At 51.1% G+C, this 130145-nt stretch overlaps 10 protein-coding genes and 3 long non-coding RNA genes across 33 annotated transcripts; 1 reads left to right on the forward strand and 12 right to left on the reverse strand.

Annotated features, from left to right (window-relative positions):
• Nucleotides 1-8979: 8979 nt before the first annotated feature.
• Nucleotides 8980-11212, reverse strand: LOC139085518 (uncharacterized). Its single transcript, XR_011543865.1, has 2 exons — nt 11019-11212; nt 8980-10151 (listed from the first exon to the last, which is right to left on the reverse strand). It is a non-coding gene; the product is annotated as an uncharacterized lncRNA (long non-coding RNA).
• A 7452-nt stretch (nt 11213-18664) lies between these two features.
• On the reverse strand, nt 18665-27025 carry KLK5 (kallikrein related peptidase 5). The gene is made up of 6 exons (XM_008544486.2): nt 26200-27025; nt 25833-25913; nt 23407-23671; nt 22356-22612; nt 22093-22226; nt 18665-19138 (listed from the first exon to the last, which is right to left on the reverse strand). Exons 2-6 carry the CDS (start codon nt 25900-25902, stop codon nt 18983-18985), a joined length of 882 nt encoding a protein of 293 aa, XP_008542708.1. The 5' UTR covers nt 25903-25913; nt 26200-27025; the 3' UTR covers nt 18665-18982.
• A 4137-nt stretch (nt 27026-31162) lies between these two features.
• Nucleotides 31163-38404, reverse strand: KLK6 (kallikrein related peptidase 6). 7 transcript variants are annotated; one of them, XM_070633293.1, is made up of 7 exons: nt 38124-38286; nt 37324-37393; nt 36859-36906; nt 36373-36529; nt 34108-34355; nt 32749-32885; nt 31163-31866 (listed from the first exon to the last, which is right to left on the reverse strand). In XM_070633293.1, the coding sequence occupies exons 3-7, from the start codon at nt 36902-36904 to the stop codon at nt 31714-31716; spliced, it is 741 nt and encodes a 246-aa protein (XP_070489394.1). In that variant the 5' UTR covers nt 36905-36906; nt 37324-37393; nt 38124-38286; the 3' UTR covers nt 31163-31713. The 7 variants fall into 7 exon arrangements, with proteins under 7 accessions (XP_070489394.1, XP_070489392.1, XP_070489395.1 ...); XM_070633291.1 differs by having other exon boundaries at nt 37324-37454; nt 38124-38285; XM_070633294.1 differs by having other exon boundaries at nt 37324-37649; nt 38124-38236.
• A 4380-nt stretch (nt 38405-42784) lies between these two features.
• On the reverse strand, nt 42785-47627 carry KLK7 (kallikrein related peptidase 7). Its single transcript, XM_008544483.2, has 6 exons — nt 47378-47627; nt 46830-46962; nt 46255-46414; nt 45632-45879; nt 45222-45358; nt 42785-43583 (listed from the first exon to the last, which is right to left on the reverse strand). Exons 2-6 carry the CDS (start codon nt 46900-46902, stop codon nt 43428-43430), a joined length of 774 nt encoding a protein of 257 aa, XP_008542705.1. The 5' UTR covers nt 46903-46962; nt 47378-47627; the 3' UTR covers nt 42785-43427.
• Nucleotides 47628-55679: 8052 nt separating this feature from the next.
• Nucleotides 55680-60556, reverse strand: KLK8 (kallikrein related peptidase 8). 4 transcript variants are annotated; one of them, XM_008544481.2, is made up of 6 exons: nt 60433-60556; nt 59972-60049; nt 59308-59467; nt 58859-59118; nt 57022-57155; nt 55680-55880 (listed from the first exon to the last, which is right to left on the reverse strand). In XM_008544481.2, exons 2-6 carry the CDS (start codon nt 60039-60041, stop codon nt 55719-55721), a joined length of 786 nt encoding a protein of 261 aa, XP_008542703.1. In that variant the 5' UTR covers nt 60042-60049; nt 60433-60556; the 3' UTR covers nt 55680-55718. The 4 variants fall into 4 exon arrangements, with proteins under 4 accessions (XP_008542703.1, XP_008542702.1, XP_070489399.1 ...); XM_008544480.2 differs by having other exon boundaries at nt 59308-59470; XM_070633298.1 differs by having other exon boundaries at nt 59912-60049.
• A 3-nt stretch (nt 60557-60559) lies between these two features.
• LOC139085519 (uncharacterized) lies at nt 60560-63782 on the forward strand. The gene is made up of 2 exons (XR_011543866.1): nt 60560-60734; nt 61389-63782. It is a non-coding gene; the product is annotated as an uncharacterized lncRNA (long non-coding RNA).
• On the reverse strand, nt 61551-66956 carry KLK9 (kallikrein related peptidase 9). Its single transcript, XM_008544478.2, has 5 exons — nt 66821-66956; nt 66510-66666; nt 64019-64284; nt 62653-62789; nt 61551-62241 (listed from the first exon to the last, which is right to left on the reverse strand). The coding sequence occupies exons 1-5, from the start codon at nt 66861-66863 to the stop codon at nt 62089-62091; spliced, it is 756 nt and encodes a 251-aa protein (XP_008542700.1). The 5' UTR covers nt 66864-66956; the 3' UTR covers nt 61551-62088.
• A 3687-nt stretch (nt 66957-70643) lies between these two features.
• Nucleotides 70644-74971, reverse strand: KLK10 (kallikrein related peptidase 10). Its single transcript, XM_070633301.1, has 6 exons — nt 74718-74971; nt 74198-74297; nt 73206-73389; nt 72208-72482; nt 71787-71920; nt 70644-71239 (listed from the first exon to the last, which is right to left on the reverse strand). The coding sequence occupies exons 2-6, from the start codon at nt 74286-74288 to the stop codon at nt 71087-71089; spliced, it is 837 nt and encodes a 278-aa protein (XP_070489402.1). The 5' UTR covers nt 74289-74297; nt 74718-74971; the 3' UTR covers nt 70644-71086.
• A 1578-nt stretch (nt 74972-76549) lies between these two features.
• KLK11 (kallikrein related peptidase 11) lies at nt 76550-81191 on the reverse strand. 3 transcript variants are annotated; one of them, XM_008544476.2, is made up of 6 exons: nt 80967-81191; nt 79215-79290; nt 78603-78759; nt 77932-78197; nt 77219-77355; nt 76550-76804 (listed from the first exon to the last, which is right to left on the reverse strand). In XM_008544476.2, exons 2-6 carry the CDS (start codon nt 79252-79254, stop codon nt 76652-76654), a joined length of 753 nt encoding a protein of 250 aa, XP_008542698.1. In that variant the 5' UTR covers nt 79255-79290; nt 80967-81191; the 3' UTR covers nt 76550-76651. The 3 variants fall into 3 exon arrangements, with proteins under 3 accessions (XP_008542698.1, XP_070489404.1, XP_070489403.1); XM_070633303.1 differs by lacking the exon at nt 80967-81191 and adding an exon at nt 80108-80658; XM_070633302.1 differs by lacking the exons at nt 79215-79290; nt 80967-81191 and having other exon boundaries at nt 78603-78986.
• Nucleotides 81192-81962: 771 nt separating this feature from the next.
• Nucleotides 81963-86730, reverse strand: KLK12 (kallikrein related peptidase 12). Of its 4 annotated transcripts, none has more exons than XM_070633306.1 (6): nt 86218-86730; nt 86028-86083; nt 85429-85600; nt 84335-84591; nt 83275-83408; nt 81963-82320 (listed from the first exon to the last, which is right to left on the reverse strand). In XM_070633306.1, exons 2-6 carry the CDS (start codon nt 86062-86064, stop codon nt 82165-82167), a joined length of 756 nt encoding a protein of 251 aa, XP_070489407.1. In that variant the 5' UTR covers nt 86065-86083; nt 86218-86730; the 3' UTR covers nt 81963-82164. The 4 variants fall into 4 exon arrangements, with proteins under 4 accessions (XP_070489407.1, XP_008542693.1, XP_070489408.1 ...); XM_008544471.2 differs by having other exon boundaries at nt 84335-84594; nt 86218-86727; XM_070633307.1 differs by having other exon boundaries at nt 86310-86426.
• Nucleotides 86731-94611: 7881 nt separating this feature from the next.
• KLK13 (kallikrein related peptidase 13) lies at nt 94612-107231 on the reverse strand. 3 transcript variants are annotated; one of them, XM_008544470.2, is made up of 7 exons: nt 107029-107231; nt 106392-106479; nt 101805-101997; nt 101223-101491; nt 99982-100118; nt 98710-98900; nt 94612-96223 (listed from the first exon to the last, which is right to left on the reverse strand). In XM_008544470.2, exons 2-6 carry the CDS (start codon nt 106441-106443, stop codon nt 98712-98714), a joined length of 840 nt encoding a protein of 279 aa, XP_008542692.1. In that variant the 5' UTR covers nt 106444-106479; nt 107029-107231; the 3' UTR covers nt 94612-96223; nt 98710-98711. The 3 variants fall into 3 exon arrangements, with proteins under 3 accessions (XP_008542692.1, XP_008542690.1, XP_008542691.1); XM_008544468.2 differs by having other exon boundaries at nt 98716-98900; nt 107029-107213; XM_008544469.2 differs by lacking the exon at nt 94612-96223 and having other exon boundaries at nt 97961-98900; nt 107029-107172.
• An 8409-nt stretch (nt 107232-115640) lies between these two features.
• KLK14 (kallikrein related peptidase 14) lies at nt 115641-126486 on the reverse strand. Of its 5 annotated transcripts, none has more exons than XM_070558340.1 (9): nt 125498-126486; nt 125128-125313; nt 123432-123479; nt 122031-122141; nt 119839-119900; nt 118814-118985; nt 116892-117145; nt 116541-116677; nt 115641-116125 (listed from the first exon to the last, which is right to left on the reverse strand). In XM_070558340.1, exons 5-9 carry the CDS (start codon nt 119876-119878, stop codon nt 115973-115975), a joined length of 756 nt encoding a protein of 251 aa, XP_070414441.1. In that variant the 5' UTR covers nt 119879-119900; nt 122031-122141; nt 123432-123479; nt 125128-125313; nt 125498-126486; the 3' UTR covers nt 115641-115972. The 5 variants fall into 5 exon arrangements, with proteins under 5 accessions (XP_070414441.1, XP_008542689.1, XP_070414442.1 ...); XM_008544467.2 differs by having other exon boundaries at nt 122019-122141; nt 125128-125855; nt 125981-126233; XM_070558341.1 differs by lacking the exon at nt 123432-123479 and having other exon boundaries at nt 125498-125855; nt 125981-126199.
• A 366-nt stretch (nt 126487-126852) lies between these two features.
• LOC139073543 (uncharacterized) lies at nt 126853-128000 on the reverse strand. Its single transcript, XR_011522412.1, has 3 exons — nt 127765-128000; nt 127566-127689; nt 126853-127254 (listed from the first exon to the last, which is right to left on the reverse strand). It is a non-coding gene; the product is annotated as an uncharacterized lncRNA (long non-coding RNA).
• Nucleotides 128001-130145: the final 2145 nt, after the last annotated feature.

The raw sequence follows: 130145 nt of genomic DNA on the forward strand, positions 1-130145 counted from the left end.
CAGTGGGATGCATTTTTTTTTCTCCCCCAAGGGACATTGTTACTCATTTTCTGGTGATTAGAGCTGCCTAGAAAAAGAACATTGAAAACAGAGCAAATAAGATCCGGTTAAAAACGCACTTAGGGAGATCTCGGACAGTGATAACTGATGTTGAATCAGCACTTCCCATGTGCCAGACTTTTTTTTTTTTTTATTATAACGTTTTATTTTGAAGTAGTTCAAGAGTCACAAGAAGGCAATCCTGTCACATACTACAACACGGATGAACCCTGAGGACATTGTGCGAAGTGAAATAAGCCAGTCACAAAAAGACAGTACAGTTTCATTCCACTTATATGAGGTATTCACAATAATCAAATTCACGGAGACAGAGCAGAATGGTGGTGTCCAGCAGCTGGAGGAAGCGGGAATGGAGAGTTCACGTGTAACGAGTACGGAGTTTCAGTTTTGCAAGAAAAAAAGTTCTGGCGATCTGTTGCATAACGATGCACGTGTACTTCCAGCCGAACGGTAGGCTTAAAAATGGAAAGGCGGTAGATTTTACGTTATGTGTTTTTTTTTTTTTTTTACCACAATTAAAAACAAAACATTAAAAAAGACTCCTATGACACTTAAGTTGGTCACAAAGTTTGAACCCCATCATTTAGTCAGTTTCATAAGTTGTGAAACACTGACTAAGTGTGAAAATTAGTGAGCACTCTCCTAATTGTTATCGATGGAGGGAAATGACAGAGCCCTGAAGCTTCTCTGGATGATTTCTTAAGGTACATTGTTTTAAAAGCTATAAAACCTCAACACAAACTCCTAATTTGTGAAGATGAACAATTTCACTCTTTTTTGCCTACTGCCCCGAAGGAGTGTTTTCAGAGAGTGATTTCTCAACAATTTTTCTTGAGATCCGAGTCCTAATATAAAGCTTTGTTGGGTGCTATATTCCATTGCCCTTGAAACACCCCCATGAGGTTATACTGTTATTCCTGCCATTTCACAGACGTCTAATACGTGGTAAACCTGAGATTAGGACTCAGAAACTTTTTTGGAAGGCTGCGTGCCCAGCGCTCTGCTGTCCTGCCTCTTTATAACACACACACGAAAATGTCGACATTGGTTTTCTGTGGATGGTGAGATCCCAGGGCGCCTTTATTTCCTTCATTCATATACCTCAGTGTTTCTCATAGGAACTGAATAGCTGATGAGCGAATGTTTTCTTACAGAAGAATTCCAGGATAATGCAGGAGACTGATGTGGTTATAAAATCAGGGTTTTGCAACCCCTAATGAAATCCTGGATCTTGGCAATGGTCATCATTGGCTGGTAAGGCTGGCAGGAGGAAAAGCAGATGGGAATTTTGTTTCTAAAGATTGGCTCTGAGCTAATATCTGTTGCCAATCTTTTTTTCCCCTTCTTCTTCTCCCCAAAGCCCCCCAGTACATAGTTGTATATTCTAGTTGTGGGTCCATCTAGTTGTGGCATGTGGGACGCCGCCTCATTGTGGCCTGACGGGCGGTGCCATGTCCACACCCAGGATCCGAACCGGCAAAACCCTGGGCCGCTGAAGCAGAGTGTGCGAACTTAACCACTCGGCCACACAGCGGCCCTGGATGGGAAGTGGACAATAGATGGGTCACGATGACAATGCTGGGATCGTAACATCACAAAGAGAGACAGTCCAACAGCCTGCGTCTCTTGATTTGATGTGACAGTTGGGACACAGCACCAGCTTTGAAATATTTTGTCCCCAGCTGGAACCTGAACCAGATCATGCCTCTTACTCTAACCACCGGAGGATGGAGGAATGTGTTACATAAACCCACAAGGAGGCAATCAGGAGAATCCACGATGTGGAAAGGTCCAGGATGAACAACCTGTATTCTTCAACAATAAATATATTATGAGAAAAAAAAAAGAGAGAGAGAGAATGAACCAGTAGACCAAGCACTCTTCAACAGAAATATAATGCAAGTCACAAACGTAATTTTAAATATTTTAGTAGCCTCATTTTAAAAATTTATTTTTTAATTAATTGAAAAGTTTTGGACAGCTTAAACAGATGGGTGTTTATTTCTTCTTGATTTCAGATAGTCCAGAGGTGGGCAGTCCACGGCTGGTATCGCCTCATCAGGAACTCAGGCATCTGCTACCTTTTTGTTCCATCGTTTTTTTAGATACCTTCCATCCTCAGGGTCATTTCTTGGCCCAAAATGGCTGCAAGAGCTCTGGACATCACATCCAAGTTCTAAGTAGTACAGAGAGGAGAAAGAAAGGAAAGATCTAAAGGGCTACTCCCCAGCTAAGTCAGCTGCCTTTAAGTAGCCTCCCTGGAGGTCCCACATAATACTTCCTCTTCCATGTAGTTGGCCAAACTCATTTACAAGGCAGGAACTCAGGAACAGACAAATGGAAGAGATGCCTAGGGCAAGGTATGGGGGACCGGAGGGGCACAGAGCTTACGTGCTCTCTCTGGGTACACCACCCTTCCAGTACCTCGGTGCATTCACCAACCCAGAATCTCCTCCAGTAGCCACATTTTAAGAAATAAAAAGAAACAGGGGCCGGCCCCGTGGCCGAGTGGTTAAGTTTGCGCGCTCTGCTGCAGGCAGCCCAGTGTTTCGCCGGTTTGAGTCCTGGGCGCGACATGGCACTGCTCGTCTAGCCACACTGAGGTGGCGTCCCACGTGCCACAACTAGAAGGACCCACAACTAAGAGTATACAACTGTGTACCGGGGGGCTTTGGGTAGAAAAAGGAAAAAAAAAATCTTAAAAAAAAAAAGTGTTTCTATAACCAAGAACATATTTTTAACAAAAAAGAAAAAGAAATAAAAAGAAACAGATGAAATTAATTTTTATGATATATTTTATTTAACCTGATACATACAGATTATAGTCATTTCAACATGTCATCAATATAAAAATATTGAGATCATTGACATTTTTCTCTTGCTAAGTCTTTGAAATCTGGCGTAGGCTTTGTAGGTACAGCACATCTTGCGTCAGAGCAGCCACACTTCAAGCCCTCCGTAGCCATATATGAGGGATGGCCACCATTTTGGGCGGCATTGCTATAGAATAAAAGAGATGAGATAGACATTGCAACCAAATGCAGTGTATGGATCTTGTTTGGATCCTGATTCAAATAATCTAAAAAAATTATCAGAATAAATTTTCTTTTTTTTACAGGGCAATCAGGAAAATTTGACCACTGACTGGATACTTGGTGATATGAAGGAGTTCTTGTTAATTTTTTCATATGGTAATGGTATAGTAGTTATGTTTTTTTAAGTGTTTATGTTCTTTAAAGAGAAACAGTTCTTCAAAGTGTTTTCTGAAGAAATAAAATGCGGTTGAGATTGGCTTCAAAATAATCCACGTGTATGTATTGGGGGGGGGTGTGCATAAATGGAACAACATTGATCATGTACTGATAATTTTTGAAGCTGGTGAAGGGCACATAAAGATTTACTACATTATTCTCTCTGCTGGGGTATATGTTTAAACCCTTCCACCCTAAAGTTTATTTATTTATTTATTTTTTGGTGAGGAAGATTGGCCCTGAGCTAACATCTGTGCCCGTCTTCCTCTATTTTGTATGTGGGATGCCGCCACAGCAGGGCTTGATGAATGGTGTGTAGGTCTGCACCCGGGATACGAGCCCATGAACCCCAGGCCGGCGAAGCAGAGCACACGAACTATGCCACCGGCCAGCCCCTCTAAAGTTTATTTTTAATGGGAAACACAGATGGGTGTTGGAGATAGAGTCAGGTCCTCATGCCCATTTCACTTGGTGAAGTCCAGACCCAGGCTTCAAATTCCCTCCATCTTATGTCTCATACCTTTTGTCTGTACGTTACCCTTACTGGCTCTCTTTGACCATTGGTTGGACGTGGTTCATATTTTGGGGGCAATGCCACCAGCTCCCAATGCCATCTCTTGGCCATCCAATGATGCCCCTCCTTCCTGACTTTGGCTGTGCTCAGGAGTGCATGTTGTGTGAGTTTGTGACAATGAGATGACTCAGGATGGGGGCAGGATACTCTGGAAAGACCGTATGATTAGAAGATGGGGACTTTGGGCCTGGGGAGGAAAGGGGGCTGGAGACCGGGTTCAATCATACGGCCAATGATTCAATCAATCATCGTTCTATAATCAAACCACAATAAAAACTCTAGACTCTGAAGCTCTGGTGGGCTTCCTGGTTGGTAACACAATGGTGTGCTGGGTGGGTGACAAATCCGGAGGACACAGAAGTATTTGGGACCCTCCTAGACCTTGCTCTGTGCATCTTTCCATTTGGCAGGTCCTGATTTGTATTCTTTATGATAAAACTGTAATTGTAAACATAGTACCTTCCTGAGTTCTGGGAGTTGGTCTAATAAAGTACTGAACCTGAAGGGGAAGTGGGGACCCCCCCCCCAAATTCACAGCCAGTTAGTCAATCAATCCGTAACATAATCTCACTAAAAACTCTGGACACTGAAGTTTGAATGAGCGTCTCTGGTTGGCAACACCCTTTGAGAACTGTCAGTCTGATGCCTGGAGGATAACAGGTCTCTAAGGATGACAAGATCTTTACATTTAGAAACATCCCTGACTTCGCTCTATGCATCACTTCTAATTTGTATCCTTTTGTTATAAGAAAACTGTAACTGTCACTATAGTGCTTTTTTGAGTCCTGTGATCCTGATTTACTAAACCCGAGGGGGTCCATAGGGTCTTCCAATTTGTAGCTAGCTGGTCTCAAGTGGGGGTGGCCCTGTGGACCCCCAAACTCGTGGCTGGCATCTGAAACGAGGGCAGTCTTGTGAGGAGCTGTGTCTTCACATTCTGTAGATTGGCACACTCATTGCTGTGAGAAACCCACGTAAACACAAAGATACAAATGAGCCACATAGGGTGGTGACCTGTGGGAAAGCTCACAAGACCAGGAGGAGGGTGAAGAGGATCTTGGGTGCCCCAAAAACCTCAATGATCAAGAATACACACTATTTTAATGCAGTATTTTAAAAATTAAAAATTAACGTGACTATCCGTGATGAACAGAATACCAAAATTCAAACTACAGACAGCATCCAGCAGGACCGGGATTAGGGTGAGGCACATACATCATGGAAGGGCAGGGTCGGATCCCCATATAGGTTTGTTTGCATTAATTTTGAATTTTTAAAAATACTGCCCCAAAATATTGTTTGTCTTGATTACTGGGGTTTTTGGCTTCCCTTAAATTTTTCTCCTGAGGCAAATACCTCATTTGCCTCACCCTAGTCTCAGCCCAGGGTAGGAGGGGAATAGGAAAAGGGAATGGGGAAAAAAGGACCTCAAAATTATGTAATAAAACAAGACCAAGGCCTTACAATGATGTGCCAGCAAACGTGGCATATGATAAATGCAACCCCTTTCACCTCTGGTCTAAAGTAAAACTAAAAAATAAACCATATTTGATACAGAATATTGAGTTTGCTCTACAACCTAATAGAATTCAACCCACTTATCTATGGACCCACTTGATTGGCTCAACAAATATCTATGGCCAGGAAAAGTTCATTAGGTTTTTTTTTCCCCCTGAGGAAGATTAGCCCTGAGCTAACATCTGCGCCAAATCAAATATTTCGTATGTGGGTTGCCACCACAGCTTGTCTGACAAGTGGGGTAGGTCCTTGACCAGGATCCGAACCAGTCAACCTGGGCCACTGAAGCAGAGCATGCGAACTTAACCACTACACCACCAGGCTGGTCCCTTTATTAGTATTTTTTACCTTTACAATTTTTTTTTCTTTTGCAAGTGAAACAAAAAGAGTAACTATAGATGATTCATCTTTTTAAAAGAAATACGCAAAATCTTTATGTTTTGAGTTTCCTCAGGGCTCCTCCCACTCAGTGAGGCATGGAGCAGAGGAGTGGTACCCAATGAGGCCGAGAAAGTGGGATGCTAACAGGGGCCAGGCCATGCCAGCCCCTGAAGACTCTGGTGACAGATTTGGGCTTTATCCTAAAAGTCGTGGAAAGCCATCAACAGTTTTTAAGCAGAAAACCGACTTCACCCAAGCCCACCCCGATCCACATGAACAGAATTCCAGCCTGGCCATCTAGAGCACCTCAGAATCCTACTGCCACCCGAAGGGACACAATTCTCGATTTCCACACAAAATGCTCTCCCAGGCAGGCTTATTGATGGTGGGTTTGCCAAAAAGGATCGACTTCAAAGTGAGGACTCCAGCCTTGACCTTCCAGCATCCTGGCTCTGGAAAGATCCTCCTGTCTCCTACCCCTCTTCACGAGGAGGTTCCCCACCTGCAGGCCACGCAGCTCAATCCTCTCTCCTCTTCGCCATCAGTCCTCTCTTCCTCCGCCCCATGGACTCCCCACTCTTCTCACTGTTGAGGCAGCGATCCACTTCTTCCATCCCCATCACCAAAGTCCCAAAGGCTGATCTGCAGAACAAAAGACGCCTCCTTCCCCGTAGGCAGTTCTCAGACTCCTGTTTGTCGTGTAAGGAACAGACGAGGGCAGAGCAGGGCGAGAGCAGATGCAGAGACCCGTGCGGGGGATGCGGGGGTGGGGGCGGGGGCATTTACGACCATCCAGTGTGCCTGCATGTGCGGCGCATGGCGCATCCCGGAGGCTCGCAGTCACCTCGGGGCCTCCCTCCCGCGCTGCTTCCGCTCTGTGATGCGTTACCTCCCCGGAGAGGCCTCTCTTGGCCGGTGGATGGCAAGTAAAACCCCTCCCAAGTACTCTCTGTCCTCTTATCCCGATTTATTCACCTTCATAGCATTTAACGCCCCCGTGGAAATGTGAAACACGTACTTCACTTGATTATTGTCTTTCTCCTTTTCTACGCAAAACAGACTTTCTCTGACTTGTTCAGTGCTGCAGTCTGCGAACCTACAACAGTGCCCGCCACAGAGTTGGTGCTCAACAAGTGTTTGAATGAATGAATGAATATCCAGGGAGGAGAAGACAGCTCGTTCTGAGGTGGTGGCAATTAAGATGGAGAAGAACTCAACTACTGCAACTCACCCAGACACATATCTGATTTCCCCCCAATATTCGTATGGATATTTTCTAATATATTGTAAAATTAAAAGAAATTTACAGCTAACACCCATATACCCACTACCTGAATTCCACTATTCACATTTTATTATACTTGCTTTATCACATGTCTGTTGACCTTCCATCCATCTACCTGTCCATCCATCAGTCCAACCATCCATCCATCTGTCCAACCATCTGTCCATCCATCCATCCATCTGTCCAACCATTTGTCCAACCATCTGTCCAATCATCCATCCATCCATCCATCATCCGTCCATCCATCCATCATCCATCCATCCGCCCAACCATCCATCCATGCATCCATCTGTCCAACCATCTGTCCAATCATTCATCCATCCATCATGCATTCATCCATCCATCTCTCCATCCGTCCATCCGTCTGTCTGTCCAACCATCTATCCATCCACTCATCCATGCAACTGTCCAACCATCCATCCATCCATCCGTCCAACCATCCATCCATCTGTCTGTCCGTCTGTCCAACCACCCATCCATCCATCCATCTATCCAACCATCTGTCCATCCATCCATCCATCCATCCATCCGTCCATCCATCCATTTGTCCAACCATCCATCTGTCCCACTATCTGTCCATCCATCCATCCATCCATCCAACCATCTGTCCACCCATCCGTCCATCTGTTCAACCATCTGTCCACCCATCCATCTGCCCAACCATCTGTCCACCCATCCACCCATCCAGCTGTCCAATCATTGATCCATCCATCTGTCCAACCATCTATCCATCCATCCATCCATCATCCATCCATCTGTCCAGCCATCCGTCCATTTGTCCAAGGATCTGTTCACCCATTCATCCATCCATCCATCTGTTCAACCATCTGTCCATCTATCCATCCATCCATCTACCCATCTATCCATCCACCCATCCATCCATCCATCCACCCATCTATCTTATTTTTGATGCATTTCATAGTAAGTCATAGACATCAGTACACTTCTTCCTAAAGTCTCAAACATATATGTCATTTCCTATAATTCGAACTTTGTTTCTTTTTTAAGGTAAAATTCATATACAATGAAATGCACAAAACCCACGTTGTACTTTTCAATGAGCTTTGACAAATGCACACACCTGTGTGACTCAAACCCCTGTCAGTATGCAGAACATCTACCATCACCCCAGAACGTTCTCTCCTGCCAGTTCCCAGTCAACCCCCACCCCTGCCTCAACCAAGAGGCAAGCAGCCTTCTGATTTCTTTCCACCACAGATTACTGTTGTTTTTTCCTGGAACTTCACATAAATGGAGACATAAGGAAGGCTTCTTTCATCTTGAGTTCACTCATGTAGCATCAATTTGTTCCTTGTAATGACAGAGGCACCTCCCAGTATCTGAACGCACCACCGTTGGTTTGTCCTTTCTCTGGTTGACGGACACCTCGGCTGCTTCCAGGTTGGGGCTGCCATGAACACCTCTGTAAAAGTCTGAGTGGACGTGGGCTTTCGCTTCTCTTGGGGAAATACCCATGAGTGGGATTCCTGGGCATAGAGCAGACCGTGTTTAGTACTATAAGAAACTCCCAGACCTTTTTCCAAAGTGGTTACACCGTTTTACGCTCCCACCAACAACGTACGGGAGTTCTGGTTGTTCGACATCTCTGCTATATTTTGGAGTTTGGGGGATATAAGACATTATTTTTGGCCAATCTGATGGGTGTATAGTAGTGTCTGACTGCGGTTTTAAGCTGCATTTCTCTCATGACTGATAATGTCGAGCATCTTTTCATGCACTTATCGGCCATTAGTATATCCTCTGTTGTAAAGGAGACATGTTTAATTTCTTCCTCTAGAGGAAAGGGACCCTGAGATATTCTAGTGCCCACATCTAACTTACATAGAAGATGAGCCTTCCCATGTGTGTGCATTTGCGAAGGCTGCTGTAACAAAGTATCACAAACTGGGTGACTTAAAACATCATACATTTATTGTCTCGCAGTTCTGGAGGCCTGAAATCTGAAATGGAGGTGTCAGCAGGGCCGTGCTCTCTCTGAGACTGGGGACAATGTTTCCTTGCCTCTTCCATCTTCCGGCGGTGGCCATCACTCCTCGGCTTGCTGCTGCATCACTCCAGTCTCTGCTTCCGTCGTCACATGGCCTTCTCCCCCTGTGTGTCTGTCTTCACAGGGTCTTCCCTCTTCTTATAGAGACACCATGCGAGTTGGATTAAGGGTCCACTCTACTCAGCTTAATGAATGATATCTGCAATGACCCTATTTCCAAATAAGGTCATATTCTCAGGTTCTGGGCATTAAGACCTCAACATCTTTTGGAGGGGGGGATGCAACTTAAGCCATAACACCATGGATTCGGTAGCCTGCTCCCTACATTATGTCCAGGCTCCATCTGGGAAGCAAGGACTCATCCTGAACGTGGTAGAACGTTTTGTCAGCACCAACTCTGGGGCAGGCACTGTGCGTGAGTTGCAATCTCGGTGTTACAGGTAAGGAGTCTGACGCATCTACGGCTCAGAGGAGTCAAGTAACCTGCCCAAAGTGAGCCTAAGAACTGGTCTGCAGAGACGCGGGGCTGGAAATTTCGCGCCACGCCGTCGTCGGCTTGCCCAGGTCAATTCTTCAACAGGCCTCAAGGTGGCGCCGGAGAGCAAATGGTGGATTCCAGCACCGGGTTGAAAATTCCTTCCTCCCGGGCGCTTAGCGGCGCCTCTCAAACTTGAACGTGCACGCAAGTCACTAGGGGATCTTGTTAAAATGCAACTCCTGATTCACTTGGGCTGAGGAGGGGCCAGGAATTTACGCTTCTCACAAGCTCCCAGGGGATGCTAATGCAGCAAGGGCTCTCTACGCATCTGCGCTAGCAGCTCCCGGGAACTCCAGGACAGCAGTAACTATGTTCATAGTCATGGCAGAAACAATGATTCTCACACGCGCCTTCTGTGCCAGGCTCCGGGTCTTTGCCTCTACGTGCATTCTCTCCTGAAATGCTCACGGCAGCCCAAGAGGAGGCCCCACGTTACGGAACAGGGAGCAGGTGCAGATCGGAGCCCAGCCCCTCTGTGGCCGTGTCCCCTCTTTACTGCAGGACGGACACTATCCGTGGGGGACTCAGCCCAGGGCCTGAGGGAAGAGAGGTGGGCGCTCGGGATGTCTGGCTGCAAAGCCAAGGGGTGGGGGTAGGGGGCACTGAGGCATCTGGAAGGGGAAGGGGAGTGAGAAAAAAGGGGCAGCAAGGGAAACAGGGATCCCGGACTGCCACCCTTAAAACTCACGGCAGGAATCCTTCCTTCCTCTCTCCCTCTCTCTTTTGTAATTGTCTTTCTCATCCATCCATCTATCTATCTATCTATCCATCTATCTATGTTACTGAGCCCCTCTCTCCATCTCCCTAAGTCTTCCTTCAGAACCTTTCTCTACGGTTTTTTTCCCAGTCTCTCTCTCTCTTTCTCTCAGTTTATCTTTAAATCTCTTCTAGTCCCTCTTTAAAGCTCTCTGGGGGCCGGCCCGGTGGCCGAGTGGTTAAGTTCCTGTGCTCCGCTTGGGTGGCCCAGGGTTTCAGCGGTTCGGATCCTGGGTGCAGACATGGCACCGCTCCTCAGGCCGTGCTGAGGCGGCATCCCACATGCCACAACCAGAAGGACTGAGAACTAGAATATACAACTATGTCCTGGGGGGCTTTGGGGAGAAGAAGAGGCAGAAAAAAAAAAAGAAGATTGGCAACTGATGTTAGCTCAGGTGCCAATCTTTAAAAAATAAAACAGCTCCCTGTCTGTCTCTCTTCCTCCCTCCCTCCTCCCCTCCTTCTCTCTTGCCCTCCCCGATTCCCTCTTCCTCCCCGGCCCTCCCTCCCTCCCTCCCACCTCTTGTCAGTCTCCCTGGTCTGGTCCTGGTCCCTGTGCTGCTTTTGTTGGCTCCAGCACAGTGCGGTTTCAGGCACAGGCTCAACTCTGCTCCTCCCCTGATCCCCATTCCTATTCTGCCACGTACCAGCTGCAGAAATGGAGCCAAATTCCCCCAGCCTCGCTGCCCCTCAGCCTCCTGACTCGCGTAGAGCTTTCCTCCTGAGGTCGCTGTGAGAACCAGGAGAGACAGGCACGCAATGAGTTCAGCGAGGTGGCCAGCTCTTGATAAATGGCGCTATCATCGTCGTCCTCCTCCTCCTCCTCATTCTTATTACTGATGAAAGGTAACCCACAGCCGGCCTCTCAGCAGTCAACAATTAGATGCTTATCTGGTGTGTGGAATGCATGAGGAAGGTCTTCCCACTGACAAAATTGGGGCCACTCCCAGACCTTGCTTTCCAGCCGGGATCAACCATCCCAAGAGCCAAGAGCGAGGGCGCTTGGTGGAACGCGCCAGCTTTCCGAGCCACACCCGAGGCCACTGTTCACTCTTCCTTGCCACCTCTTGGAGATTCTGAGCCAATTCTGTGCATTTCAGTGGCGGGGGATGGGGTGGGGGGACAGAAACAACGGAGAATCAGTCACAGTTGGGTTAGATTAAGGATCTGACTTAACAAGTCAGGGATATAAAAAAAGTACCGGAAGGTGGCCACAGTGAGCAACACGCACAACACACACACAAACACACACACACCCCCCTTCCCCAGCCTTGCAGAGGGCTCAGCCCCCATACCCTCCATGCAAGGTGTGGCTTGACAATTTGACATCATAGTTATTTTTCACTCCCTTTAGACCTTTGGTTCAGATGTTGAAGATCATGTGTATCGTTCTCAGCCCTGGTTTATACAGAATCCCTCTTTTATTCCTCCCCTCCCTTTCCTCCCTTCCTCCTTCCCACCCTTCCTCAGTCTTACAAAACGTGTAGTGTGGTTCTTAGGTGCGCGTAATTTTAATTTACATAATTGGCGTTGCGTTATCCATCTCATTCTATTGTAAGTCGCCTTTCAAACAGCACTGTGTTCTTAAGATCCGTCTATGCTGGATGTGTTCATCCGTCTGCCTCATTGCGTCAACCTCCTTTGCAGGAGCTCCATGGAGAGCAGCCACACATTTACCCAACAACCCCCCTGGGGATGGACAGGCGATGGCTGCCAGCTCCCAGCCACCGCAAAGAACACTGCAAGGCACGTCCTTGTGTGTGCCCCCTTGTGGGTGTGTAAGAATGTCTTTGGGGTGTATAGCCAGGAGAGAGATTCCTGAGGCATGGGATGTGTGTATACTTAATTTGATGAAACAGTGCCAGATTCTTCCTCAGAATCGGAGGCAGCACACTTCCCAGAGTAGCCGCATTCTGACGCCCGTCCATCTCTGACAACACTCCACCCTCTCCATCCTTCTAATATTCTCTAGCCTAGCCGCTGTAAAGTGGCATCTCATTATTGTTTCAATTTTTCATTTCTCTGATAACTAATGAGTTTGAACATCCCCTCACATGCATGCTAGCTTTTTCAAGTTCTGCTTCTGCAAATTGCCTCTTCATAACCTTTATCCATTTTCTCACAAAGGTGTCCATCTTTTTTCTTATCAATCCACAGGTGCTTCTTGCCTATTATAGGCATTGGTCCCTTGTCCACAAATAACTTCTCCTATTCTGATAAATGCCTATTAATGGTCCCTTTTACCCTCTATTAAACTCAAACCCTTAATTTTGACATAATCAAACTAATAAATGTTTGTTCTATGATCTGTGCTTTTTTCTTTCTTTCTTTCTTTTTTTTTTTTTTTGCTGAGGAAGATTTGCCCTGAGCTAACATCTGTTGCCAATCTTCCTCTTTTTTTTTGTATGAGCGCTGCTGTCACAGCATGGTCACTAACAGATGAGTGGTGTAGGTCCATGCCTGGGAACCGAACTCAGGCTGCTGAAGCAGAGGGCACCGAACCTAACCACTAGGCTGCTGGGACTATCACAGAGATTCAAAGATATTCTTCTTGGTTATCTTCTATTAATTTTACAAGTGTATGTTTCCCATGTTGCTCTTCAATACATCTGGAGTCCATCATCAAGTGTGGTGTTAGGTAGGAATCTAGGTGTATTTTTCTCCAAACAGTGAGCCAGGTTCCCCAGCACCATTCACTAAGTGTCCCATCTTTCCGTCATTAATTTGGGTTGCTATTGTATCATATTGTATATCTATTGTGTAATATTATATTGAGTTCTCACGGGTCTGTTTCTGAGCTCTCTCTTCTGTGTTGCTGATCCATTTGTCCGTTCTTGCAGTAATACCACACTTTTGAAAAACACTTTGATTTTGTTATGTAGTATGTCTTAACATCTAGTCGGGTGAGAAGCTTATATCTTGCACCACCACAGCCCTGTTCGCCTCACCACTTACGTCACCGTACAGGAAATACACTGCTCTTCTCCACCCTTATCAGGAACTATTTACTGGCGTCTGTCCCCTCCTGGTCCCGGGACCGGCCTCTATATTGAGAAAGACACATCTTCATCCAGGAAAAGAAAGTCGAACCTGCCCAGGAAAATCTGCGCGATGTCTTAGCTCAGCATTTAGTTCCTAGAAACTTCATTTCCCCATCGTCTCCTCTGTATCAGGGAACCCCACACCAATGACAGTAGCCCAGACACCCAGGTTTGGTTTTCTCTCTTTAAGCCCAGATGCTGGGAATTCATGCCTGAGAGCAGGCGCCTCAGCAAGTCACCAGAGCGCAGCCTTCTCCTTGCTTCTTGTGGTCCCATCTTTGCCCTTTGGCTTTTATCCTCATGGTGCCAAGTGGCTGGTCCAGCTCCAGGCACCCGGATGGGAGGTGAGACGAGGAGGAGGGATAGAACAGAACGCCCTCCCTTTTATCCACAAAACAAGAACTTGCAAGGAAAACCCAGCCACTAGGTTTCAGCGTACATCTTCTTGCTTAGAACTGCAGTACATGCTCACCCAGAAGTAGGGTGAAATCCTGATCCAGGTCGCGTGACACCCTGAGCAATAGTGGGATCAGGTGGTGATGCCGTGGCAAGAATGGTGACTAACACATCTCAATTTTGCCCGACGTGCCCTGTGCTGAGTCAGACAGATTCAGAACACATCGACCTCTGCCTTCTGACCCACATTCCTCCCTCCTCATGTCAGACTCACCTTTGAGCCTAAACCTGACCTGGGGATGCATCCAGGCTCTGCCCCCCGGAGGAAGAAGCTCACGGATGGGGGACGTGGAGAATCAAGCACACGGCTTCTCCTTAATCGGCTCTTTTCACCATAGTTTTAGCAAACGTTACATCAGCACACGACCTCTGAAACTGTTGAAGAAACTAGAAACGACCCAGATGCCCATTCGTCGTAAAAATGGGTCCGTAAATTAGAATAGATTTACACATATACTGTGTGGCAAACAGAACGAAATGTTCAGAACTGTAAACAAAAATCTGGAGGAACCACGCAAATATAATATTGAGCAAAACAAGCCAAACGCAAGACAGTGAGCTGTGCAATTTTATTCATATCAATTTATGATGTTTCTGTAAACCTATCTATATAAATAAATGTATGTTTATACAAAGTCCATAAACAGGCAAAACTAATTGATGGTGATAAATGTGAGGAAGGTCCCTACACTTGGGGCTGGTGACTGCTGGGGGGCCTTAGGAGGTCTTTCGGGAGCTGGTCATGTTCTGTTGCTTCATCTGGGTGTTGGTTACAAGGACGTGTTCCGTTTCGTGAAAATTCATCGAGTTTAGGATACTTATGATATTTGCACATTTACATATGTAGCCTATCCTTCAGTGGAAAGTTAATTGAAACGCTGAAAGGACGCCTACGGAAGACACCGTTGGTTGTACACCCGATCTCCATCTTTCTCCCTTCTTTGATGAGAGAACCCCGATTTCATTCAAGGAGCAGCCCCTCCTGCCACCTACCCGATTCAGGGGACGTTCTGGTGTCAATCTCAGAAGCGGATCCTGATTGGTGCAAATCAACCACGTCAATCTCATTTCCCCTGGCCTGTGATTGATTGAGGATGTGACCCGATTCTAGCCAAGAAGAACAAAGGAAATTCTCTCCAGGAGCGGTTTCTGGAAAAGTGTCATCCTTCTCAAAAAGAGACTGGCTATAGTCATTGGTCTGGAAGAGGATGAGCTCACGTGAGGGAGGACCAAAAGCGACAGAGAGAAATGGACCTAGAGCCTGAGATCCTGTGCCTGGAGCTGCCCTTCCTTGCATTTCTTGGCACGTGAGGTTAAAACTTTGTTTCCTATTGAAGACAGCCTGAATTTTCTCTTACTTGATGCCAAAAGCAGATTATCTAACAGCAACATTTTGGAAAATATGCTAAAGATTGTCCTTGGCTACCATTCTGCTCTGCTTTAGAAGGTTTTTTTTTTTTTTTTTTTTTTTTTTTTTTTACCATTATGACTTTCAACTACCTCCATACCGGGAATTATGTCAATATTATTTGCCCCTATTTCTGCACCACATTACCCGACTTACGCTTCCTTGTAGAGAGCAGTTGGAGCTGGGCCAAGCCCACATCTGCCACAGCACCCTGGACATTAACCTTAGATTGCTGACCGCCAAGAAGAGTAGATGAATCATTGGCTACCAATGGTTGGTGGCCCCAAGCCTGGCACCCCACCCAGTGTAGAATGTCTCCCAAACTTGTTATGAGGACTGGGAAATGGGCACAAGAGAGGAGCTGATGATGATGACTATCATTATATCAATATTATTAATTGTTTTTCTTCACACCATTGACTGTCTACCGGGCAGCCACTTCTCACCCCCTGTTCGTCTATTTCATTTCTTTCCTTCAAATCATTTCTATAGCTTCTCCGACAGCAATGGGTACTGGGACTTTCTCCACTGAGACCCGAAGAGAAGTCTGCAGGGGTAGGAGTTGGGGAGGGATTCTGGAGAAAGACTTTCTTTCCTTATGAAGAGAACTCTGCTCGGAGAAACTCTCCTTCCTGCCTTTTGTCATGGTTGTGTGAGAATGTGATGGCTGGTACCATGCAGCCTTTTTACAAACATGAGGTTACAAGCCTGAAGAAGAAAGCCCACGTGTTTTCTTCCTCCATTCCAGAATGTAAGCTGAATGAAGGCAGAGATTTTTGGTCTGTTTTGTTATTTACTGTATCCAAAATGTCTATAATATTACCAAGCTAATATTTCATAGTCAAGTGAATGAGTGAATGCAGAGGATGTTAGAGAAGAAAGCAAGTACGTGGACTCCCAATGACGTCCTTTGGACATCACACTAACCACCTAAGTGTCCTTGCTTTGAGCTTCTTGTTACATAAAATAATAAAATGTCCTTATTTTGTAAGCCACTTTTAGTTTAGTGTTTTGTCACTGATAAAATTCCCTAATAGAATTCCTTTTATAGAATGTTCCATTTCCAAGATAATCCCTGGAATGACTTTCTGTGCGAGTACACAGCAGAATCTCAGGTCGGGGTTGGCACATGCAGAGTGTTACATCCCAATCCTCCTCTTTTATGGATGGAGAAACTGAGATCCAGAAAGAGTACAAGACTTTTTAGAGGTCACTCAGAAAGTGCTGAAGACTAGAACACGTGTCTCTTGATGTGTCCCTTTCATTGACTGCCAGGCCCCCAGCCTTCTTAGGAGCATTGCCCTGCCGCTGTTATGGATGAAGTGGTGACTGGAGGATGCGCCTTGTACCATGTGGCCCCGCCCTCCTTGGCCACAGCTGTTTGGACCGAGAGTCAGCACCTGACCCACGGGCAGCCAATCAGGTTTTTTTCTCTCTCTGGGGACGGTGAACTAAGAAAAGCCAATAACTGGACCCGGTGAGTAGGGGGATGAGGAAATAGAAGATGCCCCTTGGAGGAAGTGAAAAGAGCGAAACCATGAAAGAAAGGTCACTGGGGGGAGGAGAGCGAGATCCCACAGACAGCTGCTTCTGTCCTGACATTTTCCAATGGCGAGTCATGGATATTTTCTCGATAACCCACCTCCCTTTTATACTCTGGCCAATGAGCAGCTCCATTTTATTTTCCACAAATGTCACCATCTGGCTTAAAAGCCTCCCGTGGCTTCCCAACCTCTTAAGGAAAACAAAGAAACAAGTTTCTGGCCACACTGGTCTTTGTCACCTCCTCCGAGAAGCCCTTCGTGTTAGTTTCCTATGGCCACTGTAACAAATTATCACAAATTTAGCGTCTTCCACAGATTTACACTCTTCTTGGTCTGGAGGCCAGAAGTCCAAAATGTTGTCTCACTTGGGCTGTCATCAAGGGCAGGGCAGCGGGCAGGGCTGAGTTCCTTCTGGAGGCTCCAGGGGAGAGCCCTTTCCAGCTCCTGGAGGCCACCTGCATTCCTAGGCTCACGGCCCCTTCCTTCATCTTCAAAACCAGCAGCATAGCATCTTCCAATCTCTCTCTCATTCTGGCCCTGCCTCCTTCTTATGAGGACCCTTGGGATTATAATGATCCCACCCAGACAATCCAGAGTAATCTTCCATCTCAAGATCCTTAATTTAATCACACCTGCAAAGTCCCTTTGCCCCATAAGGTCCCATACTCCCAGGTTCCAGGTATTCGGGATGTGGACATCTTTGGGTCCCTCCTGGACCATCCAGTATAAACAGGTCCCCTCCCCTCAACATTCCTCCTCTTTCCTCGTGCCCTTTTCTTGTTTTATTCACATCGCTTACATACTCATTATCATACATAATGTATTTGTCTGTGTCCTTATTGTCTGTCTTCCTTTACTAGAATGGGAACTCTATAAGGCAGGATTTTTTTCTCCAGTTTGCCTGTTGCAGTATCCCCAGCACCTGGAACTAACCATCCTTGGTTAACAAAGAAGCCACTGGATCAATATTTGTGAAGAAAATGAAAATCAGCATGGAAATTAGTAAAAGAAACTTTAATTAAGTTGGAGTGGGGAAGACCTGCAGGGGGAGCTCTCACACCCTATCACACATCATCAGTTACCCCAAAGAGCAAGACACAGAGCTGCATCTTGGACAGAAAGCAAACTACTGAAGGAAGATTTCTCTCCCCACCTGGTAACAGTTCAGCCCATGAGAAACACCACAGCTCAGCCAATGAGAAACGCCACAGCTCAGCCAATGAGAAACACCACAGCTCAGCCAATGAGAAACGCCACAGCTCAGCCAATGAGAAACGCCACAGCTCAGCCAATGAGAAACGCCACAGCTCAGCCAATGAGAAACGCCACAGCTCAGCCAATGAGAAATGCCGCAGCTCAGCCAATGAGAAATGCCGCAGCTCAGCCAATGAGAAACACCACAGCCCAGCCAATGAGAAACACCACAGCTCAGCCAATGAGAAACACCACAGCCCAGCCAATGAGAAACACCACAGCTCAGCCAATGAGAAGCCATTCCCGCCCTGACTGTTACTTTCCTCCAATGGACTTCCCTTTAGAACAGCCCCTTCCTACTCCCCCTTTTTCTCTATAAAGGCAGCTCCTCTTCTTTGCTGGATTTGCCTATGGTTTGCCTTAGCATGCACATCCTGAATTGCAATTCTTTTGGCTATTCCTGAAAAAACTCATTTTAAGGTAAAATAACAGGCAAATTTGCTTTCTGAGTTGGCAGCAGCTTGAGTGGATCTCAAGCAAATGCAATAACCCAATCACACTAACACAGCAGCGCAGAGGGGAGAAGTGACTTGTTCCCAGCTGCCCAGCCATTCAGAGAGTGGCAAAGGGAGGAGACCACACACACAGAATCCACTTCTCTCAGACGCTTTATTTTTGGGACCAAATTCCCGTCACAGCTGCAGACCAGGGGTGGACTCTGGGGCTGAGGAAGGGAGCACTGAAGAAGTTAGGAAGGTGCATCCCTTGCCCTGGTCATTCTGGGAGCTGTCTCCAGGATCCAACTAGACAGGCGGGGTCAGTCACAGTTGGGAAAGGGGAGCCCTGACTCCAGGAGATCTGGGGAGCTGAAAAGATTAACCATCTCAACATTCTTGGGGAGGAACCGGGGTCTGGAAGGAAGGCCAGGGTCCTTGCAGGGGATGGGGGACGCCAGGTCCCCGGATGACTCATGAGTTGGACCGGATGGTGTCCTGGATCCACTTGGTGAACCGGCAGAGGTTGGTGTAGACGCCGGGTCTGTTGGGCTGGGCACAAGGAGAGTCGCCCCAGGACACAAGGCCCTGTAGGGAGCCATTGCAGACCACGGGGCCCCCGGAATCACCCTACGGGGGAGAAAGGGAGGCAGAGAGCGGCAGAGATGTGGGTGGGTGGAGGGAGGGAGACAGACAGATGAAGAAGAACCAGGGAGCAGGAGACAAAGACACAGAGGTGGAAAAAGTAGAGCAATGAAGAGACCCAGGAAAAGACAGAGGGAGATGCAGGCAAAGAGAGAGAGACGGAGGGAGAGAACGTTAATATTTCACCCCAAGTCCAACCCTTAGAAGCCCCGTGTGTCCCTCTCTACCCAACCCCCAACCTCTTCTGTCTCCCTCTTTGCCTGGCTCCCTCTGTTTCTCTCTCACGCTCCCCTTCAGCCTTTGAATACCGTATTTCTCCCATGGGACCTTCCCCTATAATAATACTCACCACTCTCTACCGTCATTTCTTAGTTATGTTTATGCAGAATACCTGGTATCAGTTATAAAGAAGCCTAGGACCTGGCTTCTTGCCCATTAGCAAACACCGTTTCCAGGCAAAAGAGCTTGGCAGCCCGGATCTCTGAATCTCAACTTTCTTGTGGTTTAATTTCTCTCGTGATTTTTTGCTTAATACCCCTGCAGAGTTTCTTTTGAGAGGCAGTTAATTAACTGCTGTGAGCCTTGGCTCTTTGTCTGTAAAATAGAGCTGATAATAATGGCGGAATGAATTAACGAGCTGATGCATGTGAACTACTTAAAACGATGTCCAGCAATTAGCTTCCTGTGATCATTATTATCCTGTGAGTATTAGTGGTGTGGTGGCTATTATTTCTTGCTTTTAGTGGCCACACCCAGACCACAGGCTGGCACGAAAAAGCCACTTGAGGTCTGAAATACACACACACACACACACACACACACACACGGTACTAACTTTAGCTACAGAAAGGCTAAGTGATTTAAAAAGTTGACTTTCGAAGTAGATGTGCTTTCTTCTGATAAAACCCCCCACTCCCCCATCTCTCCGGGTGTGTGTGCTTCCAGTGTCAAGTGGGGACACACATGAAATTGGGAGACCTGGGAAGTCGCTGTAATTGTCAGCTTTGTAAAGTTTTGGGGGGCAGTTCTCACAGCCATCAGAATGATGTCTGAGCCCACAGCTGACTAAAGGCCAGTGGGACTGAAGCGTCCATCCTGCCAGCAGAAAGCTCGTTAAATTACATCCCTCTAGAACCCTTGAGGGCCTGAAGACAGGGAAGGGTCCTAACCGTTGTGACAGTTTAATTTTAATTTCTGTCATCTTCAACAGATATAGCTTCCATGAGAGCATAGAGAAGCTCTGCGTTGGGGATCAAGAAATATTTGTTGAGGGGCTGGCCCTGGAGCCAAGTGGTTAAGTTCGCGTGCTCCACTTCAGTGGCCTGGGGTTCGCTGGTTTGGATCCTGGGTGTGGACCTACACACTGCTCATCAAGCCATGCTGTGGCAGTGTCCCACGTAGAGGAACTAGAATGACCTACAACTAGGATATACAACTACGTACTGGGGCTTTGGGGGGAAAATGAGGCAACAGATGTTAGCTCAGGGCCAATCTTCCTTGTAAAAAAAAATAAAACCCAAAAAGAAGTAAAGAAAGAAATATTTGTTGACATTGGCCCCTTCCTGTCTCTCTAGGCTCAACTCCTACTGCCCCACCCATTACCTGCTATGCCCCAAACATACTGGCTTTTTTCTATTCTTTGAATCAGCCAAATTTCTCCCTGCCTCAGGGCCTTTGCACATGCTCGTCTTTCCCTTAACCTTTGCAAGGCTGGCTCCTTTGTGTCATTCAGTCTCTGCTCAGACGCCACCTCTTTGAGGCCCTCCAACCACCCTTTTGAATATTTCCCCCCATCACTTGCTATCATAAAACTATGCTTTATTTTGTCTCTAGCCCTCACCACTCTTTGAAATTATGCTATTTATGCCGTTTCTTGACCAGAGGGTCTTTTACCTTTTTGCTCCTCCAATCCTTCCAACAACTTTGTAATCAATCCTCTGTATTAAATATTTCCTTTTTAAAAATACCTACCACAAGCTTCTATTTCTCTTCCTCAAGACATTTTATCAGCATTGGTGGGAAAACTTTCATACTACAGATTTTGTGGGAACAGGACATTTGACTGCCATCTGCCTGAAACTTGCCAAAATAAATAAGAGAAAACTGTGATATCTATCACGTGAAGGGAGGTCCCTTAGATGTGACATCTTTATGCAGTGCCCAACCTGCCCAGCCATGCAAAACAGCCTTGATCTCTCCCTCTATACCTTGCTGTCTAAAACAGGAGCCACTAGACACATGGGGCCATTGAACACTTGAAATATGGCTAGCCCAAACTGAGACATGCTGTCCGAGTGAAAAATACACACTGGCTTTCAAAGACTTGCTATGAAATAAAATGTAAGATATCTCACTCATAATTGTTTTATATGAATGACATTTTGAAATGATGGAACTTGGGATACATGAGGTTAAATAGACTATATCACTAAATTAGTTAATTTCACCTGTCTCCTTTTTACTTTTTTTTTTTTTTTGGTGAGGAAGATTGGCCCTGAGCTAACACCTGTCACCAATCTTCCTCTTTTTTTACTTGAGGAAGAGTGGCCCTGAACTAACACCTGTGTCCCTCTTCCTCTGTTTTTTGTATGTGGGTTGCTGCCACAGCATGGCTTGATGAGTGGTGTCGGTCTGCACCCGGGATCTGGATCTGCAAATCCCAGGCCGCCAAAGCAGAGTGCACCGAACTTAACCACAGTGCCACCAGGCCAGCCCCTCTTTCTTACTTTTTATATGTAGCTACCAGAAAATTTAGAATTGCGTGCACGGCTCATATTATATTTCTGCTGGCCAGCGCTGCTCCAGAATAAGAACCCAGTGAGAACACGGGTCGTAACTGATTTGGTCGTCGCTGGGTTCCCAGCACTTAGCAAGGTTCCGGGTTACGTAGACGGCAACTCCGTGTGTATCTGCTGAACGGAAGGAGTCTCGAGCCTTACCTGGCAGGAGTCTCTGCCCGACTCGTCACCAGCACAGAACATAGTCTCGTCTATCTGTTCCGGGTAAGCCTTCCTGCACCTGTCATCACTCAGCACAGTGATGTTCAAGCACTGAAGGACCTTGGGGAAGGAAACTGTCAAACGGACACAGAGCACAGAGCTGCAGTGAGTGGTAGAGAAAGACGGGGAGGGGCAGAATGCTCGGAGGCAGGAAGGGGAGGAGGCAGACACGGGTGGGCATCAAGAGGGACCGGGACACTCACGCTGGGGGCTGCTGGTCGTTCCCCAGCCAGACACCAAGCAGCTGGTCCCAGCAGTTGGACACTGGGAGGCAATGCTGATGGGTTTGACACCCTGAGTCTCACGGATTCTTCGGTTCAGCTTGATGAGCATGAGGTCATTGGAGTGGCTGGGGTGGGAGTAGCCGGGGTGGGGGATGGCCTTGATCCCCTGGAACATCTGCTGCCCGGATTCATAGATGGCATTCAGGGAATGGTGGCCGAGACGGATTCTGAAAAATCTGAGGAAGATGATGCCCGTCACCACCCCCAACCCTATGCACATATTCACTGCCAACTGCAACTCCAAACTTAGTCCCAAGCCCAACTCCACCTCATCCTTAACCCAGCCCCAACACCATCCTTATCTCCAGCCCCACGCCTATCTCCACCCCAATCACAGCCCCAAACCCATCCCCAACCTTAACCCTTTGTCCACACAGAAACCACCAACACACGCATTCCCAGCCCCCAAGTCTAACCATCCCCAACCTCAACTCCGGCCATCGCCAACCTCACTCGCAGCTCTCACCCCAACCCCATCCTCAATCCTACATCTATTCCCCACTGCAACTCTACCCCAACTCCATGTTTATCTCCATCCCATCCCCAGCCGCCTCCAATTCTACAGACAATCCTGATTCCGTCCCCGCCCCAAACCATCAGCCTGTGCACGCCCAGCCGTCTCCCAACCCCATTCCTAACTCTAACCCAAGCCCATCGTCCACCCCACGTCTCTTTCTGGTCCCAGTCCAGTCTTCATCCGCAACCCCACTTCTAAAGCGAATCAGAATCAGATCTCCATTCCAAACCATTCGACATATGGCTTCCCAACCCCCAACCCGGCTGATCCCTGAGTCCCACCCGCTACCAGAACACCCTCCCCAACCTAACCCCGTCCCCACCCCTGCTCCTCCCCAGCTCCATCCTTAATCCCACTCCCAGCTCCTCCTCCTCCTGCTCCCTCATCCCCCACCCTCCCCCGCGTCCCCTCCCCCGGACCCCGCCCCGCCCCGCTCCCGGAGCCCCCACTCACTGCTTCCGGCAGTGGGCAGCCGTCAGCAGCCACTGCGGATCCACCAGCACCGCCCCGCAGTAGAGCCGGTTGGACTGCAGCAGGAGCGCCCCCTGCCACGGCTGGCTGTTCTTGGCGCAGTCGGTCCCATTCACGATGCGGCTGCTGCTGTCGTCGTCCGCCCGGGACCCCACCCCGGCCCCGGGCCCAAGGTCCTGGGGGTTCCCAGAGGGCCCCCGGGGAGAGGGGTTGTCGCAGGAAGAAACATCATTTGCAAGAACAGGCTCTGGAGGCAAAAAAAAAAAAAAAAAAAAAAGGGCGGAGCTTGGACTCAGGGGATGAATTTTAGACTCAAGAGAGGGGACCAGCCCCAGGACGTCTGAGTTCTGAAGGGTGGGGCCGGGGCTCCAGAGGCGGAGCCTGGAGAGCAAGTGTGGAAGCGCTGAAGAAGGAGTGAGGCTTAGAACTCAAGGATGGAGTCTGGGCTCAGGTGGCGAGGCTGGACTCTGACTGGACCTCAAGGTGCCTGCGAGCGGCCAGAGCTCAGGGGGTGGGACCGGAGAGGGTAGAATGGACAACCGCAGGGGCGGGGCCACGGCTCAAGGGCTGGAGCCTGGGGATGGGCAGAGACCCCGGGTTTTAAGGGTGGGACCTGGGCTCAAGGAGTGGGGTCAGGGGCCAGCCGGTGGCTTAGTGGTTAAGTTTGCACTCCACTTCGGTGGCCTGGGTTTGTGTTTTGGATCCTGAGGGGGGACCTACACACTGCTCATCAAGCCTCGCTGTGGCAGAGTGCCACATAGAAGGACTAGAAGGACTTACAACTAGGTTGGACAACTATGTACTGGGGCTTTGTGGAGAAAAAAAAAAAGAGGAAGATTGGCAACAGATGTTAGTTCAGGGCCAATCTTCCTCACCAAAAAAAAAAAAAAAAAAAGAAGTGGAGTCAGGCCTCAGTAAATGGGGTCAGTGCTGGAGGTGGCAGAGCCTGGAATGTGGGAGGGGGAGGGGCTTGGAATAGTCTGGTAGGGCCAAGGCCAGACTCCCAGGGGATGTTATAATGAGTGGGGGCGGGGATCCACCAGTTGAGGACAGGATGGGAGAAGGCCAGAAGGAGGAGAGTCGTAGAAGTGGGCAGGGACGGGGCACAGTCCCAGGGGACCCTGACTGTAGATAAAAGTTCAGACCAGGGATGTAGTTAAGGGAAAGGGGCGGAGGCAGAGCTTGTGGGCTGTGAGAGAGTTAGGGGAGCAGAACCAGGAATAGTCTTGGCTTGGGGGGCCCCAGGGAGGGGGCACGCAGGGCTGGTTTTCTGAATTCTCAAACACACGTCTCCTGAATCCTCCTGCCAATACCCTCCTCCCGCACACAGACCTACAGACAGATAGACAGATAGCCGACTCCATCACCGGTCCCCCCACGGGCCGTTCACGCCTTCACGTTCTTGCTGATGACCCGGAGAAGCCAAGCCTTCATTTACACACACGCTCCAAGAAATGCTCACACAACTGCTGTCACGGACAAGCACACACGCCGTTGCACAGAGAGGCACGGACCGTCTCCTCCAGGACAGCTACACACACTCCCCGCGGACACACATTCGGGGGCAGCCTGACATGATCTCACCCGCATGTCACGCGCAGCATCGCAATGACACGCACCCAGGCCGCATATGCATGTATGTAGAGACCGCCACATACACTTCTGCACACGGGCACGTTGGCATGGTGACAGCATTACACTCAGTGGACTCCGCGTGGCACAGTGCCAGCCCCCAGCATCATCCACCTTTTGGTAGTGACAGCGCCTTCTGCACACTCCATCCCTTAAGGCAGCAACGGGAACAGCACACACACAGCTGCACTCTCGCACCACAGCCCCCTACAGACACGCGGTCACATACACTCACACGTACAGAGACCCTCAAGCCGCCCCACGGCCACACACAATCTCACCATCACACCATCACATACAGCCACACGAAAGCACCTAGCCACACATTTTCATGGTGATGAACACTTTTGTCACTTGAAATCCTGTGACACAGGGACAGGAACCCCAGACACTTGCAGTCACGCACAAAGCGAGGAGCCACATGCACAGTGGCACTGACAGCACGCATACAGTCGGCCACTCACACAGTGACAGCCACGGGGGATCTCAAACGCACACACACCCGGCCACACAATCACATATACAGCCTCAAAGCGTAGTCCCACCTGTCACAGACAGTCACTCGATGTGGGAGAAGGCACCACACACACGGTGGCAATCACACAACCACGTACAATTGCACCACCACAGATATGGACACGGACTCACGTTCACCCAGGCCGGGAGCCACACCAAGCCACACGCAGCCCCCACCCCGGGACAGGCACTCCAGGATCACGCAGAGTCACCCAGGGACCCACGCAGCTGGCCGGCTCACACACAAGGGGTCTGGTTACCTGTGACCCTCAGAATCAGGGCTATGAGGGCGCAGACCATCCACGTCCACGGGGGGCCTGCTGCAGCCATGGCCGCCGCACCTGGTGAGAGGAGGATGGCGGCCGGGATGCCCAAGCGATTCTGGGAGCCTGTCCCCCTCCCCTTCTTCCCCTGTCCTGTCTCCCAGGGCAGGGGTGGGACCACGAGGACGTTGCCCACCATCCGCGCTGAGTTGAGACCTACATCCTGCACCCTCCAGTCCGGGCGAGGAGGGAGGAGAGAGAGATTGGGGCGCATTCCAGACCAGAGCCGGTCACGGACCCACCTCCGCACCCGCCCCCCCACCCCCCCCGCCCCCCGCCCCCCGTCTCCATCCCCAGGCCTCACCTGCCGCGTCCCCCAGGTAGGGGGTGCAGAACCTACTCCCAGGTCGGCTGCAGACTTCTGAGGCCGGCGCCGTCCCGCCGCCTCCTCCTCGGCTCCGGGCACGCGGCCTGGGTTATAACCACCTACTGCTCCCTGGGGCGCATTCCCACGGAGTGAGGCGCCCTGCCGGGCCTCAGCAATCACTCTTCCTGCCTCCCCTCACCTCCGCCCCCAGAGCACCCCCCCACCCAGGCCCCTCCCTACCTCCCTGGCCCGGGGATGGGGAGGGGTCCCCGCAGGTCTCGCCTATCCTCCCCGGCCACCCCCAGCCTCGCGCTGGGGCGTCTCAACAGCTCTGGGGCGCCCTTCTTGGCGCAAGAATCTTTCTTTCTTCTCTGCGCCTTCCACTCGTGCCGCCTCCCTCCCTCCTGCTCCTTATCATCTTTCCAACTCTGCCTCTGTTTTTCTCTCAAACTTTTCTTTCTACCCCTCCTTCTCTCTGTTTTTGCTTCCCTCTGAATCTTTCTGATCCGCTCTCCACTGAATATCTCTTTTTGGGTCTCTCGCTCCTCCTCCCTCTCTCTCTTAGGATCCCTCTTTCTCTCTCTTGTGTCTCCACATGTCTCTGTCTGCCTGTCTCTCCCTCTGCGTCTTTATGTGTCTCCGTGCCTCTCTCTTTAATGGTTCTGAATGCTTTATATGTCAGACATGCCTTAGAATTCTCAAGCCTTTCATTTTCCTTCATTTCCCTTCTGCTTTATTTTTTTTTAAGCAGCTTTATTGAAGTGTAACTGAGGTATCATGAGCTGTGTATATCTATGTGTCCAATTTGATGGGTCTTTGATGTACACACATCCAACCATCACCACAATCAAGAAAATGAGCATATCCATCGCCCCCCAAAGTTTCGTCCTTCTCCTTTAAGTGTCTCTGTGAGTCTCGATGAATCTCTTCCTCCACCCCTCTGGGTCTCTGTATCTTTCCTTCTCTGTTCTGTCTCTTTTCTCTGTGACCCGACTCTTCTCAGCCTCTCTCTCTGTGTTTCTGTCTCTGTAGCCTTCTCGCTCGCTCTCTCCCTCTCTCTCTTTCTCTCTTGTCTTTCTGCCCTTTGTGTTGGTATTTTGGGCCCGGAAGACTTAGGCCTCTTTGCCCAGGGACCCCTCCATCCCTTCTCCTGCCCCTCGCCCTGGGGCCAGGGCCACGTGGCAGAAAGGGGTAGGATCCAGTCTGGGGGCACCCCCTCCCCCTGCACGTGCCTTGGCCCAGCGAGCGAGCGAGCGAGCGTGGGTGAGAGAGTTGGGCAGGGCCACCTGTCGATGGGGAAACAGACCAACAGGCCACGCTGGGGACAGGTGGCTCCTGGCTCTTTGGGAAATGGGGCGCTGGGTGGGGAGCCCAAAAGGTGCCTTCTCCCTCCCCAGTCCTGGGTCATCTGGGGCTGCCTCTCCTGGCCTCTTCTCCATTCCCGCTCTTCTTTCTCTCTGCTCCCAGCTCTCTGCATCCATCTCTGACGGTGTCTCCCTTCTCCATCCCCACTAGGACATGAGAGGCAAACACTCTTTCAACACCTGTTTACTGAGCACATACTGGATGCCAGGCTCAGATCCGCCTGTGAACAGGACGGACAAGGACGCCTGGAGATGCCGTCCTTCTGAAGCCCACATCCTTTGAGGGCAAACCCAGAGTTGGCCTGCTCATTTCTACAACCCCACACCTGTGGGACAGCAGGTTCTAGAGCCCTGAGGCTGGTTTCAGCGTGCAGGGAAACAAAACTAAAAAATAAAACTCTGAGGTTTATTTCGACTATGGCAATCAATAGTTCATGCATCAAAATGACCAATCCAGCAAACTACTTTTTTTCTTAGTCTATTAAGTTTAACAAATCTTTTTATTCTAGATATGTCTTTTAATTCTGGATAGGTCTTTATAATAACGTTTGGCCCCACTTACAAAGTAAGTTAATTCGATGTCTTCAGACATTTTAAACTAAATTTCTAGGGGCCGACCCCGTGGCCGAGTGGTTAAGTTCACGCGCTCCGCTTCGGCGGCCCCGGGGTTTTGCAGGTTTGGATCCTGGGCACAGACATGGCACGGCTCATCAGGCCACGCTGAGGTGGTGTCCCACATGCCACACCTAGAAGGACCCACAACTAAAAATATACAACTATGTACTGGGTGGCTTTGGGGAGAAAAAGCAGGGAAAAAAAAAAGAGATTGGCAACAGTTGTTAGCTCAGGTGCCAATCTTTAAAAAAAAAAGACACAAAAAAATAAACTGCATTTCTAAAACCAACACGTTCGATCTCTTCTGAAAGCCCTTCAATTTTTAGACAAACTTTCCAGAGCATTGAAGTCAATTTCTACATCTGCATATATTACACTTATGAATATGACCAATGCCGCGTTCTTTCCAGTATCCCGACACCGGCTGTAAACTTGCTGAGACTCCAATTTAAAAATCACAGATTGGGGATACATCTCAAGCTGAAGTCACAAGGCTGCCCCCCGTAATTGGTAAAATTCTCTTAGTCGTATCACCTTAAATACCAAATGTGAAGCGGTTCTGCTTCAAGAAAATATTCACTTTAGGGGTTGAGGCTTTACACATTTCTAGGCTCAATTCGAAAGCATATAAGCATTGAAAGAAGACTTTTGCATAACAGAGCGTGTAGGAACCCGAACTCTGGCATTAGCCCTGTGGCCTTCAAATTCTGGCTTGGCCACCTAGAATCTGCGGGACTTTGGGCCAACTGTGGCTCTGTGCCTCAGTTCCCCTGTCTGTAAATTGAGAACAATAATGGTGCCTAGCTCCCAGGCTTGCTATGGGGATTAAATGAGTTAATGTATGTAAAGCTCTCAGAACAGGGCTGGCATGTGCTGGGTAAGTCTTTATCATTATTATTATCCATTAAGAAAGATGATTCCTAGATTGTAACCTAGCAATAACTCAATAAAAAAAATAAATAAAAAAAAAAAAAAAGAAAAGAAAGATGATTCCTCCTCAGTTAACTGAGGTTGATTTTGTCTGGACATTCATGGCTTGGGTTCCTCCTGGTGACCCCAGTGAATTTCATGGCCCTATTTATCGTTCACAACTTCTAGAAGGGATTGGTCAAGGCAAGCCCGGGCCATCCACATGGCTTAATATTGCCATAATCTCATACAAGTCAACCGCTCCCTCCTTGATAAAATTTCTTTATCATCCTTTATCATCCCCTTGATAAAATTTCCCCCTCCTTTGGTTCTTGAGATATCTAAGGGGCTGGCCCGGTGGCATAGTGGTTAAGTTCATGCTCTCTGCTTCAGTGGCCCGGGGTTTGCTGTGTCAGATCCTGAGTGCAAACCTACACACCACTCATCAGGCCATGCTGAGGCAGCATCCCACGTAGATGAACTAGAAGGACCTGTAACTAGGATATACAACTACGTACTGGGGCTTTGGGGAGAAAAAAAAAAAAAGGACGATGTTAACAGATGTTAGCTCAAGGCCAATCTTCCTCACCAAAAAAAAAAAAAAATTCATACTTTAAGACATTGTTTGCTTTCTCTTCAACTCTAAAGACCTTTGAAACCGAAGGACTCCGTTCTTTTCATATATTCCCTCTGTCTTTGGACCACATAACTCTTCCATCACAAAATGACCCCTGATTGACTGTGAATATCTCCTGTGGCATGGTTGCTCTGTGTAATCACTTCCAATTCAATTCTACTCTGTGCTGGGCAAAAATCAGATTGCAAAAAATATTTGTGCAACAGATGGATTATCATCTCTGATTCTCTCTCCGTTCCTAAATATTTCTCTGCTCCTAACTCCAGCTCCCATGGTGGGCCCCTCTGTTCCCTCTCTCTGGGGAGCCAGTCCCTGTCCCAAAGGGTCCCAGGGAAGACACCTGGCTTAGATGTTATTCTGTCTTCCTCAGAGATGGTGCAGTGGGGGTTAGGAGAAGAAGACGCTCTGAGGACAGGGACAGGCCTGCGGCTTAGGGTAGAGGTGTGTGCATTGGTTTGGCATCATGCATGGTGCTTCTTGGTGGGAGAACCCCAGAAAGCATGCGGAAGACTGAGTCCTTGCCCTGTTCTGCCTGTCTGCTCCCCTTATTTCTTTGGGGGGATTCCAGTCTCTCTTCCTCCTTGCCCACCCCCCCAAATGGACCATGGCAAGATCTTTCTAATACCCAGATCTGATCCTGTCCTTCTTTTCTTCCAGGCCCCCAGGATCAAGGCTAAGTTTTTCTGCCCAGGACCGTCTTCCATTGACCTACATTCCCTGTCATGTCGCCCACTTCTCCCGTCTCAAACCCCAGCTCCCGATATCCTGGATGATTTGCCATCTCTGGGGCACCCCAGGCTTTTCTACAGATCATTCTCTCTCTGAGAATGCCACTCTCCCAACTTTCTCCATATGGTGACCACATAGTCAGTCTCCCTTCTCCAGCCCTAGCAGCCTCGGTCCCAGCTCAGCCCTCACCTTCTCTGCCTGCACCATCACCTCAACCTCTTCCCTGGCTTCTAGTCTCTCTCCTCTAGTCCATCCCACACATGGTTCCAGTGCTGCTCCTGCTCACAACTCTTCCATGCATGATGCCATGGCTCCCTATTGCCCTCAGGAGAAAGTCCAGCCTCTCACCCTGGGGTCGGAGGTCCTTTGGGACCTGGTCCCTGCTCTCCTTTTGCCCTCAGGAGAAAGTCCAGCCTCTCACCCTGGGGTCGGAGGTCCTTTGGGACCTGGTCCCTGCTCTCCTTTCCCATCTTATCTTCCATCACTCTTACCCACACACAGCGGTCTCCCAGCCCTCTCACCTCCCTGCTGCTCTTGCCTCAATAGGAGTTTAGGGGAGAAAGCCACCCCATGAGGGCTAGCACGAGGTGGAGCAATCAAGGGTGTCTTCCTGGAGGAGAGGAAAAAGCAAATTGGGCTATAAAAGGGAGCTAAGAATATCTGGGTTTCAGAGAGGCAGGAGCAGGACAAAAGCAAAAAGCACCACTGGTAATAAAATTCGCTCTTTATTGCTCACACAAGTGTGCCAGGCACTGTCACCTGTTTCACATATTCGAAACTTTCAATCTGCCCAACAACAGCCACCGCCTTATGGGAAATACGCTATTATTATCTTGATTTGACAGATGAGAAAATCGACACAGCCGAGGAAGGCACCTCCGGAGGGTGCACAGCAAGCCAGCGGCAGAGCTGGGATTCCAGCTCAGGGTTGGCCAGACTTGCGGCCACTCCTCTGCAGAAAGAGATCGAGCCCATGGGATGATCAGGGAGGGAGGGAAGCTTGGAAAGGATTTTCCTCTGTTCTCTAGTGGAGGGGGTAAGACCTTAGCCCATGTCCCCACTTGCACCCGGTGGTGTGAGGATGGGCTAAAATCAGGGAGGGTTCTTGCTGTCGCGTCACTGCCTTTATTAAGCGTTAAGGGTCAGGTCTGGGCAGGTGGCGGGGGGGGGGGGGGGGGAGGCAAGGTCCTGGTCAGACATATTCTGCAGCCAGCAAGTGAGGGTCGTAGGTCAAGAGTTGGGTGTCACATGTCAGGGTCAGTTGGCCTGGATGGTTTTTCGGATCCAGTGGCCATATCTGCAGACGTCGGTGTAGACTCCCGGCTTCTCCTTGGATCCACAGGGGACGTTGCCCCATGATACGAGGCCCCGGAGACGGTCTCCACATACCAGCGGACCCCCGGAATCGCCCTACGGGAAAGAGGAGAGAGAGTTAGATACAGAAATGCAGAGAGAGAAAGACAGGGAGACAGAGGAGACGTAGAGACATGGAGAGAGGGAGAGAGAGGCGCTCAGAGATGGAGAGAAATCCTTGAGGACAGAGAGAGACACACGCGGAGAGAGTCACAGAGAGAGACTGAGGGAGACTCAGAAATGTGGAGAAACAGAGAGAAAAAGAAAGAATAAAGGTCCAGAACAGACTGAGAGATGTGGAGAGAGGCACAGGGGCAGAGTGAGATGGGGAGGGAGGGAGGGAGAGACAGAGAGAGAGAGCTCTAAAGAGAGGACAGTCTCAGAAATGGGGCTTGTCTGCCTGCCCTTTCTTTGTGTCCGATTCGCTATGTATCAGCTTATGTCTGCCTCTTTCTCCCTCTCCACTGGTCTCTGCAGATCCTTCATAGCACTGGGCTCAGTTTTGGCATAAAGAGGAAAGACCCCATACACGATGGTGGAGGAAACCCAAATTAAAGGGATTTGAGAGTGGGGATGGAGAGCCCCTCTCCCTAGCTAGGGTCGCCCTCCTCGACAGCTTGGCCGTTTCCATGCAGGACCTGTGGGGACTCTGTTGGAAGAAGGAGAGTCCCCTCACACCACCCGTCACCTTACTATGACCCTCTGGTTCTTGATCTCTCCATCTCCATCCTTGTCTCTGCATTTCCTGTCTCTAGTAGCTGTCTGTATATCTCCGCCTGCCCCTGACTGTGTCTCTGTATTTTGGACTGAGTCTCTCTCCCTTCTCGTGCCTCTGATTCCCTCCCAGCTGGTCTCGATAAAGCTGCAGCGTGGTCCGTGTGACCGTCTCTTCCTGTCTCTGTCCTTGGCTGTGTAACGGGCAGGTCCCGGTGTCCTCACCTGGCAGGAATCCTTCCCGTGCTTCTCGTCCCCGGCGCACACCATGTTTTGGGTGATCTGGCCGGGGTAGGCGCGCTCGCACTCCTCACGGGACACTAGGTGGATGTATGCGCACTGGATGGTGTCAGGGTAATTGCCTGATGAGACAGATGGGCCGGGCTCCCCTCACGTCTCGCCCTTCCCGCATACTCCTCCAGAAGCCCTTCTTGTGTTGGTCCCCATTTCCCGCTGGTTCCCTTCCTCCCATTTGCCTCTCATTCTTAAACCAGTTTTCCTTGGCCCTAACTCCTGATTGGTCCCTCTTTACATCATCCTTCCCTCCCATTGGCCTATTTTCCTCTTCAATCGCACCTCCTCCGGGAGTCCTCATTTCCTATTGGTTTTTCCTTTCTCTTAGGTCCTTCCTCCGCTTGTCTCTCTTCCATTGGTCCCACCTTCTTCAGCAGTTCCCGCTGACCTCCAGAAGCTCTTCCTCTGTTAGTCCCCCCTCTATTATACCGCTTCATCCTTCATTGGACCCTTCTTGCCCATTAGCTCCTCCCGATTTGTCACCACTTGATCACTGGTCCTTTCCCAACGGGTCCCTTCTTTCCCTAGGTTCTCCCTTCCTATTGGTCCTTCATTCAATGGTCCTCCTCCCTGATTGGTGCTTTCCTAAATGGACCAGCCCTCCTCCATTGGTTCTCCCTTCCTATTGGTCATTCATTCAATGGTCCCCCCTCCCCGATTGGTCCTTTCCTAAATGGCCCTGCCCTCCCTATTGATTCTCCCTTCCTATTGGCCCTTCATTCAATGGTCCGCCTCCCTCATTGGTCCTCTCCTAAATGGCCCTGCCCTTCTCCACTGGTTCTCCCTTCCTATTGGCCTTTCATCTAATGGTCCCCCTTCCTTTTTGGCCCTGCACTCACAGCCCCACCTTCAATGGTTCCTGCAGATCTGTTGGACATTTTTCTTCCTCTAGTGAGCCCTCTTGAACATTGACCCTTCCCCCTGTCAGTTCACATCCTTCAGCTGACTCCCCTGCTTATATTGATCTCCCTTCTTCCATTAGTCCCTCCTCCGTGTATCCCTTCCTAATCTTTGGTGCATCCTGATTGGCCCCTCTTCACAATTGGCCTCCTTCCTGTTAGTATCTCTTCATTGATCTGTCATCTTATGGCCCATCTCTCCATACCATTCACCCGTTGGTCTATTTTCTCCATTTGGCTGTTCATTCATTGACCCAACTCCCATATTTTCCCTCTCTTCCACTGGCTTCTCACCCTTTGATACACCGCCCCATTGGCCCTCACCATCAGCCCTCCTCTCCCATGACCCATGACCCATCACCTGCTCCCGCACCGTCCTCCCCCTACTGACCATCTGCCGTCTTGCCCCAGCCTAGGATGTGGCAGCTGGTGTGGTTGGCCGAGCAGTCTCTTTCCAGGGACAGGGGCTGGATGTGTTCAGAGAATCTGGTTGGGCGTGCCAGGCGCAACAGCATGATGTCCTGGTCGTGAGTGGCGGGATTGTAGCCAGGATGGGCCACAGCCCGGACAACCGAACTCTGCTCCTGGAAACTCTCCCTTTGCTGAAGGTTGTGCTTCCCCAGGTAGACCTGGAGATCCCTGGGAAAGAGGAGGGCTGAGTCTCACCTGGAGCCCTTGAGCTGCAGCAGAGATTCCAGAGGGGCTGTGGTGGGAGGTGGAGCAAGCCCGGTATGCCATGAACCATCTGGCCTGCTCCCCTCATAGTCTTCCTGGCTCAGTCAATGACAACTCCATCCTTCCAAAATAACCCCGATGACTATTCTTGACTCTATTTCATGCCTCACATCCAAGCTGTCTAGAAATCTCTTTGGCTTTCCAAAGCAGATCCAGAACCTGACCCTTCTCGCATCCTCCATTGCTACCATCTTGGTCTGAGCCACCGTCCTCTCTTACCTGGACTGTGGCAGTAGCTGCCTCACTGGATTCCTTGCTTCTGCCTTTGCCCTTCCACAGTCTACCTTCCACCAAGCAGCCAGAGCTATTTTAACAACATGAGCTGGTCCCGCTTCTGCTCAGAACCCTCTCACGGCTCCCATCTCACTCAGAGTAAAGGCCAAAGTTCTCACCAGGGCCCACAAGGTCCTGCACAATCTTCCTCTATTACTTCTCAGTTGTCTCCTCCCACTCTTCCCCTCTGTCTTTCTGCTCCTGCCACACTGGCTTCCCTGCCTTTCCTTGAACATAACAGTCATCCTCTCACCCCAGGGCCTTTGCACTGGCTGTCCCCTCTGCCAGCAACTCATTGTGTCATTTTTCGAGGATTTGTTAAATAACTATCTTTCTGCACTTTTCTGCTCCTGGGTTCCCTGGGGCAGGCACTCAGTGTACCTCCCTCATCCATGGCTGATTCCCCACTGCCCAGCCCAAATCTGGCACTTGGTTGGTGCTCTCCATCAATGTGCACCGAATGAATGAAGGAAGATGGAGGGGGTGATGTCAGGCCTCCCTGAGCTGCGGGGAGACCACGCGGTGGGGGGCAGCCTTGAGTCCCTGGTTCTGTGTGACGAGGCCCCTCCCCCCACAGTGTGCATCGCACCTGTTGGCTTCCAAACTCTTGAGTTATCACTTTCTACTTCTCTGAGCCTCTGTTTCCTCATCTGCAAGATGGGACCAGGAGTCCCTTATTGTGGGGATTCCAGGAAGGGTATGGAAACTGCTTAACCTGGCGCCTGACCTGAAGATGGCGTTGAACAACTGTTGTTAATCTAATTGGTGATGATTAGTGTCTCAAGAGTTGGTGCCGGGCCCTCTACACTCCTCTATCTATTCCCTGCTTTTTGGATGACCTCATCCTGTCCCGTGGCTTTAAATGCTACCTGTTTACCTCCAGCTCTGGCCTCTCCCCCGAGCACCACTGGCCGACCTGGCCTCCTTCCTGGACATCTCCCGGGTATCTCAAACTCACCTTGGCTAAAAATGTCTGACGCTCCCCTGCCAGTATCCAAACAGCTTCTGTTTCCCTCTGCTCGACTCAGAGAAGGACACACCAAAACTCCCCATCATCTTTCAAGTCAAATACCTTCAGCCCTGCTTCTTCTCTCCCACCTCACCTAGTCCTGCTGGTTCAGTCTCAAAATACCTCCCAAGGTTTTCACCTTCCCACCATCCGCACCACCACCATCCTGGTCCAAGCTGTCAGCTTAGCCCGCCTCCACCTGCATCCCTTCCCCTCCTCCGGCCCAGCCCGCTTTGCACATGGTAGTCAGGATGTCCCTAAAAATGCAAACCAGATCGTGCTGCTTCCCTGATTAAAACTCTCCAGTGGCTTCCCACTGCCCTCAGTCAAGTTCAAATGCTCCATCGCTCCCTACAGGCGCCCTGCGTGATCTGATTCCCCATTCAGGAGGTCAGCTCATAAAGGCAGCAATTTTGTTTGTTTGTTTGTTTTTTACTGCTAGATGACCAGGGCCTCAGACGGTGCCTGGTGCATATTTTGCACTCAGTTAAACACAGGCTGGATGAACCTGGTTATCAGACGGCCTCACGCTGGGATTGGGGGATGTGTGTGTCACTTCATGCCTCACGTCTGCCAGACGCCCCTGGGATCTAATTGCAATAGCTCCTCATTCATGGCCTCATTCACGTGGAGACTCACGTTTTTTTGCAGTGGGCGGCGGTGAGGACCCACAGGGGGTGAATGAGGACCCCCCCGCAGAGCAGGTGGCCGGAGCTGTAGAGCACAGCTTGGTATGGGTGGGACGTCTGCTCACAGGGCCCGCCATGCATCACCTTGTTCTTCTCCTCGGCCCAGGCTGAGGGAGGGAGGGTCTGGATCAGAGAGGAGGTCTGGAGACACCAGGTGCAGCCCCCAAAGGGGACCCAATCCTGTCTCAGTCATCAAGATCACCTCCATCCCCACCTCCCAAACCCACCCCATCCTCAAACTCTTCCCCATCCTTAAACCCACCTCCCACTCCCCTTCCCCCTCTGCATCCCTAACCTGGCCTCTGACTTCTTCCCCATTCCAAACCCACCCCACCTCCATTCTCATGTGTCTCTCCCTCCCCAAAGCCAATCTCTTCCCCGTCAACAACCCCCACCCGACCCCTAAACCTCCCACCCCTGTTCCCTTTCTTCCCACCTGCAACAATCAGGACCACAGCTATGGTCAGCGTCTTCATGCCCATTCCTGAGGGGGGAAGCCAAACGCTCCATCAGTTCCTATCTCAGCCTCCACCGGAGGCCCCTCCTTCTTCTCCCTCCCCATCCTCTCCTCCTCCCTGGCCTGCTGTGCTCTCCTGACCCTCCGCTTCTGGCTAGCCTCCTGATTGCGCGTTTCCTCTGCCCACGTCTTCCATGGGAGGGCCCTGTGCACCAGCGAGAACCCAGAATCACCTCCGAGGGTCTGTAGGCTTGCAGCGCGATTCTCATTAAGCTTTTCCATTTCTCTAGGCTCTGGTTTGCCTCCCTCCTAACAGGAAGGCCTGGGGGGCCCTGACGTTCATCCCTCCCCACGCAGAGGGAGTTTTCCTCTGTACCTTGGCTCTACGCTCACCTTGTTGCTCACCACCACACCTGCAGGTTCTGGGGTGCCCTGTGACCTTACCTGCTGGGGGCTGGCAGTCTACCAGCCCAGGGGTTCCTGGGTCGGGGAAAGGGGCAACAGGTGTCACAGGCTGGCAGACAGGGAGGCAGAAAGAGTCAGAAATGCAGGTAGCTACAGGAAGAGAAGGGACTCTGAAAGCAGAGACGACGCCTCAGAGTCAGGGAAAGAGAGAGAGGAAGCAGAGGGTGTACGGGTCCTGGGGTCCAGGGCTTCCACACTGCTGGCTGGACACCCGGGCACCCCGAGCTTCCTGGTCTCCCTGGAAGAGGTTGGTCCTGTCCTCAGAGGTTCCTGGGGCTTCCTTTTAACCCCTGTCTCCTGGGTTCCTGAGAGAGGAGGCCCCACCCTTTAACTTCTCACTCGGCCCTCCCACACACATTCCTCCCGCTCCCACGGCTCTGATCCTGATGACCCCCTCTTCCAGGGAGGCAAGCACCAGTCCCTGAGTTCACTGGGGGTCTGGACTGCTGCGTCTTGGGGAGGAGGGGCCAGTGTCCCGAATTCTGGGCCTTCAAGGAGGAAGGGGCTAGAAGTCCGCACTCCTGAGTCTAAAGGAGGGAAAGATAAGAGCTTGTGCTCCTCAGCCCCTAGGCTTCCTGTTCCTTGAGCAAGAAAGTGTCTGAGGACCCAAACGCCAGCATCCCCGGCAAGTGCCCAGTCCCCCAGGCTCCAGGAATCCCACCCACTCTGTCTGTGAGCACCCTGGGACCCGCAGACCCTCCCTCCTGAGGCTGGCATCCATCCTCAGGCATTGGGAATCAGGTCATGTGGGTTCAGCGGGGTTGGGGTGATTCACGCACCTGCCCGTAAGTCCCTCTGTGGTGTGACGACCTCTGTGTCCCCACGAGAGTGAGTGAGCCAGCCAGCAAGAAAGCATGTGTCACCAAGCTGGCACCCGCCCCTGCCCTGGGCTGGGGTGCAGGCCCAGGCGCCGTGGGGAACGGGGCCTCGAACAATCGAGCTTTGTCTGCCCCCAGCACCCAGTGCCATGCTCCCAGCAGCCCCGTTTCTCAACTTCTCTTCCGGACAGTCAGGCAGGCCGGCGGCCGGCCGGCTGTGTCAATAGCTTCCCTTTGTCCCTGTCTGACAGTCCTGCCGCTGTCCTTTCATTGTCCACCCACCTCTGCCCGGATATCAGGACTCTTGACCCTCCGGGTTCACCTCCTCCAAGTCTGCCTCCCTCTGAGGTCTCTCTGTCCATCTGTCTCCCTGGCCGTGGTGGGGATGTCTCCACGTCCGTCTCTCCCTCTCTCTGTCTGCATGTTTCTCTGTGCTTCTCTCTGCTTCTGCCTGTGTCTCTTTATCCCTCTGCCTCTTTCTCCATCTTCTCTCTGTATCTCTCTTTCCTCTTGATTTTCTAAGTCTTCATGGATGCTCTCTAAATCTTTCTCTGCTCCTCTTGCCCCAGATCCCCCTGCATTTCCAGAGAAGCATATGCATATGGGCAGAGGGAAGCTAGGTGCTTGGGGATCTAAGGGGGATGACACGAGGGGCAGGGGCAGTGGAGAAGCTGGTGGGACACTAGGATCCTAGCCTTTGTCGATGAGACTCAACATGTAGGGAGAGATGTGAAAATAAGCAGAATTGCAAGCAAATTTGAGAGCGACAGAGGAGTGTGATGAGAAATGGGGGTGCCGGCAAGCTACAGGAGGGGATCTGAGGAGGTGCCTTTGAACGTGGTCAGGAAGAGAGGGGGTGAAAAGGCCGGGCACGTGCAGAAACGGCCGGTGGCAGCAGAGGTAGCCCTGAAGCGAAATGAAGATGGGTGTGGCCACCACAGGGATGGGGAGATGCAGGGCCTGAGAAGGAAAAGGGGGATCTTGGGAAGCCCTTGGGTAGCAAGGACAACTGATGTTAATAATTTCCCACCTCACCTCTTATTCTTGCATTAAATCTAATTGTCACTTCTTGGCTCAGCCCCCATCACTCTTGGGATGAAAACCAATTTGGCATTCAATATACGCTCTGGGGCTGCTCCCCCTACCCCCGCTAGATTCCCCCAGGTCCTTCACACTCAGGTCCCCACTGAACTCAGCATCTTTTTCTCAGGACCCACCATCCTCCCAGACACCAGGCTGGACCTCTCATAGTCCACTGACCCCAAGCCCCGTCCCACCACCTCCTCTTTCTGTGTGGTCCCCTCTTCTCTGTTCCCATGTTGGTGGCCCCAGCTCACACCTGCTCCTCTCCCACCTGGACCATCACCCTGGGCCATCCTCTCTTCTGTATCCTTCACTTGACCCCAGAGGGGTCTTCCTGCACCCAGAGCTTCTCCCGCCCCCCTCCTGCTCACAGCCCCGCCCTGGGCCCCCCATTACTCTTGGGAAAAATTCCCAGCCCCTCAGCCTGGTGTCGGAAGACCTTCAGTATCCTGAGCACTTCTGCCCAGTACACATATCATGCCAAGTACACATGTACCTTTAAATTTTCTAGTAGCTGCAGTTTAAAAAAAAAAAAAGTAAAAGAAACAAGAGTAGTTCATTTTAATATTTCATTTGACCCAAGACATCCGACAAGTATCATTTCAAGGTGGAATCAAAATAAGGAAATTTTAAACAGATACCTTGCCTTCTTATGTTTTGCATAATAGTTACTTGGAATTGGATGTATCTTTTTGACTTAACAGCACATCTCAATGGGAACTGGCTACATTTCACAAGTCAGGAACCACCGTGGTGAGTGGCTGCTGTATTGCACAGTGCGGTTCTGCTCACTTGTTTCATCACCCAAGGCTCCAGCCTTGGAGATGATCTGAAGTTTCCCTGAACTGTGCCATGCCCTCTGACCCCTAGGCCTCCATCCATTCCATTCCCTTCTCTCAGAGTGTTCTTCTCACCTTCTCCTGGCAGCAACAACCTGTCCTTCAAGTCTGTGCTCAGACATCACCTCCTTCAGGAAGCCTTCCCTGAACGCCACCCAACTTCCACCCTCTGCGGCTGGGTTAGTCACTCTCTCATCTATGTTCCCACAACAGGTGCCTCCCTCAAGACACGCTGGACCACGACCATCTGGATCCAAGTCCATCTCCCCCACTGAACCTTGAGCTTCCTGAGGGCAGGCACCGGGGCTGACTCACCCTTATGTCCCAAGCTCCGGCAGAGGACCTGGCCCAGAAGAAGCCTTAGGAAATGTTGACCAAACGATGAAATGACTTCATTACGCCCACTCTCATTTTACAGATAAGAAACTGAGGCTCAGAGAGAGGAAGTTAATTGCTCAACATCAGACACCCAGGAAATGGTGGAGCCTGGATCGGAACTCAGCTTCCAACATGGCGGTGGACATGGCCCACCTCTTGGCGCCCCCACCGAGTCTGCCTTCCTACAAGACAGGACCGGTGGACTTGAGAGGAACTGTTGAGAGTCCTGTGGAGGGAGGTGGCAGGTGGTGGAGAGTGGAGGAACCTCTAAGAGAGAGAATGAAGTCCCCAGCTCCAGGCTTTGCCCGTGGCCTTCATGGTTTTGCCATCACCACATGCCACGCCGGCTTATTTACAGGATGTTTTTCTCCAAATTGACAGGCTCTGCAAAAGTCTTCAATGAAGAAAACGTTTGATAAGAAAACTATGAGAGTATGAGCCAGAAAAGGTGCCAGAAGTCACAACTAATAAAAACCAGCACTCATGGAAGGCTTATTCTGGGTCAGACAACGTTCTAGCACTTTCTGTATATTAAGCATATTTTGTCTCCATAACAGCCTTGGGAAATAGGTGCTGTTTCTCTCACTTCAAGGATGAAGGAACAGGGATGGAGAAGCAACGTGCTCAAAGGCACAGCCTGTAGCTGCCAGAACTAGGGTTAGAACCCAAGAACCCCAGTTTCTAGAGTTAGTACTTTAACTATGCTACACTGTCTTCCCGGAGAAAAATGAGGTTATTTTTTAAGAAAATCAACAAGAGTACTATCTCAAGTCATTGCAAACTGATCCACCTCCAGACTTGTGGACAGGAGTTGCTGGGGGGCAGGGCCAGGCGTTCCCAGGCAGACTTAGTGCAACTGCAATGTTTTATTACTTTTTACAATTTTAGACTAACTATTGTTTTGGGATGGCTTGCTGGAGAGAGGAAGTTGATGGAGCTTCATGGAGGTGGGTGGTCGAAACCCCTTGACAGTCTTTAAAGCTGACACTGATCCAAGGGCAGGAGGGGGCCAGGGGCAGACTCCTGGGTCTGAGGGAGGAGGGGCTGGGGCCTGGACTCCTGGGTCTGAGGGAGGAGGGGCTGGGACCTGGACCCCTGGGTCTGAGGGAGGAGGGGCTGGGGCCTGGACCCCTGCGTCTGAGGGAGGAGGGGCTGTGGCCTGGACTCCTGGGTCTGAGGGAGGAGGGGCAGGGGGCCTGGACTCCAGGTTCTGAGGGAGGAAGGGCTGGGGCCTGGACCCCTGGGTCTGAGGGAGGAGGGGCTGGGGGCTTGGACTCCAGGGTCTGAGGGAGGAAGGGCTGGGGCCTGGACCCCTGGGTCTGAGGGAGGAGGGGCTGGGGTCTGGACTCCTGGGTCTGAGGGAAGGAGGGACTGGGGGCCTAATTCCTGGGTCTGAGGGAGGAGGGGCTGGGGGATGGACTCCCGGGTCTGAGGGAGGAGGGAGCTGGGGCCCTGGCTCCAGTGTTTTGTGGGAGGAAGCACATTTGCCTCGTGTGTGCAGGGAATTGGTACCTGCAGAAATTCTGCAATATGAGGAAGAGTAGGAGAGGGGGAGGTTAGGAGAGACTCAAGAGGGACATGAGATGAGGAGAGGAAGGATCTGGAAGATGTTGCCTTGGAGGGAATTCTGGGGGAGAAACTGGAAAGACAGGTAGGAGGGGTGGATCCTGGGCTGAAAATCCCTCTGTCAGCAGCGTCTGAGGTGTGACCGTCCAGGGAGCCTGTGAGGGCAGGAGGCCTGGGGTGTGGCCAGGCTCTGAGTCACAAACAACTTCTCCTTCCTCCCTTCTCCCTTCCAGAGGCCCCTTCCCTGTCTTCTTTGAGAATAGGAACCCACCTACCCGGGTTTGCCCCTCATCCTCCTCTGGCACCGGAATGCTGGCTGCTCACCTTGGGCAGGCCCTTGGGGGACTCGGGTATCCTGTCTTCCTGCCAGCCCTACACATCCAGAAAACCTCCTCCCTCTCCACTTGTTTGCCACCTGTGAAATGCTCAGAAACACTTACACATCCCGTTCCTGATGAAATAGGCATATTCTCTGCTCCCTCCCTTCTTCCCTCTCTACCTTCTCTTCCTCTCTCTCCCATTTTACAGACGAGGAAAACTGAGACCTGGGAAATGGAGAGAAACACACCCCTGGGCAGGGACGCAGGGCGAGGGCTCAAGATAAGATACAGTTGTCTTTCCAGTCTCCCTCTCTTCAGGGTCTCCTCTCCCCGACCTTAGATCTTCGGAGCTTTATTTTTCAGGTTGTAAACAAGCACATCCGCAGGAATGCAAATGGAAGGAAGGAAGCACCCCACGATGACCACGGAATGCAACTTGGTGCATGACTTCAGATTTTATTCTGTGAATATTTCATTTTACATGGCAAGGATCACGTACATACAGATCTTTGCATCTTCCTTTGTTCGTTTTGCATCACAGAGTATAAATATTCTTGCACAACACTAACAATTCTGCATAATTATCATCCTTAACAGACTCATCATATCCCTCCCTGTGCCACTGTCCTGTTGTTGACTGAATTCACTCACTTGGGCCATGTTCAGTGTTTCCACTGTTTTGCTATGATAAACAATGTTGCAATGAATTCAAACCATGCTCCACACTTTGTTTTTGTTTTGTTTTGTTAGCTGTAATATCTTCCTAGAACGAGAATTACTGGGTCAAAGGTGGTGAACAAAGGTTTCGATTCACCCTGCCAAGCGGCCTACCACAGAAGTCGTATGATTTCCAATTCCGGTGGTGGAGGCTGCTGGTCTTAGAGCATCTTAACCAGCGCTGAGGTCTTTGTGTTTCTTGTTCTGGTTTTACGTCCTTGCTAATTTAATTGGGATACTGTTGGTTCTAATATGTCTTTGAGGAGAGGCAACGTCAGATATGACTGTAGGTCATCAACGCCCTTATTTCTGTGAATTTCTTGTTCAGGGTGTAGAGGTGGAGAGATTCGAGTGTGGAGAGATTAGTGATGCTTTCTCATGGTCTCCTTTATCCAATTGACATACTTGCAGACTTGGGTGTAGACACCTGGGTCATTGGGTTGGCCGCAGGGGAAAGTTCCCCAGGACACCAGGCCTTGCAGGGTCCCTTTGCACATCAGTGGTCCCCCTGAGTCACCCTGGAGGGGAAAGAGCAGATGAACTTGGGTTTCAGAGTAACCATCACTGAGGTCTCATATACCCCGCAGTTATCTTTATCCCGTGAGCCCAAGGACTTCCACTCTGGCCAATGGGAAGACACTCATCGTCTCTGGGAACCAATGGGAGGGCAGGAATTAACGCTCTCATGGCGAGAGCAAACTAGGTTCTCTGAAGACATTGGCTTGAGCCCCAGCCAACAGGACCAATCAGAGGGAAGGGGGCGGGGCTTCCAGGGGTCAGAGTCCCATTTATTTTCCATCCTTAAGGACTTCAAGCTAGTGGGGGAATGAGCATTAATTCCAGGGGATGGATACATGCCCTTTGAGCGTGAAAGGGGGACAGGACCAAAGACATAATTCACAGGGGCCAGTGCCAAATCAAAGTGCAGGTGCCCTTGCTCAAAAATTAAGAATTTCAAGACAGTAACAGGAGTGTGTTAAACCAAGCAAGGGACTCTCCCCAGCGTGGGGCCCTATGTCACCGCACGGCTTGCACATTCATGGAGCAGACCCTCGCTAGGGGAAAAGGGGAACCCCCCATTCTCTAGGACACACATCTCTGTCCCCTCAGCCCTATCCCTAACACACACCATCCCACCTCCCCTGAAAGCTGAGGGTACAGGTGTGAGCAAAGATAGCGGGGGTGCAGAGTGGAGGGAGAGATGTAGAGAAGAAAAGAGTCGAAGAGAAGGGGAAGAGAAAGGTGGAGACAAGGATGGAGAGAAGAAAGGGGATGGAGGAGGGGGACAAGGAGGCAGAAATGTAGGGGCTGGGAAAAGAGGCAGAGAGAGAGGCAGACAGCCCAGAGAGAGAGGGGAGAGCGAGCGGGAGAGTGAGAGCAAGCGAGCGAGAGAGAGACCCTACACAGAGAGGGAACCCAAAGGAAAACAATGAAATGAAATTAGATGTAATGAGAAGTGGGAAGACCACATTCAGAGACAGAGAGGGGGTTACAGAGATGAAGAAGGGCAACAAAGACAAAGCGAGAGGTGGTTCTTTGCCCAGGACCTGGACCCAGGTGAGGTGAGTGAGAAATTGGCTTCAGGACTGAAGTCTCAGTAATTGCGATAAATACTATTTTAATGCAATGCCTTAGAAAATAAAATTTAATATGAAAACAAAATCCATGAAAAACAGGAGATCCCAGTTTTAGATAAAGTCAGGGTCAGCACAGTCCTGCGCTGAGCCATACTGGAGCCCGAGGCAAATGGAAAATTCAGGAAGAGTGATCGTTCTTTATTCAAAATTCTGATATTTTGTTCGTCATGGACTTTTTGCATGGATTTTTTTTTTCAGTCTTGCATTAGAATATGATTTATCTTGATCACTGAGTGTTTTGTGGCCCCCTTGAAGTTTGGGCTTGAAGCTAGTGCCTCACTTGCCTTCCCCTAGTCTCAGGCCCTCTTTCCCACCCCCACGGCCCAGCCAGCCCCCCTGGGCTCCCACTCTGGCCTGGACAGAGAACGGGGTAAAGAGAGCTAGGAAAGCCGGCTTGGGGGTGAGAAGGAAGGCTCAGAACCAGGGCCAGGCCCTCAGATTCTAGACGGAGGGGCAGACTGGGCTCTGTGAGGAGAGGAAGTAGCTGGGGTCCTAGGGCCAGGAGGGAGGGGGTCTCACATTGCAGGCGTTGGTCTTGGAGTTGGGAATGCCAGCACACAGCATGGAATTGCCCAGCAGGTCCTTATAAACCTTCTTGCAGTCCTCGGAGGAGATGAGCTTGACATCGGTGCACATGAGCTCCGATGGAAAGGTCACTGGTGAGGGCGGGAGGCGGGGGTCAGTCACAGGCCTGGGTCTGCGGACCCCTGGGAGCTGATGGGGAAAGGATTGGGGCCCTGGACCCTGAAGGAGGAGGGGGCTGGCGGGCTCAACACCAAGGCCATGAAAATGGGCCAGACTCCCAGGTCTGAGGGAGGAGGGGCTGGGGGCCAAGACTCCTAGGTCTGAGGGAGGAGGGGCTGGGGCCAGCACTCCTGGGTCTGAGGGGCTGGAGGGTGGGGGCTCTTGGATCATGGGGGCAGCCTCACCATCAGGGCTGGTGGTGGTGCCCCAGCCAGAAACGGTACATGTGGTCCCAGGGGGTGCGCAGCTGGAGGGCAGGTTGACTTTCTTCACAGTTGCTGACAGTCTTGCCCTGCTACTTAGCTTCACAAGCATGATGTCATTCACATGGGTCTGAGTGGAGTAGCTGGGGTGGCGGAATGACCTTGTGGCCCTGATCTTCTGGGCTGACCGATCACCCAACCGTTCACTGCCCATGTGCACGTTGTACTCACTGAGAGAAGGGAGTGACATTCAGAGACAGATACTGTGACTGAGAGAGGGTGAGAGAGACCCAGAGAGAGGGTGAGAGAGACCCAGAGGGACGGGGACAGAGACCCAGAGAGAGGGGGACAGAGACCCAGAGAGAGAGGGACAGAGACCCAGAGAGAGAGGGACAGAAACCCAGAGAGAGGGGGACAGGGACCCAGAGAGAGGGGACAGGGACCCAGAGGGAGGGGGACAGGGACCCAGAGAGAGGGGACAGGGACCCAGAGAGAGGGGGACAGGGACCCAGAGGGAGGGGGACAGAGACCCCAAGGGGGGGGACAGGGATCCAGAGAGAGAGGGGGACAGGCACCCCGAGGGGTGGCTGGAGGCGCTGACTCACTTCATCATGCAGTGGGCGGCCGTGAGCACCCACAGCTCGTTGAGCAGCACGCCTCCACAGTGGAGCTGATCGCCCCTGAGCAGGGCCACCTGCCAGGGCTGGGAGCCTTTTGGACATGCGTGTCCTTCAATAATCTTGTCCCCGTTCCTGTTACATTCATCTGGATAGGGAAATGGAGAAAAATGTGGGTAGCAAGGGTCAGGAGAGGCAGCAGCCGAGGGATTTGGAGAGACAGAGATGGAAACAAGACAGACAGACAGGCATGGAGAAAGGCAGAGGCAGAAATGGAGAACAGCGCAGGATAACGGGGAGATGGAGAGAGACAGAGGGAACCCGCTCAGAAGACACTGAGTGCAGGAGGCAGGGCCTGGGGGGCCAGAGACCCCAGGAATCAGAAGGAAGCGGGAAGAAAGGGGGCAGAGGCAGAAGAGTCTTGTCCTCTGCGTAGGAAGCTGCTGGAGGTGGGGAAGCGTCCTGACTTAGGAACTCCTTGGAGAGAGAGGGGTCCTAGAGAGGGTCACTGAGGATGCTGGGAGTCCCAGGGGCAAGGTCAGGCCCACCGGTCCGGCCCTCACCTTCTTGTCCAGCAGATCTCAGGGCTAAGGACAGTAGTAGGATCAGCATAGCGGGGAGAAGGGATCCTGCCATGGTGGCTTCTCTTGAGTCTCTTGGGGCTGCCGGGCAGAGGAAGGGTCTCTTCTGTTGAGACTAGGAAGGACAAAGAGTTCAGGAGGCAGGAGTCCAGGCCCCCAGCTCCTCCTCCTCCGGACCCGGGAGTCCAGGTCCCAAGCCCTGCCCCCTCAGACTCGGAGTCCGGGCCCCCCTGACCCCCTCCCGCCTCGGACCTGGAGTCCCGGCCCCCAGCCCCTCCTCCCTCAGACCCAGAAATCCAGGCCCCCAGACTCCCTTTCCCTCCCGACCCGAGAATCTGGGCTCCCATCCTTCCCCATCCAAAGTCTGTATCCTCAGTTCCTCTTTCCCTAAGAGACCCAAGATTCCAGACCTCCAGCCCCTCACCTCTCAGAACCAGGAGTCCAGGCTTCCCACCCACCTCCCCTCAGGAGCAGGAGTCAGTTGTCCACCCAGCCTCATCGCCCCCACCCCAAATGAGGCCTGTTCTCACCTCAGGAGGGTCTAATCTGACTTGGGCTCCAGACTGACCGGGAGCCAAGTGTCTCTTGCCCTGTGCGGGCCGCTCTCTTATACCACCCCTGCCCCCGCCCCCAGCGCCCTGGGGTGCAGGCGGAGCTGGCACTGAGACGCCCCCTTCCTGAATTTGTTGCTATCTTGAACCCTTGCGGCAGCTAAAGCTATTGGCCGAAGCCTATTCCTTCTCCACCCTCCTTCCTGAGGCCCGGGTCCGGGCGGGACCCAACAAGTTCGCCCCCGCACATTTTGGCCCCACCATCCCAGGTGGCTGCTCCGGAGGGAGGGACCAGGAGCTGGCTCTGAGGGGCGGGGGCAGGATTCAAGGAAAGGCAGAGCTCAAGGGATGAGCTTTGGCTTGGGTCGTCTTCTGGGGCTATTTTTCTTGCCCTCATCCTCTCTCAGGGGTGGCCTAGACCCTACACCCTTATTCTGACCAACCTGAGCAAATTTTTCCAGGCTGCATCCCAGTTGTGTCTTTGAGCCTGAACCCATTCCCAGCCCTAATACACGAGTATGAATTAAAAAAAGAAGGCTTTCCCTAACTCCACCCCCCTAAATGCTTACTGTTACCAAGCGCATCTGTGTTCTCATAAGATACATAGATTTCCACAAATATTATGTATTCATAACAAAAATGTGCTAAACTTTCTCTAATATAATTTTTTATTTACTCTATAAAATATCTTGGACAATTTTTCCTCTTAATACGTTTAGAGCATTTCTCCTTTTTTTTTTTTAAAGATTTTATTTTTTTCCTTTTTCTCCCCAAAGCCCTCCGGTACGTAGTTGTATATTCTTTGTTGTGGGTCCTTCTAGTCGTGGCATGTGGGACGCTGCCTCAGCGTGGTTTGATGAGCAGTGCCCTGCCCGTGCCCAGGATTCGAACCAACAAAACACTGGGCTGCCTGCAGCGGAGCGCGCGAACTTAACCACTCGGCCACAGGGCCAGCCCCATCATTTCTCCTTTTTTTAAAATAAGGATTCATAATATTCCATACTAGCGTTGTATCCTGATTTATGTAATCTGTTTCCAATTGAAGTACATTTTGATACTTTTAAATATAATCATGCCAGGAAGAACTTTGTACATTCATCTCCGCTCACTGCATCCATTTAAGGAGTATCTATTAAGCATTTACTGTGTGCCAGAAAGTATTCTGGCTGCTGAGGGCACAGCAGTCAATGAAACAGACAAAAATTCCTTCACAGAGGCTCTTGTTGTAGTGAGTGGGGACCGTAAGTACAGAAAGAAGTATATAAAATATAAAGCTTGTGAGAAGGGGGTAAATGCTGTGGAGAAAAAGAAGACCAGGGAAGAGGGATGGTTCTCTCCACTCCCAGGGCCCCCTGGGGTTACAGTATTATGAAAGATAATTGGAAAGATTGCACATGAAGATGACATTTGAACAAAATCTTGAAGGAGGTGGTGGATAGATCCATGTAGCTACTTGGAGGTAGTGAGCTCTGGGTGAGTTAGGCAAGGGATGTGCCTAGAATGTTCTAGCAGGGAAGCCAATGACTGGAGCTGAATGAGGAAGGGGAAGAAGGACAGGTAAGGAGGTCAGAGGCATGATAAGATCTAGATGACATAGGGCCTTGAAGACCAATGTAAGACTTTGGCTTTTTCTTTAAGTTAGATGGAAACCATCATCTGATTGTTACTTAGAGGCAAATTCCTAAAAGTGGAATTGATCCTAACTTCTCAATCAGACCCCAAAATGTGATTCATTCCTTAGCACTGAGCCCAAATCTTATCTCCTTATATCCTGACCTCAACCCAACTCTATCTTTGTCCCATAATTTGAGCCCCCCCATAGATGTTATTGTTGCTTACCCAAGCTCTCACTCCTTCTGTCTTTCTATCAGAACCCAGGTTTTCTTTAGATAATCTTTTATCCTCATCATGACTATAAGCTTTACTGCACCAAGCATGGAAGCCATATTCTGTTTGCCAGTGATTGGTTTAGAAACGGACATGGGATGCAGTTCTGGCCAATCAGGAGTGAGGGGAAGACCCCTGGGCACTTCTGGGAAAGGCTTTCTTATTTCCAAAAAGAGACACTGGGAAACTTATTTTTTCTTCTGCTAGATGATGTCCCTTCTGGGTGTAAATTCTGCAACTGTGGCAGCCCTCCTGGAACCATGGAGGGAAGTGGCCGGTGGATCAAGCCAAAACATTGAAGATGGCCAAAACAGAGCTGGAGATCATCAGGGCCTTTCACGAAGTCACTGAGCTGGTGAATTAACTAACCACAGAGCCTCTTCATCTCATGACTTCCTCAGGTTTCCTTTCTGTTCTATAGTTTATTGGTCCCCAAAGCCAAAATCTTCCTTACTGATATGTCCATGTTGAACCCAAATCTCAACTCAGATCCCAAATCTGATCCCAAACCGTGAATCCAAATCCAATTCCAACTCGAATCTATATCTTGAAACCACATTGATCAACAAACCCAACCCTACCTGCAGTTCCAGCTCTGTCTCCAGACCTCCTCCTATATCCTCTCTCAGACCCAATCCTTTATCTGCTTAAGAAATACATACTGAGGACCAGCTAGGTACCAGGCTGGGTTTGGTGCTGAGGATCCAGTGGTGCATAAACCTGGACAGAATATCTTCCTCCAAGGAGCCGACAGTCTAGTGTAAAATAAAAATAACCAAATAATTGATAAACAAACATAAAATTACAACAATGATGTGTGCTCCAAAGGAAAGATGTGGAGTATTATAAAAGCACTTCCAAGGGGTCTTGGACCCAAGAAATGACAATGAGCTGAGTGTGAAAAGAATGGTAAGCATTAACTAGAAGGAAATGGAAGCAGCCTGGAGAGTGTATCATGTAGTGGAAACAGCATGTTCAAAGGCTCTGAGGAGGAATGGGAGTATGGATGGAGCTCAGAGAAGAGAGGTTGGCTAGAACCAGGCAACATAGAACGTTGTATGTCATGGCGAGTTTGACCTTATCCTGTGGACAATGGTGAACCACTTGGACTTTAGTCAGAAAGTGACATAACGAGATTTGTATTTTCAAAATATCAACCTGGCTGCTATATTAAAAATGGATTTTAAGGGAATGTGGGCACCTGAGGAGGCCATTGTTGTTGTCCAAATGAGAAATGATGGTAACTTGGCTAAGGCCATTTGGGAGGTGGAGACGGCAATGAGTGGATCGATTCAAGATGCTTTTACTAGAGAAAATCAACAGGTCTCATCAATGGATTGAGTGGAGGTTGTGGTGGTGGAGACAGAGGGTAAGGCTTCAGGGTCTCTTGCTTGATGGATGGTGGTGCCATTCATTGAGAAGGCAAGGTCAGATATGATCAAGAGCTTAAGAGGGTGAGAAAGACCTCAGTTCCTGACTTCAAGCATAATTCTAACTCCAATCGTTACTTTGACACAACTCTTAACACCAATCTTGACATAAGCCTGAGTCTTAACCTGAAACCTCAACTCATACCCAATTCTAACCCTCAGTTCTGCTTCATCCTTGACCAACTCCAATTTATACCGCAACTTGGAACCTATTCCTGACCAAATTCCTGACTCCAAATATCAACTCAAGCTATGACTCACACCCCAATCAACCTTAACCCTGACTCTCGACGCGAGTCCTGAACAACTAACCATGAGCCAAACTCAACCTTGACCCAAGCCCTGAACGTCACCATACCCTCAATCCAAAATCTGACCCCATGCACAACTCAGACTTGTCTCCTTCCCTATCATATTCCTGGAAGCAGTGACATCCTCCCCAAGAACCCATCCCTAACTTACATCCGACGCCAATCTTAACACTCTGATCCCAATCCCACCCCTATTCTCATTTCCAGCCCAATTTATCCCTGAAATCCCATCCTCATTTCCATGCCCAACTCTTTCACCCACCCCTTCATCAATTCTACACACCACCTTGACCTTTTGTTTCACAAAAAGTCTACCCACTAACACCATACTAATGTTGATCCCATACTGACAAAATTCAAGCTAGGTCCCCCAAACTTCTGAGACACTGACTCTCGTCAAATCCAAAATTAGACCCCAGAACTCAGACTCCTGACCCCACCAATTCCACAGCATCACCCTGGCCTTGAGGGGTGTCATATTTCCTAACTTGGACTCCCAAATCAGACCCAGGCCACTTGACCTCACAGCCTCATGACCCAGCAACCTCTATCTTTCCCTCCTGACTTCCCAAGGAGAGGAGTTTTGGCAAGAATTCCAATATGTTATCTCCTGCCCGAATCTTCATCCCTGGGTTCTCCCCTCAGCTCTCTACCTCCTCAACATTCTGTTAGAATGAGGAAAGGAGCCCTGGTATTCACTCCTAGATCATCAGAACTTCTCTTCTGCTGTGCTTTGCCTATCTGTCTTTCTGTGTTCTTCATTATTTGATCTGATTTTATTGCTAATCACTGGTCTTCGCGAGCAGAGAGAATGTGTCTAATGTTCACTGGTGTTTTCTTTAGCACCAAGCCCAGCCCAGGGAACATAGGAGATACTTAAATACTAGTTTGCAAACGACTGGCACCCACAGATCTGCCAACCTTAGACTCAGCCCTTCCTTGATCCCTGTACCATTCAGCCATGGGGTGTGATAGAAAGAAGTTGGTCTTACAAGTCAGACCAACACAGGTGTGAACCCTGGTTGCCTTCCCTGTGATTTCAGGTAAGTGACCTAATTTTTCTGTGCCTCACTTTGCCCCTCTCTATAGTAGGGGAAAGCAATCCCAAGGAAAATGGGAGGATTAAATAAAATTACAGAGAAGAAAATAGATGGGCACATAATGGGCACTGAATTAATATTAGCTGCCTTACCCCATCATCCAAGGAGTGAAGCACCTTCCATTTCTTGTGTACCTACTGTGTGATGTGTTGGGTGCTTCTCAAACCTCATGGCCATTCCTCACGTGGGTCCAAGCGAGGATTGTCTTCCCCATTTTATAGAGGAGAAATTAGAAGTTTGAAAGAGATTAGATCACTTGAGCAAAGTCAGACAGTCGAGGAGTCAGAAGAGTCGGAATTTGAGTGCTGGGCATCGCCATGGTGTCACCATTGCACAAACCCACACTCTGGGACAACCTCACATACCCTCAAGAGTCTCACGGCTCAAAATGAACTCAGAACCCCAGGGGCTTATTATTAAGGATGCACACCCCCATGTTGGTGATAGCCCCAAATACCAGTCCTCCCGTGCCCTTTCGCTTTAGTACCTGTTCCTAAGTTGCACCCAGACACCCAGCCTCATACCTCCTTGGCCCTCAGATCTATGCTGAACCTTTGTCTGATGACTCATCTTCCAGCTCATGATCACACCTGAGAACTGGCATCCGTCTGTCTTGCCAGCTGTGCCTTGCCCTGAGGGAACCTGGATATTGTGACCCTGGAACCTTCTGATTCAGCCCATTGTGTTCTGGAACCCATTGTTTCTGACTTTCTGGATTCCTTTCCTCCTTCTTTCAAGAACAGCTCCCTACTTCTTTTGGGAAGCTGCCCCTTCATTTCATATAGTTTTGGTGGAACTGTCAATCACAGTTCCCCAAACCCTTCTACCTACCCACCCACCCATTGGGATGGACACTTGATCCAAGCTAAGTCATTGAGCATACTGCTTCCTTTCTGGCAACAATGATGGATCAAAGGGGTGAGCTCAGTTCAAGCTGAACCAATCAGAGTTCTTCCCTGGGATTAATATCAAGATGCAGTGAGAAAAGAAGGTTTTTGTTTCTGCTGGGTTTGCTTAACTGGGTCTGTCTGTAGCAGCTGTGTTCCCTTCGCTGTGAAGAAGTCTTTACAGAAGCTAGAAATGAGATCCACAGGAGAGGAAAAGAGGCAAGCAGAGATGAGAAACAGCTCACACATATGGGAGAGAGAAACAGAGACAGAGAGAGGCAGCCAGAGTGACAAATAGTGTCACAGAGAGACAGAGAGAGTCACCATTTCAAGGACTAAAGACTCTGGTACCCATGTCACCTCCTTGACATCATGAACCATCCCCACAGCCACCTAAGCCAATCAATGCCCTCGTCCATAAGCCAGTTTGAACCAGGGCTCTGACACTTGTATCCAAAACTCCCTGATGGAGGCAGAAATAAGCTCCCTGACTCACCGGGTCCTTCCAGCTTTTGTCTGCACTTTGGTGCTCCGATTTCCTGCCAGATTCCACAGTCCATGATTCTATTCCTGAATTTCCAATTGGCCCTTGGACAGGCCCCTTCCTCTCCTTGGCCTCACCCACCCTTCTCCTTAATACCATAGATGCATCTTCAAATCCTGTCTGGTTTACACTCCGTTGGGGACATTTAAATATCACCTGGATATTGGGTGATATTAAGGAATTATTATTAACTCTGCAAGACGTGATAACATAAGGTGGTCAGGTTTAAAAAGAATCTATCTTTTAGAGCAGGGATTGGCAAACTTTTTCCATGAAGGACCAGATAGTATTTTAGGTTTTGTGTACCAAGAGACAAAATCGAGGATATTATGCAGGTACTTACATAACAAGAGAGAAAATAAATTTCCACTCATTTTTAATTGATGAAATTCAAAATACAATAATGATCATTTAACACAAATTTTTGTCATACACCTCCATTAATGAGAAAAATGGAATTATTTTTCGGGAGATGACATCTTGCTCAATTAGTGTTCAGAGTTATGACAGAGTTATGTTAGTGACAGAGTTCCCTGTCATCAAATCAAATAGTAAAAATTATTTTTAGATCTTGGGATTTGGCCTACCAGCCGTAGTTTGCCATCCTGTTTTAAAAATATGTGATGAAATATTTAAGAATGAAATGATGGCTGAGATTTGCTTCCAATCAAAAATATTCCAGCACTAGGGAGGTGTATGGGAGTACAGGTGAGGCAAGAATTGGTTTTGCACTAAGTTGGATGGTGGCATGTAAGGGGTCATTCTGCTCTTCTCTCTATTTTATATATGTTTGAAAATTTTCATAACAAAAGTTATAAAGCAATTCTTCAGGTTGAGATGACCCTTGAGTAGTCCCTCCGGAAATGCATCCCTGGCACCAGGGGTTAGTATCAGGTATGACAGACTTCCTCAGGATTTATGGTGTTAGAGGGTTTTCACGGAGGATCAAGGAAGCTGATATACACAAGAGCATCACTCACATCCACAGGCCTTGCGGAGAACAAGCCCCACCCACAGCCCTGGACAGTCACGTCTCATATCACATGACTCCAAATAGCCACTGATTGGATAAGGTTGGTCACCTGACCAAAATGCAGGCAAACCATTGGCCGTTCAGTGACCTATGATGTGGCTGAAGGAGAAAAGAGGAGCTGGAACATTGGATTCTCTTGCATGAGAATATAATCTGAGAAATCTTGGGTGAAGCAGTTGGTGGTAGTTGAAGGTGAAGTTCAAAGGCTGTGAGGCAGGGAGAGAGACTGGAGCATCCCATGAGGGAGCATACACTGTGAAAATGCGGAAGCATGAAGCAGCGGAAGGAATGATAGAGTCAAACAAATGAGTTAGGTGGTTGGTAGCAAGAAAGGAATGGAACATACCTGAAGGGAGATGAGACAGACACAGAGGACAGCCGAGCTCTACCTCTTTGCAATTTCTTTATATCTTTACCCACTTCACACATCTCTCCCAAAGCAACTTACATTAAGCCTTTGCTCTAATGAAAACTCCCCAAAATGTCCTTTTCTCCAAGCTTCAATTTGGACACGAGCAATGAAGCAGCTCATCTCCCTTTACCACAGTAGTCACCTCCAGACAGCTCTAAGTGGTGAGAAAGATTTCTATTTCTCTCGATAAAAACAAAACAAAACAAAAACCTGTTTCTCAGACTTTTGGGGGCTGTCAACGTTCTATTTCTTGACCTGGGTGTTGGTTTCCTGGATGTTCATATGTGAATATTTAAGATGCTTGTATATTTCCTGCACCCTACTTGGTATGCCTCACAGTTTTAAAAGTAGGGGAGGGAAAATCTCCCCGCAAAGCTTAGAAACACTTTAGCCGCTCAGAAAAACCAAACAAAAACCGTTTCAAGCCTGTCTTTCACAGGCCAGGCCATTGGATATCTGGAAATACTTACATATCTTCTCTCCCCTGAAATTAACCTCCCTCTCCTCCAAGTTCTTCTAGAAAAAAGGGAATCGCTTCAGGCAAAGGCGATGGCCAGAGTGGCCGTGGGGGTCTTGGTCTCTCTAGCCTACCTATCAAGCCCCCCAGCAGGGCGCAGACCCCCACCCTTGCACCCTTCCTGGCAGGGCGGAAGCACAGACAGGCAAGGAGCCACACCCGAGGTTGTGAGTTTATTAAGGGGGGTCCAGAGCTCGCCCTAGAATCTGCCCCTGCTGCCTATGGTCTTCTTGATCCAGTCCAGGTAGCGGCAGATGTTGGTGTAGACGCCAGGTTTCTCGGGCCGCCCACAGGGGTCTGAGCCCCAGGATGTGATGCCCTGAAGGACACCGCCACACACCAGCGGGCCCCCGGAGTCGCCCTGGAGGGAGAGAGGAAGAAAAGAGGTTCACTCAAGATGCTCACAAAGCTCCTTTCTCGGCGGTACCCAGCGTTTGGTACCAGTAGCATGATTGGTTCCCTCTAGCCAATGGGGGATAAGAGCATCATCCCCTGGGACCAATGGTGAGAGAGAGAGAGAGGGGTGGGGCTTCCAGGTATGTGGACCAATGAGGGGAGAGAATGCTGTCTGCAGGGTCCAATCCAGAGAGAAGACAGTGGAGATTATACGGAGCAGGCTGAGCTAATGTCTCCTCCGTTCCTGCCCACTGGTGAAGAGATCCCGGAAACCAGTTCCCAAACATAGGAGAAAGGAGCAGGCTTCTTGTGGACACGAACACAGGTGCACACACACCAAGAGACAATGGCAGGAGTCTTTGTGGGAAGAGACCCTTGTCTCTACAAAACCATCCAGATGGATTGGGCTTCATGACAGGATCACGGGCGGAAATGACACCATTCCTGGCCAATGGGGAAGAAAGCACTGAAGCATCGTCTTCAGGGGCCAATCATTAGCCAAGGAGGTGGGGCTTCCATGAAGAAGACAAAGCCAGGGGGAGCCCTGAGGGTGGGAGGTGCAGCTAATAGGAAAGAGAATGTTCTGTCTATGGCAAATCCCAAGAATTGTCATCTTGGGAATGGGGAGCTCATTGAGGGAGCATTGAAGTCAATGGCACCATTCCCCGGCCATTTGGGAAAAGAGCATTGTTCCAAGGAACCCACCGTAGAAGGCAGCCGTGCTAGGGAACTCAGTCAAGTCCCAAGAAAAATGGCTGACTCCCTAGTCAGTGATAGAGTCAGCACAAATTCCAGCAACACTGAGAGAGGGAGCTTGCATGCCCTCTAGCCTCAGGCTGTCTCCCTCATGGACCTCTCCTCTCACTCCTTTTGACTCCTTCTCCACCCTGCATTCCTTCCTGCAGGCAAGGTTCCCAAGAAAATGACAGTGACAATTCGACATTCCTGATCCCTGTGCTGTGTGGCCTCCAGGGAGTGTGTGGCCTTCTCTGAACCTGCTTCCTACTCCGTAGAGGTAGGGGCAACCTCTCTGGGTGCTAACTCCTTGAGCTTCTACAGGGTGGTAAGGGAGGGGGGGAGGGAAGAAGGTTTCAGAAGTCACTCACCTGGCACGTGTCAGCCCCGCTGTTGCTCCCTGCACAGATCATCCCATCTGTGACTTGCCCAGGGTAGACATCCTCACACCGCTTCTGGGGAAAGATTTCTACTTCTGCACAGTTGAGGGTGTCAGGAAAATTCTCTGAGGGGGCAGAGGTTGTAAGTTACTGAAGAGAGCAACGCTTTCCCTCTGATCCTTCCTGGATCTAACCTCCCTTCTGTCCATCCATAGCTACACGGGATGGTGTGTGTGGGGCGGAGTTTCTGACACATTTTGAAAGGGACATCACTTCTCACCACATTAAACAAAGTCCTGGCCCCTGCTGTTTCCTTTCCTCCATCTAGAGAAGAGCCCTCACACCCTACCTTCTGTTTCTGGCCCCGAGTCATCTTCAAATTAAGGATCAGGTGACCAGGGGGACTGGGGGTGCCCCCTTGTGACTCCTCTGACCCTTTCTTTCCAATCTTCCCACTCCAGACCACCAGATCCTCCATCTCAGCTAAATCCTACTTCTTCTAAATGTCACCTCTTCCTAGAAGCCTTCCCTGACCATTCTACTTAAAACACGGCCTTTCCATCACTCCTTTTCCTCTTAGCCTCCATGATATTCCATCATAGCATGTAACTCTACCTAATGTTTTATTTTATTTGTATTTGTGTGTTGTCTGTTTCCCCCACCTAGCATGCAACTCCCTAAGGCATAAGGACTTCACACAGTACAACCCCTGAGGCACACCAGATGCTCACAAAGAAGTGTTGAATTAATGATTGAAAGTGGAATTCATCTTTCTTATGGATCTTTGAGCAATAGACTCGAAGGGAGAAAACTTCTGTCTGGCACTCTGTGTGCAGGAAGCTATATGCTTACCATCTCATTTACTCCTCACAATGGCTCTTTAAAGGAGGGATGTTTTCATTCATTCCATCATTCCTTCATCTATGCATTTATTTCACAAATATTTATTGAGCGCCTACTGTATACCAGCGCCATCCTGAGCACCAGGAACATCCAGTGAAGAAAAGAGATGCAACCTGAGCCCGTATGGATCTTAAAAATCTATCGAATAATTATCCCCATTTTACAGATGAGGAAAGTGAGGCTGAGAGAAGGGAGGGGACTTGCCCAGAGCCATGGTTTGAACTGACCTGCCTGATTCCCGAGCAGGCAGGTTTCCACGGCATCCCGCTGTCTCCTTAGAAGTAGGAGTCAGACAGGCAGGGACCTGAATTCTGGCTTTGCTGCTTCGTGGCCAATCACGTCGCCTTTCTGAGCGGAGCCCCAATTTTTTTCATTGCGAAGCAGGGTGAGGGGTTCCCTGGACTCGGAAGTCCCAGAGGGAGGACTTCCATGGAGGTGCAGACTTTTGGATGTGGAGTGAGGAGGGAGCTCTGGACCTAGCCTGTGGATCCTGGAGGAGAAAGAACCTGGACTCCTAGATGTGAGGGCAGAAGGGATCTGGGGCCAGGAATCTTGAGCTCAAGAGGAAGAAGGTGCTTTGGGACCTGTTTTCTTGGACCACTGAGGAGCCTGTAGATCCCATGTCTGTTAAGAAGTTTCTATAAAATCCTGTACAGCAAAAGTCTCATAACATGGTGCTCTCCATCATAAAGGAGGCATGCATTCATTGAGCCACTCATTCATTCATCCTTCTACTTTTCTGAGCCTTGCTTAACAATCTGCTAGTTTGCTTTCTTTCTCCTGCCACTCCTGTTAATATTCTGGCCTTCAAGGTGAATCTCAAGATCACAATTATTTTCCCTTCTTTATCTTCTTCTGAAGGCAAAGTTTTGCCAATGGCTTGGGGTCCACTGGGCCAACCAGCTCCTCCTCTCCCTCCTACTACCTCGAGGGCTAGTGATAGAGCCCCAGCCTGAGATGGTGCAGTTCTGGCCAACTTGAGGGCAGCGATCTGTCAGTTTGATGGGCTTCACTTTGGGCCCCAGGCATGCCCGACCACGTAGTCGAATGAGCATCAGGTCGTGATTGTGGTCCCCACTGCTGATGTTGTAGCAGGGATGCGGGATGGACTGAGCCACAGCCATCTCTTGCTCTGTCCTTTCCTTATTCTGCAGACTGTGATCTCCCAGGCGTACCGTGTACTTCCTGTAATGGTGGAGGGTTAGTTTAGGACCCAGGCAGGAAGGAGTCTGGGACCCCAGCCCCCTCATTCCTCAGACCCAGGAGTTGGGGGCCCCCACTTCCCTCTTGGACCTCCTTTCTGATGCCCAATCCCCCGGTCTCCCCTTCCTGAAATGAGGCCCCAGCGCCCTCTTTCCCCAGGCATCCACTCACGTCTTTTTACAGTGGGCTGCCGTGAGGACCCAGCTGTCACCTATGAGGACACCCCCACATTGCAGCCGAATACCCTGGAACAAGCCCGCCTGCCAAGGCTGTGAATGGGCCTTGCACTCGTGGCCGTCCAGGATTTTGTTCTCTTGTGCCAGGAAGTGTCCTGCTGGTGGAGGGAGAGGGCTGGATCACCACCCTCTGGGGCACAGCGCTGGGCCATGCAAAGCACCGTGGGTTCAAAGGGACACACAGCAAGTTCTCTGCCTGCCTCTCCCACGTCCACATGCCCTCACCCCTGAGGCCCTGGCTGCCACACGGATACACATATCCACCCCTGTAAGCCCCTGAGTCATCGCACATAGAGTCACACACCCGAGCACACTTCCACATACATCCACGTGCCCCGTACACTCCCGCGTCTATCTGCGCCTCCCAAACAGCCCTGCTGGCTTGATGTGCTCGTGCAATAAACAGCATCCACTTGACGCACTCCTACTTGCTGCCACGTGCTCCCTCCACCCTCAGGAAAGCCCACAGAAGCTCCCACATGCCATCGCTTGCTTCACCACCCCTCCCCATGCCACCACATGCACCCACATAACATCACCATCACGGCATCCCTGTAGGCTTCCGTGCTGCACCACTGATGCCTTCCAGCCCCCCTCACCTGCCCAGGCTTCCAACAGCAAGAGGAGAAACATCCAGGTCCAGACAGCAGCCGGTGGGGGACGTCCCATGGTGGAGTCTGGGAAAGGAAGAGGGTGGGGCTGAGTCACGAGGATGGGGGAGCGGGACTTTGGGATTGGGGAGGGAGGAGAGCATCCGGAGCTGTTCTTCTGGGTCCTGCAGGAGGAGGGGACTGGGGCCCTGGATTCTTGGGTCTGAGGGAACGGAGCTCTGGGGGGGGCTAGATTCCTGTGTTCCACTAGAGGAGGGAGTGAGGCTCCTGGTCTCTGGGGTCTGAAGGAAGAGGGAACTGGGAGCTGGGACTCCTAAGTCTTGAGGAGGAGGGGGCTGGGGCCCAGATTCCTGGGTCTTGAAGGCGGAAGGGATCTGAGGTTGAGGTCCTGGGGCCTGGAGGAGGAGAGGCCCCCGGGATGATGCCTGTGTCTGAGGACGGCATCTCACCTTACAGAATCCAGGGGGCAGGGTCACCTACTGACTCGGACCCAGAGGAAGAGGCCCCAGTACTTCAGCTGTCTGCCTGGTACAGGATTATGGAGCCTTTTATCTGGGAATCCCCGCCTCCTGCTCCGCCTCCGTGGCTCCTGAGGCTGCGGAGCATCTGGGAACTGGAACCCTGGGTATCAGTGAGGAGGGGTGAGGGGCTGAATGGGACATCTTAAGGGAAGAGGGGCTGCAATCTGGGACTTCGGAAGCAAGGGAGAGGAGGAGCTCAGTGCTGTAACTCCTGGATCTGAGACAGAAAGGTCTGGGGGCCAGGACATCTGGGTTTGAGGGAGGAGGGGCTGGGGGCCTGGACTTCTGGGTCTGAGGGAGGAGGGGCTGGGGGATGGACCCCTGGGTCTGAGGGAGGAGGGGCTGGGAGCTGGACTCCTGGGTCTGAGGGAGGAGGGGCTGGGGGATGGACTCCCGGGTCTGAGGGAGGAGGGGCTGGGGGATGGACTCCCGGGTCCGAGGGAGGAGGGGCTGGAGGCCTGGACTCCAGGGTCTGAGGGAGGAGGGCTGGGGGCCTGGACTCCAGGGTCTGAGGGAGGAGGGGCTGGAGGCCTGGACTCCAGGGTCTGAGGGAGAAGGGGCTGGGGGAGGTGACTCCTGTGTCTGGGAGGAGCGCCTCGCGGTGCCGGTCTGGAGGGGATGTTGGAGGCCTGAACTTGGGTCTTGAGGGAGGAGGGGCTGGCAGCTGAATTCTTAAGTCTTTTTGGAAGGAGGGATTTGGAGCCTGGGTTTTTGTGGGAGGAGGGGGCTGCTGCCAGGAACCTGGAAGGGAAGAAAGGCGAGTCCGACATCTGAGGGCGGATCGGGCCCCGCCCGCTGCCCCCTGAGAGATGTGCGATCTGGGAAGGCAGGTTTGGGAGGCACCGTGACCTGATTGCCCCTTTCCCTGGGGGCGACGGGACCAGCCCGAGCAGATCCCAGGAGGCTTGATGCAATAGGGCTGATGGAGACAGACTTCAGGCGGGACCTACGAAGAGCTCAAGGGGAATTGCAGCGCGGTGGCCGTTCCCTCTCTGCCCTCCGCCGCCCACCGGTTGCCCTTCCCTCATTCCACGACGAGACAAAAGGAGCGGCTCCGCGCGTTTATTGTAAAATCATCCATTGGATCTGAAGGGGTCGAGACCCTTCTCCCCGTCGGGTCCCCGCCACAATTCAAACCCAGGACACGCCTGGGGCGGGGCCACGAGGGGCGGAGCCCGACACCGCGGGAGCTGCACGTGGGTGGAAGGTACCGCCCCCTGACGTCACACGGGGGGGGGGTCTCGGGTGGAAGGGGCGGGGCCACAGAGGGGTGGAGTCCAGAGCGGAAGTCTCATTGGACGGAGTTCTGAGGGGCGGAGCTATCTGGTGGATTTCACTCCTGGGCTGAGCCGCAAGGGGATGCTGTTCCACCCGGGTGGTGCCTGTTCTTGGTGACCTTAGACGCCGGGCCACGAGGGGCGGAGCTGTCTCCCTGCTCCATTCCGAGGGGGCCGAGCCCGAATGGCCGCAAGGCGTCTCCAGGGCGACTGAGGCCAAGAGCGGAGACCACTGAGGCTGGAGCCCTGCAGTTCCTCCCGGCTCTGCGCCCACCCTCCTCTCTCGGTCAGTGCAAAGAGCGAGGGCTCAGTTGTCCTCCATGGTCTTTCGGATCCAGTCCACGTAGTGGCATACGCTGGTATAGACGGCCGGGCGCCGGGGTCTGGAGCAGGGTTCGGCACCCCCAGATACCACACCCGCCAGGGTTCCGTCGCAAACCAGGGGCCCCCCAGAGTCACCCTGTGCACAGAACAGAGAAACTGTTAAGTGGGTCTATTCATGACAGTACACAGGTCACTTCCTCCCTGCAGGAAGACCCGAATCCTCTCCCCCAACACCCCCATGTCCCGGTCTCCAGTCCCTCCTCCCTCAGACCCAGGAGTACCAGCTCATAGCCCCACCTCACCCCTGGACCTAGCACTCTGGGCTCCTAGCTCCCACATCCTCCAGGACTTAGAGTCTGGACCCCTAATCCCCTCCTCCTTTAGATCCAGAAATCCTGGCCCTGGTCCCATCCTCTCCCAGGACCCAGGTGCCCCAGCTCCCACCTTGCTTTGATCCAGGAAGTCTGGGGCCCCAACTCCCTTCTCCCACAGGACCCGGAAATCCTGGCAGGATACCCATCTCCCTCCTCCCCAGAGTAGGTCTCACCTGGCAGGAGCCCCGGCCCCCCTCCCAGAGGCCAGCGCAGAGCATGCTGTCCGAGATGTGGCCTGGATATGCCCGATGGCAGAGTTTACGCTCCAGGATGCTGATGTTGGCACACTGCAACGTGAGTGGGTACTGCACTGTTGGCGATAGAGACTCATCCATAGAGGATCAGCAACTGTCCCCATCACACTGAGTGGCCCCCCCACCCTTTCCGAAGGACTCATAGAACCACAGTGTAAGACTCTCAAAAACAGAAACGAGAGTTGGAGGCAAAGAGACAGAATCACAGCGTGAAAGAGAAATAGATGGATATGAGGAGGGGGAGAGGGCCAAAGAGAGGGAGAGTGAGAGAGATGCCGAGAGCCAAGAGACAAGAAGAGATACATATGTAACTCATGCAGAGAAAAACAGAGACCGTGGCGGGAGATAGAGACCTCTTAAGGGGAAAAAGGTTCTCAGAGGAAGCAATGAAGAAATAGGGAGAAATAGGCCCAGAAATAACCAAGGGAGAAGGCAGTGTGATAAAGTAGAGAAGACGTTTCTGGTCATTGATAAAGATACAGATAAAGATTCAGAGATGCCGGATAGAGAGAGGGAGATACAGTGTATATAATAGAGATACAGATGCCTATATATCTGTATAGGTCCATGTATACAATATCTGGGTGCAAATTCAGATGCAGCCAGGGGCTTGTTCGGTAAACAGAAGTGGGTGGAGGGGACTGTGCAAGGAGACAGCAGACAGTGGGGCAAACTGTGGTGGGCCAGAGAACCCGTATCTTGTCTAAACTAGACAGCCCCAACTGACTCTGTTCAACAATTGTCCATATTTTGGGAAAGTGGATCCAGTGGACACAGTTCTTTGAATTTTTCGAGTGACTCCAAAAACTTTTCTTTTATGTAAAATCTCGTGGGTGTCAGAGGTTGGCAGCTACAAATTCAGACTTTTTTTTTCAAGATACTTTGAAAACTGATACTGATGTGGGAAACCAAATTTGGCTCATAAGTTGCTGATTTGTGATTCTGAGACATGTAACCCTATTTTGATTCTAAGATCTGTGTGTTTTCACATTTAAACATCTCTGAAATCCGGAGGTGTCTTCCAGTAAATGCTGTCATACGAGCCTCAATGGGACCTTTTGTTGTTCTTGTTGCTAGCAGGTCATAAAATGGTGATGCATCTTATAATTCGTGGCATCTTAGATTTGGTGGAATAGATGGATCGACGGATGGATGGATAGATAGATAGATAGATAGATAGATAGATAGATAGGAGACAGAGATGGAAAGGCAGAGACAGAGACAGAGGAGGGATTCAGACCCTCAGCCTGAGATGTAAAGGGGTGTGTTGTGGGCAAGACTGTACCCTTGGGGCTGGACACGGCCCCCCAGCCTGAGATGAGACACTGGGTGCCTGGAGAGACACAGGTGTGGCTGAGGTTGAGGGGTTGCACAGCAGGTCCCAGTTGTGCCTGCCTGGGCAGACGGATCAGCATGATGTCATCGTTGTGGTCATTGGCACTGAGGTCCTCATTGAATCCAGGGTGCGGGAAGAAGTCAGTGACCCGGAACAGCTGCTCTGGACCTTCCCATTTCCAGAGATGATGCTCCCCGAGGCGGACCCACAGATATCTGTTGAGACAGGCCTCGGAGATCAAGCTGGGAGAACATGTGGGGTCTTCACAGTCTGGGTCCTCTTTTTCTGTCCACCAGGCTGCTGTGTAATCCTCCACAAGCCACACCCCCTCTCTGGGCCCCCATCATTTACATGTGACCCAGGGTGCTGTGTGATTTTAAGCAGGGCACACACCCTCTCTGGGCCTCTGCTCCCCACTCCATCCCTTTGTCTGCTTCTACCTTTGTAGTTCTCCCCAGAAACCTCATACCCCTTCCTAGGTGCATGACGAGTGAGCCATCTTCTTCGCTGCCCCACCTGGGGCCTTGGTGGTGACCTAGTACCTGGGAGCCATGTAGGCATGTGGGGGTTCCACTTATCACACAACAACAGCTCCACCTCCTGCCTCCACAGGTCTAGTGGCTTCCCTGGGGAGTGGCTCTGTGTGTGTGTGTTGGTGTATGTGTCCATATGGAGGAGGATGGCATATGGAAAATCCCCAAATTGGGGGTCATCTGTGGCCTCATGCTTTTCCTGTCTGCCATATCCCTCACCCCTCAATGCATTTCTTCCCGAGGTCTAACCTCAAGCACTCTCCACACCGTCCCAGTCCACTTCTTCTTCTCTGGGTCCATGCCCTGGATGGCTGGGGACCCTCAGGGGTCTCCATGTCCATCCCCCAGCCTCTGACCTCTGATGCTAGGGGCCAGGCTAATGAGTGAGAATCCAGGGTTTGAGAAGCGTGAGGTGTCATGTTTATCTCTGTCCCTCTCTGTCACCTCATTGCCTTGGCTCTGTGTCTAGGAAACCAGCCCCCCACCGCAACTCTTCCCTGCCTCTGAGTCTCTTCTCCCTCCACATCTCAGCTTCTCTCCTTCTTTGTCTTTGGGGCTGGAATCTGTGCATTGTTCTTCCAGCCTGATGTACAGACCTGAGCTAAAAGAGGCCCCATCATGGAGGAATGCATGATGGGAAATTCCCACACAACATGCTGGGCGGCCAGAGATAATGTAGAAAAGACTTCTGCCTCAGGTAGATTCTAGGGTTCTATTAGAATGCCTAGAATCTAAAATTCTAACACGCTAGGAATCCATGATTCTAGAATTCTATGAGGCTTAAGTGCTAGAATGTTATGAATCCAAGATTCTAATGTTCCAGATTTCACTGGATCAAAAAATTCTAGGATTTTTAAATGATCTGGATTAAATCTAGGATTTAAAGAGCCTAGAATTTTAATATTCTGGAACAATAAGACTAGAATTTCAGTATTCCAAAATTTTATAAATCTATGATTTTAGAAACGAGAATCTAGGATTCAAGTAGTTTGAGACTAGAATTCTCTGAATGAAAACTTTGGGGATTTGAAGAGTCTTGAGTGATAGCATTCTGGGATAGCAAATCCACCAGATTCTAGACATTTATGAATATAAGCTTCCAGAATTCTCTCAGCTCAAGATTCTAGAATTTTGTAAGTCACAGAAATCTAGGATATCGTAAATCAAAGATTCTCTGACTATGAGTTTCCGTAGCCCATAAACCTAGCTAGAAGACTCTAGAATTCTAGCTGGAATCTAAGATTCTAGGATCGTGCTGTCCAATACAGCTACTGAGCACTTGAAATGGGGCTAGTCCAAATTAAGATGTGCCTTACATGTGAAATGCATGTCTGATTTCAAAGGCTTTGAACAAAAAAAAGAGGAAACCATGTCATTCACAAATATTGAAAAATTGATTAGATGTTGAAATAATATCTTGAGTCTGTCAAATTAAATCTATTATTAAAATTCATCTCACTTGTTTCCTTTTGACTTTTCCGTGTGTCTTCTAGAAAGCTAACTTACCTACGTGGCTGGCATTATATTTCCTTTGGGCAGCCCTGGTCTGGACTTCTAAGATTCTAATAGTCTCTAATCCATGGTTCTAGAATTCACAGAAGCTGGTGTAGAGTCTCGTGGATCCAAGCTTCTAGGAGTCTACGATTCTGGATTTCTCTGGGTCAGAGTCTAGGATTCTAAGAGTATGAGTTTTGAATCTTTAGATTCTTAGAGCCAGATATTTTAGGATTCCAAAAGGAGGAGAGTGGAGTCTCTATAATTCTAAGAGTTGAACTTTTCGGCAACAGAAATGGAGGCTCAGCCTTTCCTGCCGACAGCTCCCTCCCTTCTCTACCAGAGGCCCCTTGCCCCTCACGCTTTCCTGACCCCCAGCCCCTTCCCCAGAATGGCCCACCCGGGTCACTCACGGCTTCCGGCAGTGGGCGGCTGTGAGCAGCCAGCGGTCACTGATGAGGGACGCCCCACAGAAGAGGCGGGTGAGGAAGAAGAGGCCTGCCTGCCAGGGCTGCGAGTTGGGGCGGCATTCCTGGGCCCCGACGGCTCGTGTGTCTGCCCAGCCGTGCCCTGGGGTTAGGGTGGGGGACAGAGGGATCAATGAAGAGCAAGATGGGAGGGCTGGGGAGAGATGCTGAGATGTATAGAGGGCAGGAGCGAAGGGCAGGATGGGTGGGCGCCCAGGACCACGGAGGGGCAGTCGGATGGAAGGCTGGACCCTCACCTGCTAGCACAGAAAGCAGAGCACAGATGAATCCCAGCTTCATGACCTCCGGGTGCCTGGGTCCTCGACCCTGTGCTCGGGCGTCCCTGCTTCTTTATGGTAAGCCATGCCATCTCCCATCTCCTTCCTCCTCCCTGGGGCCGCCCCGTGATTAATCTGGATTGAGAAATGTCATGGGGGGGAGGGGGAAGCCCGGGACCTTGACTGGGGGCCTTGGAAAGGGAGGAAGCACAGGGGGACACCCTGTCCTGATGAGGGGGTGACCTGCTAGGTGCGGGCTTGGCTAAATGGGGGAGGGGCCCTGGGAAGCGGAGTCCTCCAGAGGGTCTCCAGGAAGCGTTGCCCTCATTCCCCCCTGACCTCCGGATACAGAATCTGGATCCAGGATGTTCTGTGGCTGGGAGGAGGAAGAAAGAAGGAGAGGAGGTGGGGTCTTGGGGTGAAAGCAAATTTATCTTGAATGAAGCTGTGGAGAGCTGGGACTAAGGTGCAGGGCAAGCTGGAGGGATGTGCAGGAGGACCTTGCAGAAATCAAGCTAGGGGTGGGAGAAAGAACCAGGACTCCGAGGGAAGAAGGCAGACAGGATGGGGGTGGGGAGGGGAAAGAGAGAGAAAGGAAAAAAAAAAAAAAGGATGATAGAGACACAGAAGGATCTGGGGCGAGAGGGGAGAGAGAGAGACCACAAGACAGCTGCGCATGTGTACACATCCCACAGAGCACTCCTTGCTCTGGGGGTGTGGGCCCCTTCCCACAAGTATGATAGGTCTCTCCTAGGAGGTTGGGAAATACGGTCCCCACTGCATGAACCACTTTTGCCATAGCTACCCCTTTCATCACATCGCCACTACTCCAAGGACTCAGGTGCCCAAGCTGACTGGAATATAGTACTTTTCCATTTCTTTTAATACCACTAGATCGTGCCTGAGTCCTCCCAACATCGTCTTCTTTTTTTCTCACCCATTTCCCCTCCATTGTCCTTCCCGTCACCCCACCCTTCCTGTCTCTCTCTCCATCCTTCCTTCTTACCAGGTGGCAGCCCCCTGGAGGGCCAAGCCTAGGTCTGACTCATCTTGGTGTCCCCAGCCATCACCCAGTTCAGGGCTGGGCTCATGGGAATCCTCAGGAGATGTTAATTGAATGAGTGAATGTCTTTCTCTATATCCTTCTTTTCCTGGTGAACACCTGCTCATCCTTCAGGACCCAACCTAAATGCCCCCTCCTCCAGGAAGTCCTCTCCGATTTCTCCAGGCAGAGTCCATCTTTTCCTTCCTCTGGGCATCCACAGCCTCTTCTGCTTTCTGTTGTCACAAGTCTGATGATCAAGCTGGATCTGGGCTCCCCTTGAATGCCTCCTTGCTCTGGTTAGTGGTTGGAACAAGGACTCTAGACCTGAACCACCTGGATCCAAATTTCAACATGGGCAATTGTTAGGTGTGACCTTGCGCAAGTCATTGGGTCTCTCTCAGTTGCTCCATCTATTAAGTAGCAATAGTAATCAGGACTGTAGGGGGGTTACATGAATTAACACATGTGAAGCACGACAGTCCCTGGCACACGGTAAGCATTTAATAAATATAATACGTTTATCCGTCTCCTTCAGAGCTCTCTACTGCCTCCGACACAATACACGTCACCCACGGCTACACTTGTCTTACACCGTCTCTAGAAGGGACTTCTTTGAGACCAGGAACTGAATACCCACTATGTGTTGAGTGCCATGGTAACTGCTTTAAGAACATCTTGACAGCTGTCCTTATTGGCTGTTCACTCTGTGTCTGGCAGTTTGGTAAGTGTTTTGTGCGTATTATCTCATTTAATTCTCATGAGCCTCTAATCCATTTCTGCTTCACAGAGGGGACAACTGCTGTAGAGAGCATTCAAGTAATTTGCTCAAGGTCGCAGAGTAAGTGACAGAAATGCATTTCCTTCTCTACCTGGTGAACTCCTGTGTATCCTTTAGAACCCCATGCGAGTGTCCCCTCATCTGAGAAACCTTCCCTGACTCCTTGGCCCAGCCTTGGGGTGCCCCATGCCTCCTTCTGTTACGGTGATGATCGATTTGGATTATTCGTTAATTTAACAATGTGTTGAGTGGCTTCTTTGCACCAGGCACCATAGCAGGTGCTTAGAAAACCACCGTGAATAAATCAGAGTCCCTGCCCTCACGGACTGGGTCAAGAGAGAGAGGGGACAGATCATGGTGGAGTAAACAAATAAATGAGATTATTTCAGCTATAACAGTGCTGTAAAGGAAATAAAAAAACAATGGGAGCCAGCCCTGACGGCCTAGTGGCATTCTCGGTTTGGTTCCCGGGCACAGAACCCCACCACTCGCCTGTCAGTAGCCATGCGGTGGCAGCGTCTCACATAGAAGAACTAGAAGGACCTACATCTAGAATATACAACTATGCACTGGGGTTTTGGGGAGGGAAACACAAAAGAGAGAGCAAGATTGGCAACAGATGTTAGTTCAGAGTCAATCTTTCCCAGCAAAAAAAATAAAATAAAATAAGCAACAGATTGGTGACCCCGGGGTGGCAGAGGGATCCCTTTATGCAGGGCAATCCTGGAAGGCCTCCTTGAGGAGGTGACCTTTGAGTGGAGACCTGAATGACAAGAATGTAAGGCTTGCCTGTCTCCCTGGCCTGACTGGTAGCTCCTTGAGGGTAGGGCCCGGTCTGATTCATCTCGTGGACCTGGCATAGGCTCCATAAACACTTGCGGCATGACTAAAGGAACGAGCAAATTGCCTTGAAAAAGGAATCGGAGTTTTTGCGTTCCCACCTACTGTGCTTCCAATCCCGGCGTGACAAACTCAGCTGATATGCCTGATTGACGTTTCCTGGGTGTGCTAATGCGGGGGTGGGGGGGGAGGCAATGGAAGGGCGCTCTGTAGACTCTGCGCTCTGACCATCTTCCGCGGGCTCCGTGAGGGCAGGACATTTGTGGTCACCACTGCCTTCCGGGCCCGCCATATAGTAGGCGCTCAGTAAGTCCTCATTTGACAGGGGGACGCAAAAACAACCAGGGCCCGCTGGGAAATTTCTGTCGTGCAAACGTTCTGCTTATGTAGCGCTCCAAAGGCCAGGCTAAGCAGAGAGACCCAAACATCTGCGAGCTTCGCCTGGATTCGTCTATAACGTCCCCCAGCACGGGAATATTCACACCAAGGCAATTTCAGGGAGAGGAGAAAAATCCCTCCTCCCAAATTTTCAGGGCAAAATCTCAAAGCCCCATTTGGGATGGGGACGGGGTCGGGGACGGGGATGGGGATGGAATTGGACCTGGGGTCATGGATGTTGGACTCGGGGATGAACGTGACGTGGTGGAGCCGGGACTGTAGCTCGTGGGAGGTGAAGTGATGATGGAGACGGATCCGACAAAGCAAAAAATTTCCCCTAAATGTCAGAGGGCTCCTTTGCATGAGCTTGGCACCCGAGGTGGGGAGCGTTCCTCTGGTCTTAGAGGCTGGGATGGAGGCAGGGCGAGGTCCCTCGGGTTCCAGGGGCCCCAGGAAGTCAGAGAAGGTACCAGATGACTCAGAGGCGGCCCAGCTCTCGGACAGGAAGAGCTGGTGTTGGGTGGACTCAGACATGGGGAACGGTGGGAAGGAAGAAGGAAGTAGTGAAGAGGTACCCCATGGAACTTTAGAGGAGGGTGGAGGACGTGCTTCTCCCATCGGCCCCGAGAGATGGAGGTGGGGATGGTGTCTCGGGTGGGGTGGGGGATTGGGCTTGGGAGCTACCCCTGTGCTTTTCTCCCCAGGACACAGAGTCACACACCAGGACCTGTTCACAGATCATGACAACAGGTAACACTTAGTCAGAGCTCACCGCCCACTGGGTTAATGCTTTACTGATAATTACGTGAGGATCTACGCACACACAGGATATCATAGTCTCCTCACAACACATCTATGAGGAGATGTCCATTATCCCCATATTCCAGGTGAGGAAGCCCAGGCCCAGAGAGGGTACTTGGCTTGCCCAAGGTCACACAGCAGGGAGTGGTAGAGGAAGCCTGGTTGGGGGACGGAGAACTTCTCTCGGAGACTGAGTGACTACCGGCTTCCTCGTTTCTCTTGAACAAAATTTTGCCAACACTCTCTGCACTTTGGCTTGAATGCTGGCAGAGAACAGCAGTGGGCAGGGCGGGGGAGAATGGTAGCAGGTGCGGACGGACAGCCGAGGTTTGCGTGGGGCAGGGGCAGAGTCCAGTCGACCGTGGAGGAACGAGGAAGAGGGCAGAGTTGCCAGGCCTCTGGGTCAGTTGGAACGTATGGTTTTCTCTATCCAGGAGGTGTATTTGCAGATCTGAGTGTAGACAGCTGGGTGCTGAGCAGAGCCACACGGGTAGATGCCCCACGAAAGGGTGCCCTGCAGGGTCTCGTCGCAGACCAGAGGGCCACCGGAGTCACTCTGGGGCGGGAGGAAAGAGAAATAAATACATCAAAGCAAGGGCTGTCACTTGGTGGTCTGGTCGTGAGAGGGAGGACGGGGCTAGGGAGGGTTGGAGCCGGGCTGGGATAAAGATGAGGTGGGGGTGGGGGTTGGGGAGGGGAGCGGAACTTGGGGTTATGGGCATTGGGTCGGGGGGGATGAGGGTGGAGACGCGGCAGAGCTGGGATTTGTAGCTCCTTATAGGTAAAGGGATGGGGATGGATCTAAAGATAGGGATGGGGGAGGGGTTTAGGAATGGCTTGAGGACGGGAATGCGGTGGAGGATGGAGTGGGAAGGGCTGGGGACGGCCTTGGGAATGGAGCTGGGAACCGGGTGGGGCGGGAGAAGATGGACTCGAGGAGGTAGCGCTGGACATGGGGTTAGAGTTGGGGTAGCGATGTGGTCGTGCTGGACATAGGGAGGACTTCGTGCTGGGGGTGGCTATGGGGTTGGGGACTTCTGTTTTCCCATAACCTCCCTATCCTCCCCGCCATGAGTCAGTGACCCTCCTTGGCCAGTCCCTACCTGGCAGGGGTCCTGGCCCTGGTCCAGCCCTGCACATATCATGTTGCTGGTGACCACACCAGGGTAGAAGACCTCACACTCCTTAGGACTCAGGATAGTGACCCTGGAGCAGCTCAGGCCCTTGTTGTACTTCACTGACGGGAGAAAACACCTGGTCATTCCAGGGTCCAGCCCCCCATCCTCAAGGACCCAGGTGCCATCCTTCCCCAGACCCGGGAGTCCAGGCCCCCAGCCCCTCCTCCCTCAGACACAGGAGGCTGTGCCCCCAGCCCCTCCTCCCTCAGACCCAGGAGTCCAGCACCAGCCCCTCCTCCCTCAGACCCAGGAGTCCGGGCCCCCAGCCCCTCCTCCCTCAGACCCAGGAGTCCTGGCCCGCAGCCTCTTTCCCCGAGATACAGGTCTCAGGGCCCCCAGTTCTTGCCTCTTCGGGCGGCCGTGGTGCCCCAGCCAGCAACCTGGCACCTGTCACCGGGCTGGGCACAGCGGTAGGGCAGGCGGAGGGTCTGGATGCGAGTCCCCAGCACAGCAGGCCTTGCCAGCTTCAGCAGCATGAGGTCATGCTCGTCTGTCCGCCTCGGCAGGATGGGGCCTGAGCCCTGGTGGTACTTATGGTGGACAATAGGGCGAGTGGTCCGGCGGAGCTGCTCACCCTGGAGAAGCAGCAGGTGGTCGTCCCCTATTCGAGCCCACAGCGGCCTGAGGAGGGGAGAGACATATGGAGGCAAAGCCTTTGTAGGGACTGGGATGGACTCTGAGTTTCTGGGAAGGAGGGGACAGGGAGCAGGCTGGGGGCCTGGACCCCTGGTTCTGAGGGAGGAGGGGCTGGGGTCTGGACTCCCGGGTCTGAGGGAGGAGGGGCTGGAGCTGGACTCCCGGGTCTGAGGGAGGAGGGGCTGGGAGCTGGACTCCCGGGTCTGAGGGAGGAGGGGCTGGGGGCCTGGACACCTGGGTCTGAGGGAGAAGTGAGTGGGGTAGAAGAGAGCTTGGAACCTAAATTCTTGAGACATGGGAAGAAGCAATCAGGTGTTTGCGTCCCTGAGTTCTGCAGGAATTGAGGGCTGGGGGGGTCTACCTGTGTAAACCTGCCCCTTCATTCCTCGCCTAATCGGGACTCAGGAGGGGAACAATTTTTTTTAGTTCTAAATTCCTAACCACACGAGACCCTGACAGCTACCTACACCCAAACGAGAATCAGCTGGACGGGGTGATGGCTGGGCCGAGAAACGCTGAGAAGGACCACATCGCCCCCTGGTGGCCACAGCACAACCCCATCTCTCCTCCTACGGGAAGCACTCCAGGACTGACCCCCATGTCGAACTAGGAGAGCTCCATACCCTCAAGTGCCCCAGCCCTTCCCGCCCCCTTCCCGGGGTCTGCCACCCCAGCCAACCCGTCGCGTCCCCGAGGAGCTTCCCCTACTTGTTGGTCCCGCAGTGCGCGGCCGTGAGCACCCAACTCTTGTCCACCAGGACGCCCGCGCAGTGGAATGAGAGACCATTGAACAGGGAGACCTGCCAGGGCTGCGAGCCGCGCGCGCAAGGGGCGCCGGAGGCCACGGGGTCCGAGCCCGTGTCGTTCCCGGGGAGCAGCAACGCCTCCGCGGCTGGAGGAAGAAAGGGGGTGGAGATCAGAGCAGGGCAGAGGCTGGGTTTGGGGTCTGAGCGGGGCCATGGGAGGCGGCTTCGGGGGACGCAGCCAACACCGTGGGGAGGGCGTGGAAATCGGGGGTTGTGCATGAACCGAGTGGAAGTGGGCGGTGAGGAACCGGCGTGAAAGGGAGAGGAGGCGGGTGTACGGCCGAGCGGAGGAGGAGAGCGGACGGGCTGGATGCGGAGGAGCAAGGACAGAATGCAACACAGGGGACAGAGAGAGCACGCGGCGGGGGGCGGGGGGGGGGACGACCAGGGGGCGGAGCTACAACGGGGCGGGGCCACAAGGGGCGGGGCTGGAACGCGGCAGAGGGGCCAGGAGGCGGGGATAGAAGGTGGCGGAGCGGCAAGGGGCGGGGATACAACACGTCGCAGGGTGAGAGTAAGGATGGGAATAACGCCAGGAGCTAGAAAAGGGAGTGAGGGCAAAAAGCGACAGAGCAAGACTTGGGATAAAATAGGGCGCAGTGAGAAGGGGCCAGGACAGAATGGGTGGAGTAAGGGGCAGGGAAAGGACGCCGCAAGGAAAAAGGGGGAGTCGGGATCCAGGTGGAGTAAACGGGCGGTGCCTGGATGGAGCTGGACATCCAGGGGCGGGGCCAGAAGGGGCGGGGCTGACGGGGTTGGGGGGTGCTCCCGATCGGTGGGTGGATGCTGGGGTCCCAACGAGTGGAGAGGTGCGCTAGGGTTGGTGACAAGAGCACACTCTCCCATCGCCCCGGGGCCCCAGCGCCTCCCGCCAAGCCCTGCCTCCCGCCTCACCCCAGAGTTGCGCAGTCAGCAGCGGCAGCAGCAGCTGCGCCAGGGCCCGGGTGCCCGAGGCGGCGGAGAGGTGGAGGTGCGGGGATTTCATGGCCAGGACCTAGGTTGGGGGGCCGGGGGCGGTTCAAAACACATGTCCTGTCAGAGACCGCCACCCCACCGCGCCCGTCCGCCCAGCCTGGGCCACCCCAGCCCGCGGGGACCCGTTTGACTGCAGCCGACCATCGCAGGGACTGGCAGGCGGGCTATTCGGACCAGATCAGCTGCAATGGGCGCAATTACCCTAATGACGTCCCTAGTGGCGTCCTCCTGCCCTCCCTACGCCCGAGGGGAGCGCTCTCCCGGCGGGGCTGTCCCCGCGCGTTGGGTTTCGCCCTCCTTCTCTGGTGGGGTTGGGGTCCGAGGCTCAGAGGCGCGTCCAGCAGACGGAAACCGAGGCTCAAGGCGGGGTTCTGCCCGAGGGTCCCCACCCTTGCTCTCGCGACCCGCCCCCACCGGGGTGGGATGCATCTCGCCTCACCTGGGAGTCCCAAGGGGAAGCAGCAACGAGACCCAGAAGTACCTCCGCCCTGCCGCGTGGGCCGCCGAAGCCTCTGCCCAGAGACCCCTGGCTAGGCCTTCCCTTTTAACCCCGAGAGAGTCCGGAAACTTCTCCACCTTCCCCCCAGGGCCTCACCCCCTCCCTTTCTCTCTCCCTAATTAGGCCGTGGGTGGGGCTGGCACCCAACCTGGGCCCCAGATTCCTGCTCTGGGAGGGGCCCCCGGAATACAGGCTTCTCCCAGTGCCCGAAACACCCTTTTTTGGAACTGGATTCCATGCGGATTCCCCAGGTTTCCTGTTCCAAGAAGTCTTCCCAGAAGGGGAGAGAGGGCGCCCCATCCCCAGGGGGCCTGGGGGTCGTGGGGATAGTGTTGTGTTAGGTGAACCTGATCCAGAGAGAGAAAAATAAATAAACAGGGAATTGCATACCTAGAATGACATAGTGACTAAAACCAGAAGGCTGATGAGAGAGGGAGGCAGGAAGATAAGATAGATTGAAGGAAAGAGTGGGAGCGACAGAGACTGAGACACACAGAAACAGGAGAAGAGGGAAACAGGGAGACAGAAAGGGAGAGATGCAAACCCAGAGGGATGCTCTGTGCTTGAGGCAGCTCAGTGTGTCCCGGTGACTAGCCCCCAGTGTGTGTTGGGGGAGTCTCCGATCATGCCTGTGTGTGGTCGCTTCACATCCCCCCTGCCTTCTGCGTGTCGCCGCCAGGTGACACACAGTCCCGTGAATCACAGGAGGCCGCAAGGGGCATCAGCATCACCTGGGCCAACTCCCTCATTTCAAGGGAGGAATGGGAGGCTCAGAGAGGGCAGTGACTCACAGGAGGTCACACAGCACGCCTGGCTAAAAACTGGAGGCCCCAGTTCCAGCTCTGGGCTCTTGCTCCTCAGGCCAGCCACCTCCCCTGCTAGGTGAGCCAGACATCAAAAAAAGATCCTGAGTTCTAGACTGTCTGTGGGGCATCTTCCTCAGTGAGAAGTGAGTTAATTCCAGTGGCTGTCCCATGGAACTTTCTGCAGCGGTGGGAATGCTCAGTATGTGCTGTCCACCATGGCAGCTGTCAGTCACATTGGCTATAGCACATTTGATACGTGGCAAGTGGGACTGAAGAATTCCACTTCTGATTGTATGTAATTTTAATGTAAATAGGCACGTGGGGTTAGCAGCTACCATCTTGGCCAGGCATGGGTCTCGATGAAGCAACTACCTATCTTGGAGTTTGGAAACAAAACAATAGCTCTTTTTTTGTTAGGTCTTAACTATCTGCAGGCTGGCTTACTAGCTGTGCTATCATACTTTTGCATGCACGATTTTACAGAGAAGGAAGTTGAGCCTTCATCAAGGCAGTGTTGCTCAGTACTTAAGAAGTCATCTTGCTTCAGATTCCCTGCTCTTCTGTGCTCTTCTGCTTACTGGCTGTGTGACCAGGAGCAAGGGACTGCATTTCTCTGTGCCTCAGTTTCCTTGTCTGCAGAACAGGTATAATAGTAGCACCGACCTCATAGGGTTTTGTGAAGATTAAGTTAGTTCATACATTTAAAAGCCTTTGGACGAGGACCTGGCATCTGGGAAGCACCCAAAAGATTCATTCATTCGGTAAATATTTATTGAAACCTTGGTGAGTGCCAGGAACCGTCTTTGCGGCTGGGGATACAACAGTGACCCAAATAGCTATTATCACTCCCAGAGTGACAAGTTAGTACAAGGCAGAATTTGAACCTAGGCTTTGCTAATTCCAAACCCCAAATTGATTATTAAGCTATAGCATCTCTTGTAGTCAAGGAGATCCAGAGAAAGCACATAAAGGAGTCCTGGCTTAGGCTGCTTTATTATTAGCTGAATGAACAGGAACCACAGCACCAAGTAGGGGTCGGGGGTTTGGGGCTGGGGTCAATTTGTCCTGCTAATTGTTCTGCATAGTCTCCTGGATCCAGTCCACATATTTGCAGACCTTTGTATAGACACCAGGCTTTCTGGAGACAGCACATGGATCCTGGCCCCAGGAGATAATGCCTTGAAGAGATCCGTTACAGACCAGAGGGCCCCCAGAGTCGCCCTGGGGATGGGAGGAGAGAGAACCAGTCAGAGAGGAGGAGAGGCCGCCAGGAGAGAGGAAGGGGTTGGGCGTGGTGTTAGGGAGGAGGTGAGGACGGCTCTGGGATTGGGGCAAAGGTTGAGGGTGGGGTTGGCAATGGGACTGGGGATGAGTTGGAGTTGTGGGTGGGAACAAAGATGGGGCTAGGGATGAAAATGGATTTGGGGATGGTTGAGGTTGGACATGGGGGTGGGAATGGAGCCATTGGATTGTGTTGAGGTTAGAAACGGGAACTGGCGGTGGAGATGGATTTGGCGTTGCAGGAGGAGATGGGGGTTAAGGTTGAGGATGAGACTGTGGGTGTAGAAGGAGACGCAATGGGGCTTGGAGGTGGGGATGGGGATGTGGTTGGAGACCCAGGCCCTTCCCTCTGACCTGGCAGGAGTCCTTGCCCTCTTCTTGAACGCTGGCACACACCATGGTGTCTGTGATGTCGCCGGGGTAGGCCTTCTCACACTCCTTGTGCTCGATGATGGTGATGTTGGCACATCGCAAGGTATGGGGCAGGTGCACTGTGGAAATGGCACGAAGCGGTGTGGAAAATGAGAGCCCCCTGGCTCCCTTCCCCACACTGCAAAGTTTGCTCTGAACCCAGGGACCTTGCTCTGCACCCACACCAGAGCCCTTGCTCTGAATCTAGTCCCTGTCCTTCTTGCTTGCAGCCAACTCATCTCTCTGCTTGTAACAAGAGCAACAGCAATGCTATCGAGTAAATTCTTTATGCTAGTTGCTCTATATTCCTTGTCTCTAATCCAGCCCTGGTAGGTGGATGTGATTATTCTCATTTTATAGAGCAGAAAACCAAAGTTCAGAGAGGTGAAGCCACTTGCCTAAGGTCCTACAACTGGCAGGTTGTGGATCTGAGATGGCACATCTTGTCTGTCTGACTCCAAAGCCCAGATTTCTGTCTCTACCCTCCCCAGCCCTTATTTTCCCACTCTTCCTTTTGACTTATCCCACCACTGATACCTCCAGCTAGCCCCCTCTTGTATCGCTGACTCTCATCTTTGATGGGTCCTCTGGTTCCCTATGTCCTTCCACAATCATGACCACCCTCCCTCAACCATGTTCCCCTCTAGAGCCCCTACACTGGGGGCTGGATGTGGTCCCCCAGCCGGAAATGAGGCATTGGGTGCCAGGAGTGACACAGCGTGATGACAGAGTGAGGGGTCGCACAGCCCAAGTGATCATGGCTGGTGATGCCATCTTCACCAGCATGATGTCATTGCGGTGGTCTTTGTTGGGGAGGCTGTAGTTGAACTCTGGGTGGGGGAAGGACTCAGTGGCTGTTCGGGTCTGCTCAGAGCCATCCTGCCGCTGGAGGTTGTGCTCCCCCAGGTGAACTATGTATCGGCTGAGGTGAGAGAGATGGTGGTCAGAGATGGAAGGGTAGGGAGAGGCAGGAGGTGGGGAGAAACACAGGTGGTGGGGGAGAGATGGGTGCACCTGAGAGAATGAAAGACCACAGGTCCACTTCCAGCCTCATCCCCACCTCCCAACAAAGTCGCGTTCCAAACCATAACCCAATCCCATTCCCAAGACCATCCCAGTTCCAACGTCTTCCATCACTCCATCTTCAATTACAACCCAATTTCCATCATCAGTGCTAATGCCCCCACCTGTGCCCATCTCCAACCCTGCCTTCCCCACCCCATGCCCATCTCTGACCCCATACACATTCTCCCCATCCCCAAGCTCCCCTCCATCCACCTCTCCATTTCCAGCCCCCTCCCGGCCCCACCCCAGCCCCCGCACCCACGGCTTGCGGCAGTGGGCTGCTGTCAGGAGCCATTTGGGAGCGATGAGGGTTGCCCCACAGAGCAGCCGCGTCTTCTGGAACAGAGCCACCTGCCAGGGCTGGGAATGAGGAGAGCACTCGTACCCTTTGATGATCCTGGTCTCTCCCCCTACATGCCCTGGAGGGGGTGAGGGCAAAAGAGGGGGCTCAGGCATGAGAGGACTCCCAGAAGTGGAGGCAAGGAGGAGAGGGAAGGAGTGAGTGGTCTGGGTCCCAGCCTGGTGTCTGGCTGGGATGCACCAAATGGTGCAAATGGTGTTAAACGATTGAAATCCCTCCATACTGGTTGGTCAGTATCTCCTGAGCTCTTTGAGTGTCCCCCACACCACCCCAGCAGCCCTGGCCCCTCCCATGGGAACTTCCTTGACCTCTCCCCATTCTCGCATCTAAAGGCATTACACCTGGTCCAGCGAGGAGCATCCAGGAGCTCATTATGGCTCACGTATCTGTTGAGATGCCCTGTGAGTTATTCTGTATTTTGAATACCAGCCCTCTCAATGTCCAGACACAGAGGGTGGTGGATCCTGGAGATTCCAGAGGGAGACCCCTGCCCCTCCCCATCCCCCACTGTACCTGTCACCAGAGCCAGCATGATTAATCGCAGAATCGTCATGGCTCAGAGTGGGGGAAGGGCAGGCCCCAGGTTCTTCTGGGAACAAGGAGGGACAAGGGGCCAAATCACTTTATGGGGGAGACTGGGGGCTGGTTCGCACCCTCCCCTCTCTCCCTGGCCTGCTCTGGCTCCCCCAGGGTTTGAGGAATCTCCTAATTCTCACAACACCCCAACCTCCAAACCTTTAAAATAAATCTTTGCCATGGAGGGTGGCCTTGGAGGGGCCTGATCTCCGCTGGAAGCTTCCAGTAGCCCCAGAGTATGTGGCAGCTACTGAGAGGGGCTTGGCCTTTGACAAGTGGTAGACAGGCCCCGTTTTAAGTCAGCCAGGGACCCTCTGAGGTGCATTTTAGAGAATGTTTTCCTTCTTTCCCACCTGAGGCTGGGCCAGGCCCCAGTAGCTTGGGGGAGGGGAGCTGAAGGGGACCGGTGCCGTTCTGCAGCCATCCAGGGTGACTCGGGCCCTTTGAGGGCAGCCCAGGGTACAGTAGAGGGCTCAGCCTGGGATGGTGTCTGTCCCTCGCCCTGCTGAACCCCTGCCCCTTTGAAGGACAGACGGACAGAGCTGGGCGGGGCTGGTGAGGGGAAGAGCCAGTGCCCACAGCTGCCCTGGCCAGTGGTGGGAGGGAGGGTGGGGGAGCAGCAGACTGGACTCAGTGACCTAAGCTGGGGGTCAGAGGTCACTGAGGTTGGAGGCAGCCCGTTGGAGACCCAAAGAGAGGCAGAGAGCCCCAACCCAAGCCGAGAAGGACAGAGCAGAGGAGGATACGATGCTGAGGCCGAGGAGGTTTGGTGCCCTTGGATGCAGGCACATGGAGGGGACCGTCCCTTCCCTTCCCTCTTCCAGACTCACAGGCTCTGGGGCTGGGGCTCTGGGGGCTGGTGCCCGTGGCAGCTGCGGCAGGCTGAGTCGGAGCGTGCGAGGCACCAGGCAGGCGGGCAGGAGGGGGGTGGCCCCGGGCGGGCCCAGGATGACTGAGCCTCCTTGCCCAGCCTTGTCGCCCGGGGGGTGGGGAGTGTGTGGGGGTGGGCCTGGAGGAGGTGCTGCCCGCCCGCCTGCCTACCTCTGCCACCTCTCCAAGCCCCTCTTCCCTCTGCTTCTCTCCGTTTCTCCATGCCTCTGTGTCCGTCCTTCTGTCTGTCCACTCTCTTCCCTGTCTCTCCCGAATCTGGCTTTATCTGTCGTTCGCTGCCTTTCTGGAATTCTCTGTGTGTCACTTTTCTCTTTCTGTCTCTGTGCCTTTTTCTGTCTGTCTTTGTCTCTCTGCTTTTCTCTCCCAGTCTCTCCCTGGATGTCTCCTCTAGTTCTTTATATCTTTGTTGTGTCTCTGTCTCTAATCATTCTCCCTCCACCTCGTTTCCCAGTCTTTGTTTCTCCCCCCGTCTCTGCTCTCCCTCTCCACTGCCTGACCCCAGGTGGGCCCCTGGCCTCCGCTGTGGGGCCCCTCCCTTCTCTGTTCCAAGAAAGGGGGGAAGCTGGGGCGTCGCAGAGGTGGGGCTGCTGCCCGGCAGGCGAAGGGGCAGGACAGAAGGGTGGGGGAGACAGGTCAGGGCCTGTGGGAGTCAAGGCCCAGGAAAGGGAAATCAGCCCTTTGCGGGTGCCCCAACCCCCAGGGCTCACTCCTCTACCAACCCTTCCCTCTGCTCCACTTTCCCCGCCTCCCAGGCCACCGGGAACCCCGGGGTCCTCCGATTCCAGCCTTGGCACTTACTCGCTGTGTGACCTAGGTCCAATGACTTCTCCACTCTGAGCCTCCTCAGTTTGAGTGACGATCCCCACTTCTCCTGGCTCGCTTGTTATCAATTAGACCTCCTGCCTTGGTCTTGCCCTCTTCTCTCCCCTAACCAAATGTGGAGTAAGACTGCTGGATAGACCTGAGTTCTGTGAGCAGCCAGCCCTGGCCCCAAACCTCGGCTCTGCCTCTTCCTACTACAGTGACGTGGGACAAGGGACTCCACCCTGATGAGGCTCAGTTTCTTCATCTGTGAGATGGGGGGGGGGGACAGCCCTGCCTCTGGGGGGTTGGGATGGGGACTTCAACAGAGCCAAGTGCAGAAGGTGCTCAGCAAATGTTCCTATGGCTGTGGTGATGGGAATGTCGTTCACTTACTCCCACCTCCAATTCCCCTTCCATTCATAGGGGTGAAGAACTTCTCTTTCCACCTCCTGGAGAGGCGGTGAAGACAGAACCCAAGGAGCGGGCAGGACTATTTTAAGACCTAGGCTGGGTCATCCTGCTTTCCAAGGCTGCACCCCACCATCTGTCACTGCCGATACAGGAAGACAAACCCACATCTTGTGTGAAATATGATGTGTGCTCAACTCCACAGAGCCATGTTGCAACTGGCTAGTTGGAAGAATGTTATGCTTGATAGACATTTAATTAAATGGTTGTGAATTTTGATTTCACAGTTTTTACCTGGTATTTTGAAGCCAACCATTCCCGGTCCCCGCCCTCACTGTTTTCAGATTCTTCCTGGGTCCTTTAAAAGCTTATATGCTCTGGGCACTGTTCCTATTGTGCTGGGTGGAGAAAAATGGCCCTTATTTTTATTTTCATAAGTAACTTTTTCTACTCCATTCCTGTGTGACCCCTGAGGGAAAATTCCCACCCTCTCTGATCTCTATTTCTACACCTGTAGGTAGGGAAAATGAGACTCCAGTCTAACCAGCCTGGGGACGTTAAATAGACAGACATATCCCCTCCTCTAGTTATATTATATTTATTCCAGATAGTTACACAGTTCCTCCTTCCCAAACCACTGGTCTTAGAAGGCTGGAGTTGGAGTTCCAGGAAGAAGATCGCCAGAGCAAGAAGAGTGGAAGCTGGGGGTGGTGATGGAGGAGGTTTTGGTGTTCTGAGGGTCAGAGTGGCCCCCAAGCCGAGGGGTAGAGGTGGAGGGAGTAGGTCAGTTGTTGCTCATGACCGTCCGGATCCAGTCCACATATTTGCAAATATTGGTGTAGACGCCTGGGATGCCCTTTTGCCCACAAGGCTCCGTGGCCCCCCAGGACACCAGACCCTGAAGGACTCCTCCACACACCAGGGGTCCCCCAGAGTCACCCTGAAAGGCAGAAGGAAAAGGAATACAGCCTGAATAAGGTGGATCCTATTCCCATGTTCCGTTCCCCCAGCCCAAACCCATTCCTGGGCCTTGAAGACAGCAGCTCCAAGCCTGGTCCTCACTGAAAAGAGCACGGCCAGGTTCCTGAGGACAACAGTAATGACTGACCAATGGAGAAGAACACACTGTTCCTAGAGGCCAATCCCAGGGTAGGACAGCGGGACCGCAAGAAGGGTAGAGACTTCCCTCAAGGACAATGGCTGGGGCCCCAGCCAATGAGGGAAGAGAGCACCATGACCAATGACCAATCCCAGCGAAGGAGGGCGGGACTCCATGAACAGTAGAGAGTTCCCTCAAGGACAAGGGCTGGGGCCCCCGCCAATAGGGAGGAGTACACCCACACGAATGACCAATCCCAGTGAAGGAGGGTGGGACCCCCATAAGAGTTGTATCTGGGACAGTGACTGGGGCCCTGGCCAGTTGGGTGGGGCAGCCTCCTCTCTGGAGGACCCAAGAAGGCAAGGTAGCTGAATTAGAGGGTGAGGGACTCCTCCAGCCCCCTTTCCTGCCTCCAACCTGGAATCTCTCACTCGCGCCTGGGCCAGCATCAACTGGAGGATGGATGGGGAAGACTCAGAACCTGAGAGGCAGCCTGAGCTCCTAATGCCGGCTTGCTCTTTGCCCTCCCCCGTCTTCTCTGTCTCTTCCTCGCCCTGTCTTTGTGCCCCTCCCATCTTTCCTTCTCTGTTCCCGCCCTTGCTCTGTTCTCTCTGCCCTCCATCCTCTGGCTCTCCCTCCTATTCTCTCTCCTTCCCTTATCCTGTGTCCTCCCCTTCTTTCCAACCCCATCTCCCTCCCCCATCCCCTTTCCCTGACTCGCCTTCCCCAGCCCCTCCCACTTCTCCACGCCCTGCTTCCTGTCCTGGGTGACCAGCCTTGCCTGCATTCTCTCACCTGGCAGGCATCCTCCCCCGGTATGCCGCCGGCACACACCATGTTGTCCGTGATTCTCCCCGGGAACACGGCCCTACAGGCGGCGCTGGAGACGATGGAGACGTTGAGGCATTGGAGCTGATCCGGGAATGGGCCTGGGGGTGGAGGATGGATGCTGCAGGGCTCCCCAAAGCTCCCCTCTTTGGGGCCACATCCCTCTTCTCAAGGAAGCCCAATCTAAGTCTATACTCCATCCCTCCCTGTGACCTCCGCTACAATCCTCAAACCTCTAAATTTCAGATTTATGATTTGATTTCATAGTGACCCTTAACCCCAGTTCATTGGCCCAGTCTTCCTGACCTTTAACCTGACTCTGAGTGCCATAACTCAAGACTCTCCTTGTCCCTCCAACCTCAGAAATACAATGACTCCAGACCTGATCTTCTCCTTCAATCACAGATGCTGTGTCATTTGACCTTCAGTCTTATTACCTTTGACCCCAGTTTCACCTCGGGTCTTCTCTCTGTCTCCTCCCAGCCCTCTGTGTCTTCACCTTAACCTCCAACCTCAGCTCTGTATCCTCTAAACCACTGGTCCTAACTACGAAGTGACCTGTGATCCCACTGGATTTGACCCCAGACTCCATGACCTCTAACCTTTGGCTCCACACCCCAAACTCTGTGACTTCCAATTCCAGACCAGTGATTCCTGATGAAATCCCAATTTCCATCCCCAGATTGTGGCCAGGTTGTGCGACATCTGGATCCCATGACCTCAACTCTACAGTGACCTCTGACACCGGAGTCCATGACCCATGACCTCAAGATCCTATTTACATATGCCTTTTGCTCTAGTCTGATGACCCCTGACATCACTCTGACCTCTAACCACATCCCTGACCCATGACTTCTGACTCCATACCCAACCCCTTAACCGCTTTGATTCCCAAGACCCCTGATCCACCACGGTCTCAGTCCCCAAACCATGATCCTGATGCTTGACCCGTCTTTCCTCTGAGGTGGCATGACTCCTAACCTCTCACCCTGCACCCTAGACTTTTGCCCATCCGAGGCCCCCTTACTCCATGATTGGTTGGTCATGCCCCAGCCCGAGACGAGGCACTTGGTGCCGGCGGCTGCACAGGTCGTGGGCAGGGGCAGCGGCTGCACACTCTTGGTCAAGACAACGGGGCTTCCCAGCCGCAGAAGCCGGAGATCATGGTCATGGCTCTGCCCAGATCCTTGGTAGCCAGGGTGGGTCACGGAGAAGCCACTGCGCCGAATCTGTTCCGTCCAGTCCAGTCGGCTGAGGCTGTGTTCCCCCAGGCGCACCCAGTACCTGCTGGGGGTCATGGTGGCTCAGTGGCGAGCCGGTCCCCTGGGACCGTCCCAGCATCCCAGACCCTCCTGCCCACTGTGCATCTCAGTGTCTGTCCCTCCTCCCTCATCCACTTGTTCTTGTTCTCTCTCTAAGTCTGTCTCTTTCAGTCTCTGATCCCCACCGCCATCTTTCCATTTTGAGGATTCACCCTATTTCTCCTCCCCATGCCATTGCATCGGTGTCACTTTCTGATTCTCTTAGCCCTTGAAGCCCATGGGGGCAGGGACACCCGTCAGTCCTGTTCACGCTCTGTTCTCACCACCTCGGAGACTGCCTGGGCTGTCGACACTGTCAACCAAATGAACGCGTGAATAATGAGTGGACTCCCTCTGTTCTGCTTGTGTCTCTCCCTGTTCCCGAATCTCTCCATCTCTTCCTGTCTGAAACTTCCCCTTCACAAAAAATCCAGAGCTTTGGACCTAGAAATCCTGATCCCCTCATTTTATAGATGGGAAGACTGAGCCCCAGAGAGGTGCCAGATGTGGTCCAGGGCCCAGACTGGGTCAGGGAAGGGCTGGAGATGGTGACAGATGCCATATAGGAAGGAAGTGGCACGTGAGGGAATGGGAGGAGGTGAGTGGGCAGGCCCCAGGATCCTCTGCTGCCCACTCCTTGCCCCACCCCAGGCCCATTGTTGAGGAAGTCCTACTCCTTGTCTAACCTCAGACCTTCTTGCTTCAGGACCATCTCCTTACTTCTCAGCATCCCCCTCCCGTGAGCCCCTACCCTCAGCGCTCCTCTCCCCATCACCCTCCCTTGGACCACCCCAGGAAGGGACCCAAATGAGGGGCTTACCTGCTGCTGCAGTGAGCAGCCGTGAGGACCCACCTGCGGTCGATAAGGACCCCCCCACAGCGCAAGTTGGTGCCCAGAAACAGCCCCACCTGCCAAGGCTGTGAGTGAGGGTCACACTGTCTGCCATTGACAATCTTCACAGTGGTATCCTGGTTGAGTCCTGAGGACGGGACTGTGGGCCAGAGAGATGGGGTCAGAGACCTAGAGATTGTGGATCCCAGACAGAGAGAGAGAGAGGCAAGAGAAAGACAGAGATCCTGAGAGACAATCAGAGACAGGAAGACACAGACTCAGTGATGCACAGAAAAAGATGCAGTGAAATGCCCAAAGAGACACAGAGAGGAAGAGAGAGAGAGATTTAAAGATAGGAGGAAAATGAGAGGCACAGATTCAGAGAGAAAGAGATGGACAGGGACATAGTGACAGGGAGAGAGAGAAGGGAGATGGATCAGAAGACATAGGGGGACAGAGATGTGAAGGACCCCATGAGCGAAGGTGACCGGGGACACAGAGTGAGCCCCCCGCCCCTCCTCAGTGCCAGGCTGGGGGCCAGAGGTGGATGGGGAGGGAGGGACCCCCTTGCTGCCTGGGGAACTCACCAATAAGACACAGGAACAAAAAGATTCTGGGCCCCATAGCGGGCCACCTCCAAGTTCTGGGAAAAAGGAGAGCATCTCAGAGAATGCCCTTTCCCTGTCAGCCGCCCCCTGCTTTCCCATCCCTCCCACCAGCAGCTCCAGGAGAAGGGGATGGCCTGCCCAGCTCTCTCTCTGCCTGTCACCTTCTCACCTTGTGTCTGCCTCCCCGTCCTCCAGGTGGTTGCTGTCCTTCAGGTGGCTGTCACAGCTTCAGCCTGTGACAGTCCGTCTCTGTCCACCTACCTGCTTGTCCTTTCACCGGCCAGCCACCCTGCCAGTCAACTCTCCCACTGTCCACCTGGCTCCTCAGCCACCTGTCATGCTGCCCCACCTGTCCCCCTCTTCTTGTCTGTCTGTCCCGGATCGGCAGCTGACACAGCTTTTAACTCTCTCCGTCCCAGCCCATTCGATTTCCGGGTTGAAGGAAGGGGATAAGGAAGACATGGGGTGGGGCACCTGCTAATCCTATAGAAACTCTGCTCAGCTGATGACACTTAATTGTGCTTTACAGCTGAATGGAAGGAGAGAAGGGAAGGGACCCAGGATGGCTCTGGAGGGAAGACCCAGCCCCACTCCTTTTTCCCCTTTTCCAAACCAGCCAGCAGCCGGATATCGATGACTCAAGATGATCTGGGAGCTGGAATCTAATCCCGACTCCAGTGACAAAGGCACAAGGAGAATGTGGCGTGAGGACACCTGGGGCTCCTCCCCACGCAGTGCAGGGAAGGGACAGGCGGAGGAAGAGGCTAGAGAGCAAGAGAAGGGAAGTGAGAGCCAGAGAAATCAAGAGCAGAGAGAGCGAGAAAGAGAAAAGGAGAAGGAAGAGATTTTGAAATAAGTGAGACAGAAGAGGCTTTCCAAACTGGGTTCTGCAGAAGTCTGATTCTAACTGAGTTTTTTAAATGCACGGTCAGCTCTGCTCCCTGCTTCCAGAAGCAAAGATCTTCTTAAATATATGCGGTCAATTTATCTAATTCCGTGAAAGTTTTTCTTTGCATAAGGGCTGCCACCGAGAAGGAAACGGGGGATGGAGAGAGAGAGAGAGAGAGAGAATTGGGGGAGAAGAGAAGTCTGTGCTGGTTTATCTGAGTTTTTTGCTTCATTGGTGAGGGAGGTGGGGAAGGAGGAAGAGAGAGAGAGAATAAAAAAGGAATGAGTCTCACAGGGAAGGAGATGGAGAGACAGCCAAAAGAAAGTGCTCAGAGACAGTGCAAAAAACCAGAAAGAAATGCAGGAGAGGGCCCCCCACTCCGCTTCTGTCTTTTAGACCAGCACCTTCTCTTTGGGTCTTGGGTCTCTTTCCTTCTCTGAATTCAGATTTGTGAGACTTCAGCTTTCGATTTGTTCTGAGACAGCACCCAGCTCAACCCCTCCCTTTTTGAGGAATTTTTGGGGGGATCAGGTTTATTGAGGTGTAATTTACGTGTAATAAATTTCACCCTTCAGCTCCGGTTGGTCGCTGCCATGCTGGAACGTGGCCCAGCGTGGCCAATTCCTCTGACTTTTCAGGAGAAGCTGGAAGTTCAGATTCACGGTGGGACATTGCCTGATCTTAAAATATTGGCAACAAACAAACAAAAAGACTATAAGCACAACACGGATCTCTCTCTCTCCCTCTCCTTTTTCTCTTTCTGCTTTTAGTTTTTTTTTTTTAAGTAAAATTCACAAAACACAAAATCCAGCATGTGAATCATTTTAAAGTCCACAATCCAGTTAATTTCTCAACACTCACAATGTTGTGCAACCATCGCCACAATCTAATTCCAAAACATTTTCATCACCCCTAAAAGAGACTCCTCTATACCCACTAAACTGATGTCCATCAGCTGCTGAATCGATAGATAAAATGTGGTCAACCTCTATGCTGTGGAATATTACTCAGCCATGAAAAGGAATGAAATCCTGACACTTGCTACAATTTGGAGGAACCTTGAAAACAGTATGCTCAGTGAAAGAAGTCAGTCACAAAAGGCCACATATGGTATGACCCCATCTCTGTGAAATGTCCAGAACAGACAAATCCATAGAGATAGAAAGCGGATTACTGGCTGCCTGGGGCTGCAGGCACTGGGGACTGGGGGGCAACTGCCTGGTGGTTCTTTGTTTTGACACACAGACTTGCAGCTTGTGGCTTCTGGAAAAAGCCAATCTGTTCTGTTTTGTAGCTGGAGGCTTAAGGAGGGCAAGGACTGGCTTGTGGCCACAGACTACCTGCTTTCAGAAAAAGGTCCGAGTACCTTGGCCACCACCCCCAGGGAGCCCTCAGAGCTCCCAAGTCCCTTTGCCTCCTGCTTTACTCTTGGACATCACCATCAACTCAATAGGAAGTTTGTGCCCTAGAGAGAACTCAGCCACCCCGACACCTGGGAGGTGAGCCCAGAGCATGGAGACCATCATAGGAGTGGAAACTGAGGCAGGACTAGATGAAGTCACTTGTCCAAAGCCACACTGCTGGTAAGTGGCAGAACCTGAGTTTGAACCCAGGCCAGGATTCATATCCAATTACATGAATGAACAAATGAATGAGTACTTGTGTGACTACGTGAACGTAGGGATGTTCCTACAGGTTTCAAAGAAAGAGGATGGCTTTTGGAATCAGACAGACCTGGGTTGAAACCTCAACTCGTCCCCTGACTCACTGGGGGTCATCAGATGACTCTCTTTTCCTGACCTCAGTTTACTCATCTGAAAAATGGTCCTGGAAGGAAGCTGAAAGTCTACACAGCGCTTCCTCAAACAAGGAAACAAAAGGAGAGTGGAGACATCAGGTATGTTAAGTGGAGACACGATCAAAATTACTCTTATCAGTTTATTTCTCTATAAGGAAGGAATTTTCAAAGTTGGCTTCCATGACAGAATCTTCTCTTCTCAGATAGGAAGAAATATCAGCTACAACTTGTTGCTGTTGTCTGTCTTCTGTCTCTCTTTCTTGCTCTCTCTCTCTCTCTTTTTTTTTTTTTTGCTGAGGAAGATTAGCCCTGAGCTAACATCCGCCACCAATCTTCCTCTTTTTTTGCTGAGGAAGACTGGCCTTGAGCTGACATCCATGCCTATCTTCTTCTACTTTATATGTGGGATGCCTGCCACAGCATAGCTTGCCAAGCGGTGCATGGGTCTGCACCCGGGATCCGAACCGGCAAACCCTGGGCCGCTGAAGTGGATCGCACACACTTAACTGCTGCGCCACCACGCTGGCTCCCTTCTGTCTCTATTTTGACACTTCTCTCTCTCTCATCCTATTTCTCTGTCCCACTCATTCATTCATTCATCAAACATTTTGAGGTGCCCTTTGTGCCTGACTCTGCTGGGTGGTGCTGAGACCCCGGAGTGTAGTCAGAACCAGCAGCCTCACACTCCTTGCTGGTTTTTCCCCTGTTTCTCTAGCTTCCTTCCCAGCAGAACTTCTCTGTGGAGATCCACTCAGTGCTTGCACCCCACAGCCACACTCTTTTTGGGTCTCCAGAAGTTCCCATGTTGAGCAATCCAGTGGTGCCCCCTCCGTCCTCATCTTACTCAGCCCTCCGGCAGCATCTGGCATTCGACGGGACCGGCCGCTCCTCTCCTGGCTTCCGGGGCGCCCTGTATTTCTAGTTTCCCTCCTACATTTCTGGCTCTCCTTTCCGGCCTCCTTCATGAATAGGCCTCTTTTCCCTCCACAGGTGGGTGTCTTTATAAACAAGTATGTTCCCGGGGCCCCCTCCTAAGCCACATTCTTTGCGCCGACTGCATACACCTGACAGTTTCACCTGCCACCTGGGGCAAGATGGCTCTCAGCTCTGTCCTCAGCTTCAAGTCTGTGCATCCAACTGCCTCCTGGAGGCCCCAAACCGAGCTCACATCTGTCCCCACAGACCTGTTCTCAGAAGCCACGTGCTCCATCTTTGTGGTGGTCCCACCAGCACCCCCATCCTCTGGTCCAGACACTTGGGAGACTAATTTCTTTCTAGGATCCAGTTTCTTTCTTTTCTTCTGAGACATCTCGTGGGCCCCCAAGTCTGCCTCCACCACAAACCTCTCCCTGGCTCCTTGTCTCTCAAATCCATCTCCTGGGCTCCGGCCCTCTGCAGCCTCCTCGTGCCCCCGGGTCCCATCTCACTTGGTGTCCCCCATGAGTTCAGCATCTTCCCTCTGGTTCTCCATCTCAGGGGGGCCCTGCCACCTGCCAATTCACTAGGCTGAACCCAGATATTATCCTCCCAACCCCTCCTCAGCCTGTTCCTCCTGTCCCAGACTCTCGGCGCCAGCTCAGATCTCATCCCCTTCTTGCTGAACCCTCACCCTGGCCTCCTATCTGGATTTGCACCTCCAGGCTCCCTCCTCCTCCAGCCCCCCTCCCCCAGACAGCCCCACAGGGGTCTTCCTACATCCAAAGCCGACTCTGCTCCTCTTTCGCTCACAGCCCTCCCATGACTCCTTGGTACCCATTTGGTATTCTTCCGAGGATCCTGGCACAGAGTTTTTGAAATCCTTGGAATTTCCTGAGGAGTAGGGGTAAGAGGAGCATCTTTTGTTATTCGTAACAAGCCCCTTTTAACCCAGCCAGAGTTTAAGCTAGTGTGGGCTTGGGAAGGCATGGGAGCCAGTTGCTATGGAAACCAAGCATGTAATTGGGGGGTTGGAACTTTCAGCCCCACCCCCTGGCCCCTGGGGAGTGGGGAGGCACACAGATAGGTCCGGGCTTGGAGACGCACCACCCAGGGCCACTTGAAGAAGGGCTGCCATCCCACATCCCTCTTCCTGGATGCCGGCTATCGAAACCTCTGACTTAGGTCGATTAACTCGACAACAGACGCTCTGTAGGTCTCAGCAGACACAGTATCAAGCAGTACAGTTCAAAATTGTCAGCGCAAATAATCCATGACCAATCTATGAATGAAAATTGGGGTGAGTTTATTCTGAGCCAAATGTGAGGACCATATAGCCCGGGGCCTTCCTTCCCCAAGGAGGGAAGGGCACGAAAGAAGGTGGGGTGTACAGAGTGGTTATATACCCTCAAAATGCATGTGTCACATACGATTGAAACGCCCCTTTTACAATAGTCAGGTGACTGCTCTATTGGCACAGCGATGGGTGGACACAGCAGGTAGTAGGTCTGCTATCTCGGTGGACACAGTGGGGTGGCAGGTCTGTTGTCTTGAGCTGGGTGATCACAGGTGAGCACAGCAGTCAGTTCCTAGCCTACAGAGAGATGCTTATCCTTAAGGAAATGCCAACATGGCGGAAATTGCACCTTTATCTTAAGGCCATTTGTTCTTGCCTTTGGGACATAGTAAATTCCAAAGCAGATCTACAATGCAAGCTCAACAGCCATGTCAGGCCCTTTTGGGAAAAACAAAGTAAATCAGGCTGAATTAGGTTCACGTCAAATGGCTTCCTCACGTTCTCCAATATATCCTATTGCTTGCCATTTTTATTTGTCAAAATGCACGCCAGCTAGTGAGCAGGACAAAGCAAGATGAGACAGACCCCAGAGGTGGTGGTCATATCTAGACTGGCTCACAACGCCAACTGTGGTCACCCCACAGAGGCAGGAAGGGCCTTTTGGTGCGTGTATGGCACCATCAGTCTGGACGTCTGAACCAGCAGTCGGATGGGGGCGTCCACTTTGTTTCTGTGGGGCGGCTGCAACATTACCCTTCATCTCCTCCTCCTCCAAGGGGCCTTCCCTGGGTCTCCTGCCTCCCCAACCCTCTCGCAACCTGTCTGCTGAACCTGTTAGAATGGGAACCTGGGGTTGTATGTCTGTTGCCTGCTGTGATTCTGTGATTAATAATAAATATTCGCTCTTCATCCCCGTTTCTGGCACAGAGCTCCTCAAACCCTTGGAATTTCCTAAGTGACTAGAGAACAACGAAGGTGTCTTTTGTTATGTCAATGAGGTGACTTGGAGCCCACCTCCAGATGGGAGCTGGTTGCCAGGGAAACAAACCATATGATTGACAGGTTGGGAGTTTCAGTGCCATCCCCTGAGCAGGAAGGGGTGAGGGGCTGGCGTTAGAAATGGATTGCCAATGGCCAAAGATTTAATCAATCCTGCCTATGTAATGAAGCCTCCGTAAAACCCCAAAAGGATGGGGCTTGGAGAGTGTCCAGGTTGGTGAACATGTGGACATCCGCGAAGAGTGGCGCCCTCGGAGAGCATGGAAGCTCCGCACCGCTTCCCCATCCTTGGCCCTGTGCCACTCTTCCATCTGACCCTTCCTGAGTTATATCCTTTTATAATAAACTGGTGATCTAACAAGTGAAATGTTTCTCTGAGTTCTGTGACCACCAAGGAGAGGGTCGTGGGAAGCTCCCATCTGTGTCAGGTTGATCAGAAGCACAGGTGGCAGATGAAGTTGTAGGGGGCAGTCTTGTGGGATGGAACCCCTAACCTGTGGGATCTGATACCCTCTCCAGGTAGATAATGTCAGAATTGAGTTTGAATTTGAGGACACCCGGCTGGTGTCCGAGAATTGCTTGGTGGTGTCGGGGAACCACTCCCACACATTGGGATTGAGTGCACAACCACTTACCCCCCTTTTCCCGGAAAGTCCAGCCCAGTCTCTTCTATAAGGCCACCCAGCTGGGGCAGTGGCTGAGTTTGGCTTGGGCCTTTACAGGCTAGAGGAGGATGTCTCTGGGAATGTTCTTGGAGAAGTACAGGAATGTGCCTCCATCACTCTGGATGGGTTCAACTCACTGGCGAATTTCCCTTAGTCTAGGTTTATACTTCTGTAAAATGGGGAGCTGACATTTCCCCAACCGGGGCCCTGGGAGGATGAAATGAAAGGGCTTTCAACGCCTGCCCAACGTAGTAAGTATTGTTAGCCCTTTGACTCTTCTTCCAGCCTGCTTTCGTCTCTACCCCAGTCTTCTTCTCCACCTCCCTGTCTCCCTCCACCAGCCTCCCAGATTCCTTCCTGCACAGGATTCCATTGTTACTATAATTCCCCTGTGCAAAAACAGGAAGAGGAGGGCAGGTGGCTGCGAAATTCCTGGAGAAGGAGGGAGGAGGGAGGGATGAGAAAGCTCGCCACCTGGCTGGCCTTCCTGAATTAAGGTGTTGTTGGTAGCTCCAGCTCAGGTGGGTCATTATTTTCTGTTCCACAGGAAGCATTTGGGCTGTCACCCAAGTCTGCTTACTCTGGCACTACGTCCTTGGAGACAGAACATCATAACAATTATATCAATAAGAGCAACAATAAGACCAATGACAGCTGCCACTTAGGAAGCACCTCACCCAGTACCAGGTGTTCCGAGTGCTTTTTACATAGTAACTCAATTAATTCTCCCAAGAGCCCTCTGCAGGAGGTGTTATTTTTTAAAGTTTGTTACTATATTTAGATAACGCTCAATCTTCAGATGGAGAGTTGAATTCGTTGGTGGCATATTATCATTAGTGATCTGTATAAGACCCCTCTTGTGTTCCTAATTTACTTTATTCCCATTCTCTTCTGCTATTGTCTTTTTTTTTTTTTTTTTGAGGAAGACTAGCCCTGAGCTAACATCTGCTGCCAATCCTCCTCTTTTTGCTGAGGAAGACTGGCCCTGAGCTAACGTCCGTACCCATCTTCCTCCACTTTATATGTGGGATGCCTACCACGGCATGGCATGCCAAGCAGTGCGATGCCTTTATCATTGTGTATCTTTTGCTGTTATTTTATTATTGTGTATCCTTTGCTATTGTTATTATTGTGTATCCTTTGCTATTTATTATTGTGTATCCTTTGCTATTGTATTTATTATCCCATAGCTTTTTATTTTATTAAGGTGAAATTCACATATTATAAAATTAACCATTTAAAGTGTACGATTCAGTGGCACTTGGTACATTCACAATGTTGTATATCTCTTTTTTTATGATTGACCCTGAGCTAACATCTGCCACCAATCTGTTTTTTTTTTTCTTCTTCTCCCCAAAGCCCCCAGGTACATAGTTGTATATTCTAGTTGTAGGTCCTTCTAGTTGTGGCATATGGGACACCACCTCCGCATGGCCTGATGAGCAGTGCCACATCGGTGCCCAGGATCCCAACGGGTGAAACCCTGGGCCGCTAAATCAGAGTGCACAAACTTAACCACTTGGCCACAGGGCCGGCCCCCACAATATTATATCTTTTTAATAGTGTGTGTTCTTACAAATTGTGTATTGCTTTGTGTGTATGTATTTTTAATTTATGTCAGTGGTATTGTGGTACCCAGCCTATTCAAATTTTTTTAAGCTCAGAACTATGCTTTTTTTCGTTTTTAATAAGGTATTATTTACATCAGAGCAAATCCATTCACTTCAAGCATTCAGTTTGATGAATTTTGGAAGTTGGGTGCAATGATGTAACCACCACTATGAATCAAACACAGAACAATCCCTGTCACCTTGCCCCATCCTTAACCTGCCTGCCATGTGTTCTTTTTGTAAGAGCTCGCCTCCCCACCCTGGCCCCAGGCAACCACTCATCTACACCCTGCTGCTAAAGTTATGCCTTTTTCAGAAAGTCATATAAATGTTTGCCTTCTTTCACTAGCATAATGCTTTTCAGATTCTTCCAAGTTCAACATGTATCAATCAGTAGTTCATTCCTTTTTATTCCTGAGCAGTATTCTACAGTAGGCAAATGCCACAATTTGTTTATCCATTCACCAGCTGTTGAATATCTGGGCTGCCTCCAGTTTTCTGGCTATTACAAATAACGCTGCCGTGAACATTCACATATAAATCATCGTGTGGACATAGGTTGTCATTTCTCTCGGGCAGACACCTAAGAGTGGAATTTCTGGATCATATCATACGTATGTATTTAACTTTATAAGAAATTGCCAAATGTTTTCTTTTTCTTGTTAGAATCTATCATTTTTTTTTATTGCGGTAACATTGGTTTATAACTTTATATAAATCTCAGTGTACATCATTATATTTCAATTTCTGTGCAGATGACATCATGTTCACCACCCAAAGACTAATTACAAGCCATTACCACACACATGTGTCTGCCAAATGTTTTCTAAAGTGGTTGTGCCATTTTGCATTGCCATCAGCAGTGTATGAGTGTTCCAGTTGCCCCACATCTTCACCAACACTTAGTATTGTCAGTCTTTTTAACTTTTACCGTTGAGATTGGCAGCGCCATACATTTAAGATTCCCTTCATGTTGCTATGTGCACATCTAGTCTGTTGCTTTTAACTGCTGTAAAGTCCTCTGTGGTGGTCTTTGCCACATCCTGTCATCCGTGAACCCAATAGTGGGCACCCAGGTTTCCTCATTCCCAGCACAGCAAACAGCTCAATGACGGACAACTTGTACTCACTCCTTTGTGACCTGCAGGATCACTGCCCTAGGACAGACATCCAGGTGGTAGAACTACTGGGTCTTAGGTGTGCATATACATAATTTCACCAAGGACTGCGAAGTTACTTTCCGAAATAACCGCACTAATTAACATTCACACCAGCTATGTGCTAAGGTCCCTGTGTTTCTGAATCTCTGACAATACTTAGGTTATTTAAAGATTTTAACCCATCTAATAAAATGGTATGTTACTTGTATTTGCATTTCTTAGATAACTGATGGAGTCTGTGCATCTTTTACGATTCCTTTTGGGGGTTCCTCCTCTACAAATCCCCCATTCATATCCTTTAACATTTTTCTTATTTATGTGCAGGGTTTCCTTGCACATTTTAGATAGCAACCCCAGGTCAATATTACAGATTGCAAGTATCTCCAGCCATCGATTTGCTTTTTCCACATCATCTTTTGTTGAGCAGAAATTAAAATTATATCAAAGTTAAGGACTTTGATATAATCAAATTAAACAAGCTTTACCTTATGACTAGTCCTTCTGAAGTTTTAAAAAACCCTTCCCCATCCTAAGTCACAAAATTTTCTCTGCTGTTATCTTCTATTAACTTCATGGTTTGGCCTTTAGTCTTTAAGCGATTTGGTGTTAAGTACCATTGTTCTACCCATTTGAGTGATGGGAAAACTGAGACACCCAAAAGGTAAGTCACATGATTGAATAAGTGACTGAGCTGGGACTCAGACCCAGGCAGGCTGGCCTCAGAAACGATGCTCTTTACTACGTCGTGCTTCTTCTCCATTGATTGAGAAGTTTATAGTCTTTAAATGCCGATCTTTCACTCAATCTTCGCAACAGCCCTGAGCAGTAGGTCCTGTTAGTACCTGTGAAAGTTAGTAGACAGAAATCCCATTTAAAATGGAGTCAGGAGGCCAGCAGAGGGAGCTCTCGTGCCCTATGATGCGGTAGAACCCAGCAAGAACAAAGACTTCCTCTCCTTGCCCGGCAAGAGCTCAGCCAATGAGAGACTGGCTGTCACAACTCAAAGAAAAGTCATTGTACTTCAATTCTCAGTTCTTTCAATGGACTCTGTTTCCAGCAGCCCTCCTAACTCCCTCTTCCCTTCTCTAAAAGTTTCTCCTCCACTTGGCTGACCATGGTTGCAGATCCTGAATTGGAGTTCTTTGCTGATCCCAAACAAACCCATTTTTGCTGGAGAAATAACTGGCTTTCTATTTGTTTAAGGTCAACATACCAGATGAGGAAACTGAGGCTCCCCAAGGATAAAGATCCTTCATTGCTAAAACAGATCTTTTGGACTCCACCCTCTGTGCTTTTAAACAGTAACTTAGTCTCCCTTTGTGGAAACCAGAGATGATGGAATGATCATCCTTGACACATCCCTCACCTTCACCCCCACGTATTCAGTTGATCCTCATTATTCACGGATTCCAAATTTTCGAATTCACCTACTCACTAAAATCTACCAATACCCCAAAACCAATAATCTGGAGGCTTTGGCGGTCATTCACAAACATGCACGGAGTGGCGAAAAGTTTGAGTTGCCTGATGTACATGGATATAAGAAATATTTTAAATGCTATGGTGTATCAGGATGCTATTCTGGTTTAAACCTGATTTGGTCTGAATTTTATTTTAACCAGAGCAGCCTGACTTACAGCCTGACAAACACGCGTTGTACCTCTGCTTTGTCTCACTATCCCAAAGCAAAGGACGCACTCTTTGAAGATGAACGCCTTCCTTCCTCTGACATCAATACCAGGACTCTTTTGAAGGTAAGTTCTTCTTCCCAGAAACCAGGGTCAAGTTGATCTGCTGTGTACGTGCCAAACCACAGCAAAATATCTCCTTGTAACTTTGAAAAAATGTATGCCTGTCATGCATGATGTATGTTCTTTGTTCTGAAACAGTCTGTAACTATGCTGCAAACCACGCTTCTCTGGCATGCTCTCTCCCTCGGTGAAGACTGCCTTCCCAGCTTAAGTAAAATTCACCTTATGTCTCCCATCTCTAGGATGCTTATTGGTTCTTTGTGTCCACAGCACATTCTCAGCTGAGGTTGAAGAAAACAATGCTTTGCTTTCTTGGTGCAGCTCTCATCCTGCAAACAAGTGTCCTTTTCATGGTCAACTTAGTGCCACTTTATTTGCATTTTTGTGCTTTTGCTAGGTGATTTCACAGTTTAAAATGCCCCCCGAGCATAGCACTGAGGTGCTGTTCAGTGTTCCTAAATGCAAGGAGACCATGACGTGCCTTACAGAGAAAAGATGTGTGTTACAATAGCCAAGACTTGGGAGCAACCTAGGTGCCCACCAAGGGACAAATGAATGAAGAAAATGTGGTATATATGCACAATGGAATACTACTCAGCCATGAAAAATGATGAAATCTAGCCATTTGTGACAACATGGATGGATGTTGAGCGTATTATGCTAAGTGAAATAAGTCAGAGGGAGAAAGTCAAATACTGTATGATTGCACTCATAAAGTAGAGGATAAAAACAAAAACAAACAATCACATAGAGACAGAGATTGGATTGATGGTTACCAGAGGGAAAGGGGGGAGGGAGGTGGGCAAAAATGGCGATTAGGCACACGTGTGTGGTGATGGATTGTAATTAGTCTTTGGGTGGTCAACATGATGTAATCTACACAGAAATTGAAATATAATGATGCACACCTGAAATTTATATAATGTTGTAAACCAATGTTACCGCAATAAAAAAAGAGAAAGAAAATACGTGTTAGATGAGCTTTCTTCAGGCACGAGTTATAGTGCTGTTGGCCGTGAATTCAGTATGAATGAATCAATGATATATATTAAACTAAGTGTCTTTAAACAGAAACACAAATAAAATAAGGTATGTATTGATTGGCTGACAAAAAAGGTTGTAACCCAAAGCTTGCAGGAATCCGAAACCATGTTTCCGCTAAGAGAATCTAGAATATTGGCAATGAACAAATATTTGAAGGGGTATAGGATGTTGTCAAGGAAGGTCCGTTCACAGGACGTAGAATATTGCTGGGATGGGTTGATGGAGGTATTTGAGCGTGTCACAGAACGTTCAGATGGTGATCTGGGTTTATGTAGAAACGGTAGGGAGATCTGGAACTGTGTCTGGGCTGGGACATTCAAGAGACTGGGATGTTTCCGGGAGGCAGCGTCTGGGAGACCATGATGCTGGCAGAGACTCAGTGCTTTTGAAACATCAAATGTCAGCTGGGATTGGACATTTTGAGATCGTGGATCACTGGCTCAACTGGAACACTCTGGGAGGGGCAGAGCAGGGCTGGGCAAACCAAGCAAGGAGGGTATGGTTGGAGGAAGGAGGTAGGTAAGTCAACTGACTCTTACTGCGGGCCCTTCGTCCATTTCTGCTGCTGGGTTTTCTGTTGTCGGATTGTTTCTTGGATCCATGAAACATATCGAGAGACTCGTGTGTAGACGCCAGGCCGGTTGGGCTGCCCGCATGGGAAGTCTCCCCAGGAGATGACGCCGTAGAGTGTTCCGTTACAGACCAGGGGGCCCCCAGAGTCGCCCTGAGTGGGGGACAGAGAGAGAGAGAGGTGGGGTCCTTGCTGAGGTTAAACAAAGGCAGTCATGGGGACATGTGGGGAGAGAGTAAAAGATGGAGAGAGACACCCATGGAGGTAGAGATAAAAAGAGACAGAGAAATATGGAGGGTGAGAGACAGCATCAGAGACAGTGAGAGATAAGAAAAAAGATAAGAAGACAAATGCAGAGGGACAGAGAGGCAGGAAAAGAGAAAGACAGAGACAGACACTGAGATAGAAAGAGACAGGCAGACAGACACTTCCATGTCTCTCCCTGTTTTTCTGTTCCTTGGTCTCAATAAAGTGCTGACAGCTTACCTCATACACCTGTTCTTGGGTCCCTGGCACCAAATCCCACCTTGCACCCCCTACCCCCTAACCCTGCTTCAGTTTTTTGGTCTCCCTGCCATCTTACTATTGAATTAACCTGTCCACACCTGGGTAGGGTATACAACACACGTGTACATCTACTTCCCCTGGGCCCAGGGCAGACATTACTAATCAATAAGGCACACATCATTAATTCGTATCACACTCAATCAGACTAGTGAGAATCGTGCTCAAGATACTTATGTAAACTATTGGAAAAGAGATATTCTCTCTTTCCAATAGAGTTGCTTAGAGGGTAGGATGTAAGCCCAAAGCTGTTGGGGCCATCTTGCTATTGCATAGGAAGAATTTAATTGAGAATGAAGCCAAAATAGAAGAGAACAGCTGTGAGTTAAAAAAAAAAAGACAGTCTTTGACCATTATTTGTGCACCTGGATCTATCCATGCCTGAGGCAAGGCACCCTTGGACTTTTCAGTCACAAAAGCCAGTGTTTTGCTTAAGCCAGTTTGAGTTGGGATTCTGTCAGTTGCAACCAAAAGAATCCCCATCTTTATGCATCTCAACACAAGGATTTGGGCAGCCACTGTCAGCGAAAGCCTAGGCTTAAGATGAATTATGTTTGCCAGCCTACTCTTTTTATCTTGACCCTCTATGCCAGGGGACATCTCGCCTTACAAAGCATCTCTTCCCACTGCCATTCTGGCACATGGCAACCCACGACACCTTTGCCCTCACCTCACAGGAGTCTTTGCCACCCTCCTTCGAGCCAGCACACAGCATGTTGGGTGTAATCTTCCCTGGGTAGACTTGACGACACTCCTCATCTGAGCGTAGCTGGATATTGGCACATTGTAAGGTCTGAGGGTAGTTCACTGGGGAGGAGAGAGAAGAAAGTCTAAAGACACCTGTCTTAGACAGGCTATGGGGTGGGAGTTGGCTGGGCAGAGAGTTGGTAGAAAATAGAGATGGGAAGAGGAATATGGGGGAAGAGATGGGATATGTAAATGGGGAAAGTGATGGAAGAGACAGAAACGTGGAAATGGGGGGAGAGGTGGAAGGAAAGATGAAGAGAAAAGTGGAGGGAAAGATGGAGAGGGATGGGGCAAGGAACTGGGAGGGAAGAGAGGTGAATGGGGAGCTAGAAGAAGAGAGAGATGGAGCGAGTGATGGGGAAAGAGAAAGAGCTGGAAGAAATAGGAAGACAGAGATGGTGAGAGAGAAGTGGACATGGGGAAAACATGAAGAGGAGAGATGGAGAAAGATGAGGGAGAGTAAGACAGAGTGGCAGGTAGAGAGATGGAGCACGTTGGGGAGAAAGATATAGAAACAAGACTGGGAGAGAGCTGGGGACCACTATGGAGAAACAACGGGCTCTTGTTGCCATAGAGACCAACTTTAAATGCATATGTATAACGTATATAAGGGATATATTTATACTTAATAGACATACTTAGCAATATTTTAAATTTACCTTCTAAATTATAAATATTTATATTTAAACATATTTAGAATTTTATTATACTTTATATACAAATATATTTAAATAAATACATAAATATACCATCTATAATTTAGAAAATAAATCTAATTTATATAACTATATGATGTATATATACTATATAGTATATATTACAGTTTTATATATTTCTATAAAGAATATAGATAACTATATATTACATATAACATATAACTTTATATTTATAAATTTATATTTATATATTTACATAAAGGATATAAATAACTATGTTGTATATGATATATAACAAATTAGCTTTATATTTAGAAATTTATATTTATGTAAAAGATGTCTTTTCATATTATATATACATTATATACATACCACATATGTAATATATAACTGTATATACACTTAAACCTTTATATATAAAGAATCCTCCTCCGACCTACCCTCCCATCTCTGCCCCACTTCTCCCGGCCACTCTGTGAGACCTCCAGACACCTGTGTGGGTGCGTACCCTGGGGGCTTGTGGTGGTGCCCCAGCCAGATACTCGACAGCAGGTGCCAGGGGGGAGGCAGTCAGTGTGGGAGAGGGGCAGGACGCAGGCGCGGCTCGTGAGCTGGACTGGTGACTTCAGCTCCAGAAGCATGATGTCGTGGTCGTGGTTCAGGTGGGTGGGGCTGATCTGGTACTGAGGGTGGGGGATAGAGCGGGCTACCTCCCTCACTTGCTCTCCAGCCTCCACACGCCCCAGAGCATGCTTGCCCAGGTAAACTCTGTACCCTCTGTGGGTGTAGGAAGGGAGTGGTTAGAGGAGAAGATGAGCCCATCCCCATCCTCATCCCAGCCCTAGCCTCTTCCCCATCTCACCTTCTTCATCTCCAAACACATCTCTTTTCGCCTCCTCCACTCCAATCCCATCCATATCCCCTACTTCAATTCCATTTTTATACCCAGCCCCCATATATCCACCCCAAACCTCATTCTCATGCTCACCCCCAACCCTAACTCTAACTTCATCTTCAAATCCAAACCCACCCCATCCACCACCCTTGTCCCACTCTCATCCCTACCCATGCTCCCCTGACCCCCACATACTCCTTCAGACAGTGTGCGGCGGTGAGGACCCATTTAGGGTGGACCAGGATTCCCCCACAGAGCAGTCGCCCTTGTACCAGTAGGGCTGCCTGCCAGGGCTGAGAGTGGGGGAGGCAGGTATAGCCACCCGGGAGAAACCCATTGGTCCCATTGGTGGTGTTGTTCAGAATCTTGGGAGACTCCTGAGAGATGCCTGGTGGAGAAGAGAAAATGTTAGAGAATTGAGGTCCAGCAGGAAGAAAGCCTAAAGTTGTGATTCCTGGGCTTGGGGAGGGGGTCAGAATTTTGCTCTGGGTGACCAGGAACTGATGATTCACTTGTTGGACTCTGGGAGTTGCCATTTTTTGTGTAGCAGAGATGAGTCAGGGCATAGAGGTGACATTCTTTTCCGGAGAAATGTCAAAACCTCCATTGGGGTGACAAGAAGTGTTCATGGAATGAGGATGCTTCTGATAGGTAAGTGGAAGCATGACTTTCTCTCCCCATCTGCATTTTCTATCTCATTACACCATGGGGATGGATTTCAGGAGGTAGAAGTGAGCCTGCCCCTACGTGTCTGCCTACGTAGGCAGTATCCATCCATGCACCCATCCTTTCAACACATATTTATTTGTGCCTCTATGGCTTTAAATAACATCCATAGGCTAACCACTCCCAAATTCAGTTTGCAGGACTCAGCATCATGCGACCCCTGCTAGTCTCCTTGGTCCCATCTCCCACCTCTCTCCTCTTCACTCACTCTGTTCCAGAGCCATGGACCTGTTCTTCAAACACACTAGACCCTTTGTTCTTGTTGCTTCCTCTGTCTGGACAGTTCTTTCTCTAGACCCACACTGTTCAATATGGTAGCCACTAGCCACATGTTGCTATTAAAATTTAAATTAACTAAAACAAAATGAAAAATTCAGTTCTCCAGTCGCACCAGTCACCTTTGAAATGCTCAGAAGTCCCATATGTCCAGTGGCCACCATATTGGACAGGGCAGACATAGGATATCGTATATATGTACGAAAGATTCTACTCAATGGCACTCAGAATTTAAACCCATCCCTGACCCCCTGGCCACCTGGTCCAATATTGCCCCTCCTAATGCCCCAGTCATTCCCTGTTCCATCTCCCCGGTTGATTTTCATCAGAGACTTGATCACTGTTCATTTCTTTTTATATCTGTTTCCATTTATGTTTTTCGTAATCTCCCCATCTTGACTGTCAACCCTACTGGCAACTGATACTGAACTGTTTTTTCTAGGGCTGCATCCTCAGTACCTAGGAGTGTCTGGCATGCAGTAGGTACTCAACCAATGAATGTTGTGTGTGTCAGGCACTGTGCCTGGCATTGGAGGCACAGCAGTAGACAAACAGAAAATCCAGTCCTGAATGTGCCACTTTGTGGCTAGGTGATCCCGTACAACTTGCCAGCTCCAGTTTTCTCAGCCATAAAGCACGAAAATAGTTTCATCCCTCATGGGGCAGTTGTAGGATTCAATAAGATCCTACATCTAAGATGCACACAGCATCTGGCACAGAGTAAGCACTCAGTAAGTTGGGACTGTTATTATTATTAGCTAAGACAGGGGGTCCCCAGCGCTGTGGCCAGCAGCTCCCTTCTCCCTGGGCCACCTCCCTCACCTACACAAGCAGTGGGATTAGCTCAGTGGTTCTCAGAGTTGGGGACACGAATCATAGTGGGCACCGGGTCACTTGAGGTGGTACAGAGATGGTGCTTTAAACAACATCAGATTGCAATCATCATCCAGTTCCCTTTCAATCCTGATTTGTTGGGAAGAAAGTCTCATAAAGGTGCTAATATGCTTTTAACACCTCTCTAATCCTCACTGAGCTCAGTTTTTTAAACCAGGAAGAAGCAAAAGCCTTCAGCCAGCAATCTAAAATTTGCGAATTTGAATCATCTGCAATCGTTGTTTTAGGAGAAGTCAAAAAGGGTCAACTATTGGCAATTTCAGGTGGTCCAACCCAGTAAACATATTGTTCATGTTTCATTGTGTAGGATTTTTTTTCCTCTTACCTTTTATTTATAGGTAATGGAAAAGGAGGCTGTTTTCCATTAGGACAGCAATATAAAGTTTACCTCTAATATGCTTTAAGTGAAAAAAAAAAAAAAAAAAAAAGAATTGACTCTAAGCAGATCATTAGGTCTAAAATCATGAAGATGGTTTTCCAGGGCATAAAGTCCAGGATGTGGGGGACAGGGCTGGCAGCATGGATTAGGATCCTGGCTCAGGTACCGCCAGTGTCTTTGGGGCTGGACCCTGCTGTCTCAGAGTTTTGGGTCTTTCAGCTGTAAAACTGGAGTAATTATAGTGCATCTATCTCATAAGGCTACTGAAGATTCCACAAGAGGGTGCATGTGGAACTCCTTGTCCAGGGTGTGACACCCAGGAGGGGCTCAGGACATGGGCATGAGTCCTTGGAGTGACACCAAGGGAGAGAAGCCACCCCACTTTCAGACCAAAGATGGTGCTGGGTGCCAGGTGCCCTCAGATCCCTCCCTCCCTTGGGTCTCAGCTCAAGGGTCAAGTCCTCTGGAAGGCCTTCCACGCCAGGAGCTGCCACTACATCTCTAGGCTCCTTGAAGCTGTCACTTCACAACAGTTGTAACTAATTATTAACTAATTATTGGGGTAACTGAATAATGTCTGCATCCATTCCCTCTAGGCTCTGGGTGCTGAGAGCAGAGAATGTGTCTATGCTCAACAGCTGTTTGTTGAATGAATGAAAATAAACGATGTATGAATGGGGTTTCCAGAGAACTTGCCTGCAAAGGCAGGGAAAGGGGTTTAAATGGGAAGAGAGGACTCTTTGGGAACCAACTCTGGGTGGAATCAGATAGATCTGGAATCACCCCAAGGATTAAAGGAAAAACAAACTGGAAGATTCTAGAAGGGGCTGAGAATGGAGACAGAACACTGTCACGCATCGCTTAACAATGGGGATACATTCTGAGAAACGTGTCATTAGGTGATTTCGTCATTGTGCGAACATCACAGAGTACACTGAAGGGGAACAAAATTTACCACCTAAAATGTCTCTTTAACATGAGGAACATTTTAAGCTGATTATTTTTAAGAAACAAAAAGCTCAGAAAATTTTTATCTCTTCTTTAACTGCCTAAAAGAATTCGGATAAAAAATCCTGTCTCAATCCAGCCCTGATGGCCTCATGGTTAAAGTTCTGCAGCTCCGCTTTGGCGGCCCTGGTTTGGTTCCCGGGCATGGAACCACACCACTCATCTGTCAGTGGCCATGTTGTGGTGGCGACTCACATAGAAGAACCAGAAGAACTTGCAACTATGCACAACTATGTGCTAGGGCTTTGGGGGCTGGGGGTGGGGTAAGGAGGAGAAGATTGGCAACAGCTGTTGGCTGAGGGTGAATCTTCCCTTGCAAAAAAAAAAAAAAAAAGGACTTCCCTAAAAAACAAACCAACCAACCAACCACCTGTCTCAGGAAGTGAGCTATCATCTTAGCATCACATGAACCAGGTGGTAGACAGGGAGGAACCCAGAAAAGCCTGTTTCCTGGGCTCCCCTCGGCGTGCTTCTGTTTCTGTGTGGCCAAACGCTTGTTTTCTAAGCATCTGCTCCTTCTCAACCACCTGCAAACTGCCTTCCTTCCCTTTGAAGTCCCTGACTCTCCCCACCCCTAACATATTCTTTTGTCTTCAGCTAAGGATGGTATTTAAGATGAGGGCTTTCACCATTTTGGAGTTACTGGGTTTTTCCTGGGTTTCTCCCATGTATACATGTTATTAAACTTTTATCTGTTTTTCTCCTTTTAATCTGTCTCATGTACTAGTCAGGAGAACCTAGAAGGGTAGAGGAAAATTTCATCTTCCTCTATAGCACTTGCCCAAACCCACATGGTTTGTGGTACTTAGACTATATGGGACTAATCCTATGGGACCACCATCGTATATGCAGGGCATCCTTGACTGAAGTCATTAAGTGGTACATGGCTGTCCTACGAATAAAATAACAAAGACCAACTTTCCAGTCCTTGCTATCTGCCACGCACTGACCACCTGACATGTCTTAGCTCATTTTAATATTCACAACAACCCTTTGAGGTAAGGACTTAAAGTTGCCATCTTACAGATGAACGAAAGAAGCTAAGTTACTTGCTCACAGTAGCAGCATCAGGATTCGAACCTGGGTCTGTCTCCTCTAACTCTCAGAGAGGCCTCGAATGTGGGAGGAGCTGCCGTGGGGGTACCGGCTGGGGGGTGGGCTCTCCAGTGCTGAATAGGACACTCAGGGAAGGGGCTGGTGGGGAAGAGTTAGAAGACTTGAAAATGGCGGGGGGGGGGCGGGGGGGGCGGGCAACTGGGCTGGGTCGCCCAAAGGAAGGGTCTGGGGTCGGTGCGGAGAGTGGGCTGACCCCAGCCGGGAAACCAGGTCATGTAAGGACAAGCAGGAAGCTCTCAGAGCCACCCCCGCTGAAGGAGGGGAGGGGGGCGGAGCTCGAGGCTGCCACGCCCCCTCCCCTCGGCCTGACCCCTCCTATTAGCCTGACCTCTCCTATTATTGTCCCGAGCCGTCACCCCGCCTCCGCTCCCGCGCATTCTTACCGCCTGACAAGGTCACGCTCAGCAAGGCGGTCACAGCGGCCAGGGGCCACATGGCGACTCTCCGGGGTGGGGGGCAGGCCGGGTGGGCCTGAGAAGTTGAAGGAGGTGTTAAGGGCTGGCCAGAACCCCCATCTCTGGACACCCCCTCCCTCTGCTCCTGCCCTTCCCAGTCTTGAATCTCCTCTCCTTCACCGAGAACTCTGACCCTGGAATCTGCACCCTCTCTCCAGGTTTATCTTTGGAGGGCGGGCGGGGGTTGGGGCAGTAACAAGGTAGAGGGGGCGGCGTGCACCCTCTTCCCCCAGGACACCGGCTTGCAATCCCTCACCCCAGGTGGCCAGCCCCTCCAGCCCTGGCCCCCCAGGGTCCTCTGTGCGCCCTCCCTCTCCCCTCTCCGTCCGCAGTCTCCTCTTAGGGTCGGTCGGGACACCTGGTCTCAAACTGAGCTGCTTATCTTTCTTGGTGCTTCACTTCTCTTCATCTCTGCAGATTTCTCTCTCTCTTCCTGAGCCCCTGGCTTCCGTCTCCATCTCCCTGACTCAGCTATTCTCCCGCTATTCCCTTCCCTCCTCACCTCTCCCTCCTCTCCCCTCTCCTCTCCTCCGACGCTCCCGCCCCCGCTCCTGGCGGACCCTACCTGGTTGAGAGGCCCGGATGAAGAGCTTTCTGCCGCGGGCTGCCTCCAACTTCAGCCCGGACCCATGGCTTTTAACCTCTGAACTCCCTCCCCCAGCGCCCTCAGCATTTCCCTGTTGTTGGCCTCCCCCTCTCCACCCCCGAAGCCTCGCCAGGCTGTCGCCAAGCAGCCCCCAGCCTGGGCTTGGCCCTCCGCTGGGGGGCGGAGCTTCCAGGACAAGCTGGGACCCAGATCTGGCCCCGCCCAAGCCCGAGTTGAACCCACTGTGAATTTTCAGGCTGCAGGACCCACCTAGAGGGAAAGGAACAGCCTAAACCCACCCCAAATCCTCATGACTCTCCCTAACACCGACCCATTTTCCATCCCATTTTCTGATCTCCATTCCAACCCCGTGCATCTGTCCCCCAGATGGCCCTTTTCCACCCTATTTCCATTTTACCTACCTAATCCTAACCAGACCCCTTACCATCAGCCTATCCCTCAAACTGAATCCCATTAACAGCCCTTATCAAAACCAAAGCCAACACAACCAAATTCCACTTCTCAGCCTCATCTCCAGCCCCAACTCCACCTCCAGCCCTTTTTCTTCTGAAAAACACAAGGATGCTCAAATTTATTCTACCATTTCCTTCTTCCCCAACCATCAGGCAGAAGAAGGGAATCTTCAGGGAGGTGGATAGAAATCAACTGTCTTGGATTTGGATGGGGGCAGGGATTGGGCCTGGGAAAGCAATACTTTGGACAAATGGCCCTTTAGGAGCAGGGCCAGATGGGTTGAGGGAGTCCGCCGGGACGTAGGTGGGGAAAAGGAGGAATCAGAAAGCTCTGGGGGCCGGGATGAGTGCGAAGAGGAAGCAGGAAGAGGTGGTGTTTGGAGAATGAGTGGGCGGCTCCTGGAACTGTGACTGGGTGGGACCGAGAACTAATCCTTGGGGGTGGAGGGGGCAGGATTAAGGATTAGGGAGGATGGAGGTGGGGTCAGAATTTGGAAGAAAGCCATGGATGGGGACCAGATTAAGTCTGGAAGGAGAGACAGCAGTGGTGTCATGATAAGGATGAAGGGTTGAGATGGTACAGTGACGATTCCCATCAAAACTGGTATGGTCCATACTGGGGGAGTTAATGTTTGGATGTAGGTATCAAAACTAGTGTTAAAAGACATTTTTAGAGGGTCTAACCATGACTTGCCTACATATTTAAGATGAGCATACGTCAACGATTTTATTGAAGGAGCAGAGACCTCATAAAATCAGCTAACCCTTCTAGTTTTCCGTTGAAGACATCTGCGGGTCCATCTCAAAGTCTTGCACAATTTTTCCCTACCCTAGGAAGAAAAGTTTGTGGTCAGGTTCAGGATGGATCTGATGACAGCACTGAGAATGCTAATGAGTTTGGGGAGGAGAATGGGCATGGGGAGAGGATGGGGTTGGAGCTGATTTTGGGGATAGGATTGGGCTGTAGATGGGAGGGATCTGGGGGTAAGGTTGTTGATGGAGTCCTGTTGGGCTGGGGCTGGAGATGGTGCCAAGGTTGAGGTTTTGGATGGGGAGGTGTTGAAATACAGTCGAGTTGGTGTTGTGGGTTGACATTGATAATGAAGACTTGACGTGAGATTGAATGTCTGCGCTGGGGTAGGATGCTGGTGGGTGTGGGCTGGGTCATAGCTGTGAACTCCTCTCAAGGTGAGAGAAAGGCCACTGTCCTTCTCCGCCTTGGAATTACCCCACCTCCCAGGGCTGGACCCAGAGTGGGGACTGAGTTCACTCTTCTTGAGTAGAGTTGGGTCCAGGCTGGATGGCAGGAGGGAGGATGCCAGGTTAAGTGAGGTGACAGGTCTGTGTGAGAAGTCAGGGTAGCTGTGCCCTCTTGTGGCTTGGGTCCATGCTTCCAGAAAAGCCTTTCTCATTTGGGAAGGGCTGGAACGTGGAGTGAGGGTGACTGGCTTTGGTATTTGCTGAGGGGTAAGTACCAGGTCAACAATGATATTAAGCGTTATAATTGGGCAGGACTTAGGTTAGTTGATTCTCCTTGAAGTGAGGTCATGGGCCCAAAGAGGGTTGGGTGCATTCCACCCTCACTTGATCAGTAAAGCAACTGGAGTGGAGGGGAATAAGCTGCTGGAGGTCACACAACTGGACCAAATCCAGGTGTACTGTCACACAGATCAGGGTCTCTCCCCCAACAGAGAGCAGGGCCAGAGAAAGAAGAAAGGACTGGAAAAAAGAGGCAGTGTTCCTAGTGGTTTAGATCTCAGACTCCGGAGCTAGACTGCTTGAGTTCAAGTGGCATGACAACTCTGTGCCTCAGTGTCCCCATTTGTAAAATGGGGATCTCAATGGCAGTGACCTCATAGAGGAGGGTTAAATGAGTTAATATTTGATGGAGCCCAGATGAGAGCCTGGCGTGGACCAAGGGCCAGAAATGTGCTTGTTAGATAAGTAAAACTGGAGAGATGGAGGCAGCCTGAGGTTCCTGGAGGCCCCACCCTAGGTTGGCTTCAAAATGGGGTTCTTTGTCAAGCAGAAACTGGAAGTTCTGGTTGGAAGTGCTGGTTGGGACTAGAAAGTTGGTCCCACACCCAGGCCCGGAGGAGAGGCTCAAATGCAAACATGAAGGGAATGGGGGAGACAGAGAAAGAAACAAAGGGGTAAATAGACAGAGATAGAAGGACAGGGTGGTTGGGAGAGGACGGAGGAAATGCAGAGAGATACAAAGACAGAGAGACAGAAAGACAGAGAAATGCCCGGGGAGAAACCAGACACCTGCTCTTGGAGAGAAAGATGCACGAGGAGTTGAGAGACACAAATTCTTCTTTAAAGCTGGATCTATGTTATGAAGGATGTTGGCCCCAGTCATCATCTTTCCACCCATCAGAATAGCAGAAATTATGCCCACATCCTCTGTCTCCTCTCCCATTTCTATAGATGAACAGTCTGCACCTCCATCTAAGTCAGACCCCTCCACTTGAGTCCTGTATCCTGTCCGCTCTCACCTTCTTGAGGAAATTGTCGCAGTCTGCAGTTCTCTGCTCCTTTGTCTGCATCATTTTTTTTTCTCCCCCAGTGAGCAGTCCCATTAACTTACAAACATGCTACAATTTCTCCCATCTTCCATTAAAACAATAAAAAAAAAAAAAAAAACCCTTCTCTCAACCTTCATGCTCTCCTTCAGCTCCCGGACCAGTTGTTGCTCCCTCAACTGCACTCCTTCTCTAAAATAGTTGGCGACACTCCCTGTCTGTGATTCCTCTCCTGTTCTCTCTTGAGCCCACTCCATGCAGCCTTTCTATCTGACTGCTCCACCAACTGCGCCCTTTTTAAGGGCACCAATAACTTCCATATTGCTGGACCCAATAGCCAGCTCTTTAGGCTTCATCTTACTTGAGTTAGCAGCAGCATTTAACAAGTGGGTCACTCCCTGTCTGTTCAGAGTTTCTTTCCTTGGCTCTGGGACACTACACCCTCCTGGTCTTTTTCACAATTCACTGGCTGCTTCTCATCCACATCGGGTACCATTTTCTCCCCATGTCCCCCCTCTATATGGTGGAGCACCCCAGAGCTCAGCACTTGATCCTCTTCTCCCTTCTGTCTACACTCACTCCCTTGGTGATCTCATCTGGTCTCATGGCTTTAAATACTATCTACATGCTGACGACTCCCAAGTTTATGTCTCCAGACAGACCTTGCTCTTGAACTCTTGACTTGACATCCAACTGCCTACTCAACATCTCCACGTTCAAAACCGAACTCCTACAACCTATGTGTCCATTGATGGATGACTGGATAAAGAAGATGTGGTATATCTGTATGATGGAATACTACTCAGGCATAAAAAAGGTTAAATCTTGACATTTGTGACAACATGGATGGATCTTGAGGGTATTATGCTAAGTGAAGTCGATCAGACAGAGAGAAAACAACCATTGTATGATTTCACTCATATGTGGACTCTAAAGAAACAAGACAAACAAATAAAACAAAAACAAAAACAAGCATAGATATGGAGAACAGATTGGTGCTTACCAGAGGGGAAGGAGGTTGGAAGATGGGCAAAATGGGTGAAGGGGGTCAATTGTATGGTGATGGATGGTAACTAGACCTTTGGTGGTGATCACTCTGTAGTGTATACAGATGTTGAATTATGATGTTTCACACCTGAAACTTATATAATGTTATATACCAATTTTACCTCAATAATTAAAAAAAAACCCCGCCAAATTCCTGTCCTCCCATGTTGGAAACAGGCTCCTCTTGTGGTCCTGTTCTTCTCAGTAGATGATCTTTCCATCCTTCCATTCCTTGGCCAAAACCTTAGTCTTGCCCTTGAATCCCTTTTCTCACACCACTCATCCATTTTGTAACAAAACCCTCTCAGCTCAAAATAGATCAAGAATCCAACCATTTCTCAACAACTTCCATCCTTGCCACCCTGGTCCCTCCCAACCACCATCATCTCTCACCTGGATTATCACAAGTTTTTATCTGTTCTCCCTGTTTCTGTCCTTTTCTGCCTACATTCTATTTTATTTATTTAACAAAAAAATTTTTTTTGAGGAAGATTAGCCCTGAGCTAACATCTGCTGCCAATCCTCCTCTTTTTTTGCTGAGGAAGACTGGCCCTGAGCTAATATCCGTGCCCATCTTCCTCTACTTTATATGTGGGATGCCTACCACAGCATGGCTTGCCAAGTGGTGCCATGTCCGCACCCGGGATCTGAACCGGCGAACCCTGGGCCACTGAAATGGAATGTGTGAACTTAACCACTGTGCCACCGGGTCGGCCCCACCTACACTCTATTTTTGACACAGCAGCCAGAGTGACTTTTCAAAATGTATGTCAAGTCAGGTCACTCCTCTTAAAACCCTGCGGTGCCTTCCATCTCAGAGTGAAAGTCATGTTTCTTTATGGTGGGCTTCAAGACTCTAGACCATCTGGCCCCCAACAGTCCTCTACCACCATCAACCCTCTCCTCTTCTCTTGCTGCTCTCATTCCAGGCACACTCCCATCTCAGAACTTTAATGCCTGTTGTTCCCACTCCTGGAACGCCCTTCCAAACCAGATGACCAGATGTCTGCATGGTTTCTTGCATTCTTTCCATCCTCTCCCTGAAGACTTCCTTGACCTCTGTAGTTGGGGGTCCTCAAGACGGGTTCAATGAATCACTAGAAGGATTTACAGAACTCAACACAGAAAAGTTGGTATGCTCATGGTTTGGGTTTATGACAGCAAAAGGATGGAGATTAAAATCATCGAGGAAAAGGCACAGAGGGCAGAGTCCAGGAGAGACCAAATACAAGCTTCCAGTGTCTTTCCTAGTGGAGTCGTGCAGACTGTGCCTCCTTCTCCCAGATCAATGTGTGACAGCACGCACAGAGTACCATCCACAAGGGATGCTCACCTGAGCGTTGGTGTCTAGGTTTTTGCTGGGTGTTGGTCATATAGGCACGTGGCTGTCTGCCTGTGACTGACCTTGGTCTTCAGCCCCTCCAGAGGTCAAATTGATACAACATATCCCAAGGCTTCCACCATAAGTCACCTTATTAGGATGGACTATCTGGCATGGCCCATGGCTTCCAGGTCAACAAAGACACTTCCTGATAAAGGAAAGATATTTCAAGGGCTTAGAGGTTCCCTCCCAGAAGCCGGCCAAGGGCCAAACCTTTCTTTGTAATGTGTAGGGTTTGACAGCCCAGGCCTGCTGAGTTAACTCTTCATTGCACAACCACCCACTTAAGATTGCAACCCTCCTCTGACATTCTGCATCCCATCTGCTTTACTTTTCTCCACGTACTTAACTGCCATCTGTCATACTTTATGTTTTACTTACTCATGTGTTTCTTCTCTGCCTCTCCTCTAGAAGTGAGTTCCCTAAAGACAGAGGTGTTTATCTGTTTTGCTCCCAGGACAGTACTTTGTACAGAATAGGATTTAATGAATATTTGCTGAATGAATGAATGAACTACAGACATTGTTGAGGGTTTGGGGAGACAGAAATTCTTCTTATTTGGACAAAAATTTGCCAATGCTTGGTGAAATTCAATAAAAGTAGGCCTTTTGGCCCAGTGGTCTTGCTCCTGCGAATATTTCAGAGAAGTCTCTTTAGGTACATAAGGGGCATGCCCCTGAATAGCCATTGCACTGTTGCTTGCATTGTGAGGGAACCCAGGTATCCATCACTGGGGGACTGGCTCCTTAAACATGGTGGATGTATATCATGGAGTGATGCTTCTCAAACTCTAACATGCATTGAGTCCCCTGGGGATCTTGTTAAAATGCAGATTCTGGTTCAGTCAGTCCGGGGTGGGGTCCAAGACTGCACTTCTAATAAGCTCCAGGTGATTCAGAAGCTGCTGTTCTCTGAACCACACTTTGAGAAACAAGGGTATAAACTGGAGGAGTGCTGTCTGATAGAACTTCTTCGATGCTGGAAATACTCTATTTTTCTGCGCTGTCCAACATGGCAGCCACTTGCTCCACATGGTTGTTGAGCACCGGAAATGTGGCGAGTGTGACTAAGGAATGGAATTTTAACATGGATTAAATTTACCTAATGTTAATTTAAAAATTAAATGACCACACGTGGCTGGTGGCTACCATATTGGATGGCATAGATCGAGAAGACTCTGTGGCATTGAGAAACAATGAACGAGATGAGCAAACAGCAACATGGCTAGATTGTTAGAACAATGTTTCGTGGAATAACATCACCAATTTAATACCGCAGCGTGACTCCTCCCCTGCATGCACGTTCCTTCGTACTCTCTCTCGTCAAATCTAAAACACCGTTGACTGGATTTGCGCTATTATTTTGTGTATCACTAAGAAAGAAAAGGGAGCTGCCTATTAAATTGTGACCTAGTGCGAAGACACCATCAGTTGTAAGATGCTTCCTGATTTCAGAGATGTTAAAAAATATGAAAGGAATGTGCATTCGAGAAGCAATAAAATGCGGTACTCAGTCACCACAGCTGGGAGAACGGGTTGGAAATCAGATCAAAGTAATCTTTAATCTAAATTACTTTTACCTAGCTTTCTAAAAGGATGCAGGCTAGGAATTACAGCACGGGCTGTATCTGCCCCTCATCGGAGACCCGAGGCTATCCAAGTCACATCTTTTTCTGTCCTCTTTCTTCTGCTTGTATGGCTGTCATGTAAGAGAGCCACAGTGTGTCTGCACAGCCTTGACAGAAGGAGCAGCTTCCATTCCCAGCGATCCTCTGAGCTGCTGTTGTCACACAGGTCCCAGACCTGCCACCTCAGAACTCTCCAGTCTTGTGCTGTTCCCCACAGCACAGCAGGTGAACACCTCTGAGGCCAGCACGGCCTTCTACTCTATCTGACTCTGCACCATCCAAGCACAGAACTATACAAAGACAGACACCAAGATCCCTAGGTCATTCCCAGGCAGACCTGTCACATGGCATGCCAGTAAGGATTTAACCACAGCCCTCAGAACAAAAGCCCTGATCTGTTGCATTTGCCAATTTCCATGGTGTAAATCCTTCCACCTGGGCTGATGCTAAGCTCCCAACGAGACATCCCTGGACACAGAGTTGGGAAAAGATGCCCAGAAGGTCATCGTTACAGACGTCATGTGATAGACACAAGTAACCTCAAAGCATGGATATTAGTAAAAATAATTAGGAATTGATGAGTTTTGAGAATTTATTGACTTTGTTTTTAATATACATGATTTAATTGTAAGTTTATGTAATTCAGTTTTTAATAATGGCTCTTTAGCAACCAACTCAGATTCCTGAAAATCTGCCAATAGGCTTTTATGGGCTGGGATGAGCTGGCTCTGGCACACACTGGGCCTGCTGCCCAGCCCAAGTTTATTGGCCTTTTTACTCACAGGGACTCTCTACTTTTAAATTATCTTTACTGTTTCCTGTCTATCACCTCCTGCTTGAATGTAAGCTCTGGCAGCATTTAATTTCTCTGGGTTGTGCTCAGCTCCACTGCCAGCACCTAGACCAACGTCTGGTGCAGAGTAGGTGCCTAGTAAATAGACTCATGTCTGGTGCATAGTAGGTGCCCAATAAATAGCCACTGAATGACAGCAAGAAAGAGAATGGGATTCACAACGCCATGGTTTTGTGCAGATTAGAAACAACGAAATGCAACAAGGCATGTATTTGAGGCCACTTGTGTCGGTGCCTGTGGGATGGAGAGGACCAGAGCCACGGATGAGGAGTGGAAATAAATCAATAAAATGACAGCAGAGCTCTGCCAGGACTTGAACTCAAGAAGGTGATTAACTCAGCTCTCTTCACCTGAGATCTGATTAGGACAAAGGGGCCGGCTCTATTTGCTTGGAGTTTTCCAGGGAACGGGATAGGTCTTTGCTCTCCCTGCCTTGAATCTCAGCACTCCTTGCTCGCAGGACCTGGAGAGGAGGCCGGGGAGGGGCAGTCCAGCTCAGCGTCACACTGCAAGGCTGGGCGTCTCCTTCTGCCACTCCAGATACAATGGGTCGGGGGGAAGGCAGACCCCCAGGGAACAGCATGCACCCTATTCAGCCGCTTGTCAGAATATGGCTCCTGGTTCGGCGCAGTGGGGCCACTGTGTACATATCTGTTGAATGAGTTAAATGAGCAGATGAATGGAATTTAGGGTTGTTCAATTTTTATTATTATTTTACCTGGTTTTTAGAGGTACTGAGAATTTTGAAAATTGCCTTCTTTGGAATATGGTGTCAGTTAAGTGCCTTCAGGCTCCCACCCTCTGTGCCTAAGGGGGTCTTGAATAATGATGGTGATGTTGTGGGGGTGGGGAGAAAAAACCTGAAGGAACTGATCTGGGAGAGAGGGGTTCTGAGATAAGGGTCAGGATGAGGACGCTGGGGGCCTGGACTCCAGGGGCTGGACTCCTGAGTCTTGAATGGAGAGAGCAGTGTCTAGGGAAGCATGTCGGGCGGCTGACATTTGGTCACACTGGCGATCATCTGCTCCGTATGGTTCCCTGGATCCAGTTCTGGTACTTGCACAGGTTGGTGTAGACCCCGGGGTAGCCAGGCTGGGCACAGCGCTCCATCCCCCAGGACACCAGGCCCTGGAGCTGTTCTCTGCACACCAGGGGTCCCCCGGAGTCACCCTGAGGGGGAGAGGCAGAGATGGAGACACACATGGACAGACAGCCAAGTGGCAGAGATGGGGAGGGAGATGGGCTGAGACACCCCGCAGATATCAGCCCTGGGGTCTGGGGTCACTTCCTTCCCTTGTCGCTGGTTCCACTCTGTCTCTGTCCCTTGGGTCTCACTGGGCCCCTCTTTGTCTTAGCTCAATCTCTTCTGCTCTTAGAGGTGCTACCCCAGTGAACAGATGGAGAAACTGAAGCACAGAGAGGTTAGATCCATTACCCAAAGGCACAAAGCGATGAGGCAGTGTAGCCTGGCTATGACAGTCTCTCTCGGTCTCTGGGGAACCTCTGCTGATTTTCATACTCCTGAGATCCTTTTGTCCCAGCCCCAAACAAATCCCCCTCCTCCAGCTTTCCCCCTGGGCCTCACCTGACAAGAGTCCTTCCCCCCTTGGGGAACTCCTGCACAGACCATGCCTGAGGTAATGGCTCTGGAATACGCCTGCCTACAATCCTGATCCGAGATGATGTTGATGTTCACGCACTGCAGAGAGTTGGGGTACCTGGCTGGGGGGCACTGAGAGGTTATGACTGGGGTCCACCCTCCAACAGGACCCAGGAGTCCATCCCCCAGCCCCTCCTCCCTCAGACCCAGGGATCCAGGCCCCCAGCCCCTCCTCCCTCAGACCCTGGGGGCCAGCCCCCAGCCCCCCTCCCTCAGATCCAGGAATCAGGCCCTCAACCCCCTCCTTTCCCAGATGCAGGATGCAGGAATCCTCACCATTGGGGCTGGATGTGGTGCCCCAGCCCGACACACGGCAGGGAGTCCCTGGACTGGCACAGGAATTGGCCACAGGGATGGGCCTCACCGCCCTCCCCAGCCGAGCAGGCTGCCCCAGCTGCAGGAGCATCAGGTCATTGTTGTGGGTCCGGGAGTTGTACTGGGGGTGTGGCACCTGGCGAACCACGCGCAGCACCTGCTGGGTGGCTTCCCACTTCTTCAGGTTGTGCTTGCCCAGGGCGACCCAAAGGATCCTGGCCACAGACCGCACGAGTGGTGCTGCTTAGGATCTGATCTGGAGACCCCTCTTCACCCTCCAGCCCTGTTCCCTTCCCCGGTGATGCATTTTCCCCGAGTGTAATATACCTCCCCTCTATCTGTAAGCTGACTGTTTGCTGGCCTCCTGTATTGATTCCCACCACCCGGGCATCCTCTCTTGGCCCAATCCCACCGTCCTCCCCACCCTCTCTTGAGCTGTGCTCTGGTTTCTGGCTTGGGTATAAGATGATGGATGGTTGAGCATTCTTGACTCAGTTCCAGAGTCTGTACCTTGATCTATGCTCTGAGTGCTAAGTGAGACTCTGGCTCTAGGCTGTAAATCAGAATTGATATTCCGGAGTAGGCTCCAGGCAGACTCCACCCCAGTTCTAGCCTGGCCTCTGGGTTCTAGACATTTTGAACTTTTGACTCTAAGCTAGGAGCTGGGTTCTAGATTGAGCCTGGATTATGGCATACTTTCTAGGTGAGCTTTTGGTTTTAGGGTAAGCTGAGGGTTCTCTTTTGAGCTCTGAATTATGGCTGGATTCTGGGTTCTGGATACTTATATAAACTCCAATGTCTCTGTTGAGTTCTGGGTTCCTGATTATGCTCTGGTTTATGACCTAGATTTTAGACAATTGTTTGAGCTCTGTGCTCCAGCTCAGCCAAAGGTTCTAAATATTAGTCTGAGTTCTTGATTTTAGGCCAGACTATTTCAGATTGAATTGCGGTTATAGTCTAGGCTCTTGGCTCTAGACTCTGGTCTGGGTCCTTGACCTCAGGTTGGGCTCTGGGTTCTAGATGGAGCTCCATGTTATGGCCTGGATCCAAGGTTCTAGATATTGGTTTGCATTTTGGGCTTTATGTTCTAGACTCTGGGCTGAGTTCTGCGCTCTACGTTCTAACCTGAACTGAAGTTTATGGCATGAGATCTGGTTTACAGGCAAGGAGAGGGCTCTCATCTGGACTTGAATTCTAATCTGGAGTCTAGGTTCTAGGTTTAGGTCTAGAATCTTGGAGGGGCTCTGAGTTCTCTATGATGCTTCAGATTATGGTATACATTCTAGGATTTAGATGTTGGGTTGAGGTCTTGGTTCTAGGATGCTCAAAGAGGAGCTGTAGACTAGAATCCAGGTTAAACATCAGATCTAGAACAGGCTCCAGATTTGTCTCTATCTTATGCTCTGAGCTGTATGTTCCAGCTATAAGCGAGGTTCTGGATTTATGGCTGGACTTCAGGTTCCAAACCAGACTCTAGATTCTAGGTAGTGTTCTGACAGGGATCCTGAGTTTCCAAAGGTAGACTCTGCCTTACATTCTATCACCCATCTGTAATGGGCTCCTGATCTTAGTCTCTATGTAGAGCTTGGCCTCTGGATGGATCTCTAGGTTATGTGTTAGCTTCTAGGTTCCGTGTGGGACTCTAAGCTGGTGTATGGGTTCTAAGCTGTCAAACTGCTTTCAGAATCTAAACTGAGTTCAAGATTTGTGGCTAGATTCCATGTTCTGAGCTGCGTCCATGGTTCTAGGCAATTAACCAGACTCCAAACCAGGACCCTGGTACTACACTGGGTTCTATACAGGGCTCCGGGTTCTCAGCTGAGCTCTGGGGCTCTAGACTAAGGAATTCACTTGGCGCAGGAACAGGGGAGGGGGTCACTCACCGGCGGGCACAGTGAGCAGCGGTGATGGCCCACCGGTCAGACAGCAGGGCCCCTCCGCAGAGGAATCGACGCCCGGGACCTGCCAGTAGGGCCACCTGCCACGGCTGAGAGTTCTGGATGCACGGATGGCCGCCAATTATCTTGGACTCATCCGCTTGGCTCTGTATCATGGCTAGGAACAGGCAGGAGTGGGGTGGGGTGGGGAGAGCAGAGGAGTAAATGCTCCCCACCCCCCCAACCCTAGGATGTATGGGACCCACTAATCCCTTTCTTCTTTGCTTAAACCTTAAACCGTCCACATCCATCCACCCCACTCAATATGAGATATGCCCAACGTTGCCCCCATTATTGCCCCAACATGGGAGTTTTCTGACCAATGGCTGCCCCAGTCACCTCCATAGTATCTATTATTTTATCCCATGGCCACCTCATCCAGGGCCTTCATACATCAGCTCTTCTTGACTCCACTTTACCACAAATACTTCCTATCATCACTTTTCACAATACGCCACATTTCCCCCATGAATCCGTCTCCAACACATTCAAGACGCTCCCTGTCCCTTCCCCAACCTTCCCACTCTCTGTGACCCCCAGCCCCTAGGATCCACTATCTTGCCTGATACCCTCTCGGCCCGCCACGCCAGGCCCCCTGCCGTGAGCCCACCACCCCACTGTCACCCCCACCATCACTGCTGACAACACGCTGTCTTTCCCATATTAGTTCTTCCTTATCACAATCGAGGAGCATGCTGAGGCCCTCCTTTCTAACGTGACCCCATAGTTCTCCACAATTCTTCATTCATTTCTCCCCATCTCCTATGACTCCCCTGCCCTGCCATCTCCTGATACCTCCACAGTCAGAACTCAGGCTCTCCTCCAGTGTGCTCCTCAGCCATGATCCCCAACCTCCTCCCCACTCCTTCTCATCCGGTCACCCATGAGCATCCCGGGTCCCTAGGACCCTTCCTCATCTCTTCTCAGAGTCTCCATGGGACTTCCTGCCACAGACCCCACTGCTGTCTTACCTACAGCCAAGATCTGAAGTGCTGTCAGCAGGACAAACATTCTGGGGGCCGAGGGTTGGGTTCTGGTAAATGCAGAGAGAGAGAGAGAATGAGAGAGGGGGAGGCCTCAAGGACCCAGAGGTTGAGGGACAGAGACAGAGAGAGCCTCTCACACCGAGACCAAGATGCTTAGAGACATGGGAAAGAGAAAGAGCAGAGGTCACAGAGCAGGGTCTGGGGGCTCCTTGGGGGCTGGAGGGAGGAGGCTGAGCAAGGCTCAGATCTGCCTCGATGTCTCGATGACTCCTCTGTGGAGGAGATGGGGGTGGTGTCACTTCCCTGTCACTTGGTGGAGGCCTTTTATCCCGGGTCTGGGCTGCTGGCCCTGCCCTCGCCCTTCTCCTGACATCTTTTTAATTGCCTACTTAGCTCCCATTCAGGACTCCCCAATCCCATTTCCTCCCTCCCCTCTCTGGCCAGAGAAGCGGCCACAGTCAGTAATGGGAACACGCCCACCCGCCCAGAGAAGGTTTTATAATGTGGGAGGAATCCAAGGAGGGAGACCCCAGGGCAGGGTGGACGGGGGCTGGGGGGGGGGGCAGGGGCGCAGCCGAGAAGGGAGGGACAGAGTCACAGAGAGAGGCAGCCAGGGAGGCGCAGAGAACCTGGGGGAATGTGAGAGAAGGAACATATGAAGCTGGAGAGGCAAAGAGTAAGAGAAACACATGTCTAGAGAAAAAAGTGCCAGCAGTGGGGAGAATTGAGGGAGATGGAGCAGGAGGAGGAAGATGAATGTAGATGGGGGACCGAGGAGGCGGATGGAAAAAGACAAGACAGGGTGAGGGGAGGTACAGAAATAGAGTCATGGAGAGATGAGCGTGGAAAAGCAGAGAGAGAAGTAGAAAAACGGAGGGAAGACGGTGAAGACAGAATAGAAACACACACAGAGAAAGAGGCAAAGATGAAGAGAGAAGACAGGCAGAGATACCCTCCAAATACACACATACAACATAACGGCAGTGGAGATGGAGGGAGGCGGAGAGATGACAGGGAAGGAAAAGGTGGTACTAGGGAAGAGAGAGGAGGAAGCCCATGCAGGACAAGGCGGAAAAAATGGGGAGATGGATGGAGCGGTGGATACAAGATGGGTGATGGGGACACCGACAGAGGACACTGAGAAAGAGGAGACAGGGAGGCAGAGAAGAAAGGTGACAGCTCCAGAGGAAGAGAGAGAGGCAGGGGTTGGGGACAGGGAGCCAGCAGGAGAAAGGATGCAGGAGGTGCTGGGGCTGGGCAGTCCTGTCTCCCATGCGTCTCTCTTCCTGGTCCTCACAGCCCTGAAGGTGGGGCAGCAGGGGCCACAGCAGGGGGCAAGGGCAGTGCAGAACTGGTGTCCCTCAACTTGGGCTCTGCAGAGGGGTGAGGAGAACTGGGTACAGAGACAGTGTAAGAGATGGAGACCCGGGGGGGGGGGGACAGAGACCCAGAGAGAGGGGGACAGGGACCCAGAGAGAGGGGGACAGGGACCCAGAGAGAGGGGGACAGGGACCCAGAGAGAGGGGGACAGACCCAGAGAGAGGGGGACAGGGACCCAGAGAGAGGGGGACAGGGACCCAGAGAGAGGGGGACAGAGACCCAGAGAGAGGGGGACAGGGACCCAGAGAGAGGGGGACAGACCCAGAGAGAGGGGGACAGGGACCCAGAGAGAGGGGGACAGGGACCCAGAGAGAGGGGGACAGAGACCCAGAGAGAGGGGGACAGGGACCCAGAGAGAGGGGGACAGACCCAGAGAGAGGGGGACAGGGACCCAGAGAGAGGGGGACAGGGACCCAGAGAGAGGAGGACAGGGACCCAGAGAGAGGGGGACAGGGACCCAGAGAGAGGGGACAGGGACCTAGAGAGAGAGTGGGAGAGACAGTGGTGAGATGGGAAATGGTTCTAGGGAGCCAGAGGTGGGGCCCTAGATTCGAGGGGCCCATTCTAACGCAGGGCAGGGCGTGCCGCCTTCAGCCCCTCCCCCAGCCTCTTAAATTCCCTAATAACTGCTATTTATCCAGGGCCATCCCCGGACCTCCACGCGGTGACTCAGGAGGCCACCCCTCTGCCCTCTCCCTCACCAACCCCAAGACTGGCTCCCAAACCAACTTCATCCCCTCTCTGCCTGGGCTGCTGCTCCGGACACTGGGGGGGACCGTCTCTACCTGGGGACTCACTCTGTCCATCAGAATCCACACGCCCACCTCAGCCATGTGCATTTCTGTGTCCTGTGAACTGGCTCTGCTGAGGGGCCTCACTGCTTTGAGCCGAAGGCCTTGGCTCAGGCCCTGGTGATCAGAAGGGTGAGAAGCATAAACATCCTGTGTAAGGAAATAATTCCCTAGGAACATGGAGGCAGGGCGGCACAAGGGAGCTGCTCTGTGAGGGATCAGTTCTGTATCTTTTTTTTTTTTTTTTTTTGGTGAGGAAGATTGGCCCTGAGCTAACATTTGTGCCCATCTTCCTCTTTTTGGTATGTAGGACGCCTCCACAGAATGGCTTGATGAGTGATGTGTAGGTCTGCACCCAGGATCTGAACCCGGGAACCCTGGGCCACTGAAGCAGAGCACATGAACTTAACCACTCGGCCACCCAGCTGGCCCCGTGCAGTTTTATATCTTGATGCCATTGTGGTTACACAGATCTATGCATGGGATAAAATTACATAGAAACACATGTGCACACATACACACATACGTGCACAAGGCAAATAGATGCACATGAACAGCGGACACTAGTTAACCGTGTGGTACCCTCGACAATTTCCCAGTTCCCATGTTGGACTGCAGCTGTCTAGGGTGTCACCACTGGGGGACTCTGGGTGCTGGGTATTGGGACTCTCAGGACTATTTTGCAACTTCCTGTGAGTTTATAATTATTTCAAAATAAAGAGTTAACAATAGGTGCTGGCCCTGTGGCCTGGTGGTTAAGTTTGGGGCACTCTGCGCTGGTGGTTAAGTTTGGGGCACTCTGCGCTGGTGGTTAAGTTTGGGGCACTCTGCGCTGGTGGTTAAGTTTGGGGCACTCTGCGCTGGTGGCCTGGGTTCAGTTCCCAGTGCAGACCTATTCCACATGTTGGTGGCCATGTCGTGGCGGTGATGCACAGACAAAATAGAGGAAGACTGACACAGATGTTAGCTCAGGGCCAATCTTCCTCAGCAAAAAAAAATAAAATAATAAAATAAGTAAATAAATAAGTTCAATATTGATTAAAAAAAAAGAGTTAATAACAAAACAGAATTTTCTGGTAGACACAAGCCGCCCCCTTCCCCACCCCATCTGAGCGGAAAGCCTTATTTGGTGGACTCGTGGGGACCCTCGGCTGAGCTGGAAGGCCTTGGGAGACATGAGTCGCCTTCTTCCTACAAAGAACGCTCTGCTTAAGCAGAAGGGCTCTGTGAACGGAGGGAGCTGAAGAAAAAGGCTGCAGATGCAGCTACAAATGAGGCTCAGTTAACTGCCTTATCACTCTGCTCCCCATCCCAGCCCCTAAGCCCCCACAGTGTCCCTGCCAAGTTACTCATCCCCTTCCCGCCAGGCTCTAAACTCTGGGCTACCTTGCTCACCACTGCACCCACCTGGTCAGCACACGGTTGTCTGCCACGATGTGGGTCCTCAATAAATATCTGATGAGTGAATGAATGAATGAATGAACACATGGCCACAGTACTTGCCTTCAAGGAACTCATGGTCTGGCGAGAAAGGCCCATGGGCAATGGGAAACTTGGTCCTGAGGGATGTGTGTTCTGATGAGGGATGTCAAAGGGCCCAATGGAGCCCGAGGAGTGGAGAAAGTATTCCTGGAGGGCAGGATGTTTAAGCCGGGGCCTGCTGCGGATATGTAGGAGTTGGCGAGGCGGACGGAGGGAATGTGGTGGGGGGTGGGAAGGAAGGAAGCGGCTCTGAGCAGAGACCTTCCAGCAGGAGGATGGTGACAGAGTTCAGAGGGCTGGAGGGAGACGTGGCCAGGGGAAGCAGGGCCCGGAGGGTGATTCGAAACGGGAGAGAAGAGCCCTTAGGGTCCTCCCTGCAGACCTAGGTGTGGAGCTTAGGAGAGTGGTCTGGTTAGAAACGACGGTGGGGCATGACTAGCACAGAAGACCCTGGAAGGCAGAGCATGTGGAGCCCACCAGGAGAGGCTGCATAGAGTGAGAAGACCAGGGCCGTCTGCCCGGGATCTCCAGGGAAGGCCCCCAGTTTAGGGGCTGGGGGCTGAGAAGAGATGATTGAAGAGCTGGGAGGAAAGCCAGGAGAAAGCGGTGTTGGGAGGTTGACACGACTTTTAATGAGGAAGTGGCGTGGGTCGACACAGTTGGGTGGCCACTGGGGAAAAATGACAGAAAGGAGGCTGGAGATTTTGGAGAGAAAGGTTTTGGTGGGAGTGGAAGCTGGGGAGGTGGGCGGAGAACAGCATGGACTGGAGGACCCCGTGGATGAAGAAAGCCCACTCTTAGACACGGGGGAAGGAGAAAGGTGTGCGACCAGTGAGGACCGGTCATGAGAAAGGAAAGAACAAATACAGTAGCTCATGGGACGGCCTGGTGGCATAGTAGGTAAGTTCATGTGCTCCTCTTCCGAAGCCCGGGGTTCACTGGTTCGGATCCTGGGCGTGGACCTACACATCACTCTTCAGGCCATGCTGTGGAGCATCCCATAAAGAGGAACTAGCAGGACCTACAACCAGGATACACAACCACGTCCTAGGGCTTTGGGGAGGGAAAAAAACCCCAATCGCTCAGGGTTGTTGAGGGCTTGGCACAGCCAGGCATGGTGCTGTGTCCTTCTTTTTGATTTTTACTTTTATGTTCAAAACTTAAAAAAAAAATTAATTTGCTTTTTTATTGTGGTAAAATATGCATAACAAAAACTTTACCATTTTAATGATTTTTAGTGTCCAGTTCCGTGGCCGTTCATGTGGTAGAGCAACCGTCCCCACCATCATCTCCAGAACCTTTCCAGCTCCCCAAACTGGAGCTCTGCACCCTGTTAGACCCTAGCTCCCCACTTCTCCCTCACCCTGGCCCCTGGTCACCACTGTTCTGTTTCCTCTCCCTGCGAACTTGACTGTTCTGGGTGCCTCATCCAGGTGGAATCTTACAGAATTTGTCTTTTAGTGTCTGGCTTATTTCAGTTGGCATAATGTCCTCAAGGTTCACCTATGTCGTAACAGGTGTCAGAATTTCCTTCCTTTTTATGGCTGCATAATATTCCACTGTATGGACGGACCACATTTTGTTAATCTGGGAAACTTCTTTATGTGGGTTAGCTTCTTACCTTCCTCCTTCCCTGTGTTCCTTCCTTCCTTCCTCTCTCCTTTTCTCCTCCTTCCTCCTCACTCTCTCTTCCTCCACTCAACAAATATTTATTGATCCCTACTGTGTGTCGGTCCCGGTTCTAAGGTCTGAGGATACAGCAATGAGCACAAGAGACAGAAATCCATGCCCTACTGATGCTGACATTCTGGAAGGGGAGGCAATCAAGAAAAAGAAAGTTAAATAAAAATATATAGCAATTAAACAATCAAACTATGAAAAATCATAATATGAATAATTGAAATGGAAACATTTCAATTTTTATGAAAAATCATAATAAAGTGAGGGTAGGGTCAGGGAAGGCCTGATCGAGGTGAACTTTGAGCAAAGACCTGAAGGTGGTTGGGAGTGAGCCATGGGGGTCTCTGGGTCAAGACTGTTCCAGACAGAGGGATCAGCACGTGCTAAGGTCCTGAGGTGGGAGGAGGTCTGGTGTGTGTGGGGACCAGCAAGGAGGCCAGTGTGGCTGAGGCAGAGGGAGTGACGGGGAGAACAGAAGGACATGAGAAGTGAGGTCATTGGAAGTGCAGACTCCGTCGGATAGGTCCTATCTTATGCCCATTTTACAGACTGAGAAACTGAGGCTGAGAGAGACGAAGTGGCTTGTCCGTAGTCATCCAGCTGGTACATTCCGGAGGAAGCATAGAAAAGCCTGAATCTCTGCTTTGCTCTCTGAGTCTTCTGCTGGCCCTGGAGGGGATTGGAGAGTTAATTCCGTCGAAGCACTGATTTGGGCGTCTAACACCGTTTTAAGGCATTTTTTTTGCAAACTGACTCACTGAACCCTTCCTCGGTCCCGTGAGAGAGGCACTCACCAGTCCCAATGTAGAGACGAGGCCGCGAAGTCGGTCGCACACCTGGGCTTACGCAACGCGGAGCTGCGGCGCGGTGGTTCGAACCCACCCCCGGCGGCGGGCTCTCAACGACGCCTGCACCAGATGCCCCAGAACAAAGGGGCAGATGGCGCAACCGCCCCAGACAGCAGGGGAGACGCTTCTTCCATCGTTCCAGGAAGGAAGAAGGAAGGGTGCGGTGTGGGTCGGGTGGCAGGAAGTAGAGGCAGGGCCCGTCCTCCAGGGAGAGGAGAGTTGGAGGCCAGCTCATCTCCAGGGGCGCCCGGCTGGGCGGGTTTGGGGAGGCTAAGGACTGCGGTGGGGGCTGGGGAGAAGGGGTGCCCTGGTGAAATGCGTGAGCAAGAATTTAAAGGGGCCCCATCTGAGCAGCTGGATGATTTCGTTTTGTTTTTCTCCAGCAAGGAGCAGGCACCTGCAGGGCTGGGGGACCGTGGGAGGGATGCTGAGACGGGGGAGCTGAGGAGAACAGGGTAAAGGGGCAGACAGAAGGGGCTTGGTGGGGAGGCTGCATGAGGGTTGCCGTGTCTTGGAGGTGGAAGAACGGGTACAGCAGAGCCACCCACAGCTCCGGAGGCGCGGGAGGCTGTGGTCAGGGAGTGGGACGTGGGATTTTTGTGGTTTCAGAGGTGGAGCTCTTATGGATGGAGATAGGGACCAGGGTGTGACCGTGGGAATGGCGGATGGCGGCGGTGGTCTCTGGCCCCTTGGAGGCTGGGGGGACTACAAAACCAGGGCGTCCTTTCTCCCCCCTGGGCTCCCGACTCCCCATCTGAGCGAATGTCTGTCCCCGCTTAAAATACAAATCAGCCGGATAGCCAAGGACTTTGCAAACATTCTCACGCTTGATCCTCACAACAGCTTTATGATGTTAGGGACTCTCATTACTATGACGTTACAAGCGAGGAAGCTGGTCTCGGACAGAAGTCTCTTGTGCAAGGGGCAGAGTCAGGATTGGAACTCGGGTCATCCGGCTGTTAAATAGGATGCCATTCCATCTCCAAATTTATTTCCACGCCATCGAGGGCAGGGAGCTCTCTGCAGATCCCCAGTCCCTGGAACAGCCCGGCGTGAGAGATCCAGGAAAACGAGCGTTTGCGGGATGAGCAGACGGCCCCTCACGTCGGTCTTCTTGTTGTGTTCCCGACCAGCTCTCGGTTGGCAGTTTTTCTGGTACCCGCCGTGTGCCTTGCTTAACTCCCCCATCGTCCCTGTGGGTGCCCACAATCACTCCCATTCTACAGATGAGGAAACGGAGAGAAATGAGGTCAGTTGCCCAACGTCGAGTGGTGAGCAAGTGAGTGGTGACTCCACGCCCCTCGGCGGCTGATCTCATGTGTCTCTTTGAACTCTCTCCCTGGGTGATCTCTCAGGTGTCTCTGAGTCACCATCGTATCTGAGATGTGCGTGCCAGGCAGCCTCTGTCTGTGCACCGGGGGCGCCCCTGATGCTGGGTCGACACGTGAGCCAACCAACACACCTGCCCCACCTCCTTCCAGCTCTATCATCTCCCACATATTTCGGTTTAAGCTCCACGGTCGGCTCCCACCTTTGCCCTGAGTCTTCCCCTGGTTTGTAAAGGACATCATCCTCTCCCCGGTCACTCCGATCGATCGAAAGCTGGGAATGGTCCTTGATCTCTCCCTTGCTCCCACTTCCCTCGTTGGCAATTCCTGTCCAAATATATGGTGAGTTCAGTTGCTTACCTCCTCTCACTCACCTTTGTCCAAGCCACCCTTATCTCTCACCTGGATGGGTGCCACTGCATCCAAACTGGTCTCGCAGCTTCCATGTTTGATTCCCTCCCCCCATGCCACGCCATGTCCATTCTCCACTGGGCAGGGCGGCCAGCATGTTCTTAAAACATAAAACAGCATTGTGTTAAAACCTGCTTAAAACCCATCCGTGATTTCCCACTGCAATTATAAGAAACCCTAAATGCCTCCAAGGTACTGTACGTCTGGCTGGTGTCCATCTCTGAGCCACGCCACTCCATCATGCACCAGCCTCAGCCCCCTGCATCTCTTTGTTCTTCATGTGGTAGGTGCCTTCCCACCTCAGGGCCTTGGTGTTTGCTGTTCCCTCTGCCTGGGACACGTTTCCTGCTGCTCTGCCCGTGGTTACCTGTCCAGATGTCAGCTGAAAGGTCAGCTCCTGATCACTTTCTGTGGAGCAGACATTCCCTTCCAGAGCCCAGCCCAGTACCTGGTGTGTGGCAGGGGCTCTATGAAAATGGGATGAGTGAGATTATCACAGAGACTTCTCTCCAGAAGCTCTGCCTTCCTCCAGAATCTCTGCTTCTCTCCAGAACCTCTGCCTCCCTCCAGAATCTCTGCCGCTGGGGTTGGCCTGGTGGCATAGTGGTAAAGTTCGTGCACTCTGCTTTGGGGGCCTGGGGTTTGCAGGTTTGGATCTGGGCATAGACCTACACACTGCCCATCAAGCCATGCTGTGGCAGTGTCCCACATACACAATAGAGGAAGATTGGCACAGATGTTAGCTCAGCGACAATCTTCCTCAAGCAAAAAGAGGAAGATTGGCAACAGATCTTTGCTCAAGGCTAATCTTCCTCACCAAAAAAAAAAAAAAAAAAAAAAAAAAAAAATTCTCTGCTTCCCTCCAGAATCTCTGCCTCTCTCCAGAATCTCTGCCTCCCTCCAGAACCTCTCCTTCTCTCCACAATCTCTGCCTCCCTCCAGAATCTCTGCCTCACTCCAGGATCTCTGCTTCTCTCCAGAACCTCTGCCTGCTTTCAGAATTTCTGCTTCCCTCCAGAATCTCTGCTTCCCTCCAGAATCTCTGCACCCAATGCCTCTCCCTCTTCAGACCTGACAGTAATCTCCAATTACCCAGCCCTGGGAGAGCACACACCAGGGGAAGGCGGGGAAGCCCATCTTTCTGAGATTAGGCTCCAAATACTTGCAGGGAAGAATGCTTCTGACTCTGGGCAATGGGACCCAGGACATGGGCATTTCTGCTTCCTCAGCTCTGGTCCTATCACAGACCCACATTCAATGGGGATAAAGGGTCCCTTGTGTGTATGCAGGGGCTGCATTTACCAAGGCCACAGACCTCAGCAAAAGCCCCACTTCCTGATGACTAGGGCCTCCTGCCTCAGCAACACCCCTGCCCCGCCCTCCGTGTTTACCGTCCGCCTGAGTGGCAAACATCTTTCCTTCTGTTCCGTCTGTTTAGGAGAGGCTTCTCTTGTCTTTACAGTCTTTGAGCTCACGTGGGACCTCTCACTCTTTACCAAACACAACCTGGAGTTTTGTAGGATTCCCAGCCTGGGCCAGTGCTTAACGAGCCATGCTCTCAGCTCCCACCATTCCACCACCTGCCACTACCTCAGTTTGGGCCTCTCCCTGACCTCCTGGCCTCTCAGTTTTCCCCCTGCCATCCTCCCAGACTTGGCCCCAGAAAGCTCTTCCTGACACCAGAGGCCCCATCGCCCCAGTGGAAAGTCCGCCTGGTGCAGCAGTATCCTGACCCTCCTGGGGGTCTCGGGGGGGCCTGGCCACCCTGGCCACCTCCTCCCCAGCTGTCCTGCCCCAGGAGCAGCCATGCCGAGCTTCCTTGCCTGAGGGCTTCGCACCTGTTCTTCTCCTCTTCCCCTCCCACCCCTGTCCCTGCTCATTCTTACTCATCTCTGGGTCCTGGTTTAAACACTGCTTCCTTTGGCAGCATTCCGTGGCGCCTGCACGGAGCTGGCCGCTCCACCTCTGGGCTCCCCTGCGTCCTTATTGACCCCACTATGGCACGGATCCCTGTGGGTCTGGACTTGCCAGAGTCTGTGCCCGCCTCCCCCACCCCACCGGACAGAGAGCCCATTGAGGGCAGGCCAGGGGCTGACTCAGCTCTTCCCTCACGCCCCGTGCAGGGCCTGGCTCCTGGGAGGCATCAGCAGATGCTTGCTCTGTGAATAAAGGGACGACCCGTATTGCTCCTCTGCTCAAAAATCTCCATGCTTGCTTCTTTCCCCAAACCGGAGCTGCGCCTATGCTAGCTGCAGCCTCTCTCCACTCAGCCCATCACTCCCCTGCCTCACAGTTTGCACTTGCTGTTCCCTCTGCCAGCAACGCTCTTCCCACACACCTGCCAAGCTCCCTGCCCTCCCTTGTGCAGGACT

The sequence above is a fragment of the Equus przewalskii genome, chromosome 9, assembly GCF_037783145.1.
Source record: "Equus przewalskii isolate Varuska chromosome 9, EquPr2, whole genome shotgun sequence".
Classification (NCBI taxonomy): domain Eukaryota; kingdom Metazoa; phylum Chordata; class Mammalia; order Perissodactyla; family Equidae; genus Equus; species Equus przewalskii.

Coding starts and splice junctions, on each gene's coding strand:
- KLK7 (XM_008544483.2), bottom strand. CDS start 46,902: ATGGCAGGATCCCTTCTCCCCGCTATGCTGATCCTACTACTGTCCTTA. Junction 45,359..45,631: donor CACCACCACCAGCCCTGATG/GTGAGGCTGCCC, acceptor CGCCCTCACCAG/TGACCTTTCCATCGGAGCTC. Junction 43,584..45,221: donor CCAAGACCAACGCCTGCAAT/GTGAGACCCCCT, acceptor TTTCCCCTCCAG/GGTGACTCAGGGGGACCACT.
- KLK11 (XM_070633302.1), bottom strand. CDS start 78,922: ATGGAGGGATTTCAATCGTTTAACACCATTTGCACCATTTGGTGCATC. Junction 77,356..77,931: donor GACCACATCCAGCCCCCAGT/GTAGGGGCTCTA, acceptor CCATTTCCACAG/TGCACCTGCCCCATACCTTG. Junction 76,805..77,218: donor AGGGCAAGGACTCCTGCCAG/GTCAGAGGGAAG, acceptor TCCCATCCCCAG/GGCGACTCTGGGGGCCCTCT.
- KLK13 (XM_008544468.2), bottom strand. CDS start 106,443: ATGTGGCCCCTGGCCGCTGTGACCGCCTTGCTGAGCGTGACCTTGTCA. Junction 101,998..106,391: donor GAGCGTGACCTTGTCAGGCG/GTAAGAATGCGC, acceptor CTTCTCCACCAG/GCATCTCTCAGGAGTCTCCC. Junction 98,901..99,981: donor GTGGCAAAGACTCCTGTGAG/GTGAGGGCAAAG, acceptor TCCCCCACTCAG/GGCGACTCTGGGGGCCCCCT.
- KLK8 (XM_070633298.1), bottom strand. CDS start 60,041: ATGGGACGTCCCCCACCGGCTGCTGTCTGGACCTGGATGTTTCTCCTC. Junction 59,468..59,911: donor CCTACAGGGATGCCGTGATG/GTGATGTTATGT, acceptor CTCCACCAGCAG/GACACTTCCTGGCACAAGAG. Junction 57,156..58,858: donor CTCTATCACTAGCCCTCGAG/GTAGTAGGAGGG, acceptor CTGCCCCCTCAG/AGAATTTTCCTGACACCCTC.
- KLK5 (XM_008544486.2), bottom strand. CDS start 25,902: ATGGCTGCAGCAGGCCCCCCGTGGACGTGGATGGTCTGCGCCCTCATA. Junction 23,672..25,832: donor CCTGATTCTGAGGGTCACAG/GTAACCAGACCC, acceptor TTTTGCCTCCAG/AGCCTGTTCTTGCAAATGAT. Junction 22,613..23,406: donor GCTGCCCACTGCCGGAAGCA/GTGAGTGGGGGC, acceptor CATCTTCCTCAG/ATTTTTCAGAATCCGTCTCG.
- KLK10 (XM_070633301.1), bottom strand. CDS start 74,288: ATGAAATCCCCGCACCTCCACCTCTCCGCCGCCTCGGGCACCCGGGCC. Junction 73,390..74,197: donor GCTGACTGCGCAACTCTGGG/GTGAGGCGGGAG, acceptor TTCTTCCTCCAG/CCGCGGAGGCGTTGCTGCTC. Junction 71,240..71,786: donor AGGGCCAGGACCCCTGCCAG/GTAGGGACTGGC, acceptor CTCCCGCCCCAG/AGTGACTCCGGTGGCCCTCT.
- KLK9 (XM_008544478.2), bottom strand. CDS start 66,863: ATGAAGCTGGGATTCATCTGTGCTCTGCTTTCTGTGCTAGCAG. Junction 62,790..64,018: donor GGCCGTGTCCAGCCCCAAGG/GTACAGTCTTGC, acceptor TATCGCCAACAG/TGCAGTACCCACTCACGTTG. Junction 62,242..62,652: donor GGGGCCGGGGCTCCTGCCAG/GTGAGACCTACT, acceptor TTCTGTGCACAG/GGTGACTCTGGGGGGCCCCT.
- KLK14 (XM_070558340.1), bottom strand. CDS start 119,878: ATGTTTGTCCTGCTGACAGCACTTCAGATCTTGGCTGTAG. Junction 118,986..119,838: donor ACTTCAGATCTTGGCTGTAG/GTAAGACAGCAG, acceptor GCCTGTTCCTAG/CCATGATACAGAGCCAAGCG. Junction 116,126..116,540: donor GGGGGAAGGACTCTTGTCAG/GTGAGGCCCAGG, acceptor TCTCCCCCTCAG/GGTGACTCCGGGGGACCCCT.
- KLK12 (XM_008544471.2), bottom strand. CDS start 86,064: ATGGGGCCCAGAATCTTTTTGTTCCTGTGTCTTATTG. Junction 85,601..86,027: donor TTTGTTCCTGTGTCTTATTG/GTGAGTTCCCCA, acceptor TCTGGCCCACAG/TCCCGTCCTCAGGACTCAAC. Junction 82,321..83,274: donor CGGGGGAGGATGCCTGCCAG/GTGAGAGAATGC, acceptor TCTGCCTTTCAG/GGTGACTCTGGGGGACCCCT.
- KLK6 (XM_070633291.1), bottom strand. CDS start 38,200: ATGCTTTCTTGCTGGCTGGCTCACTCACTCTCGTGGGGACACAGAGGT. Junction 37,455..38,123: donor ACAGAGGGACTTACGGGCAG/GTGCGTGAATCA, acceptor CTCTGCTTTCAG/AGTCCCTTCTCTTCCTGTAG. Junction 31,867..32,748: donor ACGGGAAGGATTCCTGCCAG/GTGAGGACACCG, acceptor TCTTTCCCGTAG/GGCGATTCCGGGGGTCCGCT.